This window comes from Pipra filicauda, unplaced genomic scaffold (assembly GCF_003945595.2).
Source record: "Pipra filicauda isolate LSUMZ 115617 unplaced genomic scaffold, ASM394559v2 scaffold195_size2193078_pilon, whole genome shotgun sequence".
Classification (NCBI taxonomy): Eukaryota; Metazoa; Chordata; class Aves; order Passeriformes; family Pipridae; genus Pipra; species Pipra filicauda.
In genome coordinates, this window is record NW_024104304.1 from 47,880 (window position 1) to 169,775 (window position 121,896).

The 121,896-nt window shown below is 37.8% G+C and overlaps 2 protein-coding genes and 1 long non-coding RNA gene across 8 annotated transcripts; 2 read left to right on the top strand and 1 right to left on the bottom strand.

Moving 5' to 3' along the window:
- The first annotated feature begins 55,588 nt into the window (after positions 1-55,588).
- Positions 55,589-91,108, top strand: HCRTR2 (hypocretin receptor 2). Of its 3 annotated transcripts, XM_039380438.1 has the most exons (9): positions 55,589-55,638; positions 55,774-56,023; positions 69,356-69,534; positions 70,936-71,179; positions 78,431-78,546; positions 85,061-85,281; positions 86,771-86,892; positions 88,037-88,231; positions 89,473-91,108. In XM_039380438.1, exons 2-9 carry the CDS (start codon positions 55,795-55,797, stop codon positions 89,664-89,666), a joined length of 1,500 nt encoding a protein of 499 aa, XP_039236372.1. In that variant the 5' UTR covers positions 55,589-55,638; positions 55,774-55,794; the 3' UTR covers positions 89,667-91,108. The 3 variants fall into 3 exon arrangements, with proteins under 3 accessions (XP_039236372.1, XP_027586312.1, XP_027586313.1); XM_027730511.2 differs by lacking the exon at positions 55,589-55,638 and having other exon boundaries at positions 55,685-56,023; XM_027730512.2 differs by lacking the exons at positions 55,589-55,638; positions 55,774-56,023 and adding an exon at positions 64,488-64,569.
- Positions 91,109-94,570: 3,462 nt separating this feature from the next.
- Positions 94,571-121,632, top strand: GFRAL (GDNF family receptor alpha like). Of its 4 annotated transcripts, none has more exons than XM_027730541.2 (9): positions 94,572-94,701; positions 97,919-98,053; positions 105,503-105,949; positions 106,653-106,709; positions 107,305-107,632; positions 109,563-109,822; positions 112,705-112,803; positions 118,322-118,403; positions 119,401-119,558. In XM_027730541.2, exons 1-9 carry the CDS (start codon positions 94,680-94,682, stop codon positions 119,486-119,488), a joined length of 1,518 nt encoding a protein of 505 aa, XP_027586342.1. In that variant the 5' UTR covers positions 94,572-94,679; the 3' UTR covers positions 119,489-119,558. The 4 variants fall into 4 exon arrangements, with proteins under 4 accessions (XP_027586346.1, XP_027586342.1, XP_027586343.1 ...); XM_027730542.2 differs by lacking the exon at positions 119,401-119,558 and adding an exon at positions 120,273-121,632 and having other exon boundaries at positions 94,576-94,701; XM_039380443.1 differs by lacking the exon at positions 94,572-94,701 and adding an exon at positions 94,948-94,968.
- On the bottom strand, positions 95,945-97,419 carry LOC120323094. The gene is made up of 2 exons (XR_005563239.1): positions 97,276-97,419; positions 95,945-96,207 (listed from the first exon to the last, which is right to left on the bottom strand). It is a non-coding gene; the product is annotated as an uncharacterized LOC120323094 (long non-coding RNA).
- Positions 121,633-121,896: the final 264 nt, after the last annotated feature.

Consider the following 121,896-nt stretch of genomic DNA (forward strand, 5'->3'; position numbering starts at 1 on the left):
TGAAAGGATGGATCCTGTCAGATGCTGAAGACTGCATACCATTATACAGAATCACAGAATCACAGAATATGCTGAGTTGGAAGGGACCCTACAAGGATCATCAAGTCCAACTCCTGGAACTGCACAGGACCGTCCCCAAGAGTCACACCATGTGCCTGAGAGCATTGTCCAAATGCCCCTTGAACTCTGCCAGGCTTGGTGCTGTGACCACTTCCCTGGGGAGCCTGTTCCAGTGCCCAACCACCCTCTGGGTGAAGAACCTTTTTCTAATATCCAACCTAAACCTCCCCTGATGCAGCTTCATGCCTTTCCCATGGGTGTTCATGCCACTGAAATGACATACAACTTATTCGTTAAACCATTTTTCAGATAATTTAAAAAATGAGCGAGCTAACATGAATAAAAAAATCTTAATATATAATTTTTTTCTTTTAAAAATTTCACCTTGTCCAGATACAGAGGTTGTGGGGGTTAACAAGGGAGGAGTGGGAAGAGATGTCTTTTCAGCTTCATATATCTTCCTCTTTATCCATCCTAAAGCCTTTGAATGCAAACAGTGAGTCTGCTCTCGTGCTAGACAACCATCATTATGCCTTTGAAGGGGTGATTTTGGGTAGATGCTGGCAGAAAAGCTGCTGACTTTGCCTGTGCTTGATCCCTTTTTTTACAAAGAGGAATATTAGATGTGTGATGAGCTGCCAAAATGTTCTCAGCTTCTCACATTCCAGAGACCTCTGGAGTTGAATCCATCTCCATACATACTTATGGATTTGTGTGCGCAAAGACTGTGTGAGGTCAGGAGATATTAAATGGAATATGGTCTAATCCTGGCTTGTCTATAAGACATATCCTTTATCTCTGTGCCTCTTTCTGTTTATAGTCTAACTGACTCTGCAGATACTCCTACAGTCAAAGCAGATAAATGAAATCTTTTACAGCAGGCTGAAGTCCTAAACTCCTTTACTTGTTTTATTATACTATACTTGAATCAGTAAGCTCCTTCTTTACCCATTCTTCAGTATTGCCTTTCTTCCAAAAAGATAGCTAGATGAATCAAAGTACCCTTTCAATAGAATATAGCTAGAGTTTAATTTGATCATCACTTTAAACAAGGTTCTTTCTATAACATAGTATGCTAACAGATGCATTCAAATAGCATGCCATCAACTTCAAGAAAATTCTAGACAAAATCAAGGGATGCTTTTAATACTTGTCTGTATTAGAACATATATATGCTAGTATGTGTAGAGTGGGCCAAAAGAAAGGAAACACTGATTCTTAAAAGTATATGCATTGAAATAACAACTGTTCTCTTACTGTAGTCTGGAAATCAGTTTCAGAATCAGAACTGTTAGAGAAGTATCTAACAGTCCTCTGATGGGTTAGAAGGACATTTCATGCTTTCCATACACCAACTTCATTGTCATGAAATAAAAGAGATGTGAATTCTCTTCAAACAGTAATTTGAATTCATGTGGCAGTTTTCACAAAGACTGAAGAGTCTGAAGATCTGTATTTTACCAACTCAGATGTTCACTGATGCAGAAAAGACACGTCCCAAAGTGGTGAATGGGTCTTACTTAAATTACTTAGCTATTCATCACCAATGCAGTAAGGAGAAAGACTCTTTATGCCAATACACATCAGTGAAATTTGTCCAAAAATATTTTAAATCCTCTGCTATTCCAGAAGAAGTCTGTAGGTCAGAATACAACATAATCTCTCTTCAAAAGTATGAAAGTTTTCAATCTATCTAATATGTGACTTCTTGTCATCTGTCTTATGATATCTTACTTGACAAACAGCGTTTTAGTTACAACACGTGCCATTTGGGTCTGCTGTTGGAATGTGCACATAGTGTACTATTTCTACCATGTAGCACTGTCCTGTCCCACAGACTGCCTAGCAAGGAAGGGCTTTTGATGCTGTTGTTGACTCCTGAAGGTTTTGCTCAAATAGTCTCATATTAGGTTAGTGTTTTATGGCCTAGAGACTGGAGATAGCTTGCAAAGCTTGTGTTCCTAATCATTGTGATCGTTCTAGTCTACTATTATATTTTCCTTTAAATATGTTCAAAAATCTAATGTCACATTGGACAATACGTAAGAATAATATTCTTTCTCAATAATGAATCGAAGAGGAGAATGATGTGTCATCTTTCATGATAAGAGAATATAATTTTCTTGTGAAAAATAGATACATTTACTACTTCACTTGGATACAATTTTTTGTAGTTTCTTACCTGACACAGGTTATAAGAAAGTCTGTCCCAGTAATGCTTAAAGAAAAAATACAACCATTTTGAAAACGCAAAGTTTATTCTGAAACTGAGTTAAGTAACTTAAGAGTGGAGCATTCCAGCTAGAAATGATTGAGCCAGCTTCAGGACTGGAAGAATGACAGATGCATGAAGGCAGTATGCACCAGTCTTACTGAAATATATTTACTTGCTGGGGTACAGTGTGGAGCAAATGCAGCTATAGAAATTTTTGAGATGTAATTTTATATCCATATTGCCCTATGTGTATATGTTTATATAACAAACACTTAGGACTAGTCTGGGGCTTTTTATATACTATTTTCACTAAGGCACTTATGAAAATGTTACAGTTTGAGCTGGATCACCACTGTATTTATTGTGAAGCCATTGGCTTATCTCCTATCTGTACCTCTGAAGCCATTGTCTTTCATCTCAATGAAGATGAACTTTTGTTGACATCCGGTTCTTTTTCCCTATGAGGGTCAGGTCTCAGATCTTTGTATCCTATTTGGACTTCCTTGTGGTTTCTCTCTGTCTGTATGTGGGCAGCATGTTCCTGTTTTGTGTGCTTCATAGAGAATAATAACATCAGAGGAGTCAGTGCTTGTAAAACCAAATTAAGGTGTGGATGCAGGTAGGTTCCCATCATCCCTGTGTACACATACTGGTGTCATAGTGGCACTTCCAGCCTCTTCCTTTCTGCCCTTTGTGTTCCACTCTCCAGGATCCAGTCTTTCTACATCTTTCCCATCCTTTATTTGATTGCAGTCTACATTATTTTATCACTTCCTAGGGTCAAGTCTAACTAGAACTTACCGCACCATGGGAACTTGAAAGAAGCCGACAAGCTTCATATACCTCTCAGAACACTAATCTACAGCTTAGCCACTGATGCTAATAGGAAGCCTGGGGGGTGTAAGTTGTTTTGTGATTCCAGTTTGGTACTAAGTACATTTGAATATACTGGCATGTACTGTGACGTATTAGTTCATACACTTAAGAACAGCATCCTACAACTTGTAAAAACTGCTGTCACTAATTATCGCAGTTCTTGCTGTCTTGATTTAGCTCTCAGAGGCTGGTAATTGTGACCCCATAGTTCTTGACTGTGAAACTGTAGGGGACTATCACAACTTTTTCTAAAAAAAAGGCTGTGATTTCTCAAGTCTGAAAAGTTTTCCTCTATGAGCAACAAAAGTATTCTTCACACGTCTTGCATTTTTCCTTGTACGAGTGTTCATGACAAAGTGCAAGGTGATTGTCTGATTCCCTTCAGGTATTATTTTATCTCTAGGCATGAAATATGCATCCATTAAATGCTGTCACCTCTTAAATCTGCTAGTATTAGTCTGGATTCTCTTAAAGATACACTCTTCTACACACAGTGCACCAGTTTGCTGGTAAAAGAAAGTGAGTTCATGTGATTATTATGTCTTAGGTTTTGGCCAGCTCTAGAGTTTGAACTATCTTACTGTGTGTAGTATCCCCATCTTTTTTGTGTTGCTTGGAGTTGCTCATCATAGGTGCAAATACAATGCAGTGAATTAATTAATGTCTTTCACAGTGTCTTCTAATGTATAGAGTTAGACCTCATATTCAGGTCCTTGTATTCAGCAAAGGTTATCTAAGATCTTTTAGTTTCTCCTTTATTAATCTGTGACTAAGTTGTTTGTCTTCATTGTGAACTGGTGGAACTGTCCTATTCCAAACAGCATAGTCATGAGCATGTCTTCTGTCAGAACGTAACTCCTTTCTGTGCCTGTCACAGTTAGAAAGTCCCTCTTTTATTAAAAAAAATAAAAAAAAGAAATTAAAAATTGGAAGGACCAAAAAAATTCTGAAAATATTTTCATGCTGACCTAAAAAATTTATTATTTTTTTCATTGGATACAATATGGTTTTGTTGTCTCCTAGTCCCAGATTTTTTCACTTTTGACCTTATAAATTTTTTCTTTTTTATCAGCATCATAATTTTGACCATGGCTTCAATCTTTTCTTGCCAATTCTCTTTAACATTTGGAGGCAAAGCTCACTTTCTTTCAACAGACTGTCCTAGAAGGTAGACTAATATACCTCACAAAAAAACCTAGTCTCTTATTTTCAAGTTTTAATCCCTGATTTTCAATGTGGATACCAGATTGCCCAACTCTGCAGCATATCTACTGTCTCTACTGACTCTCGCAAAACATCCACCCAATTACCTCTCTACAATCTCTCTCATCAAACATTTTAAACACTATTACAGTGTTCTGAACATCATTCTTGAGACTGTAAAGGTATTATTTACTTTTCTAAAACTTAATTTTCTGATATCTATCTTCCACAAGTATATCTGTGTTCCAATGTGACTTCTAGCTCATAAAATTGTGTAACATTTTAATTTGCAAAACCACTATTCCCAGTGGCTTTGGTCCCTACAAGCTGTCTATTTTCTCTGGTTCTCATACCTCTCTGGCTTCCCCATGGATCACATATTCTTTTTTTGCAGGTCTAGCTAAACTGAATGATGCCTAATAGCTAGGTAGTAGCACAGGAAGAATCATTTTCACTATGAAAACAGGTGTTTTATTTAAATGTGAATTTGCTACAGCTTCAGTTCAAGTACAGACATGAAGAAAAGCCTCTGAATATCTTCTTACTTTTGCCTCCATTAGGATTTTGATGCTCCAGTTCACAGAGGCTGCAGTAATATCAAAGCCACTTGGCTCTGTATTCTTGGGATACTATGACCGGATGGTCCAACTATCCAGGACATGAGTTTTGTGTTTATTACTTTCTATCATCAATTGACATGCAAGTCTTGTTATGAAGTAATTGTAGTTTAATTAGCATTTATTTTCAGCTGTGCTCGGCTATAGATTTGACTACGGGCTTGGTTTCTTAGCTAAGCCTTCAACCTGCCGTGACACTCCTGAGTGCAAACTGGTTCCATGGCAGCTCTGTCAAAGCACAGGGACAAAATGTCTCTTCATGTAAATAGTTTGAACTCCAGTGAATGCAATACACTGATGAGATTTTAATCCTTTAGGCACATGTTTTTTTCTGAAAAAAAAATTAAATTTAAAGTAAAATGGCAAAGAAAACGTCTGAGCATACATAAGCATAGACCTTTTGAGCTGATGTAACCATTAGGGTACAACTTGGAAGAGTTTTTCTCAGCTGTGCTACCAGGTCTGTGAGATGGTATGAACTGCATATGCAGCGTTTGAGAACCTGGCCAAGACTTCAATAGTGATTTTGCCAGAGGAGGATGACAAGATGTGGCCTATGTAGGTATTCTTTAAATACTTATGTAATGCTCCTTATTTTAGTCTGGTTTATGCTCAGTCCCATGCCAAAACATAGAATACACAGTTTTATTATGCATGAGATATTTTCATTTTTGATAAGTAACTTTTTGGAGGACTCCACAGTATGTAAACTAGGGAGTTGTTAGGAAATGTGGCTGTCAATCAGTATCATATATTTGCAATACCTAGGCATGCCTGGAGGAGTAAATACATTGAAATAGTGAAAGGGAGCCTGAATTTCACATGATTCTGTTTTGGGGCATAATATCATTCAACTAGGAGGTCTGAAGATGAAGTATGACTCTTACAGGGAAATTCTATGGCTTGTGGCCTCAGTTTTCGAATATCAACCTGATCTGGTTTTAAAAATATATTGTGTAGAGGACATTGGTCTGAATGAGCAGGATCAAGGACCAGATTATAGTGGTAATTAGTGCTCAAAAAATATTAATTCTTGCTTAATTAAAAGGAGAGAGAAAAGTCTATATCATATGCATAGACCCTTTATGCAGGTCCACAGTAGAAAAGAGGTATACCAATAAGGAAGTAATTGTAGGAACAGTGCCATAGAGTATTTTATGCAACAACATAAGGGAACAAACATTAATTATATACTTAGAAATCATCTCAAGCATCAAATTAAATAATTTAAAACCGTCATAAGATATTGCAAGAAATTAATCCCATTAAAATCATAAGCAATACAGACAGGCCAGATGCCAGACCTAAAGACCCAGCAGCATCTGTTCGGCTTAACTTGAGATGTGTTTGTTTCACGAGTCCAAAAACATAGACAGAAGCCCAGTAACCCAGAGGAAAGGGTCTGACCTTCCCTTCTGCAATGACTCTGCTTTGCTGACTTGCTTTAGCAGTTTCACTACTACCTTATCTTCCACATAGCCAAGATCTTTTTGCCAAGTGATAGTTGACAGAGCTGTAGCTGGTGCACTGGCCACCAGCCACCTCTTCATCCTCTTCCTCTTTTTAAACCTAAAAAGTTTTTTATGTATGGTGGTTTTATTTTTTTTAAATGTTCTTAGACTCTGGTCACATCTGTTGTCTTTCATATTTCTGTGCAGTGTGAAGAGGTTTTGGCTCTTCCTTTTCCACTTTCATCCTGTCATTGTTTTGATGTACATCCTGCATTTCTTCGTTTGGTCTCTTCGCCCCAAAATATGGGCATGCAGAGTGGACTGAATTGCTGATTGTCACCACAAATGAGGCTGTGAAAATTAAATGACTCAGTATACTGATTGGTACTGAATTGCATGCACAGACACAGACCTATGTATGTGCTTATGACTTAAGTTTCACTAGAGCTCTGAAAGAGCAATATCCTTTTCCTAACATTGTATAACCTTCCCAGAAACAGAATATGTAGATGTGAATGGCACTGTTGTATTTGTTCCTGGGTTTTTTTTTTGCTAGCTTTTCCTAGATTTGTATTTGTTTGCATGTAACTAAAACTGCAAGGTTTGCTATGCTCTTATGTCTATACTCAGCTCGTAATGGTACCTTATTTTGTAGGTTCTATTTTTCAAATTCCTCCCTTTCAGCACTGTGGCATTTCTTCCTTTATAAACACTGAAGAGATCTTATCTAGACTGTATGTTCAGTCTCTGTCCTGGGGCCAGAAGTCCTTTGTCTATCCTTCACGAGTACTAGGGGGAAGAAAACTGAACATTAATCTTCCAAGATGCTCACCTGGGTACCTGGCAGTGCTTGTTGAATCGTGTGTCTAGTGATCATGACTGTTTCTGACTGCAGAGAAGGAAAAAATGGCTCTGTAAACTTTGTCCTGATTTATACTCACAAAAGATTGTCCTTGCAAAATGGAGACCAAGTTTTTTCTTTTTTTTTAATTCTGTAAAATGTGTTCTTTAGGAAAGTATAAAATTTCAGGTAATACTAATCATGAAATTCAAGAAAGGCAATTATGTTTGTCATGTTACCTGCTTTCCTCCATCCCACAAGCCATGATACAGGAGACAAGTACTTTAGCTCCATCTAGGAGGCAAAAAGACTATTACTCTATCTACTTAAAACCAGATCCCACAGGCTTTTCTCATTTATAAACTGCATTTTAAGGGCTCTGATGAATTAGTCTTGCTGTATCTCCCCGAGTCAGACTACCATTTCTGCCATCATTTTTGTGAATGAAATTCTGCAATGCGGAGAGCGCAATTTTGCCCAGTGTAGCAGCAGCCAAGTTTACATTTTAAGTAGCTCAGTTCAGATAATGGAGATAATAGAAAATAAAAAATTATTTAGACCAAAGGAATTTAATGTCTGAAAAAAGATTAAATCGATTCTCATTATCTTATTGAAAGGGAAAGACCCTTTTTAACGGAAACAGTGAATAAAGAACAGGAAGTACATTTGGCCCTGAATACCTTATTTAAGGTCACACAGAAAGTCAAGCATAGGGACAGGGGTTGACTCTGAAACACCTTCTCTCACTGTACTCAGCAGGTAATCCACTTCTTCACAGTCAATAGGAGTCTTTCAAAGAATCATAGAATCATAGAATGGTTTGGATTGGAAGGGACCTTAAAGATCATCTAGTTCAAACTGAGCAAATTCTCTCTTACAAAGAGATTGTATTTTCCACTTTTATTAAGTTTATTTTAGCACTGTAGCGTCAGTACAAAGGAATAGTAGGTTTTTACCTGCCTGATGTAGTAGTCTTCTGACCATCAACATCCTGTTTTCATTTTTTGCATTACAGTTTATCAGTCTAGTCAGTTTATTATGAAACTAGTCTCCCTCTTTTATGGTAGTCTTCCTGCTTGCTTCTTCATACACACTTTCTGACTACAAATACGGTCTGTTCCTTATACAACTAATTGAGTGTTCATCTTTCATAATTTTTTCGTGCTTAGCAAACCCTTCATTTTGCAACTTCTGAGCTTTAATAAAGACCACTGAGCATCTCCAGCTCTTTCCGCTTTAGATCTTCAGAGAGCTAATCCAAATTGCACAAAGTTTTTCTGCAAGCCTAAGAGCATGTCTGCAGTTTTCTGATGTCTTAATAAAATGTAATACATAACTTCTGACATTAAAGTCAGAGGCTGAAATAGGAATGTTACTACCTGCTACCTAGTGCATTTTGTAGAACAGTTCAGTTAAGACTACCTAATTTATTATCATTCTTTATGTCGTGCTTTCTGTATACACACACACAATGTCAAAATGTAATTCCCAAATTAAACAAGGATTTAAGGACCTGTCTAATTCTAAGAACTGTCACTGTCTCCCTGCTTTTCTCTTTTTAAGCATCCTATTGCCCTGAAACTACAGCGCTTTGGAAGCTCTGAAGAAACTTTTCTTATCTTTGGTTTGTTGGCTCATGCAACTGCAGAGTACTTCCACTACACTTGAGTATTCTCACTAGGGGATTCTACTCTGCTATCAGTTACCTCACTCAGTTTGAAGTAGCTATTTATGACTAGGAATGATGGCAGGGTCACTGGAACTGGTCTTTCAAGTTTTGATCTCTTCTCTGTCTCATGACCATTCTAAGGCTCCACACCATTACTTCATTTTCATAATGGCTTCTTCCCCCCCCACACACCATGTAGAATGAAGAACATGCAGGAAACTTAAGTGTCTTATATTAATAAACCCAACATTTGGATGTAAATGTTAAGAAAACATTAATCTGGAATAATAAAACTGATTTCTTTGAAGTTCTTCCAAATTTTACAGTGACACGAGATAACAGTACAAGAGTAAATTCCAGTGGAGGAAGCAAAAGCACATTGGATAATGGACCTTTAGTATCATTCTTTTATTGGGCTTAGAAGATAAAAGAAGATTAAACAAGATGCATCTAGAGAAACATGATTGTAAATATGGTTTCTATTCTAGAGACTGTTGTTGCTTTGAATGCAATATATGTAGGACATGGCTGATAGAGCCTATACACTGACTAAATAAAATATGTATGAATTCCTCGGGCCCCAGCATTGTTCTTTGCAGCAGCCAAAGTGCAGAAACATTTCAGAAGATTTTAATCACTGCATTTATGCGGACAATGAAGGTTTAAAGATTCTGTAGGGTTTAGATCAAACCTATGTTCTAAACTCCTTTCATGCAACTTAATCTATTTGTGGTTGCAGGTTAAACTCTTCATTATAAAATATGCAAAGGCATTTTATTATCATTATTTTTTACAATCCTACATCTTTGCAGAATGAAAGTACCCAGATGAAATCCATAGTTAAATTTTGTTTTCAATCAGAAAATTGCAGACAACACCATATAACCATATAATTAAATTTCTTCTCACTGTAACCATTAAAATTTATATCAATGTTGGAACAATAAGTCTCTTCACAGCAATACCTAAAAAAAGTGAGAAGTACTGCTCTGATACACTTTCATTACAAAATATACAATTACAAAAGGAGTAGGAGAGATTTAACTATCTCTCTTGGTTTACATGTCAAGTATTTTATTTATTCACAAAAAATAGTAAATAGGGGCCTTACTTTAAAGTTTTCAGCTCACCAGTACCTAGAGAATAAAAAGGGCTTGTTAGTAAAAATGTGACTATATGGTTTTGTTGTCTTCCCTAATTTGCTTTTTTCTCCAAGACTGGTGCAAATATCATAAGTTTTTGTTGTTTTTCAACTTACTTGCTACAGAGGTTGACATTTTTGCAAGTTTTATTATACACTTTTAATATCAGTATCCTTAAAAATACAAGTACACAAACAGACTAAGATGCTCCTACATTTTGAGTAAATAGCCACTTTTTTCTTTCTCAAAATTGCCATTTTACTTATTTGTTCAGAAGATTAAATCCATCTATGTACAGCCCTATGAAGGAGAGAGTTATGAAAAATTAGTTGAGGCCAAATGAAATATTCTAGCCAGATTCAACCTATGATTAAATATGTGCAGACACAGTTAAATAGTAAGAACCAGATAAATTTTAATTTATATTTAGTGAGAATTTTTTTCCTTAGTCAGTAAATCTTTCAGGATTTCAGATTTGCATTTCCAAATAATTATCCTTTGCCTTGTCATGTTTGATGTAAAAATGCATGATATAGCCAGCAAGGATGCCAAACTGATAAACAGAGATATTAAGAATGAACAAATCATAATAAACTCAAGGATACAGGACATATGCTGGGAAATCACTTTTCCGATGATGCCATGACATTTAAATTCTTTTCCAATGATGCCATGACATTTAAATCCATGCAGTAATATCTCACATGTAACTATATGCTCAAAATGAGGCAGTTTACTGGAACAGAATTACCAAGTATAACGATTTCCTCAGTGGAGTCTTGTACTTTTAAAACCATAGTTATATCTGTTACATTAATGCAAAATCATCTAATTTTGGAACATTCACATAAATATATATTTTTCCACCTGGGTTTTTTTGCATTTCTTAGACTTGATTGAGTTTACAAGATACATTTCAATAATTTTTTGAAACAGTATGTGCTAAGGTTCAGTTATCTCCATGATATAACTCTGAAATCTCTACTGAAAATATTCAGCAAAATATTTGAAGATTTAATTCAAAGATATATGAGGGTGTTATGCAGATGTTTCAATACCTGAACTTTTTTTGAAATTCAGTGGTTTTCATTCAGTTGCATGCAGCCATGATTTCCATGATCTCTTTGTTTTCATTCGCATAGAAGATCCTAGGATATTTTCCACAGGAAAAGTCAGGTGAAACTCATTTCAGTGTTCATCAGTATTCATGCAAGCATTGAAGCAATCTGCTTCCAGGAGAACATATCTGGTCAGTGTTCATTTTCTTTTGCTTATTCTTATGGGAGAAATGCTGGGCCAAATTCTGTCTCCTCTGTGACAGTTACAGTGGAAAATTAGAATCACAAGGTGTATTTGCTCTTCATCTTCTGCTAAGATCAGCTATCTATTAAAGAAGGAATCTGAAGTCTGTTAGCAATTTTTAACATGAGGGAAATACAGACAGAGAGAACAGAAAGGATGACTACACCAACTCATCTAACTCTGCATTATGTTATCACCAAAAGCCATTGGGAGATGCCCAGATAACCAGGACATCAGGAACATTCAGCACCCTACAGTTCAAGAATTTCTTGATGAAGAGGTGGATATGTATTTAATGAACCTTTATTGAATCCTTATTCCTTGGACATTCTAACAGCTTTATTTTGAGTTATATGAAATTTAGCATTTGCATCTTTTCATCTCTTTCACACAGAGACTTTCACAGCTTACAGCTGCACTGATAAGAACTACCTTCTTTTTGGGACAGGCCAGCCACCCTCTAGTTTTGTTTGATCGCCCTTATTCTTTTGTCAGAAGACACTGTAAGCAAATTTCTTTGTTTGTATTTTAATCTCTCATGAGTCTAGTTGTTCCACCTAATCCACCTTCCTCTCAGGCACTTCTGTTGAGTCCTAAGGCTTGGTCTGGGTGCTCTAAAAAGCAGCCTGAAGGTGGAAAAAGTAAATACAGCATCTGTAAGGAGATACTCACTGCTGGTGTTGTAGGAGTATGCAAATCTTTATAATAGCAGAAGAGTTAAAGTGATAGGAAGTAAGCTGCAACACCTCTCCACCCCAGCTGGTAGTTGAGAGTGGATGATGAGAAAACACACACCGTGTCTTTTGGAGGAACAGTTTCCTATTCCACGCTCATTCTGTGTTCTGGGTTGATTGTATTTGCCAGCTGCTCTTTTCATATAATAACAATAAATTTAATTTTAAAAGATGCTATTTAGTATATTATTATTATCCCTAGCTCTTATCCCCCTTTTCTCTTTTTCCTCTTCCTCATTTACCTCAGCTAACAAGCTATGAACTCAAGAACTAATATCCAAAATCAATGTTTGCTTGTATCTCAGTGTTTTCAATGCTCTGAAGATTGGCAGTTTTAAAGAAACTCTAGTGTACTGAATCAGCATTGCTTGCAGCAATGTACTGTATCACTGCATATGAAAATTAACTTTAAATCCACTGATCCCAAATGGCAAACAGCAGCAATCTTCTTCCTGGTGGGAATTCTACTATGAATGCTAATTACTACTCTAAGAACTAATAGCTACTGATTCCACATGGATCTGCATATTTGTACCTTATTTTGCAAGTGGTAAGAGCGGATTTAATGAATTGAGTCTTGTGAATGATTTTAAGGGCCTAAGAAAAAACTTATTTCTTATGAATGTTGACAATTTTCATGCTCTATGTGCAAGTTCCCCCAGCTTTTCAAATAAAAAAATCCATTATTTTTTAAGGTGTTGTAGCAGAGGAGAAAGGAACATGACCTGGAGGCTCTTATGTTTTCCATGATCCCTTGACACTCAACCATTAGAAAAGGATAGGGAATGGTGACCTTGTTTCTACCTCCACAGCTGAGTGGAGTGAAAATGAAAAGTTTCCATAGTTCACAGATAGAATGTAATTTGCTCTCATAAAAGAAGGGTTGTATAAGAGATCTAGCTAAGTCAGAGCCAGGAAATACAGAGGTTGGACAAGTCTCTTTATTTTTAATGAACATTCCATTACACAATGGCATGAAGTGCCAAAACCAATTTGTTTCTCAAACTGACTAAATTACTTCTAAAGTTCCTGGTTATTTGGTCATGAACCCATCTCCACAATTCATTATCTGGATAAACTACTTCCTTTAATGCATTTAAGTATAATATCTTGGTACTAGGGGCTTTCTTCCATATACTTGTCTGACTTTATATAAGCAAATTTAAACATGGCAGGTGTATGGTGAGATAGGAGCTACCTGTTAGTCTATCAGAAAGCCTTTTGGAAGTGGTGAAGTGTCACTGTCCTTGCTGAAAACCACATTTCAGACATCTTTAATGAAACCTACTGTCAATAGAAAAGATCTAATGCACCTGCAGATGACTTAAGATTTGCATTATAGAGGACATCACTGTAAGCCCATATATGTTCCCCAGTTATTGTATAGTGACTTCTTTGTTAAATGGATTGCTTCAGTTGGCTCTAAAGAGTCCAAGACTCAGCTTGTTTTAAATATTGTTGGTAAGAGCTTTTCGGTTTAGTTTCCTCTTTCACTTTTCTACTCCCACATTACTTTTCTGTATCTGCAGCCTAATTTCTTGAGAGCAGTGGAATGGACACCACGAAGTCCTAACTGTGGGGCAAAGATGGAGTCCAGCATCACTACACATAACTTGATCCGTTGTGAGGCTGTTCCCATCTCTTGTCCTGTAACAGGAGCATAGCATTCAGAGAGATCTTATTAATGATACTTATTGCAAAATTGCTCATGATTTGCCGGTTTCTATGGATACCTCACTAAATCCTTTTCTTCCTTCTACTCAACCTCCTTAGAACTGCATGCAATGCCTACATTTTCCTGAAAATTAAGTTCTAAGTAACATTCTCAAAGGTACACATGAAGTATGTGAGTTCTGTTTGGAGTTCTATTTCATTTGGAATAGAATGCCCCAAAAGGTCATGCAATCTCCATCCATGGAGCTTTTCAAGATCTGGCTGAAATAAGGCCACGAGCACCCTGTTCAGACCTCAGTCAACCTTGCAGAAGATAGGACTATAGGCTCCTGAGATCTCTCCAACCTGAGTTATCCTACTTTGTTCTACTACGTCAACTCTATTTAATCTATAAGCTTCTGAAGCCTCTAACACCTAAAATAAAACATGAGATATATCCCAACCAAGACTATTTATTTATACAATTGCACCTCAGTCTTAATCTTTCTGCTGAAATAATGTAATTATAATTCATCTACCCGTGTCAGCTAATAGCAAATAGTCTGGTGTACAGAACATGCTTCTTATCACCTATAGAGCTTCTGTAACAGCTTTAGGAGACATGATTCTGTTCAAGATTCCCATTTAGATATCTAGGTGTGCTGTATGTGTTGAAGTTTCCATTGCAGCCAGTGGAGTGAGTTAGTTGAATAAGCATTATGGGCAGGATTCAGCTGTCTCTATGTAGTCCCCTAGTGCCAGTTCAGACACAGCAGGAAGTGCAAGATACCTACTGAGAGACACAGATTATATGAGACTTGCATCTCTCTGGAAAAGCAACTGGAAACCAGATACTGTACTATACATCAACTGAAATGATGCTTGACATCAGTATCTAGGCAGCTGAATTTCATTGAAGGTCTCTGCTGAAGGATTAACTGCTTCCTCTACAACTCTACCTCCATTGACCCTAATGAGGAATGAGACACTTCATGTGCCTATAGTCACCTATTAATTTTGATATCTTCATCTTAGATTGAATCCCTGCATAGATAACCGTCTCAAGCTAATTTTCATATTTATCATAGTTGATGAAGTACATCTTTGTCTGAGATGAACATGTAAAGTATAAACTGATTAGTCTTTGGGGATGGTAGACAGAAATAACTGCATAGACATGTTAATATGTTCTGCTTTTATTTTGTGATTTCTGAGCCACAGGAAATTAGTGTCTTGTAATGAGTTTGGAAGGATTAAAAGCAAATTTAAAAGCTGGGGAGTTGGAGGACTTCAAGAAAATCTATTTGGAGAAGGGGATTTGTACAAATGAAAAGTAGCCTTGAAGCACTATAATTTCACATCTCTAGTGATTTCTTTCATTTTACCAGATTGTCAAATAATAAGTGGAAATGATGTGGTCATCACTTCTTTTGGAAACTTCTGCAGCAGACTGATGAGATGCTTTTCTGACTTTGTTACGAGCATCCAAACATCCCAAAGGATTTGATGCTTACATTTCCAGGCAGGCATGTTTTTCTCACATTTCCCAGACAACTGCAGTTTATGTCCTCACATGTATGGTCTGTGAGAGGCATCACTTCTTCAGAACTGATCAGCTGGTGGCAAGAACCCCACATCCCCTTTTCCAGAGTCTGCTTACCCCTTATTTGACCAGATCCTTTACCATTTTTCTGCTCATTTGCTTTCTGCTAATTTCTGCATATTTCCAGTATCCCAGGAATTATTTTATTTATAAAACAACTAAAGTGAAATAATATTTCACTGTTTGGTTTTGATATGGCATAATGGACTCTATTCTTATGAAATCTCTACTGCTTCTTTTTCTTGTTTCTGGGCTTCATCTACTATCAAAAATTGATGTAGGCATCACTTCTTCAGAACTGATCAGCTGGTGGCAAGAACCCCACATCCCCAGAGTCTGCTTACCCCTTATTTGACCAGATCCTTTACCATTTTTCTGCTCATTTGCTTTCTGCTAATTTCTGCATATTTCCAGTATCCCAGGAATTATTTTATTTATAAAACAACTAAAGTGAAATAATATTTCACTGTTTGGTTTTGATATGGCATAATGGACTCTATTCTTATGAAATCTCTACTGCTTCTTTTTCTTGTTTCTGGGCTTCATCTACTATCAAAAATTGATGTACTGGTATGTTCTTTTATCTCTCATTTTCACAACCGCAGGAGGAGTATTTTCAGCTGCCTGCCAACAGCTGGTCACAACTCTGCAAAAGCATTCAGTCAGTGTGGGAGAGGAGGGGTCACTTGTTTTAACACACAACCTGAGTATTTATCTTTTGGCTATGTATGCAGTGGGAGATAAAAGGGAGAGTTTTAGTCTGAGAAGTTCTTTTGTCCAAAGACTAATGTGAATGAGAGTGACAGGAGGAAATTCAGAATAAGCCTATAATGACTCCAAAGCAAGAGTGTCTGAAACAGGCTAGAATTAGCCTCTGCAGGGCTAACACTAGCAGTTGTATAGTTCCAAGGCAGGACTTGTCTTGCTCTGGTAGCTCCAGAGGCACTGGCCCATGCTGGGCTCCCATCCAAGATCTGGGCATAGGCCATGACAGGACATGCACCGAGGACCCTGACCCTGATGTGTCATGTCCTTAAACCAGGGCAGCTTAGCACAGAGAAACTCAAGTGGTGCCATGGGACCACATGGTGATCTGCGCAGGCTTACTCTGAACACTGACTACACGATTGCTCCCAGGAGGTGGATCAATGGCTGGCTTTTAAAATTAAATTCAATATCTCTGTGAGAGCTTAACATCCCCCCGCCTCTTCTAATGAACTGTTCCAATGTTTAATTTTCATTTTCAGGGAAGTGGCCTGACTTCATCTTCTAGCAACCGTGTTATCTCATGCTCTTTTCCGCAGGTCTGAAATACCTCTCTATTTCCTACACCGGGAATTACAAGGACCTATTACTTGTCATGGACAAATAACCCCCGTAGCTTCTCTCTGACTAGCTGGATAGAGTGTGCATTTCAAGCTTTACATCATGAGGCTCCCTTCATTTTTGATGATTCTGCCCAGTTTTAAGACTGTCCTTTGAACCTGAACTGTGAGTGTACAGTTAGTCAGTCTGTGCTGGTCAGTTATATGCTAAGTCACTGTTGCTGGTCCTGATACTCCATTCTACCCTTTTAATCATATCTAAATGTTAGATATATATGAGCATGTCTTCCAGAGGGGTTTTTTTTCCATTTTAAAGATTAAATCCTAATGTATAATTCATTAAACTATATGATGTTCATAGAGGTTTCCAGCTTCTTTCTTTAGGATCATTAAGTGCAACTTGTCTGGGTCACATGATGTCATGGCCTGAAACTGTTTCATCATGCCAGATCACTTTTACTGTTCATAAAAAAAAAAAATAAATAAGAATTTTTTTCTACATATATATGTAAAGTCTTTTATACTTCAGATGTTGCACTAGTCTACAGACTTGCTTTTTCCTTTTTTAATTTTTTTTTAATGCTTCCTTTTTCCGTGTTGCCTACTACGATTTATTTTCTTTGCTGGGCCTTTTCAGTCTCCTTTTCTACCTCTATATTAATAAATTAAGTAGCATGGTAAAAGGGACAGGCATGGCAAGTCAACTGTCTAAACTATTTTGTTGTTATAACCGTATCCAGCAGCCTCAGCCAATAATAATTCCTCAAGCACTTCCCAAAGTTTGAGATTTAGCCCAGTATAAACCTCCTTTTCAGAGGATGGAGACTTTTAATAAATAACACGCATGTGTTGGCCTTTGAATCTCAAAACTAGTTTGCAACTTTAGAGGCATGCTTAAATATGTAAATTAGAATAATTTCCTATTTTTTTAATGTGGATATTCAATGCAAAGTTAGAAGTGATGACTATTTTGGTAAGAACTAAATTTTAAAAGCTAATAAGTTCACACAAAGTAAAAAAAATGCAAGGTATAAGGTAAGTATCTTTCACATTGAGATCACTAAAGCCATGACCAGTGGTCTTCCATACTTTTTGAGGAGAAAGACTCATTTTAATCTTAGTATGACTGTAACACAATGCCACATACACTGTAAATCCTTTTCAGCAGGCTACTCTACATTCAGCTACTTCCCAATCTATTATTATTATGGGATTATTTTGCCCCAGGACCAGAACTTTGCACTTCTTTCTGTTGAATTTTGTGAGTCTTCTCTTAGCTCTGTCCTCAAGCTTCTCAAATCTCCTCTGGATTGAAGCCCTTCAGTTCAGCTCTTCACCCTTAATTTATCAGCACCTGCTAAACTAATTACAATCGTGTTGATGAAGCAGGGTTTGCAGGCTCCCTGTTCATTATTTCCTTCTTGTCTTTCAAGTAACTAGAAATAGATTGCAAGGAAACAAACTCTAAGATCTTTCCAGGAACTGGGGTGATGTTGATCAACCTATTGTTCCCAGGGTGCTTTCTACTTCTCATGAAGGTAAGCATTACTTCAGACTTTTTCCAGCTGGCATGGAATTTCTCCAGTTGTCATCTGCTTTCTGCAGATGACAGTCAACCTCCTCATAACAGTGTGCTATTTCAACACCTTTGAATGAATCTCATACAGCTCCATGTGTCTCACTACTTCCAGCTTCTCTAAGTAGCACCTAACCTGTTGCTCCCCACTGCCAGTTTTCCTTCTCTATCTCAGCAAGTCTGCAGAAACACCAAGCTGTGTGGTGCAGTTGACATGCCAGGGGGACATGGACAAGCTCGAGATGTGGGCCAAGTGCAAGGTGCCACACCTGGGCTGGGACAACATCTGGTATCGGTAAAGGCTGGGGAATGAAGAGACTGAGAACAGCCCTGCTGAGAAGGGATGGAGAACAGTCATGCTGAAAAGGACTTGGGGATGTTGGTGTATGAGAGGCTGAACATGAGCTGGCATTGTGCACTCACAGCCTAGAAGACCAATTTTATCCTGGACTGCATCAAAAGCAGAGTGACTAGCAGGTCAAGTTATGTGATTCTGCCTCTCTACTCCACTCTGGCAAAACCCCACCTGGAATACTGCATCCAGCACTGGAGTTCTTAACACAGGAAAGACATGGACCTATTGGAGCAATTCCAGAAGAGACCATGAAGATGATCAGCAGGGCTGGAGCACCTCTCCTATGGAGACAAGCTGAGAGAGATGGAGATGTTCAACCTGAAGCAGAGAAGGCTCTGGGGAGACTTTATAGTGGCCTTTCAGTAATTAAAGGGTACTTATAAGAGAGATTGGAACAGACTTTTAGGAGGATCTGTTGCAATAAGACAAGGGGAAATGGTTTTAAACTAGAAAGGGTAGATTTAGACTAGGTATAAGGAAGAAATTTTTCACAGTGAGGGTGGTGAAACATTGGAACAGGTTGCCCAGAGGGGTGGTAGATGTCCCATCCCTGGAAACATTCAAGGCAGGTTGGATGAGGCTCTGAGCAACCCGATCTAGTTGAAGATGTCCCTGCTCACTGAAGGGATGCTGGACGAGATGACCTTTAAAAGTCCCTTCTAACCTAAACTATTTTATACACTATGATTCTGTTTTCTCAGACTGTACATGAGAAAGGCTAGAAGCCAATTATGTGAAGAATGAGACCAAAAAAAAAAGTACTGAGTACTTTAGCCCTTTCTGCATTATTCATTACTAAATCTTTTTCCCCATCCAAAAAGGTGACACATTTTTCCCGAATGCCCTCTTATTACTAGCACACCAGTGGATTACTTTCTTCTTATCCTTTGTGCATCTGGCTAGCTTTATCTTCTTGCTTTTCTCCCAAATATCTGAGTTATGCTTTTATGACCCTCCTTTGATGCCTCTCCATTTCTTTCCACTTCTTTATGCTGCTGGGGCTATGTCCAGTCTGTATTCTTACTTATTCAGAGGGAAAGATGAAGATGTGTTTGGTCATCTCAATGAAGGATTTTGACCCCTGTATGTCAATATCTGAAAGAACCTCCAAATTATGCATATTTTTTGAACCTCGAATAGCTGTAGCTGACAATAAAAGTTCTCCTTTCCATGAAGACTAGATTTGGGAAAATCATCTTCTTTGGCCCTTCTGGAATTGGTGTAGACACCCAAGAAAGCAATCAGTGCAGGAGATTGCATGCCCTTTCTCCAGAGGTGGCTATCAAGAGATATCCAGGGTAAGGTTCAGTAATCTGAGAGGAATGTAATTCAATGCTGATGCATTTTTTGCATGATAAAAGTAATAGAAAAATTAATACTAGATTTCCAATATCCTTCTGAATGTAACACTGGTGTTAGTGATATCAAATACAATCACCTCCACTTAATACTCTAATTTTGTCTATTGGTATAACCAGTGTTTTTATCATTTCACTAGTGTGATCTACGGGTCAAATATTAGCAACTCCAGCAGTGATGTTTCTTTTCTTTATCAACGAAAGCCCATACGCAATGAAAAACATAAAATGTTGTCATATATTTTCTGTCTTCATATTTACTTTCAGATTTTCATGGCTATCTTAATGTATTTCATAACTGATGTGTTTAGCAGGAGCTAATAGAAAAGCAGTTTCTATGGGTTTGTGAGGAAATGCTGTCAGATGGAAAGAGAAAAGGAATGACAAAAAGTACGTAATGTTCTGTTGTTAGATCTCTCTAAATTAGTTTGGTGAAGGAAGAAAGAACAGCAATTTCTGCACTGATTAATTTCTAGTCACTAGAAGTAGAATTACCATCAGTGCTTCCACACAAAGCTAACATAATTTTAAGTGCTATGGTAGTCATATGTTGTAATGTTATTCATCAAAGGAAAATGGCATTTCAGTTGACCACAGAACTCAAAAAACCATCAGAGAAAATCACAGATCTATGGGTGTTTTGTTTGGTTTTAATTTTTATTTTCCGTTCTCTGTGAACTCAACCCAATTTGTAGAGTAAGAGCCTCAGGTTATAGTTACTTTCGTGACTGACTCTTTGACTCAGCACTCAAATATATAAAATAAGTTTAAAATAAGGTAATCAAACTTGTTTTCATCCTTCTTTGCCAAAACAATACCTCCATACTTGCAAAGGACAATAAAAGTGGTCTAGTCCCTGACCTTCTTTCAGTGGTCCAGTCCCCTTCAGGCATTTTCCAGAAAAAAATTCTGGAGGTTTTGGGTTACGTTTCTAGGCAACCTGTTCCAGGGTTTCATCACCCTCACAGTAAAAACTTTTTTCTATGTTTAAGTGGAATTTCCTTTATTTCCATTTGTGCTCATTGTCTGTTGTCCTTTCAGTGAACCCAGTGAAAAGAGCCTGACTCCCTCTTCTTACACCCTCCTATCAGTTTTTTATATATCCCATCACACTGATGAGCCTTCTCTTCTCTAAACAGTCCTGGCTCTCTCAGCCTCTCCTCATATATCAGATGTTCTGTCCCTTAACCATATTCATCGTCCTGAACTTGACCTGCTGCAGTATGTCCATGTCTCTCTTGCACTAGAGAGGCCAGGACTGGACACGGTGCTTCAGATTTTACCTCACCAGAGCTGGCTTGATGAGAGAGCACTCTATCCCATCATCCAGGTCATTAATGACAGTGTTGACAAATACTGGTACTGGCATTGACCCCTGGAGTACACCACTAGTGACTGACCTCAAACTGGGCATCATGTTGCTGATCAAACCACTTTGAGCCAAACAGCTCATCTCCTTTACATAGCCCAAACTTCTAGAGGAGGATGTTACGGAAATGTGGGATATCTTCTTAAAAACAAAATAAGCAACATTCACTGATCTTTCCTCATCTACTGAGCTGCTCATTTCATTGCAGGCTACCAAGTTTGTCAGTAGGGATCTCTCCTTTGTAAATACATTGTGACTAGACTTTAACCAGCTTCTTGTACTTCATATGTTTGAAAATGTCTGCTCTGTCACACTTCCAAGGAATTGAGGTGAAGCTGCCCAGCCTGTAGTTCCCCAGATTTTTCTTCTTGTCCTTTTTGAAGATAGGAGCTACATTTGCTCCCTTCCAGTCCACAGTACTTTCTCCTGATTGACCTTTCAAAGGCAATTTTGACTGGTCTTATCGTTGACCAGCTTCCAAGTAAGTATGGTTGCATCACATGAGACCTCATAGACTTGTATATGTCAAGTTTGTTTAAATGTTCCCTAACTTGATCCTCTGTCTCCAAGGATGTCTTCTTTGCTCCCGATTTTCCCACTGGTCTTCAGGACCTGGAATAATTGAGAGCAGGCCTTACAAGTAGAGATTGATACAGTCAGTAGTGCTGCTCAGATTCAGCTCCCCAGTTTCATATGCCTACAACCTGATTTTCTAGAGTGTTGAGAACTGGCAGTTCCACAAGTTTTAAACTGAAGTTTTGATACTTATTAATTTTTTCACTCTGCAAATTCAGTAATCTTTGCTAAAAGTGTTAATGTTCCTGCCTACTGTTCTCAGTTAAACAACGACTCTCATGCTTCCAGGACTCTGGTGCTTTACACCTCATCCTGAAGTGCTAAAGAGCTGTGCTGAAGAACACCAACCAACAAATACACACCCCGGCTTTACTTTTCATGTGACAGCCCTTGTATACCAAAAAGGTGCACTCTGTACCTGTGCATCTGCAACTACTGATAAATTATAGAATTTTATAAGGAAACAAATAACAAAAAAAGAAGATAAGATTCATATATTTATTACAAGATCAACTCTTGAAGGCTTGGTCCCACAGTTCATCCCACATCATTAGGCTGCCTTCACAAAAGAATGCAGGTTGGAGGTGATTGCTGTATTCTGTACATCTCCTCTCACTTGGGTTTTAATTGTGGGTTAGACAGCTAAAGAGAAAGTCTAGTGTTCCTAAATGAGATGCTTAAAATTTGGCAGGATGAACATGGGACTTTCTCTTCCATTTTTTAAATACTGTAGCAAAAGGTGGCTCGAGATGCTAAGAAAGGTAGCTAGCATGATACTTGGCTTTCTGGTGTGTTGCATCTGGACAATGGGAAAATATTTCTCTGAATTAAAGTAGAAGTGAATGAGAGTAAAAAGTATGCTTCTATGTGATGATTTAATCTATGTAATAATTCCTTGCAGGAGTATATTAATAAACCCAGAAACAACAGTGAATGAATCTTATAAAAAGTAGGAACTTACCTTTTCCTATTCTGTTTTGGAGATAATTTCTTACCATAACTCTTCAGTATACACTACATTGAGAGAATATTTATTTTTGATTAAACAAGCATTTTGGAATTTGAGTCCAACATTATCTTAATTAAAGGTTGACATTTCCATTTTCCATAAAAACTTTCTGTGATTAGATCCATTGTAGAAATAATTACTTTCCCTTTTTACTTATGTATATGAAACTGTATAATTATTTCTAAATATAAAAATTATGTGAACTAATGCTTCTTGGAAATGTTAAGGATTTTATTCCAAAAGTAATTTTGAATGCATATAAGTTATCGAGTACCTTAATATTGATATTTATTTATCAAATAACTTCTAAAAGGGAGGGTAATTATCTCCTGGAGTAACTGGAGATTTAAAGATCAGGAACTTATATTACAAAACTGACTGTGCTTATTGTTAAAAGTTAATAGTGGCCACCACCTCCAGCAGGTCTGTCCCATTGCTTCCTCCTGCCTGACCACCGGCATCCAGCCTGGTGCCCCAGAGTCCTGGGGTCTCTGCCCAGGCTGAGGGATGTGGCTACCCCTTTCCCTTTTCAGGTCCATCCAATAGGGAAACCGAACACTTGTCCCAGATGCACAAGACATGCACAGGACATGGACATGGCTGGCTGTGTGAAGATGCTGTGCCTTCAGCTGCACCTACACACAGGACTCACATCAGAGAGAAGCACAGAGAGCAGCGTCCCCTCCTTCCCTGGGGCTGGCAGAGACTGATGGTCACTTGTGTGGTGTGTAAGTTTGGACCTGGCTTCCTGCCAAGTCCCTAAGACTATAGCAAAAGCCTTTCCCCTCCCTTCCCCTTTGAGCAAAGGAAAAAAACTATAGAAACTGAGAGAAACTGAAACCAACTGAATTATATCAAAATATATATATTTTTACATATATCACAGTTATATACAGTGAGAATATTAAGTACATATAAACGAAGGAACAGCAAACAACCCCCAAAAAGAGGAAGAGAAAGGGAAAAGGGACAAAAAGGGACAAAACCAAAACAGATATGCACAATCGAAACCCGTGAACTAGCAAAATAAAGAACTAGCAAAATGAGATCTCAGTACTTCCCTTGAGAAAAGCAGGATTACGCCAGACACTGCCAGCACCTTCTGCCTCCTGCGTGGCAAACAACAAACCTGAGTAGGCTTCAACTCCCAGATGCATGAGACCAACCACAGGGACCTGCTGTCTCCCAAGCTCCAGAAGAGAAGAGAGTGTCAGTCCCTCCTCCCTTCAAATTTATAGGTCTGTTTACATAAAGGAATAGGTGGAATACTTCCTTGGTCACTTCCCTAGTTCCTTCCTGGTTACCAGGAAGGCCTAAGCTAAAATACTACATTGTGGGCACACACAAATCACTGTCCGGGCTCACAAGCACAGTTGCAGATTCCCTGAGTACAGCATGGCCCTTCTGTCCATTTGATGCCCCTACCAGGACCCCACATCCTCTCACCCATAGTGATTTGCCAGCTGGTCTAGCTCACTGCTTGCTGCAAAATGACCTACACACTCACACGCTCATTGCACAGACATCCCATGCCCACGCATCCCCATGGACTCCCTACCTGCCTGATGTTCTTGCTCCAACACAGGACATCCTGTGTGCTGGTGAGTCCAGCTTGGAGGTTGCTGTTGAATAACAGGCGCACACCCCATGCACACCCACCTTGAGGGTGATAGGGACACTTACCTTCCCACCCCAAGTGGCACCAGAGGTGAGCTGTGAACCGTGGTCCTGCTCCAGCCAGTGCTGAGCCTCTCACTCACCCTACCTACACCAGACCCGCTGTAGCTGTCACTCAGACCTTGCCTTCACCCACATGAGACAGAGGTGAGATCATGCAGAGAGCTAGTTACTAAAGTATGTAGTAAAAAGACAGGACGAACTGTAATGATCAGCAGCGGGGCTCCATCAGACAAGCATGTTAGCAGCGCCATTTTACATGCAACCAGCCCCTTTTGTACCCTTTTCTGACAGTTTCCCCCTTCATTCGTCCCTGCTCCCCCTTCCCCTGCATATTCCCTCATCAGTGCACATAGCTCCATCGATCCCCTTCCATATTCATTCATCCTCAGGTTTGCAAAGTCCAGGTTTTCTTGCAGTTTCTTGATAGCCCACTAACTACTGTAATTGGACAGGTTCGTTTCTTGTCTTTGTCTCCATTATATTTGTCTGTCAGGTTTGTGACTCTGTATGTTCTTGTTTATGGCTTCTTCTATTCTTATTTTCCTATTTTGCATTGAAAAAGTCCTTGACCACACACCCCGAAAGGAGAAGATGCTCTCTCCTTCCATACACCCTTGGAATTTATTCCATGGGTTGACTGGACCACATGGCTATTCCCTGTGGGCTTCAAAAGGAAAGAATTCAGAGTATTTAGTCAGAGTTTAATTCTGTCACAAGGTATAATATTAATTATAATAGCAAACTATGTATTTAATCCACTACTGCCAAGTGTTCTTGGTGTTTAGAGACATGAAAGGAATCTCCTGACTTGAGGAGCTTATGGTCTTTAGATACAAGGTAATTAGAAGAAAGGCTCACTTCACTGAATAGGGGTTAATCTTTCTAGAGGCTGATGCCGGATTTTGCCCCAAAAGGCGCAGAGAAACTGCTGAGAGACAAAGTTTTAGTCTTTAAGCAGCGAGGTATTTATTCAAGCAATGTTGGGGAACTCCCAGCTCCCGCTGGATGAAGAGTTCCAAAGCAGTCAGTGAACAGTTGAACTATTTATACAATTTTTGTGAGAGATTATATCATTTTCTCATGTATATTCATATTATTGCAACATCCAGTTATAATATTCATAGCAGGCAGAGTCTGGATGGAGTGTGGGGCGGAGTTGTCTTTTTGGGGTGATGTCTGGTGGTCGTTCCTGTTTCTTCAGCCTCACAGGGTCACATTTTACTCTTCTTCCTCAGCTGAACTTTTCAACTTTCTTGGTTTTTTGCTGACTTTATGGTGAATTTTGCAAGACTTTTGGACTCCAACCCGTATTTCGCCACTTAGCTTTATTTATGTAGGTGTGTGAGCATTCTTTTAGTGTACGGTACCATCTAATCCTTAAGCTCTGGTTTTTATGTCTAGCTAAGCAGTACATTCTAGCTAAGCATTGCATTCTTCTGAGCAGGAGATTCCTCGGATCAATATTCAGAGTTAACTCTTCAGGCCCTAGCTCCGTTTCAAGGCATCCTATCCTCGGTGAATGAAGAAGTGCCTTCAGAAGGCTATTCGGACTTACTCTTAACTTCCCTGCAGGAAATCCTTTCTCTTTCTGGAGAAGGAGCTTTGTAAGATTAACCTTGCAAGAGACATTGCCAATGCTACCAGGCCAGTGTCAGTTACCTTTGGGGAAAAACAAAATAAAACAAACAAACAAACAAACAAAACAAAACAAAAAATACAAACCCCCTTTTTACTCTTCCTCCATGCTCCTCATTTGTATTCCATTCCACATTTGCCAGGCCACACTCTGAGTGGAGGGCTGTGGGACTGGATATGAAGGAGAAAGCAATGCACCACGAGAAAGGTGAGGAAGAAGAAAATTGTGGGAAGAGAAATGAAATAAAAGAGAAGCGATGCCTAGTATTTGAGATGTCAAAACTCCCAGAACTAAACAGTACCAGGGACCTAATCTGGGTTCTGTTTAGATTGATTGTAGAATGTGCATCATCATATAACCTTAGCTACAGCCTTCATCAGCAGATACTTCCATATCTGTCAGTCTCCATGGTGTGATTTCTCTCCTGAGGGAAGCAGGATTTAGAGCACATTGATGTATGCTTCACTTCTAATCAGCAGAGACACAACTTGAGAGTAATCTCAGGCTTCCCCTGTTACACATACCTTGATTCAATCTCAGAAGGGATGTCTCTATACTAGATAGGAAATTAACATGACTAATCTCCTCATGTAGTTCCCTAAACTACAGCCAGGCATCATGAAAGTTGCCCTCCAAATTCCAAATAAAAACATATTTTCTATTTATCATCTTTTGAAGCAGATGTTGTTGTGAAGCAGATGTGTTGTGTAATTATGAGTTCATATTCAATATACTGATGATTCTGCAGTACTTGCTTTCAGATAGGCCTGGAGCCTTTAAATAATTCATACCTCTGCTGATATTTCTCGGATTAAATCACAGGTTAAGGAAAACTGATGGTTGAGCTACAGAAGTTATGCTTGACTACATCTGTTGCTGTTAAGAAATATTGGTGAAAAAATCAATTGTACCTCCCTGCTATATTTGGCAATAAAAGTTCTAATATCAAGAAAAGAAAAGTGCTTGTTACAAATTAATATTTCATTTTTCTTACTAGTCATTCATTCTTACAAGGGATAAGTGTTATACATTTAAAATACAGACATTTTTTTCAGAATCAACATTTAAGTACCTGTGTCTACAGTCAAAATTAAAGTCCAAAATGCTGCCTGGAGTACCCAAACTGAACAATGCTTGAATTTACCAGGAGCCTCTGTCACTTTGGCTATATAAGTGCCTAGTTTTTTTTGGCTTGGGGCATGCTACTAGTTTTTTTCAATATCGGACACTCAGTGCCATCTTTCCAGGAGGATCCATCCAGAAAAACAGTGAATGAAAGCTTATATCTACTGCAGAGTCCTGTATGTCTTGCAATTAAAGAATATTTCTTAACACATGTTCACATTATTAAACTTCTCCAATAATAAATTTCCTGACATTTTCTCTTAAACTGGTACTGAGGAATTGCTTTTACTCAATAAGGAATCAGGAATTTTTGCCCTCTTTAGAATGAAACATTATAACTGAGCTTCTTTTTGCCAGAATATTGTCTTAGAGAAGGAGTTTACTCTCCTCCAGTAAGTTGGGCCACTGAGGCAAAATAATTCATGTCATAGTGTATCACAGAGCAGAGGAGCATAATGATGTAGCCTACTGCTTCGGCTCATCTAATACACGGAAACCATGCCCTTTATCATGAAGCTGTTTGACAACTCTTCAAAGTGTCTAGGCTGTGGTTCCTCAGTAGATGAAGGATGAATCTACATTAGTGATTTCACTCATATCGAGAAAACACCTTGCAAGAAAATCTCTGAAGCTTCCTCGTTGACTGTGCTTTGATTCACATCATGCACACACAAACAATTTATTTTGACCGGAATTGCACTGGAAGGGGTGGTCATCATATGCTCCGAGTACTAGTGAGCATTCAGTCACAGAGACTAAACCATTCTATTCCTATGAATAGAATTTCATATTCCTATGAAAAGCCCTCTAAAATATTTAATAGTGTGAATGTTAGATCCTCAGTACCTATTTTCCTTGTTGAATTTGGGTCTTACGGATTCCCTAGATGCAATGTAGACAGACCAAGAAAATGCCTTCCCAGGATATTTTTCCGTGAGGATGTAGGCAGCAGCATTACAATTCCCCTGCCTCATGTGGACAAAGTGGTTTAAATGCTAATAATTTTAACAAAATAGAGACGCTTTATATTTCTTGTGAATGTAGAATTCTCATAAGATTAGGAAATACAGTTCTAATTCTTAATTAATTTGGAGAAAAAGTTTTGACAGAAAGTATTTAACCAGTCATATCTCCGAAAGAAGCAGTTGTTCCACAACAGTCCGAGAATACTGAGTGTACCAATTGTTCGATATTTTGGGATCAGTATTTTGAACAATCAAACACAGCCATCACATGCATTTTAAATACTACACTGCACTTATTTTCTTTCCCTCATATTTTTGATTATATCACTGGATGAGAGGGAATTGATTTTTGTTCAGTCAAATTAAACTAAGTCTCCCAGAATAGTGTTTATATGGACTGTGATCCCAAGTGTAATGTGGATTTGTAAGTGGGAGCACAAACAAATGCTATCCATGTGTCCTTCCTTGAAGTAAGTTTTGTTATCATATGAGTTGCTTCATTTTTCAGGTTTTAATTATATACTTCTAATTGATAAAATTTTGTGTACAGAGAAGAGCATAAAACAGGACTGTAAGGGATTTTCAAAGGTTGCCCCGTCCAATACCATCCATGATCATTTACTCTCTTGCCCTTCTCTGGTAAGATTGCTCATCTTTTTTTATAAGCATTCTGAGGTGGAGATTTCATATCTATTAAAATATTTATTCCAGGGCTTCTGTAGCCTTACACGTTAGAGCATTTTCCCTAGTATCTGAATCTTCCTTGCTATAGCTTAAAGTCATTGTTCCTTGTTCTATCCTGAGTATGAAAGAGTAGAAAAACAGATGTTTCTCTTCTTTTCTTTGCAGGAGCTTTTTGTGTACTTGAATGCTCTTATAAAGTCTTCTCTAATCTACTTTTCTTCAGCCAGAGTAACTTTTAAAATCTTTCTTTGGAGGTCACATGTGCTAGCCCTTTTAATTGTTTTGTGGTTCTTTGGCTCTTCCCAAATCCATAATTTCTTTAAACTATGATGCTCAAGAACTGAGTGCATCTCTCCAGCTGGCATCTTGCCAGTAATGAAGGGAACAGGTCAGTGATTTTTCATGTTGCTTTTGTTTGCAATACTAGGCTAAAATTTTGCCTTTTCTCACAGTAAGGGTGGGACATTTGTTTATTTTTTGCTCATAAATTCCAGGCCCTTTTTTTCAGGATCTGAGGCTAGTAGTGTGCTGTTTACTATTTCTTTTCTAAAAAAATAGAAATATATTCTTCACTGAATAACATTCTATTTATTTTGGGTTAATTCTTTATATTGTTGAGATTATTTTTAATTTTGATCCTCACTGCCAAAACTGTAGGCTTCCCTCTGTCTGAAAATGTTACCATCAGTATTTCTTAAGTCCTAGGAGAGAAACACGATCAGTGGGTTAATAAGCTTGACAGACTAGGAGACAAACCCTGTTGATGCTGCTGTCCTATGGGGCTACAGGAAGAAAGCAATATTCTTCAGATGGAGGAAGCAAAGGAGAAGCCTCTCATTCCAGTTTGAATAATGATCCATATTTAATAAGGTTGGTTCTACTCTTACCACCTTTTCAAATAATGATTTTTTTTTTCTTTACTTAAAGGCACCTGGAACCAGGAGAAATTGTAAATTTCTGTTTCACCTAAACCTGCATCTCCAGGGGGTAATTGACCCCAAGGGGAGTCAAATTTCAGAAGCACATGCATACTGGCTTTGGCTGGCATAGAGTTTTCTTCACATCTGGTATGGGGCTACACTTTGGATTTCTGTTGAAAACAGTGTTGGTAACACAGGAATGTTTTGTTACTGATGAGCAACACTTGCACAACATCAAGACCTTTTCTGTCCCTCACACCACTCCAGCAGTGAGAAAGTGCAAGGGGGCACATGAGAAGTTGAGAGGGGATGGAATCCTCTCTCAGTTCTTAGAAAGTACTCAGAGCTTCAGTAATGATGTGATGATAGACACTAAACTTAAACTGAGTCATCACAAGATAATTCAAATCAACAGAAAATAAATAAACAGAAGGATAAAACTAAAGCTTTTTTTTTTCAAGGAGGAACATGTAGTTTGAGTCTATGTTAGGAACCTTTAAGAACTTGTAAAGTGTTTTAAGTTCCATTCTTTCTTTTCCTACCATCAGTCACAGGTTTCTGTCCCTTGCCTCTTCACCTCTTCATAGAAGTTGGAGATACTATTACTTGTGCCTCTAAGCTGGTAATTTACTTTCCTTTATACGGGATCTGTAAAATGACATTATTACGAAAAAATATTTTTTTTGGTGTTAGAAGACTCACTGAAGTGAGCTGGGGTCATTGCTTAGAGGCTTAGCTGTAACATGACATAGGGAATGTCTTTTAAGCTGAATATAAAACTGTGGTGCTTGCAGCTCACATCAAGAAGAAAACATGTTGAGACTCCATGCCTCCACAAAAGAAAAACGATTTCATACAGAATATAGGAAACAAATAAAAGCCTAAAAGAACGAAGGAGGAAATAGAATGTAGTGAAGACAGCTGAGACACTTTCAAACTGCAGTGAAACCATAAAATGTTTATCCAAAAGCCATAAAACCCAAATCAAACAGGAAAGAAGTAGAACCAGTCCTACATCAGGAATGAGGAAGATAATCTACTAAGATGCTCAAACAAAGGAATATTTTCTTGGCTTTCAGCAATCTGGGTTTTTTAAGTATTGGTCTGTTACTGGGAATAAGGCTACAGAAACAGAAATATTGAATTTGAGGAACAAACTCCAGAGTGCTGCATTCTGTAATCTCTCAACCCTGAAAAAAAGTAGCAAGTGAAATTAGTACTTTCATAGTTATGATTTAATAAATCACTCATTCTGGGATTTCTGATGCATAACCACAGTATAAGACACATTCATTTAATGTCAAATTTTTAGATCAAGATTTAAAGGAAAGACAGGCTTCAGTGCATATGGTTAGAGTTAAGCAAGTCCCAAAGCCACAAACTCTAAAATTTGCCTACTCAAGATCCTGACCAGAATTCTATATCATGAGCCCATCTTTAATTGAAATTGATCTCAACAAGGGTTTGGAAGGCCAGTGTGGCTAATTAAGGAATAGGAAGCAATAAATCAATAAGCACAAAATGCTCACAAGCCAAAAACTGCTCAGTAGAGAAAGGAGGAGGAGTGACCACATAGAAGATATAAGCAATCTTAGGAACAGACAAGTAAAAAGAAATCTTTTAAAAAGGATAGGTTAACAGTATTTCAAAGCTTTAAAACATTGGCTATGATTAGTGTGCTCTGGGACAATGGTTTAGAGCCCTGTATTCATTTGAAGTTACAAAACACTTTCTAAAATATTCTGAGGGATTTTTTATTCCTGTTGGTTAGTTTTTCAATATTTTAGATTTTATGTCAGGTTTCTGGATCTATTAAACCCTTTTCTGATCACTTTTCCACTAGGTCACACAAGAGGTTAAAGATGAGATGAATAACTAGCTCTTCATCCCACCATACTTCTAAGCATGCGCCGGTGCATGATTTTGATCCTGTAGGAAACCAGCTGACTAGGAATGTGCCAAGTGAAGCTGGGAAGCTCTGAACTGCAAGATTTCTAGGTGGTTTTTGGGTACAAATATCTACATTCTACATTAAAGTTACACAACAAGGGTATAAAATGCAATTTGTAGTCTTACATAGTTTGGTTTTAAAATAGCAAGCATCAAATGCTCACCGTGAGCTGATCAGGGATATGTAGCAAAAAAAGTCAGAACTATCAAATATATTGAGATAAGAAAATACTAAGTAACATTAATGTTTTCAGACTTGGAATACATTTTTGCCTCATTGTACAAAGTCTAAATTCCCCAGAAACTCCTACAATCCCTCAGATCATTCATTTCAGTCTAGTTTGGCAGCTCTTAGATGTATGAAAAGGACTTTGAAGCAGTTACTATATCAAGTTCTTTTTATCTGATGATAGATGACCATATTATGTGTTTCCAGGTATAATTCAAAGCAGTTCTCTAGCAATAATGATGGATTAGAGGATGTGCTAAACTGTAATGATATGTGTCTTATATTGTGCCAGCATTAAACAGTCAAGGTTCAATGGACCCCCAACTGCTCTTCCTCTCTAGCCATGCTTTCTTGTTAACATATGGGAAAAGCCTGCTACAAAGTAGTCTAGTTTAATCAAAGTTAAGAGTTTTCTCTGAAATTTTCTGTAAGTCAAATTTCCACTTTTTATCTCATGCATATGCCAGTTATGATGGTCTTCCATTCCTTTATTTTCTAGAATAAGAAAATCTTTTTAAAAGTAAAGGCTAGTATAACAAACGTCGCAAGTGGCAGTTTTTTCATTATTTAAAAACATTGTGTTTTCATATATTACAGATCACTGTTTAAAGTATGTAGTATATCTTTGCTGTTTCTCATTCTTATGATGTTAACTGCAGTAATTTATTCCATTAAGGATATATGAGACAAGTATTAAAGGAATTAGTTGAAAATATCCATATCATACTTTTCCAAATATTCTCAAGGTTTATCCAGTGTCATCCTTTAGTAATAACTGTTACTGACAGATTGTAATATCTTTGGCAACCACACTGTTTCTTCTGTAAGGAAGTACTGACAGCCTTTCTGTAACAAAATACTGACAGGAACTTTGATAGACAGCTACAGCTCTATACACACATGTGGACATCTGATAGACCTAAACAGGACATAAATAAAGCATTTACACAAAACCATTCTCAGAGTACCTTTTTATAGTATAACTATAAAGGAGGGAAATTCTTCTCAGAGCAGGCAGTGCATCTTAAAAATATAATAGGATTAAATGACAAAGTCATGGAAAAAAAAAAAGTGCTATTGAATACAAATAATCTAGCTCAAGAATCACTAGAAGGTGGGAGATTATCTGTGAGAAGTATCTTTACATGCTGGTTGTATTCTAATACTCTTCCTGGGCATCTGCTGTTAGCACCTGAGGAAGAAAATCATAGCTGAGGAACCTTTAGGTTGCCTCAGCACTGTTGTTTTACTTCCACTGTACTATGCAGACCATAGGTGTGGCATTTAGCCACATGTACATAATGTCATGTATATATAATGTAAGGTCACTTTATTACAGGCAACCAGTAGTGTGCTAGCTACAGGGATCAGCTGTGGAACTTAACAAAATACATTAGCCTCTGTCAACCAAATTAGGTGATCCATCAGTGTTAGCTGTATCCAAGGAGGGACCAGCTGTAATCCAGTGAGGTCAGAATGCCACCCTAAAACAATTTGCTACTGATAAAATTTTCTTTTACTCACATAATTCATTCTATTGGCTTTCTCGGGGTGTCTGGATGTAAAAGAAAACAGAATTTGATTCTTGCTTTTATTTTTGAGTTGGGTTCCACGTCTGTGCTCTTTGAGGTATTATGCCATAAAACACAACCACAAAGTCCAAGTTGTACACACCAGGGAATTATTACAACCACAAAAACAGATTTTACCCTAAGGAGAGATGATGTATTACTAATATGGACAAGACTTGCCAAGCTATGGATAAATAAAATAGAAATGTTTGCATAAAAATACATTTTAAATATGAAAAAAAGCCAGGAAAATTAAAATGGAAAGAAAGATAATGATAACTTTTCTCTTTTGGTTTCATTAAACATACATGTATATTGAGGATATTGGGGGTTTGGGTGTTTTGTTGTTGTGGTGGTGGTTTTGTTTTGTTTTGCTGGTTTTTTACATTGTATGGGCCCTGCCACCTGTCTCTCAGGGTTTCCTTTAACTACTGTGCTAATGACACACTTTTGCGAAGTATACTCTGAAACAAATATTGCAGTTGGCACAGAACCAATTATTTCTCCTCCAGTACTTCTTATGAACAGCAGCTGTTTCTCAATATGAAAATTGAAGTGGTTAAACACAGTGTTCAATCTGCTGATAAGCCAAGCAGATCTCTAAAGAATAAAAATAACCAAAGGTTTGCAGGCATGTAATGTTTCAAATATTTACCCAAGTGTTCATTGTGTACCTATTTTATTTTCTGTTCCTTGTACGTTTGTTTTTTTTTAAGAAGTATTTTTTCGTTGTAGATCATACTTAACTTTCAGGGAACTGTCAGCTCAAAGATCCATTCAAATGCATTATCAGTCATGAAAATGTTTCAATTTGTACAACACATTCAAATTATTAACCATTTTCTCCACCTGCTTATGCTAAAGGTGATCTCATGATTCAGGAGTATTACAAGTTAACTCTAGGCAACAACAAAAAAAAAGATGAAAACCTCAGATGTGTATGCTCACTTCTGTTCTCAGTAATTCTGTACTTGGTTTTGCTCAGTTGACATTTTTTTCTCACAATTAAATTTGTTGTTGAATATTTGCTAAATAAAACCTAGACAAAATACTGAGAAGAAAAGACTGAAAATTCTTATATTGATATTAAAAATACCAGTACACTAATTAGGAAGAAAGACCATGCAACACCTTATAATCTATCAAAACAATTTTTAGTCCCCATGTTTTAACAACATAAAGTCAAGGGACAAGTTACCAGCTAGGAGTGTGCTGTACACATTATATGTTTTTTTAAAGAATTAATATATGTAAAATCACCAGTCTATTAAGTTTGTTTATTAATGATAAGACATACAATTATCTTGTATAGTATTTTGTCTTGTATGTTAATTAAAATTTTCTGAAATAGCAGACTTCACCCACATTTAAAAAACAGAATAGTATTGCAATAAACAAGTATGTCTAATGCTATATTGTCAGCTGTAACTGGCCAAATTCAAAATATGAGTAGTAGTAGAATGAAAACGGAGGACAAAATATTTACCTGTAGAGTCTTAGTTTAACAATATAAAAGTAATATTAGGCCTGATTTCAAAGATTAAATTTGCGTTCGATTACATTTAATGTGCAGCTTGTAGCTCTTTAATTCAAAGATCCAAACCTCACAGACTTACCCAAAAGATAAATCTTTAAAAAAAATATATAAAGAGTTAACAGAAGAAATACTGGATTGGTATCTGTGGATTAAACTGAAGAGAATACACCTGTCCTGCACAGGACAGAAAACCAGATATTTGTAAGGTGGATTCAGAGGTACATTCTCTTCTGTACTTTAATATGTTATTAAACTCCCCCTAACTGAGAATTGGCTAGAAAGTCTAGAAAGTTCCGGCTATATTTTTGAGAAGGATCTGAGTTATGTGTGTCAGGTTCAGGTTGGGGTCTAATGATTACAGTTCACAAAGTTCAAGATACACGGCACACAGCAAGCCTTTATTTTTACTGGCCACCTATTCAAGCCTTACACCAGGGTAAAAAACCTTCTTTCTACCTATCTTTAAGCAATTAAGAAAGACACTAAGACTTGAAAACACAGGTTCTTCAAGTTCACTTTCTGGTCAGGGAAGGCTTCCAGACAAACCTGTCTCTAGAGTCTTTTCTGCCGTGCTATCTCTCTCCACTCTGACCCTAGGAGGACAATGATCCTGACTTGGATGTCTCAGCATCTAAATTATTTTGGATAAATGTGATGGTCATGCCATAGCTAAAGCATGCGTCAAGAGAAGACCATCTATTAAACTGTATTTAGCATCTGTGTTCTGTCTTTAGAGACATTATGGGTTAACTAATTCTGCTGCACTTCCAACACCTTTCTGCAGGTATCTCACATTCAGGGTGGAGCCAAAGGAATTGCTGACCTACTTGCCCAGAGAATTTCTTGTTAATCCTTACAAAGTTGGGAGCAATGAGCCATTCAATTTCTGATACTAGGAATCCTAGTAATACTAACTTTTAAGACAGACAGAAATCAGGAGAGTTTTGTGATAATGAACTCTTCATAGTCCCCATGTATTCTCCAGGCTTTGTTCTTATTCTTACTCCCCCAATGGCAGATGCCTAAGTGGCCTTCAGGGTCAGACGGGTTTCCCAGGGTCTGTCTGCTGAGAGCTTGTGAAGCTGGTTCATAGCTAATAATTTGTGGGCATATCAACCACAAAATGATGGAGTTTTCATGTTTGGGTCAAGTTAGGAAGGGTGCTATATTTCTCCTTCTCTCTCTCTTTCTTTGCTTCTTCTCTTAATCACCTTTCTTAATATTTTGGGTAACTTGGGACCGAATGGGTTGGATTTTGCTAAGTTGTATGGATTAGCATGTGCTGTCATGGCTCTGTGGAATGCTTTATTTTAATTGAATGTTACCCTTTAAACTTTTCATGTTCTCTTATTTTTTAGAGTTTGCCAGTAAAAGTAGCCTCTGAGGAAATGTGCGCAGCTTTTCTTCTATGTGCTGTCTCTCAAGGTGATAGAAGAACTGAGGGCTCTTCTAAAAAAATTGACAGGTGAATTTTTTGGAGCCTTGTATATTTTTAAAGTAAAACTCCTTTTGTGAGCTCGTAGCTCAAGACTTTGAGTCTTACATTTTATTACATGATGACTAATCACAGGAAAATATGAGAGGTATATAGATATTTCTTGCATTAAAAGGTGAATGGGTATTTGATCAACAGACAATCATAAACTCATTTTAAACAAAACATGTCTAGTTCAGCCTTCTTCTGTTTTAAATACAGCACCAAGAAAAACTCTCTCACAGATTGACATCTATAAAAATTCACAAGACAACTTCTAAAAAATTTAGTCAAATATGAGAGCCAGGACAGAGATGAACTACACGTTGTGATTGGTTGCAACTGAAGAGACATTATGACTCTTTGGAAGAATGCACACCCATGAGGAGAAAAAGACAGGATGAAAAACAGTCATGCAAGTGGTTCAAAGAAAAGTGCTCTGTCAGTGCAAAACTGACTGAGAAGATGACCAGAGAAACTAAAAGCAAGGTCCTTTTCCTCTTGTGGTCAGGGAAAATGGGCTTTTTATGTAGGACAGAGAAAAATCCCATTTTTATCATGCATTTATTCTCAAAAGGAAGACAGCTATGGGAGTTCCTATCTACTGGCTAGCTCAAAAAAGTAATGAATAATGGAAATCACAGAACTCTTACTAGACTGTCTAGGAAATAATTCAGTAAAAATATGTGATTGTCAGTCAGTAGAGAAAGCAAATTATTTAGCACATACTAGCAGACGTGCTATTGCTTGAATCTTCATTTTGGAATATAATTCTGCTGCAGATGGCAGAATTACAAGAGTTATTTTTTATCATACTTAAATGACATTAGTTTAATTATAAAGTTAGATCCTTGAGATCAGGAGATCTTTTTTCCTCCAACAGAAGCACCTTAACTATCAATTACTTTAACTACTATTTTTGGATGCTACTTACATATTCACAGAGGATCTGAAAAGTAATTTTTCTGTATGTCAGTACAAATGGAAGATAAAGCCAGTTCCTAGACAGAAAGGTTTGAAAATAAATCTACATTGGAGATATGCTAAAAATTTTGTCAGGTTACATCTGTGTTGGCAAAATAACAATGTCCAGGTTCATTTCCCAGTCCCAAGGAGAGCTGGCATGATTTGGCTACATCTGTATTGTTAAGCTGACTCCAAGACAGGATAATTCTTTATTCTTAGACTCTACTGGAAATATTCCTTTGTCTGTGCTACCTACTGAACTATTGCCCAGTATTGTTTAGCAGAGGAATTATGTAGTAAAACCATGGGCTCAGGCACTGGCACTGATGACAGTGTGAATAGTTTTTGTCACAGAGAGTTTAGGTGAGATGATCTTTTTTTAGTTTTTTAACCAATAGTTTGTTGTTCTAAGTCTGTATCCTAATGTGTAGAAGAGCTTTTAATTTCAAATGAAATGGAGTAATGTTGGGTCTGAAATGTGCCTGCCATCAGCACACTGGAAATGTTTCAGGTTCTTCTCAAATAGAAGAACCTGAAGTTTGTAAGCTTCCCATGAATTGATGGTACTTCCTTAAATCTTCATGTCTACTCTATCCAAGTAGCTATAATCCAGGGAGACATATTATTGCCTAGCACAGAAGCTCTGTGGGTTGTACATTTTTGCTGTCAGGCTAATATATAATCACTTTGGATTCCTTGCCCTTTTTTTTTAACCTTTGTTGCTTCTTTTATAAATAATCACTCATAAAGTAAAAAGAAAAATAGAGGGTTCGTTTTCTTAGTCACTCTGGATAACATAAGCTTGCCACTTGTACCCATGCAAGTATGCTTATTTTTCAGGCTCTGTAGGCTTGTCTTTAAGGGAAGGTGAGGTGAGAGGGAGTAAATCTAAGTGTGCTAAATGTAGTATGTACCTACTTCTAGTGACTAGATCTATCTGCTTTATGTTGAAGATGTGACTGTTAACACTGATACCTTTCTAAAAGTGAAGAAATATTGGGGAAAATAAATCTTTTAATGGTTTAAATAAATCTAAAATTGAGCAATTTTTTCTTTGTTGATGCTTTTGTTTGGTTGGTTGGTTGGTTTGGTTTTTTTTTTTTTTGCTTTGCCCCTTAAGGCATTTTCCATTAACTTTATCACCTAAAGTTTTATGTCCCAGAAAGAAGTACATTACTGGAATCAGCATCTGTGCCAGTGCTTGATAAGGCGAGACCTCCCATGGCTGATTTATTTAGCTCACATCTCTGTAAGAAGTAAACTAGAATCCTTCAACTAATTTGATAAGAGACCCCTTGTTTCCTGTGAGCAATATAAATAAAAAAAAATGTGGGTTATCCCACAGATTATAGTACTCCTTCCTTATAACTGAAAATACTGACAAACTAGCATTTTTCAAGTTGCTCCCTAGAAACTTCATGCTATCTCTTGTGTCACTGAAGAAAAATTTCTGGAATGCTTGGGTAGGAATCAAACCCAATTGTCTTTAAGTCAAAACATTTAGAAGGTTTCCTGATTTTTAAGAAATATTTTAAGGAAAGGCAATTCTTTGTGCTTAACTAGGCTCACCGACACATTCCTGCAATTCTAGTTTCTGGCTTTGAACAAGACTTGAGGCTATGAGCAAGTGGAAGAATTTAGAATGACCCTAAGCTATCTCTTGCTTTAAGAACATTCCTAGACTACTCTATAAGAAACTCTTGAGTTATAGTATATATATATATATATATATATATATATATACATATATATATATATATATATACTGTCTAGTCATGCTCATGCATCCATGGAAATATTCGTGTGATGTTGCACCACATGCCTTTGTTCAAACACAAATAATTCTTTGTGTTTCATTCAGAATGACATCAAACTTCCAGAAACCTCCAACTGACAGGAGTTGTACACATTCATACTATACCTGGGGTTATGTTAGTGAATTGAAATTCAGTTTGGACATGGGTGTCCTGACTAAAGAGTAAAATAGTTAAGTAGTATCTATGCAATTGCTGGAGAATTGTGTCTGGAATACTAATATATTAGTATAGACATAGCCTCACTTTCATGATAAATACCACTTGTTTACTCAGATGGAAGCTCCCACGAAGGGCTGTGAGCTGTTGGCAACGGTACTTGGCTGCTTGCCTTGAAGCACAGTGGTTTTCTGTACTAGCACTTATGATGTGTTACATTTAAACATCACCCCTGCGAGCACCTTACCTAGACATAGCTAAGCGACTTCTCCGTGTTCCAAGGAGCCAAACTGAGCTTGGGAGAAAACTTAATAGGTGCTGATTAAGAGCAGCATCTGCTCAAGCCTCTCCAGCAGCCTCTCCTGTGTGTAACCCTCAACAGGTATCCAGTACAGGAAAAGGAGGGTTTGATTAACAGCTGAAATAACATGGCACAGTCATAACTCTGCTGTGATCCACCGCTTCAAGGAAAGAATATACTTTCAAATGTAAGAAATATCAGATGTAAAAAATACATTCAATTGCTCAGGCTTGCTGATGCCTTTTTTTTTAATGGGCCACATTGCCACACTGGTCACAGTCCTGTAGTTCTGAGGTGCAAGGGTTTGGTGTATAAGATATAAGGTTTGGAATCAGGAGATATAAGTTTGATTTCCAGCAGTGTGAATGATTTTCTTTGGGTCATTAGAAAGGTCTACACGTCTCTATTTTCCTGTTTGCCCTCCCACATTTTTCTTTCGTGTCTGTTCCCACAGTAACTTTTTCAGAGATGACCAGTTTTCTTTTAATTCTGTTTCTTTATGTTTTCTAGGTTACTGTGGTTTTTTTTTTAAGTGCTGCATTTTGGACTAAGAACAAGGCAGTTTATTCTAATTTTCAAGGGCTATGATTTATTACCTGCACTGCCTAATTTCTTTTAATGGAAAACTCAGTCCAAACATAACGCATATAGTACTTGTCAAATAAAACATCAAAGGCACTTCTCTTCCTAGTCAAATCCATTCTAAGTAAGTAAACAGTGTGTGTTCCAGAAGGAAATAAATATTGACACAGCGATCTGTGATATGGATGATGGGACCTACAGCTGGAATTCACAGGAGGGGTAACCAACAGCTCCCTGCTTACTTCTCAGCAATGGCTTTAACGATTATCAACGCAAGATCTTAGTGCTGCTGGGTCACCTGGCAGTACTAGCTGCACCCAGATGAGAAATAAGGATATGAATATATGAATGTAGTTCTGTTGATTCTGTGATTCTGTGTTGTGGGTTATTTATTAAAGTTTTATGCTAGCTCTGAAAAACTGGTGATTCCGGACCTAGTTCAAAAACTCTTCAAACAATTATGAGCACATTTGAACTAACAGTGTTTGAAGAGGTTGAGCCTTTCACAGCATGTGACTATGACCATTTTTGTCTCGTCCAGTCCTGAAAGCAGATTTGCCATCGTGTTGAGCCAAACAAAAAGGAAACATATAGAAGGATGGGCTGCCTGGGGGACTATAGAGATATTGTCTACGCATGTAGGGGTGGAGTTAGCAAAGCCAAAGATTACCTGGAGCTGAAACTGGTAAGGTCCATTAATGATAATAACAGTTTCTTAATGTACAGCAGCAGCAGAAGAAAAACGTAGAAAAATGTGGATTTACTGCTCAATATGCTCATCCAATGGCAAAGGACACAGAAAAGGCAAAAGTATTCAATGACATTTTTTTTAGTTTTTTTCTGGCAAGGTCTGCTCTAAGGTCTCTTGCATCTAGTACCAGAGGCTGTGAGAATGACAGTACTTACAGCAGAAGAAGATACAGCTAAGGAATTCTCAAACAAATTCAATTATTTGGGATGGGATGAATCCAGTGATGTAAAAGGAACCAGCTAATTTCATTGACATTGACTGACTAATTTCATTTCTCTGTTATCTTTAAAAAGTCACGACAATCAGGGAAGATTTCTGCTGACTGCAAAAATGAAAAATGTCACATCCATCTTCAAGAAGTGCAACAAGGAGGATCCAGGGACAAATGCATAAGCCAGGAACCTTCCTCTGATGACACCAGTTGACGTGGCATGGCTCGTGTCAGCAGAGACAAACTCTTTTCTTGGAAAATGAGTCGTCTTGAAAAATGTATCTTGGAAATGGTTTCTGCGCTAGTTACTGTATAGATATAACCAGGACCAGCAGAGATGTAGTCAAGGAGACACAAAGCTGAGAGCAAAGTAATGTTGATGTAGTTAGCCTATGACTCACTGACTCAGGACCAGAGAATGGACCTTGGCCTTGTTTAAGTAAAATTACAGATGTATTAATTACTTCACTTATTACTTAAACACATGCATAGGCACTATGGGGGCAAGCACATAGACAAACAGGTTGTAAATGCTTTGCTCATCTAAAGTCAGCTTCTACTCTAAGCAGCAGAACTTTTCTGAAGCTAGTCAACAACTATTTAGCAGAATAGATGGAGCAGAGGTAAACAACTGAAATGTGATACCATTGCTCTGTGCTACATCCCTATATGTGTACTGTATTTTCCAGAAGCCTATTCAGACAACAGTTCATCCTAAAATGAAAATTATATTATTTGAGTACTGCAATTTTGAGTATTTTGTTAATCTTTAGATTAACAAAACTAGTTTGATTTATTACTGCTTGTCAAGGTTTGAGATAGCCCCAAAAATCTAAATTCCCTAGGCCTAGCCCCCTGTCACATCTTAATCCAATGTGAGATGGGTTTTCCAGACAAACACACAAGACTCAAAAAAGGGGGAAAGGAAATATATTACAATGACTGTACAAATAAATAAATACTACAATATATAATGCACACGATCTCAACTATCTCTACCATGACATAAGTATTTACAAAGGATCAGATCTCTTCTCCCCTCCAAATAAAAGTCCAGGAGGGAAGAAGGACAGATCCCTTCTAGTCTCTGAGAAGCAGTATCTTCTAAGGCAGCAATCTGTCTTCTTCACATGCAGCAGCTGATAGCTGGATCTCTGCCAGCACTCACGAGGGGGGTATCCAAGCCCCCTCGGCCCCCGTCGTTTCCAAGCGAGGGGGTCTTCCGTGGGCTACGTTCACCCCAGACAAAGGTCGTTCCACCACGGTCATATCACGAAATGCAGGGGTATCTTCGTGACAGTCTGGTATCTTCATGGAATTCAAATTCCCCTTTGCAGAGCTCCTGTGCCCTGCCTCAAGATGGCTGCGAGCTTCTTTGTAGCTTGCAGCAAGGAGGGCTCCAAGGTCAACCTCCCACCCACTGTCCTGGCTAAGCTCTCAGGGCAACCTAGCTTCTTAGCTCCTCTCTCTCTCCAGTGTTGCACATCCAAAACTCCTTTGAGGCCTCTGAGAAAGGAGGGAGATGGACTCCTATTAAGGAGAGGAGTCTTGGACATGCAGCACTAGAGAGAGAGAGGAGTTGAGAAGCTCAAAAGCATCCTGGGAAGCTGGATCGGGACAGAGAGGAATGCAGAGGGGGGTGACCTTGGCCTTTCCCCCCCCCCTCGCCACTGCTGCCAAGGTGGCAGCCTGAGACAGAGCACAGGAGCTCTGGTAGAACTCTTGAGGCAAAGGCTTGCAACTGAATGCTGCCCAAGATGTTCTGACTCAGGGGTGAACCCCCCCAAGGAAGGGACATATCACGAAGATGCCCCTGCATTTCGTGATATGCCTGTGGTGAAGCGAGTTTAGTCCCTGCTGGCAGTCCACAGGTGAGACCTTCGCTTGGAGTCAAAGGAGAGCCAAGAGGGGTGAAAGGAGACCCCCTTGTGTCTTGAAGACCCTTCGTTTGGAGACGACGGGCCAAGGGGCTTGGAGATCCCCTTGTGTGTATTGAAAAGAAATCCAGCTACAATAATCCAGTTATGGCTGCTGCATAGAGACAGAGAGACCTGCTGCCTTAGAGACATTGCTGCTCTGAAGAAGGGATCTGTCCTTCTTCCCTCCTGGACTTTTATTTGGAAGGGAGAAGAGATCTGATCCATTGTAAATACTTATGTCATGGTAGAGATAGTTGTGATCGTGTGTATAATGTATTATAATATTTATTTGTACAGTCATTGTAATATATTCCCTTTCCCCCATTCTGAGTCTCGTGTTTTGTCTGGAAAAAACCCACATTTTATACTAGGTTGAGATGGGGGAGGGGGTTTAGACTAGGGAATTAGATTTTGGGGATCTCAAACCATGACACTGCTTAATAAATGTTTGTCTTATGATAAAAATACAAAGAGAAGACAGCAGAGATAATGCTATGTTTTTCAAAATTTATATAAATTCTAATACAAAGTGAAACTTCCTCAGCATTCAAGTTTGGTATTGGTGCTTAAATGCAATTTTTTTTTAAATTTTATTTTTAACTGGTTATGAATGACTGTTCAGCAAAACATTATTTGCAGAGCAAATCTGAAATTTAAGTTCAAAACTGGTCACTAGGAGAATTTCAGAATATTCATTTAGTGTATTATAATAGAATATGCTGCAGCTTATAGACCAGCAAAGAAGCTGTTTCTTAGGGCATGGGGAATGGCAATATTTGAAGAAAACAAATAATCAGCAAACCATTTATGTAGGAAATGCACGTCTTCAACTGCAGGTTGAAAGAATAGGTATTGAAAGTTACAAAATAATACAGTCAACCCAATGTGCTTGCAATGTCACTGACAGTAAAAGGAGGCATTTTGCTGCTAGGTAAGGCGTATTCCCTTTTAACTGTATTCCTTCTCACAGAGTAGAAAAATATGATCTGACTAACCTGTCTGTAGTACAGTGAGGGAAAAGTTTCTGGATAATGAATGAAATACTAGTTTCCTAGGAGATGGATTGATGTACAGGAGGCAGAGTGAGCATTTCTCTGAGCATTTCTTGCTATCCAGTGTGCTCTCAACCAACAATTTGCTTGGTTAATGGATCTGGGAGTAGGAAACTTGTTTCTATGCAAATGTCTTGAATTACTGAAAGGCGATTTAGGACAGTTTCCAGTTTACTTTGCTAGCCTCTCATATCCTCTGCAAAAGGAGAGCTGAGTGAGACCCAAGTACAGACTTTAGGAATGTGTGTATTACTAGAAGTCTGTGAGGTTATTTTGCCTGCATACACCACACAGGCACAATTTTTGGGGGTTTAATCTACATATCTGAGTTGAAATTTTTATGTTCTGAGGTGTACGTTTATTCAGCTTTTGCACTGATGCTTCAGTAGAAGGTGAAATCTGTTCTCCTAATTATCCCAGAGGTTAAAATGTTATATTCAAGAAGGAATATACTTTACTTAAATTGTTTTGAAGATGATAACGTAACTTGCAAAAGGTCAGCTGTAGTCATCCATCTTTGCTGTTATTTTGTGACAAAAGGAGATGTATAGTTTAAGTTGGATTTGTGGAGAAAAGAAATTTATCTCATTTTAAGGTTCATCTTATTATGTTATTAATGGATTTCATAGTGTGTTAACTTATGGGCAATAGGATTTCCATGGGAAACTTCATAAATCTCACCTAATTTCTAACACAAGAAATCTAAGCCAAATTTTTAGTTCCAATTAGCAGTCACAAGCCTGGATATTCTTGTAGTCTTTGTTGATTATGAGACCCTCTAAAAGCTAGCTGGATTTTTTGCCTTAATTAGCTCCACAGTCCATTTTTACCCTGTTGGAAGAAAAGATGTTGGATCTATTCTTTATTTCCCACTACTAATTTCATTCAGTGATTCCCTCTTGTGTCATAAGTTAGAGCTGAAGCATGTAGTTTGCCTTCCTCTTGCTGTTCATTTTTGACACATTTTTACTGATGCTCTTTCTCATTTGTTTTCTGTGGTAAAATATTCTAATTTTTCAAAGACATTCTCATTGTGTTTATCATTCTCACCATCTTTTTATGAAGATCTTCAAAACCTGCAGTGTGTTCATTGAGTGATAAATTCACTAGCACTTCCAACAGGATTATTGATGAAACACCACCACTGATCTATTTAATGGTACTGTATTATTGCATTATTCTCCAAATCGTCCTTTCTCCTTGCACATACAAATTAATCAGAGACCTTTGATGAAATTTAACAACAAAGTAACTAATAATTTGGGAACACTTAAAACAGTTTGTTTTTCAGTGTAGATTCTCCATCTCATGGTCCAGCTCAATTTTTTCCCTGTCAAGAACAATGGAAAATGAAGGAATAGTTTATAAGTCCTGTAGCAAAATGCATACACCTTTCACAGGTTATAAACCAACTCTGTTTAGGTATTGTAGATGTGAGTATATATGCTGGAGCCAGAATAATTTGTGGTTATTTTTACAGAAAATGTGTTATTTTTACACAAAATGAATAAGCAAATTTACAGAAAGGAACAGCTAAAGGAAGGGACAGATTTTTCAAGTTGTGACATTTAGTTTGGACTTAGTGGACATAGTCAGTGCACCAGTGCCAGGATTTATGTAACTCATATAAATGTAGGTGCTCAGTTTGCCATCCTTCACCTCCTTCACTTATAGCACCTTAAATTTATGTTTTTACAGACATTCATAGTAAGGATGTTCTGTGAACTCAATTTGCAGATGAGTACCTAGAAGCTGGGTTTAAGTGATGACTGAGTTTTTTATAAGTGGTTGCAACCAACTGACTATGAAATGTATAAACATACAGAATCCTCATAAAGTTCATTAAATATAATCCTGTTTGTAGTGAAAATGCTAAGAGATCAGCTGTGCTTCACAAAAGTGGCCTTTAGACCTAGAGTTTTGAAATCTAGAAGAAAAAGTCACTAAAGAAACAATTAAGAACATCCAAGGAAGTTTAAGCATTTAAAGGGGCAGGAAACTTGGAAGGAAAAAAGTGAATTATGCTTTTTCAAATAATACTTTCCCAAGCTCTGTTCATGCTTTGCCATGACATATTTAGATCTTTAGTTGAAGATCTTGGTTAATCATGATCCAGCTGAACTTATATTGAGACAGGGCTGCCTCGTTTGCAAGCTGTTCTAAAATATCAAATGAAAAATCTGCACCCAATATGATTATATTTTAGAAGAGGAAATAATTAACTGTATCACAGACAGAAAGTCTTTTTTATAGCTTGAAATCCTGCAAAAGTGGATTATTTATCTTCCACAATCACTGGAAGAATTGCACAGACTGGGATATCCCCACCTAAGCCTTACTGAAAAAATCTAAGGTTGCAGGTCTGCTGAGGTCTCCAGGTCCATACTCATCACTCAATGCATATTTAAGCACTACCTCACACTTTCAGCTTCACAGAAAAATAAGTGTCCCTTTCCGTGCTGGCCTCCAAAATGTAACTGTAATGTGAGAGATTATAATAATTTGTTTATACACACGACTCTGAGAGCTTGTGCATTGCTTATAAACACAAGAAAAAGCAATGAAAGTTCCTGTGCTGGTGGGTTTCGAGTCTGATGGTCCCAATCAGCAGTAATGTCTGCATTGTCATGCATCTGACCCCATTCAGGCCCCTGCCAGCCCCAATGAGGTGCTGCACAATAGGTGGGTAAGTCTACAGGTCTGATCCTTCCACAAGTGCCTTTACCATTAGCAAAGATGATCCTTAAATTACTTCTTCCTTTATCCTCCCATAGATAATAGACATCCTGCAAAGTGCACATACATCTTTGCTTTAAGTAATAGATACAAAAAGATTTTAATAGTTGACAGAAATATAATTATCTGAGGCTCTAAAGTTGTCAAGTGGCAAAAGGAAGAGAAAAATCTGCTCATAATAATAGGGACTGGTATTCTCAGACATGAGAACTGAAGCAAGATGTGACTCCTAAATGCAAGGTGACTTGCATGGGTTTAATTCACTAAAAGGCTCATTTTATATTCAGGCTAGGTTAATTTCTGCAGTATAATGTTGATCTGTGTGTAGACTTTTTAACATTTCCTTTTCTTTTGGGCATTTTTGGGCATTTTATTTTATTATATTTTCTTCTTTTTGCAAGCCGAATTATTGGTTTATGATGTTTAACAGAGTAAATATTTGAGCCAGCCACCGTCTAATAGGAGAATAGATAATGGATAATGAATAGTATATTGATAATAGCCTTTAATGCACAGCCAGTCAAGGTAAGACTTACTGAAATAGGCAACTGACAATAAGAGATGAACACAGAAAGCAATATCCAATTTTTAAGGAGCTGTAGAAGACCACTGAGGGTTCTACTTCTAGTAATTCTGCAGCAGAGACAAATTCTGTTATTTATTTATTTTTGGCCCAGCATCATCTTACAGCCTGAACAATCGAGTTCTTCACTCTGACTTGGTGTTCAGTTTCACACTTCTCTCTAACAATATCCCTAGTAAATGTACATTTTATAGATGCAGTGGTAAACTGCAGAATAAAAATAAATCAGTGCGGTCTATGCTGGTGAAACGGTGCACTTTCACCCCATAGACTGAAAGACTTTGGAGCACGAGTTTAATGAGGAGCAGTTGAGGGAGCTGGGGTTGTTTAATCTGGAGAAAAGGAGGTTCAGGGTGGATGCTACTACTCTAAAACTACCTGAAAAGACATTGTAGACAGGTGGGGATCAGTCTCTTCTCCCAGGTAACAAGCAATAGGACAAGAGGAAGAGGTCTCAAGTTGCACCAAGGGAGGTTTAGATTGGATATTAGGGGAAAATTCTTTACTGAAAGGGTGAGAAAGCATTGGAACAAGCTGCTTGGGGAAGTGGTAGAATCACCATTCCTGGAAGTGTTAAAAAAATGTGATGTTTAGGGACATGGTTTAACTGGTGCGCTTGACAGTGCTGGGTTAATGGTTTGACTTGAAGACTTTTCAAACCTTAACAATTCTATAATTCTATGACAAAATGTGTAAGAAATTCTTTGTTTTCTTCAGAAATTGAATGCCATTATATCTTCAATTTCTGATGCAGAATACATGTTTTTCTATCACAAGAAGCCTTATGACAATCAGGAAAATTACTGCAAAGTTCTGCATGTTACAGTGCAAAATAGTGTATAGCCACTTAAAAGCTCTTGATAGCATTTCATTGAATGAGTGAGAAAAATATTCATGCAGTGGTTCATTAAAAACAGAAGGAAAGTAAGTTCTTCCCCATTACCTAAATGAAACATTTTATTAAGAAAAAAAAAACCACATGAAAGTATGTATACCTAAATAGAATATGAAATCACATCTTAAGAAACAAAAGAGCAAAGTGTGGACAATGGCATGGAAACAAACTATTTTGATGGTTTGTGAACTATCCTCATGAATTAATACTTCTCTTTTGTTCTCTGAAAACTTAATATTAAAATGGAAATCTCGAGGTGTCATAAAAGAGAATAGTAGCAACAATATTATAAAAAATCTTTGAGAAATGTTTCCAGTACCATACACAAGCCTAAAGAGACTGCAGACTGTCAGTTTGTGTCTGAGAAATGGCATAAAGAGCAGAGTCAGTAAATTAGGAATTTTTAAGAAAAAAATCAAACTAACATGAAGGACGTAGTCTATCCAAGGAAAAAGAAATCTATTGATGAAACTTAAAATAAAAATGGGTATGTTTTTAAACTAATGATCTGAAAGCCAATGTGCTGAAAAGCACCACATTTGAAATGATTCGTCTGGTAGTGAAGTTACAGAATGTTGTACTCAAAAAAAGTAGAGAGTATAGGGCAAACCAAACCAAATTCATACCAGCGACAGAAAAGAAAAGACTGAATTAATAGGACCTCATTTAAAAAGATGACAGATGATTTAGGGCATGAATATAAAATGTAACAAAGTTTTCTGTTGATGCTAAGTTGAGTAACAAAAACAAAATGGTTGCTGAAATGGAGATAGTTCCAAGAAGGACTTGACTGAAGAAAAGAACATCACAGAAGTGGAATGGGAAATACTCTAATTTTTACAATTATGAGCAACAAACCAAATAAAATTATCCAGGAACACTTTTAAAGGTAGCAAAGGAGGAACACTGTAACAAACTGTGGAAATCAGGGCTTCTAGTTACAGTGGAAGCCAGAGGTTCATGTGGGCTCAGAAAACAATTGTGCAAAATTGTTGGGGAAAGCACTTATTCATTAGCCAGACACAATGACTTGCCTCTGGAAGCTTCTAACTTGCAGCTTGCTCAAAGATGAGAAGTTGTAATGATGGAAAGTATCACTGCAAACTTGCCTTACCCTTATGTTCTCCTCTGCTCATCTATCCCCGGCCACTGCCAGAGATTTAACACTGATAAGTGGGATCGTTGACCTTATGTCATATGAAGGGTTAGAGAAGAATTCAAGAACCAGTTTGATGAAAGCAATACCACAATACAGTACTTTTATTCTGGCTTTCTGTCTGGAGTTATATTTTCTCTGGCTTCAGAGCTCTTGTCTTGAATGCAACGTTGCATTCAAACTGCTTCATTTAGCAGCTCTGATAGACTTGTAACTAATTTGCCTTGGCTTCTACAAGTTCCAGTTCTCACATACCCATGAAGTTTAGAAAAGCTTGCTTTCCCTTTTTTACTAATTGAAGCTTGCTGACTGAAATTATCATTGGGCATGCCTTGTCTTATAAAAAAAGAGTAGATAGACATCCCTCTCTCAGCTTCTGTATACAGTTCAGAGACCTTTTCATGAAAAGTGTCTTGTAATTTGTTCTATCCAGGTTGGATTTGTGCCCTGATCATTAAATGTGTTTGCTTTTAAATATTTGTAGACTTGGTGGAGGAGAGATTGCTGCAGAAGGAACACATTCATTTTCATATATCAAAAACTTGTGTTCTAAAAAATTAAAAGGAGTTTTAAAACTCCTTTTAGTACTTCGCTGTTAGTAAGCAAATGGCCCAAGAAAAGTGTGGTGGAGCAGTGTACTTTTACATATATATCTATTGTACCACCTTGGAAATTATATCTGTAATATACAGGAATGATGTTAGGTAACTGTTTCCAGTTGCACAACAGTTTTCACTGAGACTCAAATTCTCGTATTGCTTTCAGTTCATCTGAATTTGCACAACTCTTTAGTCTATTATTTTAATTTGTATTACAGCAGCATAACTCTACTGACATGAATTAAGTTACTTCTAATTCACAGTAGAGTAAATGAGACTGGAATCAGAATTTTTCACTTCAAATATTTTCTATATTGGTAGTTATTAATAATGAAGGGGGCATGGAAAATAACCAACAGCTAATCTTTCTGATTTGATCACTGCTAGAAACAGAGCAAGTGATCTTAGCTTTGTCTCATTTTAATGGTGCTGGTGAGCTAATAAATCAGTAGAGTGTTGCTGATATTGTTGCTATATTTGGATTATGGTACCTCAGCAAGATTTTGCATTGTTTAAAACAGGATTCTGCTTAACAGGATCCTGCTTTCTACATGCAAAGAGAAAAATGCCTGAGGTTGCCTAAACAAGAGTAATTGTATGCTTCTCATATGCAGTTCAAAAAAATCAGCAGCAGGTTTGAATAATATCTCTCATGTTAAAAGTAGTTTTGAATATTTAACCTACAATTCATTGCTGAATTGATGCTAAGACAAGAACAGACCTAAAGGGAATGCTATTGTGTGATGGCCCATCTGAAAGTGCATTGTGTGATGGCCCATCATTATGTTACTTTATAAGGTTTGCTGATTAATTCATTCTTTTCACAAAAGAATACAGTATTCATTTTTCTTTTGTGGCCCTTTGCACACTACTGCCTGGTAGGTATTACCCTTATCACCCCAATGAAATTCATGGCTGTATAGATTTCCAAAGCTGGCTTTTTCTTTCAGTCTTCCTCTCTTTTAACTTGTCTCTGCTTGCTCATTTATCAGCTTCACTAGTTGATAACAGCCCATCTGCTTCTCTGGAACTACTTAGTGCTGCTACCAGGGAGCAGCACTTCCACCTTGAAGTACCTTTACAGGAGGAAAGATATCAGAGGGGCTTCCCAGGCAAAATCGGGAACTTGACTGACCAGGATGACTCAAGTAAATAAACAGTAAGGCTGGTGGTTTTCTATTGAACTGCCATGTGGCATATTCCAGAGAGACAAAGGGACAGAGAAAAGCTGTTCAGTGAGAACAGTGAAAGGAAGACAGGAGGAAGGATGTGTTCACATAGTCCATTTCTTCTGCCAGCACAGCTGTCTGTTTCTCTTCAGTGGTTGTGCTCATGTGGTTTGCTTCCCCCAAAAAATCACCTGCTAAAAAATTCAGCAAAGGCAGAAAAAAAGGTCCCCAACTCAGCTGACTCTTAACCCAAGTTTGCAAAAATTTTAAAATTAATTCTACTTTGATTAAAGGCTCCTAATTTAATATGCTATTTGACTAGCATGGAACTAGTCCTCAGAATCACATAGACTTTAATTTTAAAGGGCTAGTCTCTAAGGGAAGAAAAAAATGTCACCTATTTTTGTAATTAATAAAAATATGTTTGCAGTAGAATTATTGTTATGGAGGGAGAAATGCATCTGACAAAGCAACAAACTTGGATGCTGAAGTAAGGTTGGTATGTTCTCTATGAATGTTAGTTCCTGTGAGCTATCAGATGCAATAAAGCATAAAATTCTGTTCGATCTATATTCACACTGTCTAATATCATATGACAAGTGGCACTGAAAGCCACAAGACGTATCTTCTAGGCCTAGTAATTTAATTTCAGTATTTTTGGATTAGTGATGGAAAGTTATGGATTAGAAGAGATATCAATGTATGTGAACATTTTAGCTAAATAAAGTACCAGACAGTATCCTCCTGAGATAAGAAGGCTGATAGAAGTTGAATTTAAGTTTCTTTTAAGTGCTGTGTAGCTAATATATTCTTTGTTTGTAGAAGTTTGTAAAACCACATTAAGCAGGCTTTGAACTGGAAAAAAAAAGAAAAAGTTGACAAAATAAGAACTACATACTTTGAAACATTTGCTGTATACTTACATATAAAAGGAACAGATTTAAACTGCTGCATTAGGCTTGATGCAAATAGTATAATTTTTAAAAAGATAAATCAGGACTAAAATTCATCAGGTGAATCCATTCTGCTAACATACTTTCACAAATTAGGAAGTCGGAGGGGACTACTATAATCATCTAGTCTGACCTCTTGCATACCATGTCATGTGACTTTTCTAAATTAATTCTCATTTCAGCTAGCACTTATCTTTTAGAAAGGTATTTTAACTTGATTTTAAAAGGTACAGCTAAAATGGCTCCATTTAAAAAGCATTTCCTCAGTAGCAGAGTTTTGTACATGGTGAATATTTTCACTAAGTCAAGGTTCACTCATACTTTAAAACTTAATCTGTTTTCACAGGTATACTTATATATACAATCGAGGATCACATGAAGCTTTCTGGCTACAGATTCGTGATGAGCATGTGTGTTTAGTTGATTATACCTGATCTTTGGATCACTTGTCAACTTCTTCAAGGTCATTGAATGATGAGTGTAACAGAACCAAGAACTTGACAGTAGGAATGCACAGGCTCAGGGATGATTCTTCATCTACCATTTCATTCTGAGATTCATTAGCTAGTCCATTTTTAATTTCCATGATGTGTGCTAGATTGATTTTTTTAGTAGCTTGCTCCCTAATCAGAATATGCTATATGAATCAAAGTGAATGTCTTACAGTACTCTAGGAATACCAAATTTATGCATCTTATTAATCTGCATAATCAATTACTTGTGTCTTTATCAATCAAATTTGTAATCTCGTTGAAAAAAAAGAGCCTTAAGACATAATTTTCATAAATTCATGTTGTTTCTGAACATTTATACCCTTTTAATTCAATTCCCTAATATTTGTAGAATCGTAGAATGGTTGGAAGGGACTTTAAAGAACATCTAGTTCCTACACCCCTGCTATAGGTAAGGAACCTGCCATCAGACCAGGTTGCTCAAAGCCCCATTCAGCCTGGCCTTGAAGACTTCCAGGGATGGTGCACCCTCAGTTCTCTGGGCAACCTGTTCCAGTGTGTCATCACCCTAACAGTAAAGACTTTCTTCCTAATATCTAATCTAAACCTACTCTCTTTCAGTTTAAATCCATCCTTCCCCTACTCCCATCCTATCACTACATACTCTTGTAAGAAGTCCATCTCCATCCTTTCTGTAGGCTTCCTTCAGGTACTGGAAGGCCACAGTTAGGTCACCCATAAGCCATCTCTTTTCCAGGCTGAGCAATCCCAATTCTCTCAGCCTTTCCTCATAGGAGAGGTGCTCCATCCCTCTAATCATCTTGGTGGCCTTCCTCTGGACTTGCTCCAGCAAGTCAATGTCCTTCCTGTGCTGGGGACTCCAGAGCTGGATGCAGCACTCCAGGTGGGGTTACTATTGGTGAAGGAGGAAGAAAAAAGTACTCTGTGTCGAAAAAGACATTACCTGTTTCAGACATTATGGCAACTTGGAAGCAAATACTGGAATGACAAACATTTTAGCACATGAAACAAGCTGAAGTATGAGTGGGGTGTCTGTTACTGATTAACAAATGGTCATTCTCTAAGTCTCTTCACCACTAGCAAAGACCATGGCAAGCTCTTTAAATAGGTATCTTTTTATGTACCAGGTAGACCTGCATTCCCACATTGTCAGGAGAGTTCAAATCACCTCTCAAAATTCATACCTCAACTAATATAACCTTAAATGTTTTCACTAGTTGCAGATCTTTGTTTCTTTAATCTTTGCTTATGTTTTCAACCTCCACCTTTCTAATTTATATAAGACAGATGCTGATCTTACTTGTATATCCAAGTATATCTCACTCTTTAACATATTTAGACTCAAAGGTTTACTCAAATTCCCTGTGGAATAGGAAAGAAATTTTTTCTTTGTTTTACAGTGAAAAGAAAAAGCAGCAGGTATTCCAGGTGTAGGTATGCTGCATTGAACTTTGAAGGCAATAGAGAAGGCTGCACACTGATAAAGAACAATTGAGGAGCCTAAAGTACTGTCTAGAGCTAAGCACTCTAAGCACGGTGTTAATGGATACCTGCCTCTCTATTATGCTTATGTGTTGGAAGCAGAATTCCATCATAATAGTCCCACCATTCCTATGGAGGTGCAGACTCTGCACTGAAATGCTTAACTGAGTGAGGTGTACCATTTCACAATAGAAATGGTGCTTATATCAGACTCATTAAATTATTCAGATAGCAAGTGAACAGATTACCTGAATAAGAAGGGATTTTATCAGTCACGGAGGGACAAGTCCAAACCTATCTATCAGGAACTGTACACTGGGCAAAGTATGAAAATAATTCAAGAAGCAATGACCAGAACCCAGAAATCCTATCACACTGTTTAACTAGTACTTCTGGGTTCTCTTGAACTGCTTTCTGCCAGCTCAGCCCACTTCAGAGATCCAAAGCTGGACGTTAGAAACAACCTCAGTGCACTGAGCCTGCATGCTAAAATCAAACCTAAAGTGAGATCTCACAATCTTCAAATCCAATGAAACCCTGCACTTGTTTGTTCAGCACCCTTAGGGATTTTCTCACCAGGGTTAATTCCTGTTTTAGCCCCATACCAAGCCCATCTTTCAAAGTGGCACAGAGAGAGCCTCATTAGCCACTTTTTTTTAAAGGCTCCTTTAACCCTCTGTTTCCTTTCACGACTGCCTTCCACAGCCTTTAATTTACAAATACCTTGAATATATCTGTAATCTAATGTAGAAAGGTCTAAAGTGAAGTGCTTGTGCAAGAATGGGTGAGAAAACGAGGAGAAGGAGTCAGAAGAGGATGGACAAGCTGGGAGTAGGGTTGAGGGGGGGATGGGTTGGGGGGGAGGGTGTGCAGAGATTCGGGCGTGTGGGGGAATGCATGTGTATGGTTTGGGGAACAAAAATCGGCGGCGTCTGAAACGGACGTGACTTTTCCAGCCGGGTCAGGTGAGGCACCTGACGCATGCAAACTACCCTGACCAGCTTTTTACCTGACCGGGCGGGGGTACAACCTCCTCCGCGGAGGCTGCACTCCCTGGCCGGTGGGGAAAAAGGCTGGTCAGGGAGGGTTGCGAACCGACGCGGATCCCCAGCCTGTTCCCGCATTGGTTCCCGTAAGTTCCCGCGTCATTTTTCTCCCCACACCCCGCTTTTCGCACTGGCAACCACAAGCCTCGATGGACGGGCGGGAGAAAGCTCAGATGCTCTGAGAGGGTCTGGGTTTGTGTTTGTCGGTTTTTTCTCCCTAGCTCCTGGAATAACCACCAGGGATGTCCGGAATTCAACCCGAGGATGGTTCCCCTCCGTGCAGGAACTGGACGAGCGGGTCGGAACTAAACGAAACGCGGGAGGCTCTTTTAACTCCTTCCTCCGACTACGATGATGAGGAGTTCCTGCGATACCTCTGGAAGGAGTATTTGCACCCCAAGGAATACGAATGGGCGCTGATCGCTGGCTACATCGTCGTCTTCATAGTGGCTCTCGTCGGGAACGTCCTAGGTGAGTCGAGCTCCCTCAAACTTCGCTTTCCCCCTTCCCGAGATGGGTTTTCCACGGACGGTGGCTGGAAACAGGGGTGGGTTTCGCATTCCCCGCTGAAAATGCCAGGGAAAGTTCAGGCTCCGCAGAAGGGGCCCTAAAACCCGCTACCCCCTGGGCTGGCGAGGGGCTGCGGCGGCTACCGCTCGGGGCTGGGGCCGGGCAGGGGGAGTAGGGCCGGCGGAGCGCACCGGGGCGGCCCGGCGGGACAGAGCCGGCGGCTCCCGCCCCTGTCCGCCGGGCCGAGGTGCTGAACCCCGCCGCCCCGGCCGGCGGCTCCGCCTCTCAGCCCGCCCTGGAGGATGCTGCTCGGGGATCGCAGGGAATATGGAGCGCGTGGTGTTCCTACAGAACAGAGACGGGCGCGGGATGCGGGGCCCGGGACGGCGCCCGCCCCATGAGGGAACCGGCGGTTCCCCCTCCGCTGCCGGCGGGCGGAGGACGCGCATCCCGTGCCTCTCCTCCAGCGGGGAAGTAGGGCAGGGGCGAGGCGGCCCCTCCCGGGCGCTCCTTGAGGGAGCGAGGCGGGGCGGTGCATCCCTCGGAGTCAGCCTCCTCCCGCTTCCATTCATCCTTGAAGGAGGCGGCGTGGGCGAGGGGAGTGTTCGGTGGCAGTCTCGCAGGGAGCAAGGGTGCTGCTGGAGAGTGGCGGAAAGCCGGGGGCGAGGCAGGGAGGTCACGAGTGGACTGGGGCGGCGGACAGTGGGAGGTTTACGGGAGCGGGCGGGGGCGGTATGTGGGAGCGGCAAGAGGGGTCTGGCCGTCGGCAGCCCGCTCGCCTCTCCTCTCCTCCGCTCCCCTGAGCCCACTGCCGGAGTCGTTCTCTGGGCTGTCGAAAAAGGCGCTTGTGCTGGCACTGGGGAGTGTGTCCTCTCTCCCCGCAGCCTGGGAGGGTGGCCGGGGCAGCGGGGCAGGCGCTGCTCGTCACCAGCTCCACGTTCATGAATGGACGCGGTGTGGCTGCCGGGAGCAGGTTCCGCCGGCAGCCCCCGCTGGGCTGCGTTCACGGCCATTGGCATTCCCTGTGTCCATCCGTGATACTGCCATGAACGGAGGGCGCTGAGCCCCGCCCCGCCCCGCCTCATCATACGGGTCTTTCATTCATGTTTTTCAGAAGGATTTGTGCGTGTCAGGGCTGTCACTGCAAGCTTCCCGAGGCGGGATGCAAATAAGACAGCAGCCAAAGGCAACATTTTGAAAGGCTTTTTTTCTTGCAATGGATTGATGCTGCCTTTTTCTTTCTTTTTTTTTTTTTTTTTTTTTTTTTTTTTTTTTTTTTGTGGAGCGGTGCACTAAATGCCTGTAAACATCTGCGTTTGCTCGGTCCATTGCTTGGCAGCCAGCTTGACAGGCACCGTAAAGATAAGAGCCCTGGCAAATATGCTGTATTTCAAACTAGGAAGAAAACTGCCCTTTTCATTTTGAGCAAAGACTGTTTTAGAACTACCTGTGCTTACCAGTTTGCTGCCACCCGTTCTGTAAACAAGCTGCCCTCTTGCCTGTTATGGTTCAAGGTCAAATCTTCAGCTGTAGGAGGTTTCACCCTATTTGCGCTTTTTCCCTTTGATACCACGAGAAGAAAAGCTTTCCTCTCTGTGCAGTGCCAAATAGAGATGATATCGGTGTTGATGTGCAGCTGTTCTTCCCTAGCATTTGTGTACATTACCTTTTTGCTTGGAACAGAAACTGGCATCTGGCTGTCCACCCACCATTCCTTTTACTGAAATGTCCACTTTTTGTTCTCTGAAATCTCTCTTTCCGAGTTATGGTACATGATAGCAACTCTGATAGTGTTTTTAAAATAAACAGAACAGCACCTGAACACCTTTCTATCCACTCCTCTAAATCACAGTAAATCATACAATAGATAATTCAGTTTTACAGTTGGACTTAATGATCTTAAAGGTCTTTTCCAACCTAAATGATTTTATGATTCTTCTCAAGCTGTTTGCTCTTTAAACTGCCTTTATGCATGACATAGGCCTTACCCACATAAAACTGCTGGGTTTTTTTATGGGCAAGTTGTTTGTGGGATCTGCAGGTGCAAGTGCTTGTTAGCTGAACAGTCTCATCTTTATTCAAGAAAGCTCACACGGTACTGATTGCAGGCTCAGGTGATGCTGAGGAGATAAATGGATGTGGTCTAATGCTCTTTCCAAAGAGATTTTTGTGAAACTCTTTTACTACCAGTGAAATCTGATGTAGAACAGCACACATGTTGGTGTCTCTGAGAAGCTGATTTCTCTTGCATGTTCAAAATTAATCTGGGATTTAGTCATGGACCTTCTTGAAGAAGAGTAAAAGTATTTCTAAAGAGAGTTTTAGTGGCTAATAGTCCTTTATAGTATCGTCCTTAATGATGCATTGTGTTCCTTTGCTTATGTTTGACCAGTGTTGCAGGACTCATGTGGCATGTGAAGTCAATGCTTTGATTCTATTTTGTCCATGTCCTATTCAAATAGCACTTAAGCAATCAGGAAAGACCCTCCCCTTCCCTGTGTGGTACTGAAAATTATATTTCTGCCTCTTATTTTGGTTTGTGCACTCACATGGGATTAAGTGTCCCAAAAATAACATCTGTGCAAGTGGAAGGCACAACAAATCCCTCAGATATTACTAATAAACTGGATTGAAGCATTCTGACAGTTAATTAACAACCGAGGGTAGAATCATAAGGTTGAACTATGATTGACATCTACTGGGCTCTTGAGTGAGATGCACAGTAGGAATTCTACTTATAGTGGCATATAACAAGGTCTGCATTGCTATTTAGCTTTCAATTTAATTAGAAGAGTTGACACACACTGGCTGAGCTGCTGCACAAACCAGCTAAAGTAAAAACCATTAGCAAGTCTCTGCATTTGAATGCAAGTTTCAGTATTGCATTCAAGTGCTTCACGTTAATGATTCTCGTGTGCCTGTGTTGGCTGCTCACCAGGGATTTCAGCATAAGCCACTGAGAAGAAAGAGATTTTAAGATGGTTTTAAGACGTATTTACATGAACCTTCAGAGAATATGAAATCTAGATGATAACATCAGTATGATTGCCTTATTTTCTTCTTCACTGGGTCAGTGTTTATCTTTAGAAGCAGAATAGGTGTTGAGGGTAAGGACTTTCTCTTTTGTAAATAGGACCAGAAAATTTCTTTACAACTGCAGAGCAAATAAACTCTTGCAATTCTTTGCACAGCTAATGGAAAACATAGGACTTCTTAATGGAGAATGTATGTTGACTATAAAGTCCTGCTTCTTCTTTATTTAAAAACATTGAATTAAAAACTCTGCTTGAAAATAGGAAAATAGATAATTAAGGAAGGAATGCTATTTTTATGGTGTACAGAGGTCTCTGGTTACTGATATCATTCCACACTGACCAATTGCAGCAGTTAATAACTGGAGTAAGACCACTAAGGATTAATAAGTAATGTACGACTACATATATTTAACTCCATTTATACATGTGAAAGAAGAATGGGAATGGTCCTTGTTGAAGTTATGAATTTACATGGGTCAGAATTTTTCTGTTGAAATGGTTTCTCTTAGGAAACATGCATTCATCAAAATAAAAATATACAGCAGAGATCACTTGGTTTGATCACAGACTGAAGGCAGAAAAAGCAATTTTGTGGCATCCCACCAGCTGGGCTGCTGAGCCTCTTGGCAGCCCTCCCCGGAGCTGGCAGAAGCTGAAATCTTTAGCACATACAGCCTGTCAGTGCCCAGCTTGAAAGCACTGCTGGCTTCCAAGGCTAAGAGACCAAGCAGAACATCAGTGAGAAATTTCAGAAACTTTCTGTACTCACACAATTTGGTGATACTTGTTTTTCTTTCCAACTCAGAATGAAACCACATTTAATTGACAGAGAATTACTCTTTTCTGGATAGCTGTATCATTTATTATCTGTTTTACAGTAACTGCTAGTTGTGCTGAGATCTGTAGAGAACCAAACTATGGTTCTTTCTTCAAAGAGTTCATAGTCTGACTCATAGAGTGCAACAGCATCCATTTTATTTTTATTCATTGTAGTTTGACTTTTTTTAGGGCTGGAGAAGAAGAGGTTTGTGTACAGCTCTAACACCAGAGTCCTAGTCAATGCCTATCAATCAGCAACTGTCTCGAATGCTGCTCTGTTATCATTTTAAAGGTATCCAGTGAATACTGAGGTCTAGGTATACATGCACATGTTGGTAGAATTGGATGAATCATGTAATCTCTTAAATAATCTTCATGAATCCTGTTTCATTGTTGTAAATGAGGCATAGTTTATTTAATCGCATTTGAAATTATTACATTTCATTTTATCTAGATTACTTGGAGAACCTGTCACTGAAAGGACTTTATGTTTCTAGTATCATCATGAGAGTCAACTTTATCTGTTGAATGAATAATAACTAGAATGCCTTTAGCATTGTTAAAAAGATACCACATGGGAAATGATACATGTATACATTTTATCTACCTAAGAGATAGAAACTATGAGCTTAATTTGTGTAAGTTAGAGTATCAGCTGAAATACATTGCTGTTTGCATAATATAGGGATTGCTCACCATTTTCAAAAATGAAAAAAAAAGTGAAGTGTTTAGAATATTTCTTTGATTTTAAAGCATTGTTTATTTTCTGTGTTGCATGTCAAGTGAAACCTTCTTTGTTTTTTTTGGACATTAGCAGCTGAGTTACTGTCTGTTGCACAAGTGGAATTTGTCAGAGAAGAACTACGATGGACTGTTCCCCAGGGTAAGGAGAACTAGGAGCTGAGGGCAGCAGCAAGACTGACAGGGCACTGTGCTCACCAATACAGTCTCACTGTGCCCAAGAGCTTGGTAGGTCTGGTAATGTTTACCAGGTTTCAGTCACCTCCCAGCAATCACCAGACAAATCCATAGTGACGAAGCAGGTCTAAGGTTAAGCCAGAAAGTCAAGTCAGCAGATAAGGATTACAGTCAAATTCAGCAAGGCACAAGTGTACTTGCAACATGGTCTTTGCCTGAGCTAAGTGTGATAGCCTGAGCTTAAATGCAGCTCCAAGGCAAAGTGACCCACAGAGGAGTACTCCAAAGGCTGTGTTCCCAGCAGCCAGATGCTGCCCTGTATCAGAGCTGGCCTACAGCATGGGCATTAACCCCTGGGGTTGCAGAGCCTGGAGGTGTACTCAGCCCTGACAGAACTGTACTCTATCTACTGGTCCTTAGCACAGTAAGACTGCAAGGATTTTAGCCCAGTTTGTGGAATATAATACTGACAACGAAGAATTCACGATAGAGATTCAGAAATTGTATAACATGCAAGATATTTGCTGGAGCATGCCACTAGCATAGTGAATTGTATTTTCTTTGTATATCCTAAAGAAAAGTCACTTTTACATCTACATTAGAAACAGATATGGACATGAAAAGGTTTTTCCTAGTGCAACTCCATTTTACAGTGACTGACAGATGCTTTTTTAAGCATGCTGTTTCAAAATTGCACAGCATTTCAGCTGTGAAGCACACCTTGATTTTAACGATTCACACACATTTAAATTGAATCAGTGAAGTGTGAAATCTTTTTATCATAGCATCATGTATAGTATGACAGCTATATTATGGCTCTTCCATCTGTAACAGGAAGTAGGCATAAGGATTTTGTAGGCTTTTTATTGTTACTACAGATAGAAAAATAGTTCTATCAATTATTATTATGAAACATCTGGTCAATCAGTATAGCCAGCTCTGCAGAGATGACCAGGTTTGCCAATTAATACTGGTAATGATTTGTGTATGTGTGCGTGTGTGGTGGGACACTGTAAAACCAATCTGTCTGTGTTAATCAATACAGTTAGATTAGGAAAACTCTATGATGGTACCTTTTTCTTCCACCAGAGCTGACCAAGTCTGGCATTTTGGGCAGTCTTTTTTTATAGCATAGCTGATCTTCTGGTAATAACTCCCATTTCCATTAGATTGTTAATTGCCTAAGATTATGTGATGTGACTGAGTTAGAAAATGAATCCTGTGCTAATTAGATGGTTGTGCTATTACTCCCAATTGTGATCTGTTGAAATAAGCTTCCAGCACAGAACTCAGTTCTTGTTTTCTTTAACACCTATTATTATTAATTATTATTAATAAGGCAGCACCTAAAATGTAGAATTAGGCTGAAGAACATGAGTTGTCCACAGCCCTCAACTCTGAAGATCTCTTAAGAGCTTCAGGACAATAGAACACTTGGTAGCTAGAAAACATCTCAGAAAATACATTGCTGCAAGCAAACTAGTTACTGTATATCTGTTTTATTTATGTAGGCCCTCATTGTCTTTTGTGGTAGACAGTTCCCCATTAGTACATTTCAGTGAAGCTGATATTCAACAAAATACTTTGAGATTTCATATGTTCTGTGTTATTCAACTATATTTTGTACAGTTTTGGTATTTTACCTGTGTGATGGAACCTACGCATACGTAATGGTTTATGTGTGATACCTAGGGAGCATGACCTAACCACCTACTCCTTCTGTCATGTTTCTAAGAATCTGTTGACACACCTGGTGTTTCCTGTTGATAAGGAGCTATCACCTCACTGGTAGGCTGTGTAATTCCTTCGCCCAGAGTATTGTCTGTCTTTTCAGCTATCACATCACATATTCAAAGACAGTTGTTATCTGCTGGGTGTTGTTACCAGATGTAGGATTTTTTAAAAATATTCCCTTTATAATAAATATTGTATTAAAAAGCGTCTTTTCTTTGTGTCATTCTTTCTATTACTTGTCAACATAAACCAGGTTTCATGTTGGTCTCCTTTTTTCAGATAAGATTAGTTATGTAAAAATGAAGTAATGTTTGAATTTAGACCTTAATAGTGGGTAAGAGATGGACAGTCTAGGAAGTAGTAGATATCATCTCCCTATTCAAAGAAGAGATCGCTTTGTGTTATATCTTTTGTTCTCATTGCTAGTTTCAAAAACTGCTAATTAAATATCCACTGCAATATAGTTAATGTGCTTCTCTCCCCTTAACCAAGATCATCAATGAAGTTATTGAAAGACTCATGGGAAGCCTTCCTCACACAAATAAAATAACCTTAGTCTTAGCCACCTAATTTTTAGACTCTTAAGTCAAAGTAGGAGAATCCTTATTCAGGAATCGGTCATAATGAAGGTAGTTTTAAGGACAACCTTTCTTCTTCCAGCAGTATGCATTGATTCAGCATTTCCACAGGGGCTCTAGCTCTCTAGAATTCCAGTTGGCAGACTATCAACAGCCTTCCTTTAAAGATGATTGTGTTGCTCAACACCCCACCACTCAGATCTTGATTTGCAGCAGGTAGTATCACTAAAAAAGAACAAAAGGGAGAATTCCATATGCAGAACCAATTAATTGTCAGGGGAAAACAATTTCTTGGGGGGACAGGAGGTAGAGAATAAATAATGTGTAACTCAAATTTATTTATCACACTTTTTACCACTGTTTGACTGAAAAATACTGTGAAGGAGTAAAGCTTTTTAGAAGCTTTCTGCCTCATGCATTTGGAGATGTTGAGGACCAGTGCTTACAATCACAACATCAGTTCCAAATAGCTGCTGGATGACCATGTTGTGATACTTTAGTCAAACAATTGTGATACTGAATTATAAAGCAAAATAAAATCATTGAGGTTTAGTATGAAAAATTATTCTTCTTTATTTACATCCATCTGGGATTAATTACTTATCAAAAGTAAAATAAGAGGTAGTGTCATTCCTTTATATATATATGGAAATGTCAGTTGTTGCTGGTTATGGAAATTACATTTCTGTTTTGCCCAGAAAGTCACACTGAAAGATGACCCAATGAATAAGAGGTTGACAAGACTTCTGGAGTGTAAGGAAAATGATTTAGGGTTGACATGTAGAAAACAAATTGACAGCTGACCCAGCAGTCCACCAGTAGAAGAACTGCAGCAGAAGAACTGCAGCACAGTGTTTAATATGCTCAAGACAGCATAAATCTTCCAGGAGGCAAGCAGCTGCACTTTATTCCAGATGGAGCCTTTGTATTGTTTTCATATTCAGCTTGATACACAATGAGCTGTGCTAATTGATTAAATGGCATTACAGCCTCTAATTAAAATGCCTCAGGACACTAAACCAACAGGGACTAGACTAAATTTATATTTGAAAATACCAATCTCACCATATTGTCATATTAGAGAGGTGGGGTTTTTTCCCTTCAGGAATATAATGAGAAGCTTTCTTGATGGATTTCTAGTAGTATTTGTCTTTAATTTTAACTTTGATTTTAACTTTTTATGTTTCGTCCTTGCTGAGACTTTCCTGCGAGGCTTTTGGGGGAGCGGGATGAGTCCCGAAACAAGCTTCGTTTTGGCAGAACTGTCCTCGCTTGGGGAATGCCTCCACAAGTTTTTCCAAACACTGTCAGCCTGGCGACTCCGTCTGGTTTCCGAGCCTTCACCGACACTGTGTGGCAGAGGAAGGAACAGCAAGGGCTTTGCTTAAAGCTGCTGGAGTCTAGCGAAAGTAAATCGCCAGAGGTGAGATGACAAAGGGAGAGTCAAACAGCCGCTAGAAAAACAGCTGCTCCTTGTGAAAGCTGGCCTGCATGTTTGCACGTGCAGGAATAACTCTGAGTGGTTTTGTAAAATAAAACCAAAAATGCAGAAAATAACAAAGTACGGTAGGCAGGTAATTAGGTTCCATTGGAGCACTGGCAGTCAGGAAAAGCATGCACAGCAAGATCTGTTTCTGAATTACTTCTAAAATTTCTCTCCTGCCTTTTTTTTTTTTTTTTTTAAATTCTAATCCTCTTCTCTCCATTTTCCCCATTTTCTTTCTCAGTCCCATTTTTAGCCAAGAACATCAAAGGCTGCATAAAAGCTTTACATATAATGTTAAATTGAGGTTTTATTCAATTATTTTTACTATTTCATAGATTTTTTTAACAGAGGTCTGAAGAGCTCAATTTGGGCCACTACACTGTGCCTCAGCTATACAGGCATCCTGTTAATACTGTGGTGTCTCCCGGGTTTTTTTAGGAAGGCTGTTGCTGGCCTCATCTCCTATTTTATGATTTTGAAGTACTTTTTGGTAAAATATACTCCTAATTGATAATTTTTGCTACCTTTCTCATCCTTGCTCCTCTTCTCCAGGCTGATTGAAAAGCTACAGCTCTTCGCTATTTCCTTCTGGGTAGGCAGATGGCATTTCTACTCCACAGAGCTTCCTTTCTCTAGCAGGTTTCTTGAGGGTTTATATGTGAGCTGAGTGCCTCCACTTCTCTACAGAACTGCCTGAGATGACAATGCATAATTAAAGGAGCGCGAGAAGAGAGTACATAAAATTTTTTTGTTCTGATACTTAACAAGCTATCCTGTACTCAGTGGCATAGTCAAAGTATTTTGTATGCCTATAAAATAACAGTTTTTGAAAATAGGCTAGAGAATCTTTCTTGATGAGCTGCTAGAGCACTGGTATATCAATAAAGCTGTTGTCCAAGACTACTGAATAACCTTGTACTATAATAAAGTCAGAAAGACATGGGATCTGGAGGGAATATACTGAAGCAACTTTACTTCATTTAGGACCTGTTTATGTCTTTATATCATTCTTTCCTATTCAAATGAATCACAGCAAATCCTTGTAGCTGTTTAGCCTTGCACTGAAATAAAATATTACCCATGCTTGCAGTTGAAAAAAATACTGCAACCAGCAGAGGGCAACGAGGGGGGCAGAAAGCTGACTTGGTTTGAAAATACTTCCTCTTCAGGGACTTTTTTCACAATTTTTTAAATACATTCATGGAATGAGTTTCTGGGATATTTAATTAATATGGTAGTATGTAAACATGCTAATTAAGATGCTCTTGTGCTGTGTACCATAAAAAGAATGGAAAATTGTTTTGTGCTTCAAAGAAGAGAAGAGGTCAAAAGGGGAAACACACAAGTATAAACAAAGAAATATAAAGTAACAAATTATCTTGCATTTCTATGCTTGTAAACTATTGAGTTTTTCCACCTTTCAGGTCTTTTGCCCCTGTGGATTAGAATTCAGAGGAATTCAGGGCTACTTTTTGTAAATTGGCTTTCCTGCATACTGCTGGACCCTGAGTAGAAAGGGGCATAGGCTTTTATATTGCTCTGAGGAATAGTAATTACTGAAGTTCATCTAAATTCCATCCATGTTAAGCCAGTGTGATCTGGAAGGTTTAGTAAAGAGCTGGGAATTAGGAGTCCGTGTTTCTTATTTTCATCAGTGTCTGATTTACTGTATGACCTTTAACAAATTCTGTTCTGCATTTTACTTTCTTTGTGCTAAAGATGAAAATAATAATATTTCTTAGCTCTCTGGGGTATCACAGGGTTTCAGTTGCTCATACTGATAGAAAGCTTTGAACCCAACATGCAAAATGCTATGAATTGATTTCTGATACTGTTGGCTGCCAGTGAGATTGACTTCACATTTGTCAACTTAATGGATTTGTTTCACCAGAAATAATGTTTATGTTCAGGTGCTTTCCCCAGATGGGCCAGCACAGGAGTGAGAATAGGCCTGGTCAGAGAGCATACATATCTGCTTAAGCCTTTAAGGACTGACATCCATGGCTCAAAACAATGCACATGTCTGAATTACGTAGAATGTAGGACTGTTGAAACCATAGCATGAGAAAAAAGTAGCCAAACTCTGACTTTTAAACAATATTTTATTTAAATTTTGCCTACTGATAAAAGAAATAATAAGTACAGCAAAACATTGCCATTTAATATCAGCTTTTGCCTAAGTACAAGACAGGACCATGCTTTCAATATGAATTGCACTCAAGACAAAGAACCAACCATAAGTAAAAGTCTAAATCTTCAAATTTTTAGAGTTAAGTATTAAAATTATTGAAAGTGAAATAATGTTTGTAATTTTTTCCCCAACATTGTATTTTCTACTGTAAACAACATTCCAGAGGGGCAGCAATGTATTACTTCCCTGTTAGATGCTTCCTCTGCACTGTCAGACTTCAAGTTATCGCTGTAGTAACTGGGTGGCAAACAATGGTAAAGCTCTGAATAGTTATGTTGTGATTATCATACAATGCTACAGAAATAATTACTTTGCTGGGTAACTTAAATCATGCAAGTGGGAAGAAAATACAAATAAAATGATGTTTCCTTTAAATTTCTGATTTATAAGCCTTGCCTTTCAGATATCTGAGGCCACAAATAAGAGAACCTGAAATTCTGTATTCAGGAAGAAAAAAATAGAAGAAATGTATACTGTGGGAGATTTCCTCCAAAACCAGTACCAGAACAATGAAGAGCTTTGTAGAGGGGTTTTAATTTGCATTTATGAGAGCGTGATACATATATAGCAAAAATTAAATTATACGAGCTATAGAATCTGAAACTATCTCTGCAACACACTACAAGATATGAAGAATATATGTTGAGTCACGAAAGAGATTTTAGATGAATCTTGGAAACCTATATCCTAAAAAGGTATATGATAAAATCACCTTGTTTTGAAGAAACTGAAGGCCACCTAGTCTCTCCCTTTCTTTCTGTCCTAAATTACCTTTAAATGTCTAAACACAGCCCTCATGAAGAAATAGTGTAGTCTCAGCTCCTGGTAAAGCTCTGGTAAGATCTTAAATGAGTATTCTACCAATTTTGGTCACTGTACGCTCACCAGAAAGAGGCGATTCAGTCAGAAGAGTGTCCAGAGAGCAGCAACAAGGATGGTTGCAGATGTTCAAGAAATGATTGGGAGTAAAAGCTAAAGAGCTCTGAAGGTGTAACAACAATCTTTACATACATGAAACATTGCTGCTGGGAAAAACTCTTCTTTCTGCTTGTGTGCAGAAAAAAAAGCAATATAAATAGCAGCAAAATAAAAGGAGATTAAACATGTGGTTTTTTTTCTTAATAAGGAAGATAATTAAACAGTGCAACACATTTAAGAGATGTGTGATATCTTCAAATATAATAGATGTAAAATGTAAACTTGCCAGCAATGGCTCAGTTGTAGTCTTGCTGTAGTTGTGTTGCTCTGAAGATTCAAACAAGACAAAATTTGTGGAATGAACTAATATATTTTATTAGATTAACTGATACAGCTGGAAGATAGACAGAAGCTTTCAGGCACGTCATCCTTCTTAGGATCTAAAGAAACCTCTGATCTCAAGAGCTTATGTGCCTTGAAGTCTGTGCATTTTTTTCCAGCTGTTTTAGCTAGTTTAATAAGACAATGGCTTAACTCTAGCTGATTCCATTTTAGATTTGGGCAATCTCTTGAGGACATTTTTAACTCAACTTTTAAACATTCTGTGATCTGTTTCATATATCTAAATTAAGTATAGTGCTATATTCTAACAGATTAAGGAGACTTTGAATCTTCTTCTGGATTTGCATGATGGATGAATTACTGTTTGCAGTGAGTTGTACTGTTTTCTTACAAGAAATATTGTGGTGTTTCTGGAAAATTTTGTGCATTAGTTTTTAAAGAGCTTTTGGTGACTGAATCTAAAACATTCAAAGGCTTTGAGTCTCTCAGGGTTTGTCTTCCAAAATTTTTAAAAAAGCTTACTTTTAGGCTACTTTCTCAGACTGAATTTTGGCATTTTTAATTTAGTAGCTTATGAATTCAGTGTAATGTTTTTAAAGGACTGATATGCCTCACTTCTAAAAACCTTTCAATTTGAAAAAGAGAGACATAAAACATACTAAACAAGCTTTAAAGGCACATCTTATAAAGTGTCTGCTATATGCTGCTTTTGATCATCATCAAAAATGTACCATATTTAATACTGCGAAAATTACTTTTATTTACTAACTCCAGATTACAGACAATTGTTACAGATTCTCTGTAGATGCAATAGGTATATTAAAGCCAGAAAAATTTTTTATAAAACTATTTTTGTTTTGGTACAGTTTACAAGATTATGTGTTCTAGCAATCTGAATTAAGCTATCCTAAGAAAACAGATAAACTTTTACAAATCTAAATTTGTATTGCCATAGACGAGAGCCAACAGATTAAAAAAGACATGAAGAAAGTTGTATGAATAGTTAGTAAAGATAAACTAGCAGAAAAATAAATTGCTTTTTGAATTGGATTATTTCCCATGCTGTTGTCTGTGGAAAGCTACTCTTTGGGTACCAAGAATCTCTCTACATTTACCTTCTTATTTACACTCTAAAAGAAAACACGTGGTTCTTGCACTGAATTACATATTCAAATACTCTGTGTTAAACAAAACACACAATCATTTCCTTAATTCTACAAAACCAAAAGTTTTCCTCTTAAAATACTCCCTAACTTGTCTTTCCAAATTCAGTTTGCATTGCAGTGTGGAAGAACCATCACATGCGGACAGTTACCAACTATTTCATAGTGAATCTTTCTCTGGCTGACATTCTGGTCACAATTACTTGTCTTCCAGCAACTTTAGTTGTGGACATCACAGAAACGTGGTTCTTTGGGCAGACCCTCTGCAAAGTGATTCCCTACTTACAGGTATTATTCTTCTATGTTTGTGTGCACATTACCCATGTTGTGAAAATGAGAAAGAACAATAGTATCTTCCCAATAGTGATAATCCAATGAAAGTCTACCTCTGACATTGAAGTAGATATCTCAGAATACATGCTGAGGTCTAAAAGACTGTCCCACTTCTGAATATGTTTGTGCTTAACAAATACCACATTTGGACTATCTGATTGTTACACTTGGGCGATACACTTTCTGGAACATTTGTCTGATGCTCTTTTTGTAATCTTTTTTAATGATTCAGAAGGCATATAAGGCAATAAAGTCATTAATATTCTCTGTGTGTAGATCTAAACAGCTACACAAGTGTCCAGAACAGACAATCCAACTTCTGAAGGCAGTCTGAGCTTTTTTTCATGTGTTTAATGATTCTGTATTCTTAGAAATAGTCAGAGTATCCAGGTTCACTGGGAGCTGGTCAGATTGTCTGCCTTCAGCAATGAATGCCACCACTCATTTACCAGTGGACTTAATTAGTTTTGAGATCATTTGCATCAAGATGATTGACAAATACCTTTTCTAAGAATAGGTGGTTGGATGAACGGACTGGGCAAACTAGAATGACAAGTGCTTGGCCTTGTAGTCGTTATAATTAAAAAAAATTCAGCAGAACTTGGAATGTACGCACGCGATCATCCTATGCCTCCAGCACCATCCACATTTTCAGCAGATACCTCTATAGCTGAAAAGCCACATTGTCAAGGGCAACAGTTCTCCAGCAGCTATGTCCTCTACTCGATACAAACAAAATCACAAATTTTTTTTTCAAAACCTCCATTCTAGTAAAAGAAAATCTGAAGATTGAGTGACATGATCACCAAGCACATGGAATGAAAGAATAAAACTGAAGTGATAGGTTGTTTCCTATACGGAACAGGAAGTAAAATGTCTTAGACTGCCTTAAGATGATTGTTGTTGGGTTTTTTTTCATGAGACCCTAAAATTCCATTGTCCCTGTGAAAAATAAAAGGTAAAATGATGGAATATATATGATGAACTAATTCATTGTCTAATGTTTTAAAAGTGGGTTTTCAGATAAAGTTTTGTAAATTCCCAGTTGATTAAGTTTGCTATTTCAAAATTTGAGTTTGCTACACCTACTCAGTTTAGGTAGCGCTCTAATCTTTTAATTGTCTTGTTGAATTCTAGTAGAACTATAGCAGAGGAGAATATCCGATGTAATTCTGTTAGTAGTGATTTCGAAAGGAGTTTTTTTTCTGGGAATAATTTCTATTTAATGGTTGCAGATAAAGAACTATGTTGAAAATAGAAATAACTTTTAAAACTCTGGGGAAAAATACAATAAATAGTTTTTAAAGCTCTGAAAAAATCCTACATTTACATTTACATAATATTTCTTTTCTTTAGACAGTTTCAGTCTCTGTGTCTGTACTAACACTCAGCTGCATTGCTTTGGATCGATGGTATGCAATTTGTCACCCTTTGATGTTTAAAAGCACAGCCAAGCGAGCAAGGAACAGCATTATAATTATCTGGATTGTGTCCTGCATCATAATGATTCCTCAGGCTATTGTTATGGAGTGCAGCAGTGTGTTCCCAGGATTAGCCAATAAAACCACCTTGTTCACAGTGTGTGATGAGCACTGGGGAGGTGAGTGTGTCATTGACTATACAAACTGAATTTGTACCACTATTAGGTAATAAAAATGTCAGGACAGGTTGATATGCAGTCAAATCATATAAACATATCACAAAACATTCTTAATTATATAAGCTTTCCTAGAACTAGAATTTTTAAAATACCGTGAAATTGTTGTGAATTTCTTTTGTATTGCTGAGACTTAAAGTGCATTTGAAATCAAGTTTAAATGAATGAGGCTGACTTATGTCTTGACCATGTTAATGCTTCCCAGAGGATAGAAATGTTCCCACCCTTAAATGTTTATGCTTATATAATTCTGTGACCAATGGACATTCCAGGTTCACAAAGACTTCAGTGTTTAGCCTTAAGAAATAACTATGTAAGAACAGAATTTCTGTTTACCTGATATATTGCTTTTGCTAATTGGTGGTATTTACTAGTCTTTATAGATATCTCCCAGGAGTTCAATGCAAATTGGATGTCATTTCAGAATCAAGAAATGTCATTGGTATGGGGGTACTGAGTTAACTTACAATTTGAAATTTTTTATGGACAAGATCACTTAAATAACTTGGTGAATGTAATCAGTTACAAATGAGTCTATCCAAGACTCACTTGCCCTGATTTGTAATTCTGCCCTTCCAGATTAACTTTGAATCTACCATGTTCTATATCTGAATGCAGCTGTAAAAGGCTGTAAGTGTTGTCAGGGAGTAACTGCTTCTACTTTGTTTCCGTTCGCAGCAAGTGGTGTGAGCCACCCACCCAAAGGGTTAAGGCTCAACTCTGGTGGGCCTTGGCACACCTCCAATGCTAACAGAGTGTATGAGTTACATGCTGTGACTCTGACACTGGATATAATGACCATCAGTAATACCATTATTCACACGCGGGAAAATAAAGCCAAGTTTGCCAAAACATATAACTAAAAGGTGCCTGCTTAATAGCCTTGAGTCAGACTAAACCACAATCAGATTCTCTCCCAGAGCTGTCCCTGTAGAAGATTCCAGTCCTGTGAACAATCACAATAAAATACAAGTAGATCACCTGTACTTAATTATCATGATAAATTAGCTTAAGCAGCTTGGACTGCTGAGGGCTCTTCCATGTGCTTTTTTGGAAGTTCCTCCCCTGTTAACAGCTTTCACAGGGCCACCAGAGGATTAATGAGAAGACACTGGCTATCACATTCCCTGTTCTTCACCTCCATCCCAGTTGGTCCTCTGGGAGCAGGCAAGGGGGCAGAGATGGCCATTAGCTCACTGGCAGTCTTTGCTGACAAAGATGTGCTGGAAGTTTGTAGGCTAGAGGAAGCCTCTGTTAAGCTGTGAGTATTGTAATTGGTGTTTGATTAGAGAGGACAAATCTGCTCTTTACTTCTGGTGTTCTTTTTTTTTTCATCTGCGAACAGTTTTGTATTCCTGTCTGCTGCTGGATGCCACAGTATTTGTGAGACTATTTTCTTTCACAACATTCACTCCAAGTACAATTTCTGTCCACTTGTTTTGGCTGCAGAACTAATTATCCGTGCCTTCATCACTTCAAGGTTAGTTCTGCAGCAAAGATTCTTTTAATCAACCTAGGAAATTATGTGGTTCACTAATTAGGAAGTCAGGAGAGCATTTCATCAGGGAATGTGATCTCAAAATTTCCAGATCTGTATTGGCCACTTTTTGATTCCCGACAGGAAAGTGTTGCTTTTGAACTACAGTCTGTAGTAGCCTTAGAACTGTTTCAGAGTGCCTCTAGTTTAGTGCTGTGATGAAGTAGTTGCAGACCACAGATATGCCTGAGCTAAAGCAGCAATTATAAAAACAAACAACAACAACCAAACCAAACCAAAATCCTGAAAACAAAAAAAATATGTCATGTGTTTGCAAGACTCTGCTTCTATGGAGTGTATTTGTCCAAAGCAGGTTATTCCTTCACTTGGATATTTGAAGAGACAGAAAGGGGTATGACAAAGGCAAATACTTTTGTGCACGGCTTCAGAAATGAAGTGCAAACACTCCATTATTTTTTTTTATTTTTATTTCTATTGAGCATAAAAAAAAAATCTTACATTAAAAATGCATTGAAGTTTTCTGAAATGGGAAGCTTTTCGCCCCACTAAAAGATAATAATCCTATTTTTATTCTATTGTCTTTTTAATGAATTATTCTTCTAATGGCAATGCACTATCATTGCTAGTTATTCTGCTGGCGCATTTCAGATATCCATTAAAAATAATCCTCTCCACATTCTAAAAATAGCTTTTCACAGTAACTTGAAAAAAGAATCTTTATATGCATTAAGTTACAAGTAGATTGCTCAAATCGTGGAGTTACTTAGTAAATACAGTGTTAACCATATTTTATCAATGAGAATAAAATATAACATATATATACACATCCCTTTCAGACTATAGAGTGTAATTATAAAGATGCTTTCCATTCTTCTGAAAATGTCTAAGGACTCTGAGTTCAGCCAAAGCATAGAATATGCAGATTTTCTACTGAAAAACAAGGTTTGAAATCACAAAGGCCCCCAAACAGAATAATAAAAGAATATGGTAATAGGGCAGCAGTTTGAAAAGACTGAAAAACTTCCTTAAAGCCAGAAGAAAAAATAAAGAGCTAATGTTTTCAAAGAAAATAGTTGTGTTTTTGTTGGATTTTGATTTGCCTTTTTTTTGACTGTGAGAATATTGAGGGTCGAAGAAAGCTAAGAAGGAGGAGGTTGAAGGAGCAAGAAATTCATGTTGCTACAAATAACCTATATTTGTAAAGAGAAAGTGGACTTACAGATACCTCAACTAACCAAGAGACCCTGAGAAAATCCTATAGGAGAGTCAATTTAGAAGAAAGGGATTGTATTTGTGTGTTTACTGCTTTGTTTAGAATTGCATATAATTTATGCTGTTTAAAATTAGGCTACATCTGATAAAATATTTGCATAGCATCATGTATACCGTATGTCCCAAGGATGTTAAACTGTGATTTTTCAAGTTTGGGACAACAAAAAGGGGGTGCCTAATGACACTTTCCAAAGTGTTTTGGAAGTATATTGTAATTCTGGGAACTCAAGGCCACTGAAACATGAGGTGCTATGGAGGACTAAAGGGAAGCCATGTCCAGGAAAATGTCAGAGATGCTAAATCAGGATACAGCACTGTACCCTACCCAGACTTAGGATCAGCTGCTGAAGACCACAGTAAGTCTGATGAGTGTCTGGAAGGAAGGTCTGATCAGCACTGTGACACTTGGGCTCCTTAACGGTAAAGAAATAGTCGCCTCCCTAACTAATAAGATTTCAAGCATGCTGTTGGAGAGCTGCCAGTGACTGCAAATGGTGCAATAGTTCAGTCTAAAACAGGGCTCAATTTCTTTTTAATTGCTTCTGGCATTCCTGAATGTAAAATTCATTGCCAATTCTAGGCTGAGGGTTTTTCATTTTGAGTACTGTCTAATAACAATATTTTATTTGGGAATGCAGAAGGATCCAACATGTGACCTATGCAGGCGCACTTAAGGAGCCAGAGTTGGCCACATTTCTATAATAGTCTGTAATTGCCATGTTCTGAATTTGATGATAAAGTGCCAAAATAAAAGAAATGTATATTAAAATGAGCTCACCATGTGTTAAAGTCAGCTAAATACATTCTCTTAAGAGCTGTTCAAGAAAACAGTGTTAGCCAAAGTGCATTAGCCAAGCCCTTTGCAAATGATAAAAAGAATATGGAGATAATTCTTTCCCAAAACTGAGTTGAATGGAAACAAAGGGAAGACTTTGTATTCCATTTCCTCTTAGACTACTCATACAATAGTAAAAACCAGATTGTCTTAATACCGGAAGACAAATAGCTTGAAATTGCATTAATACAGGAAGCTTTATACATCCTGTTTGTTGAAGTGTTCAGAATTTAATGAAAAACTTGTGGAATATTTTAATGCAGACAGAAGTCAGATTATTTCTAATACTAAGATTATGCTTGATGTTATTGTGAATTGATAACTCAAGCATAAATATATTAGATTTCAAAATGTAATTTTAGTATTAGCCAACCATAAGTACTCTGGCATAGGAACATAATTTGGAAAGGACTGCATTGTATGGTCAAATTTTCTCTACTACAGGCACCTAACATCCCTATTTATTAAGCTTTATTCTAAAAGTATACTCTTTTAGCTGCATTGCTTCTCCATGGGTAACTCCAAAACCTCATAGGTATCTTCCTGAGAGTAGGGAACCTAGGAACTGTACTGATGCTCAACGAACTTGATAGTCTTGTTTTTTCTAATTCCTAAAGAAGCTGTCAAGGGTACGAATTTCATCATGCACCTATGGTTTAAGGGCATATTTCATTTGCTAGACAAGCAAAACCTTTTGAGTCTGTTTTTTTCTCAGTTTGTTCATACATACATACATATATATATACACACAAGTACAGTAAAATTCTGAAAAAAATCCAGAAGCTGTAGTTTCAATCTACCTCCTTGCTTCATTGAATGACAATTTGGGACCAGTAGTCAGTGCCAAAGGGAAGCTTTAGAAAAGTTTAAAATTTGTTTGATAATCCCTGGGGCAGGCAGAAGAAAGCTTGCTTTAACATATTGATTCTTTATCAGGTGGAGTAATCATACTGTATGAATGAAGCTGAGTAGGAATGCTGACCTCAACCCTGTCCAACCCCCATGACCACCTGTTTGCTTTATGCTCCTTTCTCTCTTTTCAGTAAAATAACAGCCAGAGACACGAGAATTGTTATTTTATTCTTAAAGAGATAGTTACTCCAGCTAAGAACAATCTCCCCCCATCCTGAAACCTATTAAGTGACCATGGAAGGCAAAGACACTTTTCTCCTTTTCTGCTTGGCAGTAAGAGGTTCAGTAGTCCCAGTCAGGCAGCTGATATATCACCAGGACCATAGACTGATATCCAGAGATTGATGTTCTCATTCAAGGAGCCTTTGATAAACGAATGGTATCCAAAGCCAGCCCTTCCTCCTTGTTGCTGTGATTGTCAAACAGCTTTAAAGCTTTTCTTTGGCTTGAGAAGCTAAACAGAGTCATGCTTCTTAGGGAAAAGTTCTGTAAAGGGCTTTGCCCTGGATGGAGGAGGGACAGGTTTCCTTTGATGTTTAGCAGCTGGCACTTTCCAGGTGGCTAAACTTCAAAGGCAAGTGTTAGGATCTTCCTCCAACCTGGTCCTCGGTTCTTTGTAGATAGCTAGGCTCATTTAATGTTTCACTTTACTTGGGTTGCTAAATTAGAAGTCGTAAACTCCAGATGGCCTTTTAAATACGTACCATCCTTCTACCTAAGGGGCCTGGCTGCCTGCAGAGCATTGATGAGGCAGGTGGCACCTCCTTCTGAGCAGAAAGAATGTATTTCCAATTCTGACCTCCCATGATCCCAGTAAGTCACATTACTCCAGTTTCTCCTTAGTCTCTCCACTTGTGTAGCATGCATGTCAGTATTTTCATGTCTACCAGGACTGCTGTGAGGCTGCATTTTCTGGAATGCAAAACCAAGTTTGAGATCATCGATCAATAAATAATCTCAGGTTATCACCAATTATAAAAAACCTGTCCCTAATGGTCTGGCTCCCCCAGGGACATTGATAAGAGCTATTAGCTGCAACTGTTGGTTAAGAGTTGGTAAGCTTGTTTGCTACAAGATCTTGGAGCAAGTAAGGAGTCAAATACTGATTATCTGAATTTTTTGAACCCTGATCCGTCAAAACTATCAAATGTCAGTGGCAACATCTCTATTACCTTTGCTAGGAATGAACATGGGCTTGATATTGCTATAGCAAATTTCCATCTCCCTGATACTGAAGTTTTTCTGTCCGGTGAACCAGCTGGCACTTTCAGGTCCAATGATGAATGTGAGATGACTTGAGTCTGCATTTGAGGGTGAACCTGGAGTTAACATGATGATGTTCTCTTCCCTGCTATGAGAGTTATGGACCAAGTCTTGGTATATCCTTGTCTGATCAAACTCTCAGAGATTCTCCTGGCATCACTTCTTTGATAGGGTCCACAGTCTCAGTCACTTTAAGGGCAGAAAATAAGTTTGGCTCACCAAAGTTTTGACCTCAAGCAACTCTTTTTTTTTCTTTTTTTTTTCTTTTTTTTTTTTTAAATTAAAACTGCAATTCATATGGAGTTTCAATTGCAGATCTTATCACCCTGAAACATGCAGAAAATCTGGAAATTAACATAAACGTTCCTTCTTTACTCTAGTCAAGATGCAATGCTTAGGATTACCATGCATTTTAACTGCTCATGGGGTGCACAGTTTCTCTTCTTCTATGTATTGTCACTCTCCATAATGTTCATTTCTTTTCTGAGGCCATCCATATATATTAAGTTCTAATTCATGTTAACATTTGGTAATAGTAATTAATATTAACATTTGGTAATAGCAAACGACATTTGACATTACAAAAGAGAAAGCAAGTTTTCACATTCTGCACATTCTGCTATAAGCTAATGATCAAGCTTAAGATCCAACATTCTAAAAACTCAATATATTCACAACAGTTTTAGGATGTTTGTCTCTAAGCAAATAACATTCATAAGTTGTCTTTTTAAAAGAAATACATTGGAAATTAAAACACAATGGTAGCAAATTCATTATTATTAAAGCTGAGTCAAAAACGACCCTGGAGATTTCCTAGGTTTAAAGCACTTGAATGTATTAATTCTATTTTTTAAATGTAATCATAATAATTAATCACTGAGTCTTAGTCATATACATTCTGGCACCAAAAAGAGATTTAACTCTTCTCCCATCACTCCTGTGTGTGCTGTAGTCTGTATTCAGTCTTTATAGGTGAGAGACTGTGCAGTTTATTCAGGGATATATAGTAGCCTTTGCAGAATTGAAACTATAGACAATTATACAACCTGTTAAATATGTCAACGGTGAAGTAGGTTGGATATTTAGTTAGCTATTTTTAGATAACCAAATTTTTTATCTTTCACCGTTTTAATAAAAAGCAAAACTTTTGAAAACTTCATACCTAAAGTAATAACGTGGTAAGAAATCAATAATGTGATACAGGAGATCCTTGAGATAAAAGCATGTTTCTAATAGAATGTATCTAGAAGTGATTAAAAAAGTGATCTTGACCATAATATTATTGGATACATCTTCCATTATATCCTATTATGTCGAAAAATACATGCATATCTATATAAATAATTTGTCTTAAGGGGATTTTGAAATGTATGTATATTTAAATGCACCTTTCCTATTTGAATTCTCTTTCCAGCTGAGGTTTACCCCAAAATGTATCACACGTGCTTTTTTCTGGTGACATACATGGCACCATTGTGTCTTATGGTGTTGGCCTATTTGCAGATATTTCGAAAGCTGTGGTGTCGCCAGGTAAGTCACTCAGCACTGGCTCTGTTTGCTTGCTGTTGCGACTATGCAGATTCCCGTGTACAACCTTTTTTTGTATAAACTCCATGTTTTCACTTAGGGCTGGTTTACAGCCACCTTGGATAGGCATTGAGGGGCACTGAAAAGGGAAGGCAGTCAGGCTGAATGTAAAGCCTTCTTACTCATATCTGTGAAGGGCTTAGAAGGAGAGACAGCAAAAGGCAAAAGATTGATTACAGACAGAAGAAAGAGCTCTGAAATGCTTACTGAAATACCTTAGGTGACCTTATTTATACTGCTTAAATCTCCTGGAACAGCTAAAAGTTAAGACTGACCTTCTCATTTTGTTATTTTTATTTTATTTTTCCTAATCAGTTTGATAGCAGGGCCAATCTGAACTGGGAGATTGGAATTGCCTGATGTGAAGCTGGCTGTTATCAGTAACATTTGATATGAATTGCTGACAAATAATTGACATGATTTCTAATGCAAACATTAGGGACCTGGGAGTTTGGATTGACAGGAAGCTGAACATGAGCCAACAGTGTGCCCAGGTGGCCAAGAAGGCCAATGGCATCCTGGCCTGGATCAGGAACAGTGTGGCCAACAGGTCCAGGGAAGTGATTCTTCCCCTCTACTCAGCGCTGGTGAGGCCACGCCTGGAGTACTGTGTCCAGTTCTGGGCCCCTCAGTTCAGGAAGGACATTGAGGTCCTAGAGCAGGTCCAGAGAAGAGCAACAAGGCTGGTGAAGGGACTCAAGCACAAGTCCTATGAGGAGAGGCTGAGGGAGCTGGGGTTGTTCAGCCCGGAGAAGAGGAAGCTCAGGGGAGACCTCATCCCTCTCTGCAACTCCCTGAAAGGAGGTCGTAGCCAGGTGGGGGTTGGTCTCTTCTCCCAGGCAACTATCAGCAACACAAGAGGGCATGGTCTTAAACTGTGCCAGGGGAAGTTTAGGTTAGATATTAGGAAGAAATTCTTTACAGAAAGGGTAATCAGGCATTGGGCTGCCCGGGGAAGTGGTGGATTCTCCATCCCTGGAGGTTTTTAAGGTAAGACTGGATAAGACTTAGTGCCATGGTCTAGCAACCATGGCAATAGTGGATCAAGGGCTGGACTTCATGTTCTCAGAGGTCCCTTCCAACCCAGCTGATTCTATGATTCTATGATCTGGTTTTTTAAAACTTCAAATAAAAAATACAGGAAAGAAAACAGGAATACTAATCAAAAAGCCAAAACAGCAACAACAACAACAAAAAACCCAAGCAGGCAAACACACAAAGAACATTTGAATTTAAGTGGCAGAAATTTTTTTCAGGAATGCTGAAATGCATTTTGTGGGTATGAATAGTAACCTGTCACACACCAGTCTATGATGCTCTCTGCTGTATTCTGCTTTGTCCAGGATTTATCTGTAGCTGTAGTCCTCCGCCACTGCTGCCCTATCATTCTGCAAAGGACAATAATTTGTCATTGTAAAGGACAGTAATCTCCTCCTGGTGGAGACACTATGCAAGATATTCCCTCTCAAATGGCTCTAACGATATTTCCATCAACATGTGGGCATGAATCATAGAATCATGGAATCATAGAATCAACCGGGTTAGAAAAGACCTCCGAGATCATCAAGTCCAACTCTTGATCCAACACCCCTGTGGTTACTAGACCATGGCACTAAGTGCCACATGCAGTCTCAGCTTAAAAACCTCCAGGGACAGTGAATCCGCCACCCCCTTGGGCAGCCCATTTCAATATCTGATTACTCTCTCTGTAAAAAATTTTTTCCTAATATCTAACCTAAACCTCCCCTGGCACAGTTTAAGACCATGCCCTCTTCTCCTACTGATAGTTGCCTGGGAGAAGAGACCAACCCCCACCTGGCTACAACCTCCTTTCAGGGAGTTGTAGAGAGTGAGGAGGTCTCCCCTGAGCCTCCTCTTCTCCAGGCTAAACAACCTCAGCTCCCTCAGCCTCTTCTTATAGGACTTGTGCTTGAGAATCTTTTCTCTCTCACCAGTATGTCTGATACCATTCAAATCTAAGGCTGTCCTGGGCAGGCCATAATATCTACCACATAAGTAGCATTTTTCATGCAGTTGAAATTGATGCATCAGAGAAATCACAAGTAGACTTTAGATTTCTAAATAAACATACGATAAAAGTAAAAATCAAATGTTATACTGACAGAATATATGTCTTGCAAATAAATAAAGAACAGGGAATACCAAATCCACTTCAAGGCATTTTGCTATCATCTATACATCATAAGAGCAATTATTCTCACTTCTAATCAGATTAGGTTAAACTATAATTGCTGTTTATTGTGCTCTTTAAATTATTATTTTTGTTTTTAATTTCTTACATTAATGAGATTAAATAATAAGATAGCTTGAAGGTAAAATTTAACCTTTACAATTTGAGGGGACCTTTCACCAGAACAAAGGATTTCCGTGTGGTTTTGTAATTAAGTTCAGTTTGACATAGCTCTAATATGCTCTGCCTTGCTGAATCTGTCCTGTGTCACTCAATGACTTTATCACCGTATTCCTTCTTAACCTTCTCTTCTATACTTTCTTTACAATCTACCTCCTCTCTCAAGCTTTTAACTAAGTAAATTAATGCAAAGCACTTGTTCTTAACCTGCATGGAGCTTGAAAATGCTGGTTCAGATTCAGAGCAGAAGTTGAATGACTGAAAACCAATCTCTTTTGTTGGGTTGCCCCATTCCCCCCCAGTTGTGTTAGCTGGTCTATTTCTTCTTCACAATGTTTCTTCTCCCTATGCATCTTGCATGCTGTCAAGGCTAGGATGATCCTTTATTTTTCAGTGGCAAAAAGATAAATACTACTATAGACTTAGTGCTATCAATGGTGCCAAATTACAGATGTCTCTTTGCCTGGCATAGATGATAGCACTATGTTTAAGAGGCTGCACTACGTGAAATTAAAGCCACGGCACATCTATTATTAACTGTGACTTGGCTGCAGGCATCAGGCATTTTTCTAAGTGCAGCAGGTGTGCTGTAATCAGTCATGTAGTACAAATGAATATAGTGTTCTAAACGTATTCTTTGATAATAGTTTCGATTAAGAAATCATGCTGTTTACCAGAACTTCAGTTAAATGTAATGATCCTATTGCAAGGTACTATAAGCCTTATAGATGTATGTGATAGAAAAACCACAACAAACAGTAGATGTTTTCTACGTTTTAACTTTTTCTAAAGGTTCTTTTTTAAAATGTAGTGTGTCATGCGTGAAAATTTTCAGATGAAAAAAGTTAAGATATTTACTAATTATTGTTACCAATACTTTGTGTAATAGCTCTTAAAATTTCTGATGGTGTATTTCAAGCAGATCTTTGAACATAAGCTTTACAATCATTGAATTCATGATTCACCTTTGCAAAGACAAGAACAATTATGCAACAACTACTGGGGATTTTGACTAATTTATTTTAATCGTTAGCAAGGAAGTAGTGACTTAGAAGGCTATATTCTCTTGTGGATTTTAAGTAGGTTAAAAGTAACTTCAGAACAAATAAATAAAACTGAATGGACAGTGTTGATACACAATTTGCTTTAAGTTCCAAGTCTGCTTCAATTTACTGATGTCCAAATGCATTGACACTAAAGCCTACTTGTATTAATGACTAGGAACTCTACCCATTTTCATTTTTGTAGTTGAAATACACCCTTCCAATCTTTGCAAGTTGATATTATATTTGAGAGATTTCCTTTCATTATAAACCCCTTGATAATTATTTGAGGAGATAGAGAAAAGGAGCACAAGAAAATAGCTGTCATTTAGTACCTGTTTGGACACAGCTAATAGGCTTTTAGTAAAACATTGAAATTACACAAATTCTCCACAGTTATCTCTATAACTGATTCATTACAAAGAAAAGGAAATATATACATTATGCTCCCATGTGTATACTTGTACATACCTAATCATAGAAATATTTATCTTGGAAAATACCCTCAAGATCATTGAGTCCAACCATAAACCTAACACTGCCAAGTCTATCACTAAACCACATCCCTAAGTGCCACATCTACATGTCTTTTAAATACCTCCAGAGATGGTGACTTCACCCCTTCCCTGGGCAGCCTGTTTCAACGCTTGACAACCCTTTCCGTGAAGACATTTTTCACAAATTGGATAATATCCAATCTAAGCCTCCCCTGACACAACTTAAGTCAATTTCTTCTCATTCTATCTTGTAATACATGCATGTTATGTTTACATAAATACATATTTGTAAATCTTTCCATATACACACATACACATGCACACATACTTCTGAAGTGTAATGCTCCTTAAATGGTACTGCTATGCATCTGTGGGTATATAGTTTTTTGGGGCTGGGGTTTTGTCCTGATAATATTCTTGCTGTATTATTGTCTATTGGTGTAACAGTAGCAAAACCAAGGTGTATGCCAGGTAAAGACTGAGGAAGCATGGGCTCTTTCAGAAAGGTTCTCAATACAAACTCCTGAAAAGTTAGCAATTTAATATATAGTACAGGGAGACTGCACATTGTATACAGTCTTAACTTTGATCATCTCTTGCTAATAAAGACTGCTTAAATAACAGAAAAGACCCTTCTACCTGCTCATACAGGTACAAACGAAGTACAGGGTCATGTCTAACTTTTCTGTAGAAATAGACACAATTTGGAGCCAAGATAATATTTATCTTCTTCTAAATTGTATCTATCTACAATGAAAGCTGATCACTGATTTCTTCAAGTGAATCTTTGACAAAATCAGAAGGGAGAGATTTGGCTGCATTTCTTTGCTTTCATCTCCAGTTCTTGATAGAATATGGTTACTCAGTATGATTGAAAAGGGACAGAAAAAGCTTCTGATTCAAAGGTAGAAGAACGGGATATCAAAGTATCCTTGAAAAGCCAGAATCAGAATCTCAGACAGCGTTTTATCTCAGCAGAGCATGGCAAAGACACACTGCAGTACTACACCTCACAGCTAAGTAGGGTAAATCCCTTGCATTAGGACAGACATGCAGTTGTGAAGCTGATAACTACTGATTTCAGCTGAATGAGTGGAACCCACAGCAGAAGTGCAAGGGGCTCTGTTGGAGTCTTTAAGTCCATAGATACCTCAGTTAAAAAAAAAAAAAAATTATAACATATCTCCCAATCTGCTGCATTGATTTCTTGCTAATTACAAGCTAATTTTACCAAAAAGTTCCAATAGCTGTAAATCAGGTTTGATGGTGCGCATAAATGCTAAATTAAGGGCTTGTCTGTGCAAGGAAGATATTCACACACAAAACCCCCAAAAAATCAACAAGAAAACCTACAACCAACCAAAAATACCCCCAAACCAAAACCACCAAAACCCCAACATAATAGCTTTCTACAACAATTTCGAATGTGCATACTTTTTAGTTTACTTTTTTTCCTGAAATAACTATCAAAAATTTCATTCTTTTCTGGTCAGTTTGTGCGGATAAGCCCATTTTTTAAAAAATATTACAATGTGAATTTTGCAGATACTTTTAAACATGAAACATTATTAAATATGTAATGTCACTAGTCACCCCACACAAAATTGCACTATGCATAAATAAAACTATTATCTACTTATATTATTATATATTATATTATATAACTATTATTATTATTTCTAGCCAAAAGGTTTTCACACTGTATAGCATTGAACACATTATAAATGTAATGGTAATAGAATTCTCTGAGAAAGTCCTTGCTATCTCTAGTCTTTTTCAGTTGGCTGCAGGCAGGAAGTAATTTTGAAAAACTGAAGCAATATTGTTTTATTTGGCTTGTCTTATGTTGGGGTACAGAAAACAAAAACCAAGATTTTTTTTTTTAATAGTATGGTGCTATATCTACCCATTTCAAAATGGCTTTGACTAACTTAATTCTTCCTATGTCTTGGCATTTTTCCATGATTTCCGTCTGTTCATTACTGTATATGCATATATACTGTATATTCAGTTTTGAAGAACTTTGCAGGGAGATCCACACTTCAGCTGTGATTTCTTTAGCTACTTCATTGTCATCCAGGTTGTATGTGTGGAAGTTTTATGGCACTTATAGCTGTGCAGGCTTTAAATCCTTGTTTTCCAATGGTGAACAGCTGTTTAGTATATTCTAGCAGCATATTAATGGGATAAACTATTCTGCTATGCAACAAAACACTTAATGTAGAACTTTATAGCAACATAATTGCAGCAATGGGGTTGGTAAATGTGATGGTCTGAAGACACAAGCAAGGCAAGGTATGTGGGAAGGAAAGAAAATTTTAGTACATCAGTTTATATTTGTATAAATCACAATTTTTATGCAGTTCTAGTGTGTCTGAAATTGAGTTTGTTTCTTGCAGCTACATCAATTAATTTAATTAAAAACTCCTATTTGTCCCTGTGAGCTTACCTTGTGTATGTGAACATGTCTATTTTTCTTGTTATATCTACATATCAGTTTTACAAATGTTTTTCAAAATGTCCCTTTTTTTTTTTTTCTTTCTTAGATCCCAGGAACTTCTTCTGTTGTTCAGAAAAAATGGAAGCCTCTGCAGCCCTCAGCACAGCCCCGAGGGCTGGGACAATCAACAAAGTCAAAGATTAGTGCTGTGGCAGCTGAAATAAAACAGATTCATGCAAGAAGGAAAACAGCACGTATGCTAATGGTTGTCCTCCTGGTTTTTGCGCTTTGTTATCTACCAATTAGCATCCTCAATGTCTTGAAAAGGTAAAGTTTATCCCAAAATGTAAACACTTGGTGCAGCTTTCTATCTAAAAACAATCCTCTATTATGAGATTCCTTTTATTCTGGCAAATACTTTTAAAGGACAAGCTTACTTATTGTTCAATAAAGAAATGGAAAATAAGTACACAATTGCAAGAAAATATATGTAACCTATCCATAGTACTTAAACTAAAGGCTGGATTTTGGAACCCTTATTAGCAAGCTCTTCCTCATGAAAATGATCTAGCCTATCTCCTCATTAAACCTTGTTATTTACATGGGATTACAGCTTGGTTGCTGTAAATACATCCACGGAAGTGCAGTTACCTAAAGCAGCAGCTGAAGGTTAGCAGCAGAGTGTAGTGTTGTGGCTTGGCTCCAAGGACTGTGAAATTCTGGGTTCAAACGTAAGGCCCTCATGCACAATTTTTAGACCTTAGGCCAGCCCTTTCAGTTAGCCTGAAATTGTTTTTCTGTGATACTGCAAATAGATCACCAGAGATAAAATTAGGTTAGAAGTTGTAAAATTTTTTTATATTATTTCTAATTCAATATAGCCTTATGAAGCTGTATTTTCCTTTTTTATCCTTTTTTCTCATGTTCATTTGGTATATAATGGTGTACACTCTTGTTTTTCGTACAGTGCCTGATAGGCAGGCTTTGGCAAAATTACATCTCGTGAGCCCTCTGGAATACCAATAAATAACTGCATATAGCAGAAGATTTGAATATCCTAAAAATTAACCAGCCTGTTATTTGTGCTTTTTTAATTGGAATATTATTGGAACATTTTAGAATTTAAGGAATAGTTTCAATGTTTAAATACATCCCACTCAATTCTGGCCTTTTCCTGTGGCCTAATTTAAGTACTTTTCACTCTCAAGTCTTGGTAGGAAATGTGGAGAGAAAGAAGTATTTCCAGAACACTGTTCAGGAACCTACGACCTGAAATAGAGGAACTACACAGCCTGCCTCAACAAACAACAGCAGAGTAGGACCAGAGTTAGATTTTCACTGAAATGGCAAAAGGGAGGTGTGAGGAATCTGGAAAATACTGATTTCTCTGGAGGACAGAAGCTGCTACTGTAGCCTCAGGGTTGGGGCCAGTTACATGCCTTTTCAGACCCTATTTATTGGAGAGTAGGCCTAGAGCCAGGAACTTCAGTGACATGACTAGATCAAAGGCAACTTTTCCCATCTTTTCTTGGCTTATCTGACACCAGATGACTTTGGTTACTTGGCAGAAAAGTTGTGTATCTGCACCATAGCAAAGTAAAGTCCTGATGGTCTCTGCTGTGCTAAACCACCAAGACAGGAGGCTGAGGGTTGGGGAGAGGACTTTATTCTCTCAAGAAATAGAATACTGTTGAATCAGCTTTTCTGTGATATCACGAATAGGTCATCAGAGACAAAATTAGGCTAGAAGTTGTAAAATATTTTTGTATGGTTTCTAGTTTTGCAATCTTTCAGGTTTGCTTTTCTCTTTCTGTAGGGTTTTGGGGATGTTTAATCATGCTGACGACAGAGAAACTGTGTATGCCTGGTTCACATTCTCACACTGGCTTGTATATGCAAACAGTGCAGCCAATCCTATTATTTATAACTTCCTCAGTGGTAAGTTACAGTTACCTAGAAGTCAAGTTTAACGTATAGTTTGAATGTAATGAGCCATAGCAAATAAGATTAATGACTGTGTAACATCAGCTCAGCTCCTCCGGTGGGAGCTAGACTCTCTTCCTGGAACAAGTTGCCTGAAGTATCCCATTACCTTCAGGCTATCTACCTAAAACTAACCTGGACAGTGCCAGGGCCTGAGTCCAAGTGCTGGAATATGACTGTCCACGACATTAATTTGGTAGAGAAGTTCCTGGCATAACTGTGATCTGAAACAATTACTGTTCTGCTAAACACTCCCTGGATACTGTCTGGGAGGTAGCACAACCCGGGGGCTGTCCCCAGCCAGCATGTTGTGTGTAGGTATTGGGGTTTGGAGGCTGTGAGTCTTTAATAGTACTTGCATGACCAGACTGTGCCAACTAGGTTCAAGGCCAAAGAACCAGCCAGGATGATGTTTACTTACTAGTACAGTTTTGTCTTGGTTCATATTTGTATCATTTGGCTATGGAGAGTAAAATCAGGGCCTAAACTGTACTGCAGCTAAAGCTGCAAAGGACCTAAAGCTGTATTGCAGCTAAATAGAGGGAGGCAAAACTATGTTGATTCTCACTACACATTTGCCCACTGTAGTTTTTTTGTGGTGTGTAGTGAGAGGATGATCTGAACAATTTCCTCTGAGCCCCAAAAGCAGACTAATGGGCTGTCGAACACTTTGAAACTTCTTTTCAAATATATTAATGGTGAAACACAAATAAGCCATGCGCTCTCATTTCACGTGTCAAGTAATGATTCAATCATTTAAGCCTATGATTGCTCAATTAATTTTTTGTTATATATTTAATTAACCAACAGACTACCTATGTCATGACTCCATTAATCATTCTAGTTTGTCCATTCTGTCTAGCCAAGAATAATTCAGTCTTCACACCACACCTCACATATCTTCTTAGAAAGGTTATCTTTCTTCTGTCTTTCTTCAAGATGATGAAATTGTGATTTTCTACTTCTGCATGAGAAGAGCGTCTGGGTGATTTGCGCTAATTTTGCTTTAGATAGCTCCTTTTTTTTTCTAATCTATGAAGTTGGATGAAATGTGGTTTATAGTACAGTTTTTTTCATGAGTCCTTTTTATGATTGACAGGGAAATTTAGAGAAGAATTTAAAGCAGCATTTTCCTGTTGCATCTTTGGCAGCCACCATGACGAACGGCTCACCAGAGGTCATGCCAGTACAGAGAGTCGGAAGTCCTTGACCACCCAGATCAGCAATTTTGATAATGTTTCAAAACTCGCAGAACACGTTGTATTGACCAACATAAATACAATCCCATCAAATGGTACTGCACCTATTACCTGCTCTTACTGTACTTGTCCCTATGTCTTTTGATCCTGTGGAAGTAAAATCTAATTGTCCATACAACAATATTTGGATATGACCACACAGAGAGAAAAAGGGGTTTACAATTAAGGACTGACTATAAGAAAAGTAAATTATAAGAAATGTTTTATAGAATATACTACAACTTCAGTTATATATTGATGAAACAAAATTTCATCACATTAATTTCAAAAGCTGTGGTCCAGTTGAGGAGGGGATAAAGTAATCATATTCTATATAAATATTTTCTTTGGATCCCTACTTCCTTTAGACTCCTAATTAAATAAAGAACAATTACCTGAAAGTATGAAAATCATCTTCCCTGTCATTGGAATTTGTTTATAAACAGCTATATTCTATTCTGAGCTAATTATCTGAAGTTGTGGTATATTTCATGAAAAAGATTTTAACCAAAATTGTGTGTACAGGTTGAAATACCTGCATGTCCTTTACTTTCAAATTATCTGCTTAGCATGCATTCTGGTGTGAGTTAGGCTGATCAAATAAGAAATTCACATTAATTTCTTTTCGGACATTTTATGTTCTTCTTTCTGTTGGGTAGGTTATTGCATGTGTTCGGGAACAGCTGGGAAGCCACTTTTCACTTACTACAGAAGGAATGTTTATTTTTTCCCTGAATTCAATAGTATTGCCTATATGTATGGCACAAGCAAAGTTACAACCAGGAAACCCAGATGAAAGTGTACCCGTAGATTATGTTTTATCCTTTGTCTCTTATTTATTATAACCATCTTCTCTCTGCCTGTCCTGTGCTCATGCCAGGGGGGTTAGACTAGGTGGTCTTTAAAGGTCTTTTCCAACCCAAACTATCAATGATTCCATGACTGGCTTGTACACAGGAAGCTGTAGTGCTCTGCTGGTCACAGTGGCAGCTGGATAAGGAACCACAGGGCAACTTATCAAACAGTGCATATTAAATAAGTAGTAGTAGAACATTAAAATGTTTAAAAGTAAAAAAAAATTAAAAATCAAGGTTTATGTATTAGAAATGCCCTTAGTCTTCAGTCAAGAAACTTTCACTTCAAATTTGCAAATGCAATTTTGAACAATTTCTGGAAGACCATTTTGTTAATAGACCATCACCTGCATTGTGTCCAGAGAGTGACAATCAGACGATGAGTCAGTCAGCTACCTAATACAAACAGTAAAATGATCTTAGAATCTTTATTTTTTCTACAGATATTCCAGCTGTGCTCAACCCATCAAAATCAATGGCACTGCATCTCCACATACCAGGAATGAACATGACTTCAAACATAGATGAAGCCATGACAGTTTCTGCAGAAGACACTCTCAACACAGAGAATGTAGAGTGGGATAAATTCATCCCTAGCATAACAAAACTTACCTCGATGGAGTTACAGCAAGGATGACTTTGGCTCAATACACTACAAACAACAGAGAGTGGCACATGCTTTTAGGTGTGATACAGACTACAATAACTGGACAAAGGGATTCCTTCAAAATAACTGCCTATTCTATTTTTTCTCAGTCTTACAGAAACCTACTTACCTCAGTATGAGCTAAAGAACACGTCTTTACAAGTCTTTTTAAAGATTGTATTGTATCATACTTTGTAAATACTGTAGATATTTATTTTTATATATTTTAGATGCTGTGGAACATTCTAAAATGTATCATATAAAGAAATCTAAATATTTGAAAAAAGTCTCAAACATCATTTATTTATATCCTCTTTCTATAAATGATTTCTATAAATTCTATGTTCATTATGGAACTTTCACTTCAGATTGATTTGGCAAGAGTCCACGTTACTTTTCCAAGCACAGACATGCTTCTGAAGTGTGAACCCAAAGTGCTGAAAGTCACAGATGTTTTCATAAATTTACACTAAAAGCCTTTCTTTTTTTCTTCAGACTCGAGTGCCTAAAAAGTAACTATCTAAATAAAACTTATGTGATGCTCAATGGTGCTATAGGCTCAAAATTCCTGCTCAGGCCAATAGGAATGAGAAGTGTCAGCACCCCCGAAGGACAGCACATTTTAACTTTTGTCGGTCATTTTAGTCCATAATATCTGCAAGTGTTGTTCCAGAAGATCTCTGAAGATCTTTAGAAAACATTGGTTATCTTTCTTGTTTTCTTGATTTCTCTCTCAACTGCCATTTGATATTAAAATTAAAAACATACAATCAATTAACAAATCTATATGCCAAGAAAATGTTGACTTTTTCAACAATTGAAATAAAATATTTATCTCTGGAAATTATAGAGGTGATATCTCTTTGGACTGATAGATAAAGCGCTCACTCATACATTTTCCAACTATGGGATAATCTCCCTGGCCTGGGGCTTCCTACTATGTATTGCATTTTTTCTTTTAAAGGATGGTGCATCACTGGAGACTTAGTCTACTAGATGAATGTGGCCTATGGGTTAGAAAAAGGCTAATCTGTCAGAATTACCCTGTGGTACTACTCTTGCATTTCAGTTCAGATTTTTCAAAAGAAAGGGTAAGATGGGAGGGAGGAATTGCTTTTCCCTAAAAACCATTTGACATAGAAAAAAGTCTTACGTATTCAAATGTTTCTACAAAGCCAATTATTCACAGACTAGATGTTATTTGAATAACTTATGTAAATATTTTTTCTAGGTTTTGCTTTGAGTTAATGTCATGCAATGTACTATCTATCATGGCAACTATAGTTTTATGAAGTGCTTAATCACTTTATGTTTTAGCCTCCCCCAACAGCTGTTTTACTTGACATTGTTGCAATTGCTCCATGTTTACTTTGGTGTTGAAAGAAAAAAAATTGCATTTGTTTATAAATTAAAGTTTTCTATTAAAAGAGAAAAAGGAGAATACTCTTTTCCAATTAAAAAAAAATAATGAGAAATATCTAAATGGAAAGAATGTTTAAATATCAAATAAAATAATAGGAATTTCTATATTTCTCTGTATAAGCTTAATATTTGAGTATAGCTATTATGTCAATGTTATTTCAAGAAATTATTTTACTTTGTCTCTTCTAAGAAAAGAAAACCCAAATAATTGTGGAAAGCACAGCAGGATTTGGTTTTAGCTATTGCAGTTCCTTTACCATTAGAAGGCTATTTTTTGCTCTTCAAGCACAGATAATATAGAATTCTTAAAATGGGAAACAAGATATACTTTTTTCTATATAATTTGAAATGATTGAACAAAGAGCTGCTGAATTAAAACATTACAGAAATAGGAAAATGGAATTTGAAAAATCTTCTAAGTTTTTCTTCTGTTTTCATATAAGCAAGTAAAAATTAAAAAAAAATAATTAAAACTAGTAATCTAGATGCAAAATAATTATCAGCAATCATTTATTTGAGACATAAAATGTCAATTAAACCCAAATTTTGGAAGGCTACATTTTAATTTCAGAAAATGTATTTTTAGCTTTTCCTTGAAGAGAGAAAGAATGCAGAAAGTACCTGGTTATCCAAGAAAAGGGAGTAGGTATACTTTTCAAACATAAAAGGTCACAGGTCACACATAAAAGACGAGCAAAATTCTTATGCCTTGTCAGGTGTGTTGCTCAGATCCCCGTGAGATTAACAGGGAGGGAAAGGGTACAGGGCCTGGGCCAGGACATAAGGAACTAAAACAACAATGTTAGTGATACTCTTGGAAAAGTCCTAATTAGCATCTTTCTAAAGGGGGGTGAACACCACCTGCCAACACAACTTGTCTTCTTTTTGTTGCTACCTTAATGCCAGTGGGATAAATTGTGTTAGTTAAGTTGGTTCTGCGGCAAGAACATCATTAAAGGTCAATGGCAGTTTTGGGCTCTTGCAGGTCTTCTGTGCCATCTTAGAAATGGAGGTTCTGGCCTTAATTTTCTCTTTTGTAACAGAAAATGTCTCTTTTGTTCTCTTTTTTCTCTTTTCTTGTTTTCACTTAGATCTCCAAAATTAAAATATTCCAACATTTTTAGGAATTTCTTTTAGCCATAATTTTAACTTACCAGTACTTTTTATGTGGAGAAAATAAATAAAAAATGAGACATTAACAAATGATTCTGGGTGTTCCTCTGGACAGTTTTTGTTGAGTAAATAGCATATCTTTCAGATACATATGATACAATCAGAGCTTATCTTAAGATTTGAAATTGTAAAGATAGCTAGAGAGTGTTAACTAAGGACTGGGAACTTCCATGGTTATCAAGCTAAAAATTGGTTAAATATGGTTATCAAGATAAAGATTTGGTTATTTTAATGAAAAGACTTTTCATTCAAAAATTTCTGGATTCTATGAAATAAATATTTTTGATGCAAATATGCATGTTTTTATTTCTTTAGTTTTACAAAATTTGAGAACTACCTAGACTTTTTCTTCTTTAGCTCTGATATGTTTTCAGGCACCATTTCATTGCAAAGACTCCATAGCCATTTAAAAATCTGTTGACTTATTGTGTATAGTAGTGATACGGGGTTCTTTGCCAGTTTTAGGGCCTTTTACTCCAGAAAGATCTAAATATTTGGATACATTCAAAATATTAATCAGATGTATTTCTTTTTTAATTAAAATAATCACTGGGAGAAATAAACCAAATAGTAAGCAGTAGTTATTAATGGAGATAGAAATGGCTGTGAGAAGAGAGGGTAAGATTTTAAGAGCAATATGGAATGTAATGCCCTTTGCATGTGAAACAAATTAAAGCATCTTAAAGGAATTCTGGACTTCTTATCCATCAGAAGAAAAAAGGTGATGAATGAGCATTTCTTATCCAGTGTACAAACACTGAAAATTATCTGAAAGCTGAACCTTAATTGGGTTTTATTGCCTCTAGCTGTTTTGATATTCTAATATTTCCACTGGCAGGTTAGAAGCATAGGAATGGAGTTCTCATGCCATTGTTTCTGCTTGGCCACAGCAGCACTGAACACGGAGTTTAAATCACGACATATTTGTTTCTGCAGATATAAACTGTGCCACGGTCATTTTGGTACTTTGTCTCTCAACATATTTCACAGCCTTGGAGGTCTGATATCTTGACCTGTTTCTCCTTTCTTGTTGTCACTGTAGTGATAAGCTTGTGTCCTGCAGTCACAATGGGTGCAAGATAATATCTCCTTCTCTCCACCGCCAAAAAGGCTTTTTTTCCCCTTTTCTTCTAGACTGTATAGAGGGTACCATCTTGTTCCCTGATATTATCAGAATTGTTGATATTAAAAATCCATGTTATTAACCTGGTGAGTGCTTTATAGCACGGAAAGTACACTAAATATTAGCTTAAATCAGCCCTCACTGTATGATAACATACTACTGCATGTTATTATGGTTGAAGGTCAAGACCAAGGTAGCTCTCAAATTGAAAATTTGTCTCGCAGCTAAAATTATATTCATTTCTCAGACCGTTCCTTCTACTTCTACAGGTTTTTCTGTGGCTGTTGGATATACTGGGTGAAGTAATATTTATTGAATACGATTTAAAAACAAACAAATATTTAGCAATTTTGTCACTAGGAGTTTAAATAAATAATGCAATAAAATAAATAAGCTAAAAATCGTGTTAGAAATAAGATTATATGCAAGATTGAATTTTCCTGAGCTAAACAAAAAATAAACAAAATCTGGACTTGGGTTTGTCAATAGGCACAGGATTTCAACCACTACATCTCTTTGACAGATAACCTGAAAGTTCCATTATGGCTTTTTGTTTTAAGCATTCAAGGACCAAATCCAGTTAAAAGTATTCTGTAGTGAATATAAGATTCATGAGTAGCATGGAGAAATCAATAGAGATCTGTTGTTTCCCCCTCCTTTCAGTGCAAAAGCAAAGAGCACACACTGAAGCCAGCGGGTGTATGATTGCATGCATTATGGTTGATTTATTTTTTATTAAGTACCAAGTCAGCTACTGACTTTTGTATGGCAAACTGTTTTTGATGTATTTTAGTGAAACTCCTGAAGTTAGACTCACAATCCAGTCTAGATCCAGACTAACAGCTGGTTAGTTGTTCCCCTGGTCTGAGTCTTAACATGTTCCACAGGTCTTCTTTCTCCTTAACACATCACGGTCCTATTCCACACCTGAGATGAAAACAAACAAATTCACTTCTAAAACGTGTTGAAAAGTGCTTGCAGCAGATGATCGGACACAGCAACAGGCATTTTCTAAAGACCTGACAGGCAGCAGTCAAAGACTTGCTCTGTTAGTTTCTCTCGAAATCAAGTGAGAACTGAACGCGGACGGAGTGCCAGATCCCGTGGAAAATACCAAAATCCCCCATCTGAGCGGGACGCACCCGGCCCCTCGGCGGCGGGCGGAGTGCGAGGCGCGGCTGTGGCGGGGCGGGCGGGGCGCTGTGCCCGGCGCGGGGCTGAAGGGGCGGCGCCGCTCCCGCACCTGCCGCCGGCGCGACCTGCGGGGCTGCACGGCCCGGCCGGCCATGGCCGCGCTCCTCGGCCTCGGTAAGTGCGGGGGGCGGGAGGGACCCCGGCCCGCCGGGACTCGAGCCTCCTCATAGCTCTTCTCTGTGGCTTCCCCTTTCGGGTCCATCCCCTCTCCTGCTCCCGGTGAGCCTCCCAGAGACCTGTCGGGATTCGCACCGGCTTGGGCAGGGTCCGGCAGCCCGGCCCCGGGGAGCGCCTCTGCAGCAGGGGTGAGGTAAGGCACGGCAGGGCGGCGGTGAGGAGCCGAACCGGTGAGGAGACCCACGGATGGGACGCCTTGTCTGAGTAAGCAGCCACTTGTTTGCTGACTGGAGAGTGCTGGATGCTGGCACTGCTACATAGAGGGCTGCTGACACTTCCTTTGGGTTTGAGTGGAGAAACAGGGAAAATCAACAAAGCTGGGACAGAAGGATTTGGTAGAAGAGAATACAATGAGAAAAGTATATTTTTATTTCTGGTGGGGTTTTTGTTGTTGTTTATTTATTTATTTATTTATGTTATTCTCCCTCTTCTCAAAACCCCACTATTGTAAACTTGTATTCCACTGTCAAAAATATTTTGTATGTAGTTCTTCCTGAGCTCTTGTTACAGTAAAATTGTCCTTTATTGCTTTTCAACTATATTCAAAGTATATTCAGCTATAGTTTGCCATTCTCCTTTGGAGCTAGCTATCTTGTTGGTCTTGCCATTGGATAGAAACCACAGCTTTGTTTGATGTTATTCATTATTACCTGCCAGAGAATAATTCTGCAGTCTCAGAATTGGGAAATGTAATTCCTCCATTCCTCAGTTCCCAATCTGCAAAATGCGGGTGCTAAAATGTTCTTTTTTTTCTCCCCTTTTCACTTTAGACATCAAATTCTACAGAACATGGAATTTTACACCTACACAATGAATCAATAGTCACTTGCATAAAAATACAGACATCTGTAGAAATTTAAATATATGTGTCTTCTTGTCAAAATGGGTCCCTATAAAAGTTTTAGCTACTAAGATGCCCTGAACTCTTTTAAGCAGGAAACAGTCAGTATTCCAAACACTAGAGTAAATAACAAAAGTGAATGACTAAAGTAGTAACTGTAAATTTAAACAGTTATATAAGCTATAGTGCACTGGATTCTAAAATCATATAGGACAGTGTTTCATGTATACCCCTGGCAGTGTACCCCTCCGTCTTGCTAAGGAAACAAATGACACATCCATAATATATCATTAGACCTAGCGAAGCCCTTTCTTAGGCTGAATTGCTTTCAATCATCGATTATGCTACTCAGCTCTTTATTTTGCAAAAGCATATCCTTGTTTTTGTGGACACAGTTTCCAGGTGGGTTTGAAATAAGCAGCAGTCTGAAATAATCCTTAAAAAGGAGCAGGTGCTGCTAGTTGGCTGCTCAGTCAGTCCTACTTTGAGTATCCATTTTCAGCCACTGCTCCTCGAAAGCTGTTGGAACAGGAGGGAGGCAGCACAGAGTCTTTGTGCTGCAAATCCTAATCAGATGCGTAAATCTTCTGTTATGTCAGTACCTACAAAACAGGCAAATGATCATCCAGTGAAGTACCTTTTCTTAATAAGTTCCTACGTTTGTAATTTTGTATTGTCTTATATATAGAGTCATTTTCACCCGTTAAGTATTTGACAATGTTTTTTCTTTTGTCGTCTGAACAAATAGTGAGTAATTTCACAGTTAGACCTTTTGGAGACAGTCGCAGAACTAAAATGTTGTCTTAATCAGCCGAAATTGTTCCTATGGATGGGCCAGCTGCCCCTTCCTCCATGTCAAGAGGCAGGAGCTGTTTCTATCAATCGGTTTTCAAGGTTGACGTACAGACGCAGCCTAAAAGGGTATTTCAGGCTGGAAGTCACTGAAATCATCAACAGTCTTGCATAGATCTGAGAACTGGCAGGAATATGCACAACTGAGGAAGGATTAGCACCAGCTATAATAAGCACATATGGCCTCTTCTTTGGCTCGTAGGGACACTAGATGCTGTTGTACCTGTAGTATTAAATGTTGTTTTATATTTATCAACATGCATCCAGAAAGTGTTCCCTACAGCAGCACTATTATATCACTGGTAAATATCATTTCCAGAAGGGATGTCATCACCTCTAAACAGTACTGGCTCTTTAAGATTATTTAGATGAATATTTTATATGTAATTTCTTACTCTAAAATGAATCATTGGAAAAATTTAATTTCTCCCGGTAGGGTCTGGACAAGTCTTGAAGGAATATTTCATGCCTCTTGCACGTGATGTTTAAGGGATTAAACACTGCTGGAAACTACTCAAATTCCATATGAATTTACGTAAACATGAGGGGGGTGGAAAAGGACACTTGGTCTAGAAGATGCTGTGTCCTTCAACAACTAAGGAAAACACTCGCATCAGGTGTTCAGCAGCTAGTTTGATAAAGCCTGAAATCAGTGTCTGAAACTTAGTTTTATAGAAAATAAAGACATGTGGTTACAATTTAGAAGTTGTGTTACCATGGGAATGTTGATGAAACCCCAGGTGATTTTTCTTTTCTTAGCAGGGCAATTTAATTTTCTACTGATAAGTCACAGGTGGTGATACTTTAAAATTTTTTACCTTGAAACCTCCATATCAGTCCTCAGTTTCAGAACTTTTTTATGCAATTAACAGGCTCAGTGCCCTCAGGGAAGCAGATAAAGACATAAACTGGGGGGTGGTGCTTTCAAGAAATAATGAATCTGTGAAATAAAAACAAAGAAAGTGAAGAGTACTCTATTATAAAATAAAGTTGCATTTATTGTCTAACAATTGTGTACCTGTCAAATCTTTCACATAGTTTATTCATAGGAATTCCAGTATAATCTATCTTGGTGAGATTTCATGCAAATAAAATGCCATTTCCTCTGAATTTTATACTGTTTTTCTTTCTGTAATTTATTAGGGATCTTAGAACTGCAGTAATTTCTATATGTCTGTGCACTGATGTCATATATAGCTATGGCTGATGTTATAATACTGGGGTAAAACAATGCAAAATATGCCACACTGCAACTTCAGAAATTTAAATTTAATTTTCCCGTTGCAAAACTGAGGAAAAGATTTCTGCTGTTAAAAAGTAACTTGACAGAAAACTTGAATCTATAGATAAACTACAGTAAATTATATTTTTGTAATCTATAAAAAGGGAAAAGGTGGAAAGGAAAAGGTCAGTACAATATCTACTGTATTAACTATATAACACTGTATTCTGTTTTCACAGTTTTGTTTATGCATTTCACATGTATATCTACTGTCCAGACTGCTGACTGTCTGCATTTGAGGGAGCAGTGTATAAATGCTGCAAATGGATGTGAGAGTGTCTGGAATGTTGTTGAAGATGCCTGCAATATTTCAGGTAATTCTTTATGGTGTACGCATCTTTATTTTGAGTTGTTGTATCATACATATTCATAGTTTATCACAGTATTGCTGTGGTAACTGAATGAATCAATGAGATTTCAAAGAGAAAATTACAGCAACAGACAGACAGCTTCTGAAATCCTTGACAATAGCCAATGCTATTTTTAGTAACAGTCATATTGTCCTTTCAATAAGGTGATAAATGAAATTTCAGCACTATGAACAAAGTCAGAGTCTGAACCAAGTCAAGAAGTCTGAATTCAGCAGAACTTATACTCTTATGGGATCCAGTTAAACAAAGCCAGTGTGCAGCTGGAAAAAAGTTCCAACTTTGTTTTACATAATTTAGAAGAGTTGATCTGCCCCCTCCCTGGAGGTGTTCAAGGCCAGGGTGGATGGGGCTTTGAGTAACCTGATCTAGTGGCAGGTATACCTGCCCATGGCAGGCAGGTTGGGACGAGATAATCTTTAAGGTCCTTTCCAACCTAAACTGTTCTGTGATTCTATAATCTCACACAATACCCAAAACAATATAGTACTTACTTAAATTCTTAAATATTGCACTAGAATAAGAAAATAATCAAATAAAGAAAGCCTCAAAGGAAGTTGTGTTTTAGGGAGGCACACTGTAATTCTTCAATGAATAAATAGTAGCTCCGTGTCACAGTAATTCACTTGTAGGGGGTGATAGTATGATAAAGTGCAAGTTATGACACGGTTAAGCCTCCTTGAATTGTTAAACAGATTCTCGCAGAAATGAGGGCAGAAAATCAGTCTCTTTCTCTGTTTATTGCACTTCCAATATCTGATGCTTTATTTCCAAATAAACTATGTTTTAAGTAGGGAAAGACCAGGTATTATAAGTTTGACCTGAAACTCATCCCAATCTCTGTGGTTGTTCAGATGAAACTGTTCCTTTCTCCAAAGGCTATTATCTTCTTGAACAATTCTTGGCTATCATTTACCGCCTCTCTCTTCCTTTAAATCCGTCCAAGACCTTGCTGTTAAATTTTAAGTGTTCATCTTCCAGGTGCTGTTGCACTATAGTCTGATAGTGTCATTAGACCAAGCTAGTAATGACACCTTTTTTGACTGTTAATGTCAAGGGCCTTGATTTGCTGCTACATTGCTACATCAGCACTAGGAAATGATAAGGGCCGGGGACTCTTTTCTGACTGAATTCACCTGTCATGGGCAGGATGTAGAGGCATCTGTATCTCCATGGAAACCTCCCTTCTGCTTATAATGACATTATTTGAACAGAACCAGGAATGTCGTGATGCCGTAATCTGTTCTGAGCCTCAGCTGCAGCAGAGTTGACAGTGGGAATGCCCCTCTGTCTGTCTTGATGTCACAACCTGATCCCACGTTTGTTTGTGAGGGAAGTCAGGCAGCAGAAGTTGCTTGGCTTCGTGGTCAATAAGCCATTCCTGAAACATTCACCTGTAGTGTAATCTACCTGAATGCCTCTATATGTCTGATTTGTTGCATAGATTTGATGGCCCAAATGTCCCAAGGCAATATTTAAAATAATTAAAACAGAAAATTCTCTGAGAGGTCCTTCTTAGTGTGTCTTTTTCCAGATACTTATCTGCTTTGCAGATAAAAGTATCTGAATGCTTTTAAGAATAGATGGACTAAATGAAAAAGACATGAGAACAGTTACAGCAGTCCCCAAAGAAAATTAGTTTCAGTCCAGGTTCTATTGAGCTCTTAAATATTTTATGTGAAAGTGAAACAGTTTCAAAAGATATGGTGGCTGTTTGGAAAAAAAAAAAAAAAGTAGTATTGGAATATGCAGTACTTTCAGGCTCAGGTAGACTAAAAGATGAGCTCTCTAGAACCAGACCTCTTCCCCAAATCACAAGTTGTACTTGCTTCTCTCACATCATTGACAAAGTCAGTAGCACCAAGACTACTTGACATAAAGATCAGGTTTTGTGCTGTAGCCTATTAATGATTATACCCTGCAACCAGATGAAGTGGACCGGTGTAATTACTTCTGTGATCTCCCCTTTTGATGTACTGCATTTTCCCATAATATACTGTTTATCTTACTTATCATCCTATATACTTATTCACTGATATTAAAGGTATTTGTAACTCCGCCAGAGAGACCATGCAGAAATAAATTCTTCTTGTGATTGCTTGTTTGGTTTTGCATCTGTATGTTTCTTTAGGATAATAGCTTTGGCAAGGACTCTCCAGTATCACAGAGCACTCAGGTATTGTGTTGGGTCTAGGACAAATTATACTAAATGTGCTTGTTAGGTACCATGATCCCAGAGCATGTAAATTGAGTCAGTCAGACCTCCTGGAGAGCCCACAGAAACAGAGATAGAAAATCTACCAGCAGCATTATTATAAGAGTAACATTATACTGTCTGTCATTTGGAAGTCTAAAAACTTCATGGATGAACTGTAGGAATGGAAAGGGCCCTTCAGTTCTGAGCAACAATGTGTTACTTGAAGGTAATAGCCAATGGGGCAAATACTTGTTTTGTTAGTTTCTTTATGCAAAACCTAATTACAAATGATAATTACACTCCTGCTCTGTAGTATGAGTTCAGTAACTCAGTCCCTCAGACTGTAACCTCAAAGTTAATAGTGTGATTATCAAGACCTCTATCTTTTGCTCTTTAGAGCATGTCTGGGAACACTCTCCAGATGACTGCCTAAGTCACTCCTTTTCCTGTCAAACTTTCGATCGCTGTTTCCCTACTACTACAACAGCATTTCCAGAGTCTCAGTTTATAGTCCTCTGAGTCCTATCCTTCTTCTACCTTTTGGGCTTTTTTGGTTTGTATGTTGGTTTAGGGTTCTTTTTTTCTTCTGTTATTTCACTGAAAAAAATAAATATTTCTGAGCTCTGATTTAATGAGGAGTATAAATTTTCTTAATTTTTCTGAACTGAAAACATCTGTGTTCAAAGAAAAAACCTCAGATCACTTAAATTTTAAGGAATCTCATTTTGAATTAGATTTGGATGAGTTCAGTTTTCTTACAATAACAGAAAATTGAGGTTGGAAGGGATCTCTGGAGGTCTAGACTGTGGTCTCACCAGTGCTAGAGGGGAAAACCAAGGACTTTACTCTGCAGTCTTCAACTGCAGTTCCCACTGAGACAACTGAAAAGCTGACTGTGCAAGAACAGAGATTATCACTCTGGAAGTGTCAGCTTCTACTCTGTCATGCTTCTATTTGTGGTCCCGTGTACATGAATTATGTACTTATAAATAAATCTAATTATGGGTAATGGTTGCCAAATATTAGGTTAAGTGGGCATTTTTTTTGGAAATGCCTTGGAAGCATATGTGTAAGATAAAATATATTACCTAGACCTAATCACTGGTGAAACAGCAATAATTGAAAACCAGCAATAAAATATTTTCTGCTGTTCATCACAGCTGAATCAATACAGTGTACACACAGACCAATACTGATAATAGGTTATTTCTACACAATTTTCAAGAAGTCAGGCAAGGGAACCCCATAAATCTGATGTGCTTCCTGATTCTGTCTGTGCCGTTTGTATGATCATAGCCCCATAACCTTCCCCTCACCCCAGTTGTCAGCTGCTGTGACTCAGCTCACAGCACATGGGGCCATTCTGAACACAGCCCTGTGTCTTGACTTCTGACCATGACATGTTAGTGTCGTGAACACAGGTGAGCTACGTGAGGCTGGGGTGCTGTATAAGATATACTGGGTTTTGTGGGTTTTATTCTTCTACCTCTATTCACCTCCATCCTTGAAGTGTCCTCAGGATCTTGAAGAAGAAGTCATAAATTTTGTCAATAAGCTAATTTTTACCCAAGCCCCTCCTGATCTTTGTTGTTCTTTTTCTACCCATGAAATTCATTCTCCTGAAATTCTTCTATTATCCCTTACTCACTTGATAAAACATAGAGGAGAATATCTGCCCACCTTCTTGAGCCTCCATAGTTCCCATGTCACCATATTATTTCCACCCTAGTTTCTTGGTCAGGGAGTATTTTATATCCATGACCTTCAGTAGACCTTCTGATCTCCTTGGCTACTGAAAGTGTGAGGTCTAAGAGTCAGGGTCATGCTCTACTTCTGAAAATGCAGGAGGCAAGTTGAAGATGCGGCTGAAGAGATACAGGCAAGCCCAGGCACCGTCACCACCTCCTTTGCTAATACAAGGGGTGAAGTGGGAACAGAGACTGAGAACTGCAGCTCTTGCTGGCCTGTGACATTCACCTGTAGCAGTGCATTTTCTGATACGCCCCCAAACCCTCCTTAGCAACAGCAACTGAAGGAAGGGCAGTGCAGACACGGTTTGAAAAAGGGGTGGCAGGACGTGGACGTGCGTTGTGGAATAGACGATTCTCGTTCCTTCGGGTGCAGGCAAAATGCAGTTTCCTCTTCCAGAAGTTTGCCTAGATTGCTTTCCACTGCTATTTGTGACAGCAACATATAAATGATGTTAAAACTCTAATCACATTAAATCTTGCCCATGGTGGTAGTGACACATAGCTTCTCACTTTTCAGTTTTACTGGAGTGCACAGTCTCTGCTGCTCCAGGCTAGTGGGGAAGCAGCAAGGCAGGAAGCCAGACAGCAGCGTTCACAGGGCAGAGAAAATAGCCAAAGTGCTCGGTAGATTAAAACTGATCCTCGTGCTGCCCTGGGATTTAGTTGGATCTCATGAGCCACGTACTCCTTGTCTGACATATTGCGAGACGCTATCTATGAGGTGAAGAGAGCAAATGTGCTGGTTTGGGTACCTGCTTACCTGTTTTGACAAGGTAGCTCATGGCTTTAACAAAATAAAACTTTCTTAAATGGTGTTAAACTGCTTCTTATGTAACATTCTTAAGTAATGTGTAACTTTCTTCATAATAAATAATAAAATACTTTGAAAAACTTTTAGCTCATAAAGTGGAGAATTGATTGATTTACCTTTGTACACAAACTAGTATATGCTCTTTGTTACACATACAAGGAAAATATGACCTGACAACCTGTGTGAGTGTCTTTGTGATTGAGTCCAAGTGCACACACAAGCAATGGGCTTAAAACTGGGCTGGTAAGCTAGGGCTTCTGCATATTTTTTTATGTTAACTTCTTTATTTTTATTAAAAAAACCCACTAAAAATCAGAGTATTCTTGGACTAATTTAAATCTGTTATCATTCTCAGACAATGACATGGTTCTGTAGAGTAGCTGTCCAAGGGTATATCCAAATGGCACTTGTAGGCTCATGCTATCCTGACATGAGTTAGAGAATCTGACTTAGTGCTGACATCTCCTCAGCCTGGGGTTAGCATCACCATTATCACAGGACTAGGTCTGCCATCTGTGTCCTCTCCCTCACACTTTGTTACGTGGCAGTGCCTTAGCCTGCACTGTGAATTCCTATCCTTATACCAGGCACCTCATTTCTACACAGGACCAAGATCAGTCTCTCAGGGCCTCAGTTCAGGATGTGCCCCTCCACTCCTTTGCACCTTTTCAGTTTGGTCTCTGTGCCTCATCTATTTAGAATAAAAGGTATGCGTTAAAGGTTTTATGTACCTTGTAAATGAGAACAGATATTCTGGCAATGGGTCAGATGAAATAAAAGAAGGGAATATTGTACTCGCAACTTTATTATATTACTCTGAATATTATTTAAAATTTGTAAATTATGTTTTCAAACAAAATTAAGTGCAAGCCATCTTCTGTTGGCAAAGCATATTATTTTGGTGCTTCAATTGAATTGTTTTATATAAACATATCACTTAAGCGCTCATAAACATTAACAACATTATAATTTTAATGGTGAGTTCTAGGTAATAAGTGCAAGGCAGAAGACACTGTTGGATGTAATAGAATCATCCAGGTCCGGGCTGATGATTACCCAGAATTTAAAAACTGTGTCTGCACTACAGACAATATCTGTAGCATCACAACTTTACTTGGGAAACAGTGCAGCATTAATAAAGGTAACTAAACACAGTTTTAATTATGAAGACCAAACTGAGTAATTTTTTAACCCCCATTTTAACTGGATTCAAATTTCTTTACATATTTCTCAAATCTGAGAATTGCTCTGCCAAATTAGTTTGGTCTTTTCTATGATATTCACACTCCATATGAAAGAAATGCCATATCTGCTTTAAAATAAACAAAACCAATAAAATGTATGTGATAAATTCAGATAGTTTCTAAGGCTCTTGCTCAGTCCACTGGAAAGCAAGAGTGAAAACACAATGTGTGTTGAGGGCTACTCATTGCCCAAGGAGGTTTGAGCACCACTGGATTTAGGTTATATATAGACAGACAGATCCAGCCACCTTATGAAGGGGAGTGTGAGGAAATGGGGATGCACAGTGGTGCAGTTGTGTCACATTGTGTTGCAGGAGCACCTTTACTACATCTGGGAGAGGTTACTGGATGTAGGAAACATGGTCACCACCTTCGTAAAACTGTACATAATACGTAAAATGCATCTTCTAAAATTTCTGTTGTAATCAATGGGCCCAGCTCCTCTCAGTTCATTTTATTATTCTGAGAACTCTTATCCCTTCAGAAAGCCTGTCTGTAATTGAGAATTACTCAGTGGACGAAGAAATTGCAGTTTGTGACCCAGTGTCTCCTGGCATAATGATTAGCAAAGCTGATACAAGACAGCTAAAATCAGCCAGTGAATGAGAGTCTGGAAAGTTGATTCATGGCACTGATCCATTACTCCCTGCTGGCATCAAACAGCATGCATCAAATAGTAGTAGAATACATGGCTTTATTGCAGGGGAAATAATATCCTGATCTGTTACTTCTTTCCCCAAACAAGAAGTTTGCGTATCTAAAACCTGACATTGATGTCATTGGAGCAGTTGCTTTTGCTTCTAGCAAAATGAAGTAATTTTATATTTTTTTGCTGATTGAGATGACATTTCTCACTAGCATAGAAAAAAAGTTCCTATGGAGTTACACTAGTGTTGAGTTTACCTACAAAGGATAGCATATGGTGTTGGTAGGTACTTTCATGAGTAATTCTCCCTGTCTAACTTAAATTACTATTTCAGGTAATGAATGAACCATCTGCTGGCATTGTGATTTTCTCTTTACAAATTATGCATTGGATTAAGATGATAATCCATGATATGTCAAATCTGTAGGTGGTTAAAATTATGTGAAATGTATCCCTTTATATGCAGTAATTTTAGTGTAGATTTCTTTTACTACTGTTTTGCAGCTGAATTGTTAAAGGGGACTGTACTGTACAGATAACAGCACACAGTAAGCATGAGGAAGATTCATTAGTCTGCAAGACTCTGAAATTATTCTGTGTTTACCTACAGCTCAGAATGAAACTAGGGCTGTTTCATTCATTGTATTGCATTAAGACAATTATCCTTTTCCTGTGTTTTGTGCTGACCTGTGATGATGCTCCATCTTCCATTTGATTTATATCTCTGTTTGTACCTATTTGTACAGAATATTTGGAGTCTTTCTCAAGATCAGACACTGAACTGAGTTTTAGGCAGCACAGAAACCCCGAAGACAAAAGGCACTCAGAAGAATTGGAGAACGATTGCCGTATTGCAAAACAACGCTGTCGAGAGGACCCTTCCTGCTTTGCCCTGTACAGGAGCTTCCAGAGAGCATGCCAGGCAGATGCAGCAAAGTGCAGGTTTCCAATGGTCAACCAGGAGTGTTTGTCAGCATGGAAAGAACTGATGAAAACAGTGCTGGGACAGTGCAAGTGCTCAGAGCCACTTCAGATGAGATGCATTAAAATATGGAAGGGAATATTTAACAACCGTTGTTTACAATACTCTCAAGAGAGCCAAGCTTCAGCACCCAGTGGACATGATGACGACAGTGATGATGATGACTATAATGCTGATGTTGATGATGAGAAGAATCTGGTCACTGACACAGGTTAGTGTTATTCCAGCAGTCTGAACGCTTTCGTACATAACAGTAGTGTCCACAGTCAGTAAAAAGGTTTTCTTAATCATTTGCACTTTAACATTGAAAATGAGTTCATTTTAAAAGGCCTCTTTATAAATGAACTCACAATATGATAGAAAAATGATAGCCTGGTTGCAAATACTTCTGTCCTTCAATATGTTAATTTGATACAACCTGATCCAAATCAGTCCATTTTAGCTTTTCTTTATGACTAGAAACAGTATAAGACCATTAACAATAATTTTCTAATAGCAAAAATTGTCGACTTGCCTTGACTTTAGGTCATGACAAGCAGCTGGTTCAACTTGAAAACTAGTCCACTGATGAACACATTAAGGCCTCTGGCTTTTATTTATTCACAAGAAATCTGACTTTATAATGCAGTAAGCTCTAAAAAAACTCTTCTTGAGTTCACAGGTTCTATAATTATGTAAAGAATGTTATCAGCAGCCTTTAATAAACTGTGCTTTGATCCCAGAACTTATGAATATATGTAATAGAGAGTTTAGAATTTGTTAACGGGTTCTACTCAGTGAAACTAATTTGTTTTATTCTTGTTCATTTTTACTACTGGCCCTATGCAAGCAAGACAGCCAATACTTTAAAGTTAAAAAGCTAAGCTGAGACATTATTTATCACTTATGCCTGTATCTGTGTCTTTTTCTTCTAGACAATATTAGTATGGAAACCAAATTACAATGGGGTTTATCTGCTCTCTCAAAACAAGGTAAGTCTGAATTTACTTATGAATCCTAATAAATCATTTTAGTTCTATTTTCAGATAGTGTACAATGTGCCTCGAGATTGAAACTAATACTTTTCATTCAGATGAGTGAGCAGGGAGTCAACAGATTCAACATATTTTTAGTTAAACCACTGAGTAGATAAGAACTCAAAAATGCCGGGTAATAATCATGATCCTGTTAAATTTACAGAGGAAAATCTTATTCCATAAACATTTTAGGGGCAGAATTTTGTCAATATTTTTGGAAGGTTTACAGTGCAGTCTAGAAATATCTAAACTAACTTTGAAAGCACAAAAATGCCGTTTATATTCTCTTCTTCATTACTTATTACATAGCCTAGCATAACAATGGAGATCTCAGCAGTTTCAGGAGGGTTGCTTATGAGGGCCAAGCAGTGGAAAAGAGAAGTATGAAGATTACTCAATAGGCTTAAAAGAAGCATTGCTGAAGAGCTGGATCAGAATTTTTGGGAGACAGACTTGTTTTTATTGGGAATGTTGCAGACAGGGTGACTACCGGTCATCACTTGAGAAAAATTTTCTTGTGATTTCATTTTAAAACTGTTATTCTTTTTAGTGTACACAACCAATAGAACCTGTTTGGATGTGAACAGGGAGTGCGTTGAAGATGAAGTATGTAACAAACAGTTGTCCCTGTACCTTAAAGTTTGCTCAGTAAATAAGAAGTGCAACATGGAAGAATGTCAAGCAGCCCTAAGGTTCTTCTATCAAAACATGCCTTTCGAAGTTGCTCAAATGATGATATTTTGTGATTGTATCCAGCATGATGAATCCTGCCACAGAGCCAAAGAACTTCTCCATGGCAAGCCCTGTGCAGTTACTGCAGTTCAAGCCCCATCGTGCCTGAATGTAATCCATATGTGTGAAGAGAATGAATTGTGCAGGTTAGTAGTAGAAGTATTTTGTACAGTAAGGTGCTTTTGAATAATGATTTGGTCAAATCGTTTTTATATATATATGCTATATATCTCATCTATAACAAAATTATTTTCTGCACTGAATCTGCTGTGTTTGACATCTTCACAGATGTTTGCATCAACTGTAGTAATTCCAGAAGTAATTTCACAAGTTAACTGAAAAGATTAATTTTCAGAAAGGTCTGGAATCTGGTGTGGGTTTTTCTTCCTCCTGTATCATGACACGTAACACCATTTCTGCTGGACAAACAATACTGTTGCATATTTTCATTACCACTTTCTTCAGATAACACCTGCCCATCTTCCCCTTTGCTCTCTAGCAGTTTGCCCAAGTGGTGCAGCAGACCAGATGAAGCTTGTTTGGTTAATTACCTTCTCAAGCGCAGAGTCTGACCCTTTGTACCCAACAGCCGTACAACCAACTTGGCCTGTTCAGAAAACTTTTGTCTTACTCCCTTTGTCTCCAGCATACCGATTCTTGCAAAAAGTTGGCCTGAAACATGCACAGACCACTAAACTTATGAAGAATAATGCCCTTTCAAGATTTTATTTTATGTTTAAAAAACATGCAACAGGATTAGCCCATATTTGTAGTTCTACTTAATTGCCACCATTTGTGGATGGTCAATTGGCCCACTTTGATTTTCAGTTTAGTTACCAGTTCCCTTGTGAATTAGACCTGAATTTTAGCTCAAAGCTGTGCTCAAATTAACCTTCAGTCAGCATACCAGGAGGCCAAAAGATGATTTTGGTTTTGTACAGATTATTTAGGTTGATGTCAGTGGGAATTACCTCTTTTTATGTCAAAAGAATTGGGCTACAAATGTATGTCTGTACCTGTGTAAACAAGTAATATCATAATTGAAAATTTCTGAAGTCCCCATAATTTTGGGAACATTAATGTTTCCTGGCACTGACAATAAGTGCATATAATGAGAAATTAGTCTATTAATTATGGCTGGGCATATCTATAAATCAGGAGATGAATAAAAATAATTCCTTAGAACAGAGGTGGCATCTGCTTTGAAAACTTTGCTTGTGTAATGAAAATATTTACAGAAATTTCTTAGCCAGTATTGTAGCAGTTCATGCTTTTCCATGTGACTTCCTTATAGCCATTACACAATATCAACAGCAAATTAATAACCTAATTTTATGATTAAGGAAAAATAATATCTTAATGTACAATATACAAGAATTTACCTTTATCATCCCCTAACATTTAATGTAAGTGCTAAGAAATCTACAGATTTCTTAATTAATAATAGATGTTTTCTATTGTCATATACAATGCATTAAAGGCCAATTCTATTCCATCCTAAGAGCAAATAAACTGAAGATTATTGATCTGGAAAGCAAGTTATTTCTTCTTGTAATTTATATCCGCTATCAATTAATCTTTAAGTTCAGTTGAATTACTTTACACTTTCCTGAACCTTGGACATTTTGTATTTTGTTAGCATTCAGGGGGACAAGGGGTTGACAAAGAACATAGATTATTTAATGTAAAATAAGTTGAGTGTTCATTCTTCCTTCACACTGCCCAACTAACTGATCCAGTAGAACAGCAGCTAGTGTGGTTTCATTGTGATGACTGGTCTGATTCCTCTATCGGCATTTTTTCTGAGTATCAGAGACTGTTGGAATTCACACTGTGTTTTGCTGGGGAAATCTCCACAGGTGCTGATTAGAAGAGCAGTTGCTTTTTCTCAAAATCAGAGCAGAAATTAGGCTAGCTATCACTGAATATTGCAATTTTTGAAGGCTTAAGTGGTAACTTGGAAATACACTCTATTTTAGTGGTGATCCTTAAATGTCTTTTCTTGAAATCACAGTTTTTACAGTGTCATTGTATACTTCTTTTCTTCTTTTTTTTTTTTTTTCTTTTTCCCACCAGGAAAAAATACACATCTTTTCGGTCAAAGTGTTGGAGACACGTGACAAAAAAATGCTATGATGATGAAGCTTGTCTTGAAACTTTAATCAAGGATGACATGCCCTGTTCTGCAAATGCTGATTGCAAAGCAGCCTACATTAGCAACTGGGGCACAATGCTGCACGTGGAGTGTACCTGCCAGAATCTGCCTCCCGTGGAGCAGTCTTTGTGCAAGCTCTTCCATCACATGCTTCACAGCAAATCCTGCTTCACTGAGTTACGTGAGTAACACATAAAACCTCTAAGAATAATTAAAGAGTATTAAGATGCTGGCTTTCACCAGATCTTTACTATATCTTTGATACCACAGATTTCAGCAAGATTTATAGCTGCAGCTTTTTTTAAAAAAAGTCCAAAGCCTTCCTGTCATTGGCTTAATGTTGTACTTTGGTACACTGTTTTTTACAAATAATATGAGGCAGGGTGTTGGTTTTCTTTCTTTTCTTCTTGGAGACTAAATATTAGTCTACCTTACGCTTATTTAGCAATAGACTTCATTCCACAGAAAATACTTCAATTATTTAAATAGGACTTTATATAGGAATGGAGGCTTTAGGATTTGGTCTGCTTTAAAAACACTGGCCTTAACTCAGATGAAATGCATGCACTTCCTCAGAACCAGTATCACCTTTTATGTGCTAAATAAATCAGCTACTTATTTTTGTTAAATATAAAGGTCCTTGCCAAGTCTTTAGTTAAGAGAGAATTGCTAATGCAATAAATGGCATTGGGAAAAAATATGAATGTTTTAGTCTGAATCAGGAGTGTGTCTTTAAAGCAAAGCTCCTGTTTGTCCCCACTCATAGTGTCATGGGTCACATCATGGTGTGGTTCTGCATCACAGGGTGGTTTTCCTGGATTCCTGCAGCTTAAAACTGAACCTGAGGGTTCATCTGTCACCTCTGCAATGCTCCAGCTACATCCAGATTGTCTGGTCCATTGACCAGATCAAAGATCAGAATATCCTCCTCTCAAATCTCTGATCTATTACACTAGCTATCTTGCTATATAAATCCTCTTAGGATATATTACCTGTTAGTGCATCATACCCTATGCCAGTCATCTTCTACATGTAATTATATATATTCTCAAACTAACTTGAGAGATAACTATATCTAAATATTACAATGAAAAGCAATGGCTTTTTCATAGTTCTATCTGATGGACTGCCTTTTGAAAACATATTAATTGTGTGCATTCATTTCATTGAAGGAATTAGCTGCTTTTTTAATTCTAGTGACCAAAATGTTACCACTGATAAGAGTGTAATTTTCTTTCTTGTCACTCAAAGTCTATCCAGAAATTATGATAAAGTTGCTGAAACACTGCCCTTAATTTAGTTAATCATTACTCAAACTCAGACTCTGAGAAAATATTAAAAATCATATAACAACTCCCCTGAAAAAGCAGGGGACACACTTAGATTTGCGACTACTGGCAGTGATTTTGCTTTTGAATGTTACTTGTTTGTTTGCTTTACAGCTGAATTTAATGGTCCAAATGAGTGAAGACATTGTTGTATTAGTTATTTCTTTACCTACAAAACAAAAAATATGATCCTCATGTCGGAATAATCAAATAATTGCTCATGAGCTTTGCCATTCCCTGAAGCAGCCTCAGGATAAAATGGTTTGAGGTTATTTTGTGATTGAAACTTCCCTAACCTAATTGAGATTGAAGAACAGAAGCTTACATGCTCATGGGGTGTAACAATTTCCTGGTAGTTAAACAAAACTCGTTTAGGGAAACAGGACCTTGGGCTGAGTAAAGGATCAGTACCTACTCTACACTTGCAGGTTATTGTGAATCTTGCTGCCTTTTTTTTCTAGATGTTTAGTTGTAATGCAGCTAAACTGATGATGGTGATGACTATGGGTTTTATTATAAGGCACAATTTTAATGCTATTATCTGCAAGGCAGCTCAGAGACATGGAGTGACTACTCTGTTGCAGAGCCCACCCATCCCCGTCTGCTAACTCATTCATCTGGCCTGAGCGTGAACTTTGGATGACTTTCACTCTTACAGTGGCAGTGATTTTTAACACTGAAGTCTTTCTGAATAGGCAAATACCCAGGGCTAGGAAAAGGGATCTTTACCTCTAGAACTGGTGTGAACAGACCCACAAGTGGTGTTTACACCATCTCATCTTCCTACTCTTGTATGGCAGTGCCTTTGCTAGGAGCAGATGCTCTCGGGGCTGTGCTTACAGGATTACATTTGCTGCAGACTCAGTAAAAGGCAAGAATTGTGACTGGCTGCTATATGAGGCAGAAGCGCAGTGTGGATCAGTGCCACTGTAGGATTGGTGTCACAATAGGAATAGGCAAAAATGTCAGTGAGAGAAAGCTAAAATTGAAGCTTCCAAAATATTTTAACTCTGGGTTGTACTTTTGGATCTCACAGAAAAAAAAAAAATAAATTGCAGGTAGGTTTATCTGTTTTTATTTAGACAATGTTCCAGGCTGAAAATGTGAGCCTTTCTTATATTGTTTTCATTCCTAAAGGGAATAAAAATTTCTCAGTTTAGAGTTCATGTGAGTGACCATGCACAGTCTTGTATGGTTTAGCCTCCTGCTCTGTAAACTGTTCTACTTAGGTAAACCCTTTATTTTTCATTTCAACAGAAGATGCATATTTTCAGATACGTTCATGAAATTATGCCCACTACGAGAATAGACCTTTGTGAAAAAATGTATTGATGTCTGTCAACTCGGAGAATAAACTCTGTGGTTTGGAAATTACTTCTAAGTACAACCCATTTCTCATCACTTTTACATTGGTTTGATGGGCCCAATTCTTCTGGTGGGCCTATTTTTAAAATAGTTTATGTGAAAAGAGAACTTAAGCTGTTTTGTGGCAGAGAATATTTTCAAAGTGTGCTTGTCCCCCATAAGACAAACTACATGGGAGGTTTAACTGAGATGGGAAAGGAAAAACTGTTATGCTCTCATTCAACTTGTTCATTGAGTATTAGTAAACAGTATTTTTTAAAACTCCCTTTACAAATTCTGTGGTGGTTATCAAAATATCAAACTGCAATAGTCACCTAAATTAATTTTTTAAAGCAATATTTTGAATGGGTAATTTCTTTCCAATATTCAGGTCAAATTTCCATTCAGAAGAATGGTTTTGGCTGGGTAAATACAGAAATGCCAGGGAAGAAGCCTTCTGGAGCACAGCTCCATTCTTCTGCAATTAGTGGTGAGTTTGGGCAAGTCACTCCATAATTTCCATAGAAGTACTCTTGAAATATCCCTCATGTATGATAGGAAAGACTAAAGGTTGGGTCCCTTGGGTGGGTTCAGGCAAGCGAGCTCGACCTCTTCCTGTCCTGTTCAACCTGGATAGCTCCCTACTTGTTTGGCTTAGCTTATATAACCACAAAATAAAGTTAATGAGACTGAACCAATTTCTCTGATAAGTGCTTTTGAAATAGATGTCTCACGATCACTATATTATAATTGGGGAAAATTAAGCTATTAAACCTTCCAGAGCCTGTCTCTCTGGACAGTCATTAGAGAGTAGTAGTCGTAATGTGTAATACAAATTATTAGCTTTGATGTCATAACTACTTTTATCTCTCTTGACTTTTTGTAGTAGTTACAACAACAAAATTAGGAACCTGCAGTAAGTGGTCTGAAAAGGGGCTTGTGTTATGCTTCATCAGACTTTACCTTCTCATACTAAAGAAGGACACGCAATTGTGGATCACAATATCCCATAGGCTGAAGAGCTATATCTACTTTTATTTCAATGCATTTACAGTAAGCAATTAAGCAACATAAAGTTAAAGGATACTGAATTAATATATAAATTTTCTCATTGTTGAAATAATATTATTTTATATTTTCTTTTGAGGGACCCAGTTACAGAGTGAGAACACTAAAGAGCTTAATGCACAAATATCAACTCTAATGAGAATGACCTGTTCTACCTTGTGGAAGACAGATTGCAATACTCCAGACATTACTAAAAATTAGTTTCCAGAGCGGGTCATACAGAACACTTTAAACAGTGAAAAAAATAATTCAGTCTCTGGATGTAGTACAAAATGAAGGGACTTCTATCCTCTCCATCCTTCAACTATTGCTGAAGTGGGCAACCTGGGAAGTATAATAATAGACTAAGGGAATGGGATTCCTGAGACCTGTATATAATAATAATGAATAATTAAGCATGTGGCCGTAGTGTTGGCATTAAAACTACTTAAGAATTATGCATGTCATCCAAGTGCTCTGTGTAGCCAGAGAAGAAAGTCAGGGACCCTCAAAAGAAGATTAATCCAATATTTTCAGACTGCATTTTCTGGAAGCATGGACTTCTTTTTACCAAGTACAGAGGGAGCCTGAATCTTTTGCTGGAAAGAGACTCTAGTGGTTAAATAATGCAAGTCATAATACAAGAAATCCTGCTCTAAGTAAGAAAATGCAAAATGCAAGATATTTCACCCCTGGGACTAGTTCTAACTGCAGACCCTTTCAGTGGGTAAAATATATTATACATTTCCCTCAGGGATTCAGATAAATATTTGCAAAAAAAGCAGCCTGCACCCAGTTAATTCTGTTCCCACTGAAGTCTGAATACTTTCCAAAAACCTTTCCTTGAAGTCTTAACAGAACTTTGGATGGCCTTAGAAAAATAAAAAGAACGCTGACCAGCCTAAACTATACAATAAAATGTTCCTTCTATTGGAGCTGTCATGTACTAGATGGGGACTCTCTAAGCCATAAAAGTCTCATAGGAAGCCAGGCAAGGAGAACAATTTGATTCAGGATATCTACCTGATGATAAAAACCACATTGCAAATTGTTTCATAAATCCCACAGCCAAAAAACTAACCCAGTATCCTAGTAAATTTGCTAGTAAATGTGCATTACTCAGGGTGCAAAGGGAGTTATCATCTTCACAAAATATTTATCTTCAATGAAATCAAATCCCAAGAAGAATCTCAGGGTGCAGAGGCAAAACAGTTAAATTGTCAAATATGGCCTTTTGTGTGTGTGAAGGCTTTTGAAGTTATTTGCTTCTTGGCTATTTTCTGCTTGGAAAGCAGGAGATGCAATCTGCTGATGTCACTACAATAAAATATCAGAAGAAGCCTTTACTTAGTTTGTCACTGAAAGATAGAAGAAACTCTTTCACCAGTTGAAATGAATGACCATCCACAGATGACCATGCTCAGAAGAAAACTCAGTATTTCTTCAGCTTTTTCTTAATTTTTTTCTTCAAAAAATAGCTTACTGTTAAAAAAAAACAGATTTCTCCATTCTACTCAGCAGCATTGTGAATCATCTCATTGGGTAAGACTGCTTTAATAAAAGGAGTCTTTCATAATAAACAATAAGTCTGAACATATATACATATATCCAAATATATTTGCAAATAAATAGAACTGCAGTAGTTGAAAAAATATTATTCCAGCTTTTGGTGTAAAAGAATTATACCAGGATTCTGTAAAAATCTTGACTGGATCTAAACACATTCCCATTCTCAGGGGAGAACAGGCCAACACAGTCGTCTGTGGGCTGATAAAACTCTCTTAACAAGATGTGATATGGTCAGAGTCATGACCATGTAAAAGTTAAGGAGACTTTTGCTGTAAGCTTAGGTGGGGCCAGAATTTTATGTCATTTTGGAAACAATATCCAAAAATCATTCCATTTTTGGAAAAAAACCTGATAAATCAAAATTTCTCCAAACTTCAAAGATATTTCATATCTAATTATGCATTTTCAGCCTGGTTTTGACTTTATCCTATGCAAATTATCTCCACGATTTTACAGATCCACATAATTTAAAAGATTGCTTCCCACACTTTAATTTGAAAAATTAAAGTGTGTGAAGATAAGCATTGACATTCATCAGCACAGAGCTTTGGAGCTAAGTTAGGGGTTTTTTTATGGAAGAGAAAGCAAGAAATACAGAACGTTTATCCTGTTCTTGTGAGATACAGTAAAATTGGGCTTGACCCAAGACTGTTGAAATTAATCTCATTTTGTCATAAATTGTAGTGTTATATATTTTCTGCTGAGGAGTTGTGCTGTGCTGAGTATCTAGATAAACAAGTAATTGGCAGGGTTTATCTATAATTATACCAGCTGCTGTGGGAACTGAGATTAGTTCAGCTCCAGTGACTTTAATTTGTAAGGTATGAAACGTTGTCCATCTGACTGTTTTTTAAATGTAGAAAAACGCCTGTGACAAGCTGTGGGTAGCCAAGAAACGTCTGAGCACAAGCTGGCATGATGGTTCGATGAATATGCACTGTGTATAGAGAAGCAGGTAGATTTACAATAGAGTGCAATCCCACTAATTGTTCCAGCTGTTGACCCACAGTTACCCTCTACCAAGCCTCATGACTGGAAATGTCCATGTGTCTGTGTAGGCAGCTCCAGCTAGTGCTTCAGTGGTACCTACAGCCCCAGTCGTTCTGTCCCTGAGGACATCATGCAGACACGGGGGCCCTGCTATAGACCTGCCGTGAGGTGAGGAGGCCCAAGAGTTTCTCATGACTACAGGCCACCTCCATGGCACAGAGCAGCGACCCCAGCACCTCACAGCCCCATGGAAACGCCAACCATCCACTTGTGTCTCTATACATACCAGTAGTTTAACCACAAAGAATATATAAAATGCAGAATTAGCTTTTCAGCCACAAAGTTTTGCCTTCTCCTGGCCTCACAAATTTCCTTCCTTCTCTGCAGCTCTGAGAAAATACATGGTTTCTAGCATGATCTCATCACTAACATCCTTCTTTTGTTCCCAACAGAACTTTATCAACATCTCTTTTACCAGCAATTCACCAAAACCACAGCATTTTTTAAGATTTTGACCAAAAAAATAGAAAAATTTTATTTCATTTGATCATTTAAGAGTGCTTTTATAATCAAAATGAAACACCTCCTACAAATTTTTAAGAAAAATATCACAATGTTTCAGTGGAAATTTATTAGCCCATTTTTAACTACCCATGGCTGTTATTCCTAAAAACTTGTAAGGTGTAACGATTTTCCTAGCATTGTGGTAAGTGATGTACTTGAAAAACTTCTTTTTGCCTAAAATGTGTGTGAAATTCACTTCCACTTCAAAAAAGCAGGAAACTGTTATTCCTACAACTGCTCCTGCACTGGTAAAAAGGTTTTAAAAATGACTGTGCAAAATTAAGATTCAGAAACTGAAAAAAATGCCTACAAATTACTCTTTTGCAAAAACTCATTATCTTAAAGAAATGTTGTAACTTGAGAGGTGGGCCAACTGCTGATCTGGTTTTTAATATATGTTTTTAGCAATCCTGCTCTGAGACAAAAATGGACCTCACACCTCTTTCTTCAAAAATTCACCATGTTAAATATCTTTCAGTAGGTTGCTGGATTAAGTGGTATGTTTGTTCTGTGCAACTTGTGATGGTTCAATCATTGCTTTAATTTTTGTTGTATTGGAAAACTTGAATTTGGGATAGTTTTTTGAGAAAGAGCACCATCGTACCATAAAAGCCAGGCAAATCCAACCCCCTGTTCAACTCCTTGCTTGCCCTGCTGTAGAATAAATATTCACTCTCTTACTGGAGCTGCTCCAGCATCCAAACAGCCTGTGTTTGTATTACACTGTATGCTACATCTGCTGCATTTATGTGGTGTATACAGAAATGTCTCATTTAGGGTTTGTGTGTGCATATGCACAAACAACACACAAGACATATAATAACTGATAACTTATTCAGAGACCAGAATTTGGCCTTCTCACAGCCCAGATAAGTGGCCCAGTGATGATGCCAGGAATCCATTTCTTCTTCAGTGAATGTTTCACCAGCTATGTAAGGTGGAGCAGCTAAGGCTCTCTGCATTTGAGTTTCTATGTAAATAAAACTTATTTGATTGTATAAACATGACAGAATCAGTGCAACAGGAAAGTCAGAGAAAGGTCTCATGGTTTATGTTTGCGGCTCTGCATTTATGCCCTCCTGTCAAGTCATCTAACCTCCACACCTCTCCATACCATGTCCAGGCTTCCATTACACTCTCAACTGAAATATTTCCTTCAGAATATTTGATCAAAACTGATGAATTCATTCCTTCAGGAAAAATAAGTTTCTCCTCATTTGGAAAACAAAAGTTGAAACAACTCCCAGTTTTTCAACAGCTGGAATTTTTAGCACATAAGCCACCTAAGTGGCTTTTTGGTGAGAAGCCTAAGAGAAAGAGGAAACTGCATGGGAATGGGGCCCAGAAACACAGTTTAAATCTAAATCCCATTTTACATTAATTTGATTCTAGATCAAGTATTGCTGTACACTGTAATTATTGTAATATGTGAAAAAGGAAAAGAAGGCTAGAAGGCAAGTAGGAGCCAGGTCTGCTCTGATACACAGAAAAAAATTAACATTTTAAAATGAATAGGGAGAATACTCTAAAATACAAATCAGAGTAACAAGCTGTTCCCCTGGAGCAGAGTAAAAGGTAGTGCTACACCTGTGAAGTGCTATTGGAGCTGGTATTTACTAAAAGAAGTCTGAAAATTGCTTTGTACCAACTGGCGAAGGAAGAGTTATTCCTACCATTGACATACCATTTTAGGTGTTTTCCCTCCTTTTAATTACTTATGTAAAAATTGATAGCTATTTTAGCTTACATATGTACACATTCTAGTTCAGATCTCAAATCTGATTCTTATTACTGAGAAAGTAAACACTTCATGTCTGTTTTCTGTTTTTTACTTTTAGGTGAAACAGTCTACATTATTGCCTACTCCTCCTGCATAGCTCTCATATTAGGAATAGTCCTGTTGACTCTCCTCAACATCAGGTAATTTGATAGGGATATTAATCACGGGTTCTAGGAAATTGGAAAAGCAGAAAATAAAATGTTTTGACTTGGTTAAGAGGTAGACACTGCGTTTGTCTTTAAAAACAGTCCCAGTGATGGAAAGAACTGACATTGTGGGTGTCAGCAGGGAAGAGTGAAATACGATGCGTATCTACAATGCCCTCCATTCATGCAGAGATCCCAGGCTTTAGGAGGTTTCATTTCCTGTCCCATGGTAGGGGAAGGTGAAATCTGAATTCAGAAATTCTGTGAGGCTACCTTCCTAGCCCCATAGCAGGCAGCAGTAATGCAAAAAGGAAATGAGAATATTCAGGATTATAACGTATTTAGAAACCAAACCATGAATGCTGCTATTGTAGTTAATATTCTTGCCAAATGCCATTTTTGCTGATAGGATTCTGTGAACAACACCCATCATCCCCACCATCCTCCCCTCCCACCCCCTGCCCCATATGAGAAACTGCCCACACACCAATGCTTGGTAAGAAAACAGAAATGTGCATTCACTTAGTTAAATGAATATGGCCTTTTCTTAAATGATACATTTTCTTGGACCAAATTAAATGGCCAGATTTCAAGAATTACACTGTCAGATGATAGGTAACAGAACATGATGTAGCAGGAGCTATATATAGTGGAAGGGATATTGAGTCAAATTTCATTATTAAATTCAGAGGCAGATCAAAGAGGAATCACGTAGAAAAATGCAGAAGGCAAGTCAAGAATATATGGGAACAGAGACTTCCTCTTTAGGTTTGCAGTTACAGGAATATCAGCATATAAATAAAACTCAGATTTAAAGAATACAGAGGATGGAAGAAAGAACAGTGCATTAATAACAATGAAGCAAATTATTTTTTACCACAGTGTTCATCATAAAAAGAGGGGAATTTTGCCACTGATTTCAATTAAGCCAAAGTTCAAAACAAAAGCTGTACAGTTTATTGTTGAATACATGCACATTCTTTGTTTTCAGAGCCTGCAGAACAAAATATGAGTCAAGAAGTCTCTTGCCAGACCATTCTTCTGAAACATTTATGGCCCATTATAAAAGTCACAGATGAACTACTCTGTTGCTTATGCTTTTTAAGGCTATTCTTGAAAGCCAGCCTGTACAGATGTGATAATAAAATATATATTAGAAAAACTACTATAAATTACAGAATTTTGTAGTTAGGAATACAAAATATTTTTATATTTATTAGCTCATATAAAACCTTTCACAAGCCAAAAGAAAAAAAAAGGTAGAAGTGTGCTCTCTCTTATTTGCGTAGATTCACAGATCTGTCCTGAGCTGCACATTTCCTATATTTTTAGATGCACATGGCAGTGGTATAAATACTGCATCAGCAGTGGCAGTCTTTGAAGCCTACCCTTCTGATCTCAACTCATCTGGAAGAAAGAAAAAAAATCAAGTCAAAAACATTTTAGAGAGCTGATAAAGAGCACATATGTGATAGGTTTGTACACTAGGCTCCCAGATACCAAGTACCTGATGTGGTATGTGTAAGGCAGCAGTCACAGGTAGGCTGCCTGTAATTCGATGGTGGAGCACTTGGGGGCTAGGAGAAGATCAGGATTAGAACCGCTTTCAGATCTAAAATGACTATCTGGACTACTGCTTTGACCCCAGAATGTTGTTGCTGGAACTGGTTTTAATTTCTCCTCCAGTATGCTTCTAAAAGAAATGAGTGAGGTTTGCCACGTTTAATGCAGTAAGTTTAGAAAGCATTTTGAGGTCTGAATGCCCAGTGGAGAGAGCCACTTGCTTGGGGCTGAAGTGCCTGCTTCTCAAGAGAGAAGCTATGACCCATCTCATTATCTGTGTTTCCTATTTGTTGCCTCTAGGAAAGACCCGAAGTGCCTTATTCTCCCCTTGCACTGTACTGGGAGTCATGGTCCCTAACACACCATTCTGGATCCCACTTCCTGGCTATGGGCTCTGGACTTCTCTCTGTAGCTGAGTTGTTTGGCTAGATTTAAGCTTCTATTTGTTACCAGTGAGTGGTCTTTGTCAAATCTTGGTAACAATCTGGTTCTGGTGAGCACAGGATAATGCACTGGCATTTCTTATTCCACTGTTATCAATGAGTAGCACATATATTGTCTTGTTATAATAGCATCTGATTAATTACTTTTATTTTGAATGTGATTAATTTTAATTTTGTTTGAATTATCACTAAATGTAATTCAGCTCCAGTTTTGACTATGACAGATGACTGATCTAGGGCTAGAAATTTATGTGATCAGAAAAGCAGGGATCTCTACTCTTCAATGCGACTTTTGCTTCTTACTTTGGTAGCTTGTGAAATGCTTAGTGTGAGAGCAAAATCTTAAGTGTGCAGTTCTGCTGGGGAGAGATTTAGAAATTTTTAACAATTATTAAAATATGCATTTTCCCTGTCTTTATCATCTGCATAAACCAAAAAAACTTGTTCTTGTTTTGCAGTCAAATGTTTTGTCATTACTAGATCAGCATTTGGACAAAAATACAGAAACAGAAAAATGCAGTTATTTTGTTAATTAAAAAGATCTCCTTTGGCAGTCCAGCAAATTGCAGCACTTAGCTCACCTCCCAACATATAGGTATTTTAAAGTGGTATATTCATATTCTTCATCTTAAAACTGTGAAGTAGAAAACTGAAAATACTGTTGAGAATATGTTCTCATCAGTGTTGGGTAAAAACATTTCTTTATGTAGGAAATGTACTTATGACATGAACCTTGTGCTGGTTTTCAGTCTGACTTCAAAAAACAGTGATGCAATGCTGAAGCCTCCATGTCACAAAATTTGAAGAGAGCCATTTAAATACAGATTTAACTAAACTTTAGTCAACCACAAAAAAATCTCGTTCTTAGAAGCTTTTTGTTTTCTAATTATCTTATATTTAGACACTAGAATTCCAACTCATATATGTGCTTAGACACACTGACACTCAGAAACAAATATGTAGAACATATTTCAAACTGAGGGTAAGTATGTGAGTTACTCTGAAAGACAGCAAGATATTTAGTGGCTATTGTGTTGCTTCTGTGATTTTACAGGCTCTCTTCATTAGAGATGAATTACATGCTTAATGGAAAAAGTACATTTCCTCCATTATGCATGCAAAAAGTATTATTGTGATTCATATTTCGTAGTGATACTGCATTCTGTGAATTGTATCTAGGTGTTAGTTATTAAATAAAGGAATTTCTGCTGGGATGATCTGTATTCAGGTGATCATGATTAAACTCTGCTTCATGAACAGTTTTGTGATCATAGAATCATAGAATTGTTTAGTTTGGAAAAGACCTTTAAGATCTTTGAATCCAATCATGATGGAAGAAAAAGCAGTATTTTTGTAAGAGCTTCATCATTAAAAATATTTCCCCTGAAATATGACATCTTCCCAAATGAGGAAAATTAAGTCTCATTGATGACTTGGAATTCCCAGGACACAGGGTCATTTTGGGTAAGGATGTGGCATTT

Excerpts from the sequence above, each read along its gene's own strand:
- HCRTR2 (XM_039380438.1), top strand. The coding sequence starts at position 55,795 with ATGTCCGGAATTCAACCCGAGGATGGTTCCCCTCCGTGCAGGAACTGG. Across the intron at positions 69,535-70,935 it reads AAGTGATTCCCTACTTACAG|ACAGTTTCAGTCTCTGTGTC; the intron begins GTATTATTCTTC and ends TCTTTTCTTTAG. Across the intron at positions 85,282-86,770 it reads ATCCTCAATGTCTTGAAAAG|GGTTTTGGGGATGTTTAATC; the intron begins GTAAAGTTTATC and ends CTCTTTCTGTAG.
- GFRAL (XM_027730541.2), top strand. The coding sequence starts at position 94,680 with ATGGCCGCGCTCCTCGGCCTCG. Across the intron at positions 94,702-97,918 it reads GGCCGCGCTCCTCGGCCTCG|TTTTGTTTATGCATTTCACA; the intron begins GTAAGTGCGGGG and ends CTGTTTTCACAG. Across the intron at positions 98,054-105,502 it reads AGATGCCTGCAATATTTCAG|AATATTTGGAGTCTTTCTCA; the intron begins GTAATTCTTTAT and ends CTATTTGTACAG.